General features: G+C 45.3%; 4 protein-coding genes, 1 long non-coding RNA gene and 1 other non-coding gene across 7 annotated transcripts; 4 read left to right on the top strand and 2 right to left on the bottom strand.

The window, feature by feature from the left end:
• Positions 1-9,366: 9,366 nt before the first annotated feature.
• LOC138783089 (uncharacterized) lies at positions 9,367-19,067 on the bottom strand. The gene is made up of 3 exons (XR_011361632.1): positions 18,664-19,067; positions 13,372-13,427; positions 9,367-11,599 (listed from the first exon to the last, which is right to left on the bottom strand). It is a non-coding gene; the product is annotated as an uncharacterized lncRNA (long non-coding RNA).
• Positions 19,068-19,087: 20 nt separating this feature from the next.
• On the top strand, positions 19,088-34,060 carry LOC138783088 (polyadenylate-binding protein 1). Its single transcript, XM_069957325.1, has 16 exons — positions 19,088-19,503; positions 23,378-23,593; positions 24,773-24,966; positions 25,050-25,165; positions 26,617-26,756; positions 26,865-26,959; positions 27,986-28,123; positions 28,226-28,321; positions 28,480-28,749; positions 28,829-28,919; positions 29,118-29,228; positions 29,777-29,937; positions 30,103-30,187; positions 30,420-30,550; positions 30,654-30,753; positions 33,640-34,060. Exons 2-15 carry the CDS (start codon positions 23,401-23,403, stop codon positions 30,744-30,746), a joined length of 1,914 nt encoding a protein of 637 aa, XP_069813426.1. The 5' UTR covers positions 19,088-19,503; positions 23,378-23,400; the 3' UTR covers positions 30,747-30,753; positions 33,640-34,060.
• Positions 34,061-51,310: 17,250 nt separating this feature from the next.
• Positions 51,311-67,947, top strand: LOC138783087 (polyadenylate-binding protein 1-B-like). Of its 2 annotated transcripts, none has more exons than XM_069957324.1 (18): positions 51,311-51,531; positions 52,990-53,197; positions 56,819-57,012; positions 57,085-57,200; positions 57,689-57,825; positions 57,922-58,016; positions 62,670-62,807; positions 62,894-62,989; positions 63,141-63,413; positions 63,626-63,701; positions 63,992-64,099; positions 66,111-66,271; positions 66,346-66,436; positions 66,518-66,648; positions 66,752-66,931; positions 67,122-67,212; positions 67,294-67,424; positions 67,512-67,947. In XM_069957324.1, the coding sequence occupies exons 2-18, from the start codon at positions 53,011-53,013 to the stop codon at positions 67,602-67,604; spliced, it is 2,298 nt and encodes a 765-aa protein (XP_069813425.1). In that variant the 5' UTR covers positions 51,311-51,531; positions 52,990-53,010; the 3' UTR covers positions 67,605-67,947. The 2 variants fall into 2 exon arrangements, with proteins under 2 accessions (XP_069813425.1, XP_069813424.1); XM_069957323.1 differs by lacking the exon at positions 51,311-51,531 and adding an exon at positions 51,877-51,966.
• A 9,020-nt stretch (positions 67,948-76,967) lies between these two features.
• On the top strand, positions 76,968-84,094 carry RPL30 (ribosomal protein L30). The gene is made up of 5 exons (XM_069959881.1): positions 76,968-77,031; positions 77,158-77,202; positions 79,424-79,569; positions 81,473-81,603; positions 83,997-84,094. The coding sequence occupies exons 2-5, from the start codon at positions 77,182-77,184 to the stop codon at positions 84,047-84,049; spliced, it is 351 nt and encodes a 116-aa protein (XP_069815982.1). The 5' UTR covers positions 76,968-77,031; positions 77,158-77,181; the 3' UTR covers positions 84,050-84,094.
• Positions 81,657-81,789, top strand: LOC138785036 (small nucleolar RNA SNORA72). Its single transcript, XR_011362020.1, has one exon. It is a non-coding gene; the product is annotated as a small nucleolar RNA SNORA72 (small nucleolar RNA).
• A 3,368-nt stretch (positions 84,095-87,462) lies between the features above and the next one.
• On the bottom strand, positions 87,463-115,857 carry LOC138784120 (matrilin-2-like). The gene is made up of 11 exons (XM_069959636.1): positions 115,833-115,857; positions 114,715-114,837; positions 113,636-113,758; positions 110,784-110,906; positions 109,765-109,887; positions 98,980-99,393; positions 95,700-95,852; positions 93,501-93,542; positions 92,088-92,174; positions 90,522-90,608; positions 87,463-87,850 (listed from the first exon to the last, which is right to left on the bottom strand). The coding sequence occupies exons 1-11, from the start codon at positions 115,855-115,857 to the stop codon at positions 87,795-87,797; spliced, it is 1,356 nt and encodes a 451-aa protein (XP_069815737.1). The 3' UTR covers positions 87,463-87,794.
• Positions 115,858-122,132: the final 6,275 nt, after the last annotated feature.

Genomic DNA, 122,132 nt, shown 5'->3' with positions numbered 1-122,132 from the left:
TGCCCTTCCCCCTTCCCTTCTTTCCTCCAGACTATACAGATTCAGTAAAGAACATAAGGGGGGGGGGGGGGTTCCCTTATGTTTGAAACTTTTTAAATATGTTAAAGGACTAAGGGCCCTATTCCACAGTAACGATAATCGTCCGGATCGGCCCCATTTGGCCCGATTCGGCCGATTATTGTTCGGTGAAATAGAGAGAACGATCAGCCGATGATCGTGTCATCAGCTGATTGTTCATTTAGGGCCAGACCTAAAATCATTGTTCCCCACCGCGCATCGCTACGATTGAATAGTGGTGCACGGCGGGCGACCGACGATTTGACAGGCTGCATCATCATACATTACCTGTACAGGCTTCTTCTCTGCGCTGTCTTCATCCCCGGGTCCTGCGCGCTTTATCTTTAGAATGGCCAGTCAGCTGACAGAGCACTTAGCCAATCACAGGCCGGGACCGCCGCGGCCTGTGATTGGCTGAGTTTGGCCGGTCAGCTAACCGGCCATTCTGAAGATAGAGCGCGCGGGACCTGGGGATGAAGACAGCGCGGAGAAGAAGCCTGGACAGGTAATGTATGATGCTGCAAGGACATCGGTAACTATGTCCCTGCAGCCCTCGCTCAACAATCATCGGGCCGTGGAATAGGCCCAGTAAACGAGCGGCGATCTAGCAGATCGGCACTTGTTTACATCGTTGATCGGGCCCTCCTCGGCCCATGGAATAGGACCCTAAATAAGGTTCAGGAGTGGAGTGTTTTTAGAAAAAAATGAACTCAAGAATAAGAGGATAGAGTAAGAGGTTAGTTGGGGGGAGAAAGTATCCTATTTTTATCCACTTCTGGCATTGGCACAAAAATTGCAGTGACAGTTTTTCAAAAATATGCCATGTGTGAAACCAGCATTAACCAGCAAATTAACTGGTGTTAGAAAGTTATACAGATTTGTAATTTACTCCTATATAAAAATCTCAAGTCTTCCAGTACTTCTAGTATGAGCTGCTGTATATCCTGCAGGAAGTGGTGTATTCTTGCTAGTCTGACACGATGCTCTCTGCTGCCACCTTGATTTGAAAAAAAAGTATATCTAATGCCCCCTTTCTGCCAGCAGCCGGTCACCACAGTGTGCTGGTGAAATCGTGGTAGCAGCACTGCAAGTCCCAGCCAGCAGTCTGTAGTAATACTATTAATAAAAGCTTTTAATCCCTGAAAAGGGCTGTTTGTTTGTAGTGCTAGTATATACCCTGCCTACTGGAACACTAAATCCTACACTGACGCTCTCCCTGACCAGTAGCAGCTCTGTCCCTGATCTCTCACAGCATGCGTCTGAAGCGAGCACTGCCGGCGCCGAGTTTTATATGGCAGGGTCATCTGATCTGGCCAACCAATCGCTGCTATCGACATGTATGGGTCCCACGTGATCGCAGGATGTACCAAAGAGTCTCCTGCATGTTTATTGGCTGAGAAATAGCGCCCAAACTTACAGGAAACGGATGATGAAATTTTATCGAGTATCGCGAGATGCTTGTCCGAGTATGCTCGCTCATCACTAGTCATATCCCCTTTCTGTGGGTGGCAGTACCAATAGTCCGGGTGGGTCACTACTTCACTACCCCAAACAGCCCAGCAGGCTACTGACCACAGGGGAGAAAGGTATAGCCAGCCCACTAAAATAAAAGCAGGTGTGCTAGCATACCTGTGCTCCCATCTGGCACTGGCATCAGAACAAATTACCACCTGGCAGGACTATACCTTGGCCAACCACCACCAGAGTGGTGTCACACCTAACCATCTGGCAAGTGACCGGCCGTGCCTCTACACTGGAGGTCACCGCACAGCCACCAGTAATCAAATGCAGAGGGTTCGGAGAGTATTGCCGAGCCTGAACAGTTTGGACATTAAAAACGAGTAAAACGTTTCCTGCTGGAAGAAAGAATCCTATAGGTAGATGTTATTACGTCGCTCTATCGTAATAACTCGCAGGTTCAGCCCAGCCAAATGTTTATAAGCAGCTGCTAATGCTGGCAGCACTTTATTTGGCGGGCGGCTAGTTATTGTCTATGGCCGGCTACAGACAATCTGCTGCACAAGCAATTCACGTGCATAGATGGAAAATTGTCGGTGTGAGCAAAGGAAAAAAAATACAGCAACACAGAAAAAGTACCAGAAAGTTTTCAGCTGTTACAAAGAGATGACACCGCGGTCAGGACTTTAAAAATAAAAACTGACCCCCTTGAGTGTGAAGCTCCTGTAATGTGATCCCGCTCAGGCTAAACAATGAGAACAATCCCAGGCAGCTTCAGCACGAGAAATCATGCAACTATTGCCTATGTGAATGCAGCCTTATTGTTGCTCCATTGGGATGAAAGTTGCTTAGGCGGCGTATTTCCCTGCCAGGACAGCAGAACCGGTGAAAGCGTTAACCGTGTGTGGGGCTGCTAAAATTAGCTACATGAAACAAAGTAACAAAGGCGGCTGCGGCAGAGAGCAACAAGAAACAAAATGTGACTGTATATAAAAAAAAAAAAGTTCACGTGTAACAGGACGTTTCCATGCAAATGATGTGCAAATAAAACAAAGCCCATCCAGGGGAGGCCTGAGCATAATGCATTGAAGTGCTAATCTGTGCAGCCAGAGGGCTGGAGGGCTGGTGCATATCAATATAACGCCGGCCAAGTACCACGCCCAGAGTCGAAAGGCATGTGATAGCTGGAAACGGGCCGCCTGCTGTGCGCTGATAAAGGTCGGCCTGTAGCCACTTAGCAAGTCAATGGGAACCTTACAAGTAGACCTGAAAGTAATTACATGCGTGGTACTGACTGCTAGTAACTTTCCTACAGCTGTTATTACTATTAATGTTCCCCTTATGATAAAAATAATGCAGTGTAAGCTGGCCGTACACGAGATAGACGTCACCCCATCCCCAGCTACACCTCCGTCACAGGACTTGCTGAACTGTTTGGGTTCAGCAACGTTCTGCTCGACATTAGACTCCCGGCAGCTGAAGCCTATGGTAGTATCCATGTTTTCCAAGACTTCCTAAGATGGCATCCAACTTCTCCAGCCGCCAGCAGTCAAATGCTGAGCGTCCGGGTTTGGAGAACGTTGCCAAACCCAAACAGTTTTGCAAGTTCGCTCAACGCTAATCCTCATGTATACTGTGGGGAAGGGCAGTAGATTACATTTATTTTAGTGGCCGAATAGTCACCTAGCTAATTTAACAGGACAGAATAACGCTGCTGCGAAGAAAGTCGCTGCAATCCCCTGTCCTGTCATTTTCTACGGCTTTACATACTTTTAGCTGATTTTTTATTCCACTGTAAGGGTGTGTGCACACTGAGTAATTTTGACAGAAACTCAGTCACTGAATTCTCAGCTTGTGCCTGCTCGCAGACTGCGGTGGGTGCACACGTCTCCGTCTGTGTCGTAGACTCCATTCTATGCACGGGTGGGTTCTTTCCTCCGTCCAAAGTGTTCATTCTTTGGACGTAGGGTGGAATCCGCCTGTGCATAGAATGGAGTCTACGACACAGACGGAGACGTGTGCACCCACCGCAGTCTGCGAGCAGGCACAAGCTGAGAATTCAGTGACTGAGTTTCTGTCAAAATTACTCAGTGTGCACATACCCTTAGAGGGTAAAAGCCCTGTCCCTCTTAACCCCCCCACTGCCGGCATTATACATTACCTGGCCCCGCTCCCGCTTGCTTTTCAGGCTCCAGTTTCCCGGTAAGCCAATCCAGTGCGCTGCCCCACCGCACCCCCTGATTGGCTGAGCAAAATGCCAGGGAGCCATGAGCCTGAGAATCAAGAGAAAACATGGGCAGGTAATGTATTAGCTGGGCAGCGAGGGGGGGGGGGGCAGGGGTTAAGTGGGAAGGGGCGTTCACATGTACAGGATCCGCAGCAGATTTGATGGTGCAGATTTGATGCTCTATTCAGTTATTTAAATGAAATCAGCTGCGGGTCCAGTAACTGTGAACGTACCCAGTGGCGGTCTTTGGCACCAAGCACCCCAAGCAATCGCTTGGGGCCCCCAACATCCAGGGGGGCCCCCATGCCCCGCTCTTGTGCTCAAGACCGCTGGACAGGGCCGCTGCCCCGCTCGCTGCTGCCATCTGAACTGTAACTATGAGCACTCATAGTTACATGCAGCAGCACTGACAGGGCGGGAGACATTGGCTCCCTTCCTGTCAGTCACTCTTGTGGCCGCAGGAAGGGTTTTCCCTGCGGTCACAAGTGGCAGCTTTGTCCTTGTGGTGCAGGCGCTCCAGTGACATTACTGGAGCATCGGCGCCAGGACAAGGGGAGTGTGGCCTCTTGTGATCGCAGGGAAAACCCTTCCTGCGGCCACAAGAGTGATGAGAAGAGGAGACGCCCGGACCCAGGTGAGTATAAGTGTTTGTTTTATTGTGTTATATACTATATGGGAGGGGGAGCCCACAGGGATCTGTTTAACTGGGGGAGCGCACATCGGGGGTCTATATAAATGGGGGGAGCACACAGGGGGTCTATGTACTACTTGGGGCAGCAGAATGGGGTCTATATACAACTTGGAGAGCACACAGGAGGTCTATATCCAAGTGGGGGAGCACACAGGGGGGCTATATAATACTGGGGGAGCACACAGGGGTCTATATACTACTGGTGGGGCACACAGGGGGTCTATATACTACTGGTGGAACATACAGGGGGTCTATATACTACTTGTGAGGCACACAGGTGGTCTTTATATAACTGGGGGAGCACACAGGGGTCTGTAAACTACTGGGGCAGCACACAAGAGGGCTATATAATACTGGTGGGGCACACAGGGGGTCTATATACTACTGGGAGAACCACACAGGGGGTTTATATAATACTGGAGGAGTACACAGGAGTCTATATCCAAGTGGGGGAGCACACAGGGGGGCTAAATACCCCTGAGGGAGCACACAGGGGGCCTATATACTAGTAAAGGAGCACACAGGGGGTATATAAAACTGGGGGCAGCACACAGGAGGTCTATATACCTCTGGGGGAGCACACGGGGGGGCTATATATAACTGGGGAAACACACAGGGGTCTATATACTACTGGGGGAAGCAAACAAGGGGTATATACTACTGGGGGCAGGACACAAGGGGCATATACTATTGGGGGCAGCACACAAGGGGTATATACTACTGGGGGCAACACACAGCGGTCTATTGTTGTGGAAGGGGGGGCCCCAGAAATGCCAAGACCGCCCCTGAACGTTCTCTTAATATATAAATGAATGATATTTACTCCCCTTCACCATAGTGTATGTTGCCATCTCATTCTTGGTGCGATGCTGACAGGGACCTGTGACGGAGACACAAAACTCAATGTGAACCTAGTCTAATTTCCCCTGAAGAATCGGGCATGTTAAAATGCATGTGCACAATCTTTCTCTCCCCAGATACTTGTCCTCAGGGGAGATTCAGGTCCCATTCATTTTCAAAGGCCTGAAATGAGTGATCTAGTGCTAATTTTAACAGCATTCACTACTGGGGTCGGCTGTGTTATTGAGTCCTATCAAATTAGCATATACAGCTGAATTGAGTCACTAAGTGAGTCCATTTGGGCCACTGAAATGAGTGCTCTTCACCGCTCTCTGCCACAGTATATGTTGGTCCCGTTCTTGGCTGGATGCCAACAGATACCTGTGGTGGGGGCAAAAGACGCAGTGTGAACCTACGCTTAGGTAGTCATTGAAATCGATGGTTGTCAGCTTTAGCCAGGGCTTTACTTCAACATATCATAAATAATATAAAGTAAGAGCATAGCACAAAACTGTATGCAACATATTAGGCTAGGTTTACACTGCGTTTTTGCTGTTCATTTAATGTATCTGTTTTATGTTGAAGAAACCAAGGATGGATGGTAGAGACGGAAGCAGTTGTATTACATCTGTCAGGATCCGTTTTCCATTGACTTACATTATAAAAACTGATGATCTTATTTTTTACCGTAAGCAAAAACATGTTGCCGAGAAATCCCTGCTTCAGTTTTTGGTGCTCATTATGTTAATAAGCAGAGACATCCGACATCCATAGAAAATCACTGATCAGCGATTTCCTATGGCCAATAGACTCATCTCTGGTCACATAGGGTAGGTGGGTTTTGCCCCGTTCCCCCTTTGTGACAGGTTCCCTTTAAAGGGGTTATCCAGCGCTACAAAAACATGACCACTTTCCCCCTACTCTTGTCTCCAGATTGGGTGGGGTTTTGAAACTCAGTTCCATTGAAGTAAATGGAGCTTAATTGCAAACCGCACCTGAACTGGAGACAATAGTAGGGGGAAAAGTGGCCATGTTTTTGTAGCGCTGGATAACCCCTTTAAAGGAGAAAGTGCAGTCTGTTTGCTATGGGTTACTACCCCAATGTGCCTTTGCACATTGATAAATCTTCCCCATTGAGTATATGCTAAAACCGCAGCTCAGCTAAATATTTTATTGCTGGGGGTACTAGGTGTCACACCTGCTGATCAGACATTAACGGACAATTTTTTTTTACTACAGGTCTCACTCAATTATATTGTAAGGATTGCAATCCGCCATGAAAATCTCCAAAGTGACTGCGTACTAACCATCTGATAATCTGCAGCACGCCTCCCATTCATTATGTATTTTTCCTACTGTGAGTTAATGGGGTTTGTGAAAATCTCATTCACTAACATTATACTGGATGCTTATAGGAGATGCGTGAATTCGGCCTTAGGCTATGTTCCCACAATGTCTTTTAGGTGAAAAAACACACTTTTTTTTTTTTTTTAGAATGGCGGCCGTTAATTATGACGGCCATCAAAACAACAAAAAAAGGCTGTTTTTCACCTAAAAGAGACATTATAGGAATATAGCCTGAGGCCTCTCTCACACAGGCTGATCCCATGGAGCAGGGTCACTATATGGCTATCTTGCCACTGGCTGTTTTTATGATATTTTTTAGGTAGTGTCTAGAGCGACAGCAAAAGGTATGTCAGTGAACAGAAACATTAACGAGCCTTGAATAATTTTTATGCCACCATTAGCACTTGTAACGCCATGTCCAGGCATTGACATTAGTTTACAGTACCTTATCCATGACTCCCTCAGTCCCATACACTGTGCTAAATGTTGTATATAAAAACGCAAAATATTTTATTAAGAAACAAGACAAATTATTCAAAGTTGTTTTTTTTTTTATTTATTGTCAATTTTTTTCCCCTTTAAATTTTTATTTTCTTACATAATTCATTAACAGCTCATAGGCAAACCACAATACGGCATAAAATACAAGTTATAGCAAATAATACATCAGTATATAGATATATGCAAATTATCCGTACAATGTATCCCTTCATATTTTCTGTTTATCTATAACTATATACCGTACTCCTCAACTATTCCCCAACTATATACCGTACTCCTCAACTATTCCCCAAGTGCCGGAGACACCTGCTGCGTACACCGCACCCATATAGCTTCCAAAAGGTGTGTATCAATTATACAGTCAAAACCTCAAGTGGGTTCTTAAAGATTATATATATATATAATTTTTTTTTTTCTATTTTATTTTTAGCATGACACAACCCTTCCAGGTCAGTATATCCTCCGTTCGATACCACCAATTCACAGACACTCCAACAGCATGATCCACATACATTATGCAGGTCATTGCTATCTTCCTGTGTCCTCTGGTAATGAGGACCTCCACATTAGTCAAGATCCTTGTCATCCAGAGACACAGATTCTTTCTTAACAGGGAAATCACATTTATCATATATGTATTCACCTCATTATTCTTAAATCTATAGTTATATTTTCCTTTTTTCTTCCTTTTAACATTTGGCGAAGGACTGGCATATCACCACTACCCCTCATAGAAGCACTCAGGGTGTGATACCCAGAGCGGCGACGCCAGACACCCAGGTCAGACCAGCAAAACCTTAATCCACCTTATCTTACATCAAGGGCGCCCGAGGGACACATCACACGGTCACATCAATCATATCATTTAATTATATCATTATGCCGCCATGTTACCTATTTGCATCTATAGATTCTATTCAGTTATTACTTGTGACACTTATCCCCCTTCCCTTTTTTCCTTCCCCTCCCCAAATTTAGTAAAAAAAAATATAAAAAAATAAATAATAATAATAATAAAAAAACACAACACGCAAAACCTCCCTCCTTCTGCTCCACCTACCCCCTCCCCCCCACACACACACAATTCCACCTCCCCTGGCCACATTCTCCAAATATCATTAAAGGGGTTATCCAGCGCTACAAAAACATGGCTACTTTCTTCCAGAGACAGCACCACTCTTGTCTCCAGCTTGGGCGGGGTTTTGCTGCTTAGTTCTATTGAAGTGAATGGAGCTTAATTGCAAACCGCACCTGAACTGGAGACAAGAGTCGTGTTTACAGATGAGCGAACCTCGAGCATGCTCGATCTATCCGAACCCAAGCGTTCGGCATTTGATTAGTGGCGGCTGCTGAAGTTGGATAAAGCTCTAAGTTTGTCAGGATACAACCAAGGGATACAGCCAATGACTATACCCATGATTTCCACATAGCCTTAGGGCTTTATCCAGGTTCAGCAGCCACCACTAATCAAATGCCGAATGATCTGGTTTGGATCGACTTGAGCATGCTGGAGGTTCGCTCATCTCTAGTCGTGTTGTCTCTGAAAGTGGCCATGTTTTTGTAGCACTGGATGACCCCTTTAAATGTGTTTATTCTATTGTTCTCTTTTGCTCTGATAAATTCTCTAATAACAACCCTACCCATCACTTTTCCATTCTTCTTGGGTTGGAGCACAAGGTGAAATCTACTTTTGTAATATACAATTTCTAGCCGCATATAAAGCTTAATGTAAGATTACTTTCTTGTCTATTGAGCACTCTATATCAGAAAAGTGCCCCAAAATACACACTTTAGGATGTAATTTCAGTATTTCTTCCAAGAGCTGTATAATCGTGCTCTAATATTTAAATAATTTGGGGCACCAAATGTGAATTGTGTCCACTTTCTCCCCCGGGCATTTATTACATTTTCCAGTTTCCCGCAATTTCATATGACATCGTTTAATTGGTGTATAGTGAGTTCTGTAAATAATAAATAACTGAGATACCCTATGATTCAATCTAAGGCTATTTATTGTCAAATTAACATTACACAGAATTGGGACCAGTGGTTTACTGAAAGGGTTAACAGGGATTGCAGCAGAGAGGTAAAATGATGTAAGTGGGTCTGTCACCTCCTTGAGGTGTTTTTCACACAGCACATCAAAGAGAGGATTGTGCAAGTCTCATTTGCACACAGTTGTACTTAAGATTAGGCGGCTTCATGAAGGCAGGTCCTCTAGGCAGAAGGGTTTAATCTACTCAAACGAGGATAAAGAACAGTGAAAATCAGATGTATTAAAAAAAAATAAAAAGGAACAGTTATAAAAAAAAATTGTACTAAAAAAAAAGTGAAATTCTCAATGGATGTCAAGGGAAAATTGATGGGCAGGGCGCAGACCGTAAAGAATAATGGGCGTAATTGATTACCAACATCCAAATGTTAAATGGGCACTGTCACTACAAATAACAGCAGACATCAGAGACAATGACGGAATGAGCGTCTGCCGCGCTTTCTCCACGGCTATCAGAAAATGTCTCAGCAGTGAGACCCAATGTGATCAATGGATCACCCTGCACAGGATAGGGGACAAGTAACAGATTGCAGGGATTCAACGTCTGTACCCAGCACCTCCTCTTCCGCCATCTCCATATCGCACCGCAGCTCCTTTTGTTTTGAATAGAGCAGTGGGTACAGCACGTGACTCATGACTCTATTCAAAACAAAGGAGCTGCAAGGCCATATGAAGATCTAGGGGGGTAGGGTACAAACGTCGGACCCCCCTGCAATCTGTTACTTGTCCCTTATACTGTGGATAGGGAGCAAGTTAGTTTATCTTGGAGTACCCCTTTAATGTATGATGGATGCCACAATGTGATATCTGCTATAGGCACAGGATAGACTTACAGTGGTACCTTGGTTTAAGAGCACTTTGGTTTAAGAGCTCACAGTTTTAAAAAATTGTGACTTTGTTTAAGAGCATTGCTTTGGTTTAAGAGCTCCCTGTACTGGGTGGGAGGGGGAGTGGGGGAGGGGCATGGTCTGCATAGCGAGGTCAACAGTCCTGTACTCTGACCCAGGAAGTCTTCCTCACCTTCCAAATCATAGCAGATACACTTCAGGCTGGGGCTTACATCAGGGGACAGGACTGTGGAGGTAATCTCTCCATAGCTGTAACCCCTCTCTCCCCGGACAGAGAGTGCTGCTATACTGTGCCCACATCTGTCCTTCTCATTCCTTCATGCTCCCTGCAGTCTCTCTCAGCTCTTGTGTTTCCCATCCTCTCCATTACTGTACATTAACTTATAATATCACATATTCTGCTGTTTCTGAATGTTTGTTTCATTAGTTTTACATGTTATTCAGAATAATAAATCATTATTTTGGGGTGTGGAACCAATTGTCTGCATTTCTATGATTTCTTATGGGAAAATTTGCTTTGGTGTAAGAGTGGATTTGGATTACAAGCGCGGTCCTGGAACGAATTATGCTCCTAATCCAAGGCACCACTGTCTATGTAATAATGGTCATTATTATTTGGATAGTGGTAATCAATTACAGCAAGAGTGTGCACATTATTATGTTGAAAATACAGCCATATTTTAGCCTCCACATTATGGCTGTATCTTAACTTTATTTTACAGTATGTAAACAGAGTCTACCGCACACTGCTATAAGGCTGATTTCACACTGGTTAAACTTTTTTGCAAAAAAGAACTCCCCCTCAAAAAAAATAAAAAAAGCTGCAGCCAGATGTTAGCTGTGAGTCAATGGAATTTTATGAAATGTCATACTTGGGCATTTTTTGTAGTGTTTTTCTCTTCTCTCTGGTGTTTCTTTTGGCTCTGTGCCAGTTTTTCCAACACACGGCATGGTGAGGGTTTGGTGTTTTTTATTCCACAAATAATAATAATCCAATCACACCTAAGGTCAGAAACACTAGAAAAAAACACGCCAAAATAATCTATGGCAGTTTTTCTGGCGTGTTCTTGGAGGCCAAAAGATGCCCCCACATCCTAACATATGTGAAAATTTTACAGCATGTGGACAGGGTTTTATAAAACTCGATTCATTTGCACTGTACTCTGCAACAATAACTTTATCAATGTTTCTTTTACTGGTTACAGTGGGGTAGCTACCATGAAGTCAGACCACGCAGCTGCTATGGGGCCTGTGCATGGTTTTTATTTTCTGCTATGGGGCCCCATTAATCCTAGCTATGCCCCTGACTGGGTAAGTAGTCTTGGTTTTTCTGTATTACAAACCCTTTGGTAGTTATTGGGATCATAGAGTGTATGTGTGTGTTCTCCTTTAATGTATGCACAACATGACTTTTTCATGAGGAAAATTATATTTGCATTTTAACAGCTGACATGTGTTTCCTCCCTTCCATACAGGTCTAGGCAGCTGATTGTGATCTTCAGACACCGCAGACAGCAGCAAGCCGGGTACCTCCATCTGAGCTCTTGTCAAGGTCAGGCTATGTTCACACAAGAAATCTGCAACACGGATGGAGATCACATAGAGGTTGAGTAAACAATCATCTGCCTGAGGCTATGTTCACACGTCTTTTTATGTGAAATAACGAACATCATTTTATAATAGCTGCCATAAATAATGATAATAATCGTCATTATCAGAAAATTGTCTTTTTTCATCTAAAAAATGTCACAGTGTAGTCACAAAAGACCCCTGGACACCTTCAATAACTGATGGCCGTACAATCTTCCGACTGTCAGTTCTCCCACCCCCGCCCTCCCCATACACAGGAACTTTGGCAAAGCTCATCAGCAGCTTCTCTCACTCTGACCAAAGGAACCGGACGTGATTTTTGTGGCAAATCACAGCTGACCCCCAACCGACATCATCAGTCGGTGGTTGTTCTATCCGGCCCCATAACCTTATACTGGTTGTTTAATCTACCATGAGCAGCAGGTTTGGTTGACGTAAGTTTAAGTGTATTGGTTCATGCCAAGTGACAGATCTATATCCTATTGCTGGGACACCACACCAGGCAAAAGAGGGTGGAAGAGATCGATTGATAATGTGTAGTTCTAACGGCATTGTTGTCCAAAGCGACAACATTCGCAGAGTAATTATAGACAATAAAACGGTGTTCACACTGCGTGATTTGTGCCCACCTTTTTGCAGCTCAACACATTGCCAATAGAGATGAGCGATCCTGGAGCATGGAGTCCATCCGAACCCGAACGTTCGGTATTTGATTAGCGGCGGCTGCTGAAGTTGGATAAAGCCCTAAGGCTATGTGGAAAACATGGATATAGTCATTGGCTGTATCCATGTTTTCCAGGCAACCTTAGGGCTTTATCCAACTTCAGCAGCCCCCGCTAATCAAATACCGAACGTTCGGGTTCGGATGGACTTGAGCATGCTCCAGGTTCGCTCATCTCAAATTGCCAATAGACCTATAAACCACAAATGGGCCAAACATAGTTTTGGGCTGCCAGCTGTGTTTCCTGCTTATAGAAGTCTATGGCTATGTTCCCACAATGGAAATATAAGGGCACATAATGGGCATTAATTGCCTCTCCCCCCCCCCCCCTTTTTTTTTTTACATTGTGGGAACATGGCCTATGGAAGGGTAAACCGCCGCTATGAGGCTATGTTCAAACTATGTAAAAAAAAAGAAGACAGTCTTTATAGCTGTCACTATGCAAAGAATGACGTCCATTATTTTGAAAGACGGACGTCATTTTTACAAAGTGTGAACATAGCCATATACTGCAGGTGCAGGGTTCAAAAATATAGTCGTAACGGCTGCTGTCTAATCTCTAAACACTGGTACTCACCTACCACCAACGCCGCTCCAGTGGACATGCATGCATGCTTGCATCTTGACACATGCTGATCAGGCATTTCCTATGTGTCAAGAATGAATGATTCTTTGCATGGTTTATATACTCTGTCCTGCTGAGAAGTTTGGTGACAGGCAGCACTTCTGTGACTCTAGTAGGAGAACAGAGGAGGGGGAGGCCCTGCTGTGCATACTGGAGGGACAAGGTACTAATGTGACCTCTGTGGTTGGAATGGGGGGAGATAATGAACTACTGGGGACACTGTGGGTGAAGGGGACAAGGCGCTGCCAGGACTAGTGGACATGACACAGAGAGGCATTGTAGTATACTTAGTTTCTGCTGCCTTAAAAAATACATGATTCAACAGTGATAGAGGTATAATAAGGTGTCACAAAGGACTTGTAATACAATTAGACTGTGTTATCTCGACCCTATAGTCTCTTCAGAATTCGTACCTGCTAAACTGGTTTATTTTACACCCAAAACAAGAAAACGCATCATCAACGCTTCCCTGAAACACAGAAACAAAAGGCATTATAATAACAGTGGAGGCACGAGGAGACGTGTAAACGAGATCCAATGCATTCACAAATGGCCCTCATGAATACATGCCGGACTGCCCGGCTACACGGAGGAAGCTTGTAAGACAAAAGGGAGACAAAACTGTATATTATTATAGATCCATATGGTACAAGGCTCTGCTGGGAATACAGAAGGAAATAGGAGTCTGCGTCTTCTGTGCTGATTCCAGCATGTCCAAAAATAAAGAAATAAATGAATATATTAGTATATTTATGTCCTTTTTTTATTACCCAGCTATGTATTGCCATATATCCTTAGGCAGGGAACGCTGAGATCTCAGCAAGGGTAAGAGCCCCTACTTGCTGCAGACATAGAAACAGTAAAGATAAGTGAACCTCAAGCATGTTGGGTTCCGTCCAAACACGAGCATACATCATCTGATTACTGATGGATGAAGAAGTTGGATGCAGCCCTAAGGCTGCCTGGGAGGCATGGGTACAGCCTATGGCTATGTTCACACGATGCACAAACATCGGCCGTTGTTGCACTGAAAATTGCAATAAAATCTATGCACAACGGCCGGAAATAATTGACATACGTTGTCTGAACATAGCCTATGGCAGGACTAGGGAACCTTGGCCCTCTAGCTGTTGCAAAACTACAACTCCCATTAGGTCTGGACAGCAAAACCTTTAGCTTTGGCCGTCCAGGCATGATGGGAGTTGTAGTTTTGCAACAGCTAGGGAGCCAAGGTTCCCTACCCTTGACCTATTTTCATGTTTTCCCAGACTCCCTAGGGCAGCATCAAACTTCTCCAGACACTGGGAGTCAGGTTCAGATGACCGTTGCCGAACCCGAACTATTGGCAAGTTTGCTCAACACTAGTTTACATCTAACTGGTTAGATCTCTTTATCTTCCCATGGTGGAGGTTGGGGAAGACTTGTGAGGAATATATCATGTCTATGGCCTGTTGTTTTTTGATCCCTCTGATGCTGGAAGCTTTCAGGGAACCATGTACTACCAACACCGCTGCGTGTACAGGGGTAAATAAAAGCAATGGAACAGTACTAAACTCATAAGGCCCTTTTACAATGGACAAATATGGGTAAACGAGTGTGCGTAAGAATTCTCGTTTCCATGTACACCTACCGGATCTGCAGCGGGTCTCACTTCTGCGTATTCGTAGCGAGAACTGCTGCGGATCCGGTACCATTCACCCCTATGATAGCACATACTCGCAGCGGGATTGACATCCCGCTGTGAATATGTGCTTTAACCCCCCGCCGTCGCATCCCCCATCCCCGGCCGCACCCCGCCGCTGAGAGCATACAGTTCCTGCTCAGCGGCGCGGCTGCAGTGAGGCTCCCGGCTCCGGTCCCGCTCAGCTGATCTGAACGGGACCGGAGCCGGCAGCCTCACCGCAGAGCAGGTACTGTATGCTCTCGGCGGCGGGCTGCAGGATGCGGCCTGCTGGATGCGGCCGGGAATGGGCTGATGCGGCCGTGGATGGGGGATGCAGCAGCGGGGCTCCGAACAGCAGGGGGTAAAAGCTCATATTCACAGCGGGATGTCAAATCCTGCTGCGAGTATGTGCTATCATAGGGGCGTATTGATACTGGATCCGCAGCTGATCTTGCTGCGAATCCGCAGAAGTGAGATCCGCTGCGGATCCGGTAGGTGTGAAGGCACCCTTAAGGTGCCAGTGATCAGCCAATGAGAAACTCACTCTCCGACTAATAGCATTTTTTGCAAGGCCAAAAAATCATAGTTATTGGCTGCAAAGTGCCAAAAGTGGGGAGCCTGCATGACTAATCAAGTCGTGTAAAGGATCGGTGAACTAGCATTGATCACATAGATCAGCTCTCATTATCCTCCCCCATTGGCTCATGTAAAATGGTCTATACTCGGTGATGATTTTGTGAGGGACGTTTACCCAAAGCCAGCATCCCTGCTGAGCCGGCGGTGCCACAAGATGCTGGTCTATCTTCCTTGTACAGTATATGAAAAGAGAAGAAAGTTGTTTATACCACACACATGAGAGGTCTTCTTCAAAGAGCAGTCATTTTACTGTCAGTGTTGTATGTCCGCAATACCCAAACCTTATGCTACGTTTACACGGAGCAATAATTCGCCCAATTGATCGTTTAACGGTTTGGTTTTTATAACGATCAGCGTTTAGACGAAGTGAAAAATCAATTAAAAAATCGTTATTGCAATCGTTTTAAGATCGCTTAAGCCCAGCTCACACAGAGTGAATCTGTAAAAGACTGTTTACACGAAGCGATGTGCGAATTTTTAGCGAACGACCAACCTCGATTTGAGAACATGTTGAAAGATCACAATGAACCGTTTCTCGCTCGGCGTTCGATCGTTCGCTGTGTTTACACGAGTCAATTATTGCTCAAATGCGATGGTTAAAAAAATTTGAACGATAATTGTTCCATGTAAACGCAGCATTATATCTACTGATCCCAATGTAGATCCTCACAATGTTCTGATCGTTATAATAATGTGGAGTCTCAGTATTCCAGGTGTTATATCTTGGAAAAAGTCTTTGCTGTTGTTTATTTCTCGCTAAAGCCATACGTGGGATCTGGCAGTAAGGAGACACATAGTCACCATACTATACAGCATGTATTGCTAACCTATCTGCTGTAGCCTGTGGGTCTAGAGACACAACCTGCTGGTACCATGGATCACTATACAGTAATGTATTCAATATGGGTCATCAGAACTGCAGTTGGACCAGGACTATAATATAGAAGTTAAATCACTCGGGTGAAACAGCCTATAGCCAGACAGCCAATACATGCAGTACTGATGTGACTGCTATGAGCCCACACTGGGCTTCACTGTTGCCTCCATTTTACATGGCAGCACATAAAGGCTTTCTTGTACAATGACTGCATGTAGAGATGAGCGAACCTGGAGCATGCTCGAGTCGATCCGAACCCGAACTTTCGGCATTTGATTAGCGGTGGCTGCTGAAGTTGGATAAAGCCCTAAGGCTATGTGGAAAACATGGATATAGTCATTGGCTGTATCCATGTTTTCCAGACAACCTTAGGGCTTTATCCAAGTTCAGCAGCCCCAGCTAATCAAATACCGAACGTTCGGGTTCGGATCGACCCGAACCCGGTTCGCTCATCTCTAACTGCATGTAAATAGGTTTGAGTAAAAAATGACAGGTACAGCAAGCTGGTAGTTGTAGTGTGTGTGAGCTAGACACAGGTTGTATAAAATTGGGGTTCCACTGAGGGGATAGGAAGTGATGTCATAAATTCTAAAGATTATAGAACCTCAATCAATGCCCCTGTGTACAGCAGGGAGCCCTGTTTATTTCAATGGCTTGGACAGAGTCACCTAGAGACTGCATTTAGGTCCTTTTCTGCTGGTATACGCCAATATAACGGGACTCGATAACTCCCCCTACTGTGGTATTGAGCCCTGTATCTTGGTGGGATACACGTGGTTCTCAATTGGCTGCACAGATAGGACATGTCCTCCGGTCTTTGCAAAACTACAACTACGATCATATTCCTATGATAAGGATGTATTAGGGACAGCCATGTTGATAATGGGGCACTGAGTGAATCATGGATCTGTTCCTGGTTAGATCTGTGATCTCAAACATGTCACCCCCCCCCCCCCCCCCAGCTGTTGGAAAACCACAACCTTGATGATAGGAGCCCAGAAGATGGGAGTTGTGATCTTACTAACAGCTGGAGCACCACAGGTTGGGGGAACATTGATATAGTGAAGGCATCTGTGCCTTTGGCTGTCCAGGCAGCATGGGAATTGTAGTTTTCAAACAGCTGGAGGGCTCCATCGCTGCCCTAAAATTCGCTGAATAAATCCAAAGTTTTCAAAATTTCTTTAATGTTTTCTCCTACCTTTATTACTCAAACTACTCATTAAAGCATAGGTCAGTGATAGATATACATCATTTGAGAGTGACAGACATTATTAGAGAGTCACAGATAGATATACAGTGATCCCTCAACTTACAATGGCCTCAAGATACAGTATTTTCAACAATGTTCCTTTTTGGACCATCGTAACTTGAGACCAGACTTAACATACAATCAACAAACAGTCAGGATCTGTGGCACATGTAAATAACTAGATGATCGACCAATGAAAGTGGCCATTTTACTGGTAAACCCCCAGTATTAGTGAAATACCTGCACTGGTTGGCTGTCTGGTACTGATTCTCTGCAATATACATATCCTGTACTGCTCTTTACCTGGACCAGTGATGAAGGCGTAAGGATTACACAGAAATGCGTAGGATGGACTTTTGAGCCTCTGGAGATTTCAAACAGTGAAAACCAATAGATGCAGCGGAACCAACACTACTGCAACTAGTAAGTTTTATATGACTTTTAAATTACAGAGCATTTATGTAGAAGCACTGGATGCATTACTCTATATATATATATATATATATATATATATATATATATATATATATATACACACACACACACACACATACATTATTAGAGAGATATAGATTATTAGAGTAAATATATTAAATAAAAATATAAATATTAAATATATACACATTAATATTAAATATATACACATTAATAGACAGTGATATATGCATACATTAGTGAGTAATAGATATACATTAGACAGTGATATATTTATACATTAAAGTGATGTAGAGTATTAGAGAGTGCTATATATATATATATATATATATATATATATACACACACACACACACATTAGTGAGAGATATACATTAGTGTGATATAGATTATTAGAGTGATATGTTATACATTAGACATATATATATATATATATATATATATATATATATATATACACACACACACACACATTAGTGAGAGATAGATATACATTAGAGTGATAGATTATTAGACAGTGATATATATATATATATATATATATATATATACACATACACATTAGTGATAGATATATACATTAGAGTGATATATGTTATACATTATTAGTGATATATATATTTATACATTAGATATGTGAGTGATAGATATATACATTAGTGATATATATGTACACATTAGAGTGATATATATATATATATTAGTGATAGATGTTATACATTATTAGATAGTGACAGATATACATTATTAGAGTGATGTAATTATTAGATATTGATACAGATAATATAAATAGAGTGGAGCTTTCCTATCCTATATAACACGCTATAGATCAGCTGCCAGCCCACCTAAAGTATACAGCGCCTTCCATAACACATGTGCTGCCCACGTGGTGATAACGTACAGCTTTCAAAATATGAAACTACACATCCCGACATGCACCGCCACTTCCTAGCCAGTGGAAAGTGTAATGAGGGATGCCGGATGTTGTAGTCCATAGCGGGTTTCAGCGCGCAGCTTGTTCCTCTCTCATGCTAGTGAGGCCGGTTCTCATGTATAGTGTTATAGAATGGATAGAAGGGTAACGGTCGGGCTTATGCTTCGCTACCTATCGTGCTTTCCGTTAATGTCGTCACCAACCCGTAAAATGGCGACCAAAGCTCACGGCGCTCTCCAGGCCACGCCCCTCCCAGTCACGCGGCGTGGGAGGAGCCGCGACGTCAGGCGGCGTCAGAGCACGCCGTGCGTCCCTGCGCCCGTATAAATAGCGCGCCGAAGGGCTGCGGCCTTTTCCCCTCTACCCCGGCTGTTAGTGCTGTGTGTGAGTGTGTGCTCCGGAGCCTGGCCTCGGCACACATTTCTTATTATTAAAAAAATTTAAAAAAATAAAAAAAAAGCACAAAATCCCTTCAAAAAACCCAGAAAAATCTCCCTCCGCTCCTCTTCTCCCCTCACGTTTTATTTTATTTTCTGTTGATTTTAACCAAGAGAAGGACCGCTCCGCCCGCGCCGCCGCTGTCTCTGATTTTAACGCTAGAGAGAAGAAAAAAAATTACAAAAGAAAAAAAAAAACCGGAATAAGTAACGAGAAGTGAAGAAAAAAAAAACAACGAAAACCGCAGCAACATCGCAACTCGGGAATCGGAGAAAGAGCCCGGATCAGCGAGACTGCCGACACTCCGACATCGGTAAGTGCTGGGCCGCACCGCCTCTCATGGGGCACCGTGCGGTTCTGATGCGTTATCTGCATGCTTACTGTGTGTAAAGTTGTGTATCGTCTATGTGCTGTATTTCTGTATTCCTGCAATGTTAGTCCTTGGTTCTCTGGTGTGGGTGACTACCGCCGGGCTGGCCGGGACTCGTGACGTCACTACTAGGCTTCTAACCACGTGACTGGGTTGAGGGGATCCCGGGGTGTAAGTGGTGACGGGGCAATGAGTCGTGATGTAATAAACTACAACTCCCAGCATGCCATGCTTTACTATGTTATTTGGGGCTGCTGGGAGTTGTAGTTTCATGGGGGTAGAGGTTTATAGAGTGAGGGCCACAGGCAGATCAGTCAGTGCATGCTGGGAGTTGTAGTTTTGCAGCAATAAGTCGGCTAACTTGTGGCTCTCACAAAAGTAGTCATCAGAGCTGTGCTACAACCCCCATCATGCTTGATAGTCATCCTGCCTGCGCTACAACCCCCATCATGCCTGATAGTCATCCTGCCTGTACTACAACCCCCATCATGCCTGATAGTCATCCTGCCTGTACTACAACCCCCATCATGCCTGATAGTCATCCTGCCTGTACTACAACCCCCATCATGCCTGATAGTCATCCTGCCTGTACTACAACCCCCATCATGCCTGATAGTCATCCTGCCTGTGCTACAACCCCCATCATGCTTGATAGTCATCCTGCCTGTGCTACAACCCCCATCATGCCTGATAGTCATCCTGCCTGTACTACAACCCCCATCATGCCTGATAGTCATCCTGCCTGTGCTACAACCCCCATCATGCCTGATAGTCATCCTGCCTGTGCTACAACCCCCATCATGCCTGATAGTCATCCTGTCTGTGCTACAACCCCCATCATGCCTGATAGTCATCCTGTCTGTGCTACAACCCCCATCATGCCTGATAGTCATCCTGCCTGTACTACAACCCCCATCATGCCTGATAGTCATCCTGCCTGTACTACAACCCCCATCATGCCTGATAGTCATCCTGCCTGCGCTACAACCCCCATCATGCCCGCCAGTCATCCTACCTGTTCTCCAGCTCAGTCACCTGACCTGTGACTCATCCAGTGTTGCCTAACTACAACTCCTATCCTGGCCTGACAGTCATGTGACATGAAACTCCGGCTTTTGCAAAACTATTACTCCCATCATGCCGTTTCTGTTTAAACCATCTGTCAGTGCCTGCTGGGGGAGTCACAGGTATAGCGCTTGCCGCCATCTTCCCTTGGGCATTGTGTGTTAACCCTTTCAGTCCAGGGCCATATGGTGACTGTTATCTGATCTGTGGTGGGGAGGTCACAGTCAGATTAGTGCCTGTATGTGAGAGTGCCCCCATCTGGCGGCTCGGCAGTATCACACATGGGGGGCCGCACAGCTTCCACAGATTCCTCCGCTCTCCAGAAAGTTTTTCTTTTGGGAAGTTTGAGGTGGCGTCTGGTCCGGCTTTGTGTTCATGGTAGGAGAGGGCACATGGGAGGGAGTGTTGCATCATGTTCTCCAGCTGGTGTGAATGCTAGGGGCATGCTGGGAGTTGTGGTTTGGTTATAGGTGGAGGACCAGGGAGGCCATGTGGCTGACTGTGAGCACACAACTTCTAGAGAAACTTTACAGGAAGTGACTAACTTAGCGTGACCACCTGATTGGGAAGATTGATACGGGGTCTCATGACGTTTTCTATTTGACGGGGGCCATCATCTGATCCGGAGAATGGAGACTTGTATAGATTCCCTACACAGCCTTTGGCTGCCCAGGCATGATGGGAGTTGGTAGTTTTGCAACAGCTGGAGGGCCAAGGTTCCCTCCCCCTGAAGTACACTGTGGGCAGTGCCGCTCCTCGGTATGCAGTGACACTGCCCATGTATAATAGGTGTGCACATGGATGGAATGTTCGGCCGTGTCATGTGCACACGCTGCCGCTGTCATTGGTGTACAGGAAGGAAGTTTTGTCATCGTGCAGTTACATCATGTGTATTCCTCATGTATAAGAAGCCATAGAGGCCTCGTTGGTTTTCCTGATACCTGTGGTCCCTCAGCACTAGTTGCATTAGGCGTGTTCCTCCTAATATCAGGCTGTCATCTGTGTAGTGGAGGTGACTCACACCTGGTGAAGAATTTAGAGGTGCTTTTTGGCTTCTATATTGAAGCACATAAATCACTTTGTGTCAGCTCCCAGATGTGGGATAATTGGTGACTGGGGCCGGGTTAATGTGTAACCTGATGACATGCAGCAGCATCTGTCACTTGTGTTCTGTGTGTACAATATAAAGGGCATCACTGGTCCCGAGTGTCAGGGGTTTGCCGGTTAAAGGGGTTGTCCAGCGAAAATCTTTTTCTTTCAAATCAACTGCTGTCAGAAAGTTATATAGATTTGTAATTTACTTCTATTAAAAAATCTCAAATCTTCCTGTACTTATTAGCTTCTGTATGTCCTGCAGGAAATGTTTATTTTGTCTGACACTGCTCTCTGCTGCCACCTCTGGCCGAGAAAGGAACTCTGCCTTGGTTTTGTATAAATCCCCCATAGAAAACCTCTCCTGCTCTGGACAGAGATGTCAGCAGAGAGCACGGTGTCAGACTGAAAATAAAACATCTCCTGTAGGACATACAGCAGCTAATAAGTATTGGAAGGCTTGAGATTTTTTTTAATAGAAGTAAATTATAAATCTATATAACTTTCTGACACCAGTTGATTTAAAAAAAATATATATTTTCGCTTGACAACCCCTTTAATCCCTCTGATTCTGGCAGGATTTTGGAGCCGCCTCTGATACACTCCATCCCATTTAGTTTTGTCAGCCCTAAAGGCAATGGAGCAGTGATGTACCCACCTGGCACGTTCAAATTATGTATATGTTGTCTCAATGGGCTGCTGTGAGCATGGGAAGGCACGGGCCTCATTGACTTCAATGATCCAAACGTGGCCACTAGCTGACTCTGACTGGCCATTAAAGTCAGTGCAGGTATTCCACCTTTAATATAGTGTATGGGCACTCCATTGTGTCATCTCAGACACGAAACTCAACTAAAGTCAACCTGACCGGCTGCTGAGTTTTGCCAACAGTGTTAAAGCGTCATATGTCAAAAGTTTTGATTGGTCCAAGTCTGAGTGTTCACCCCTCTACCGACCCCCTGCAGCGCGTCCACGCTCTGCTCTGACTTTGAAAAAAGTCAGACTTATAGTGGAGCTCTGTAGAGCTCGCCTCCCCACTTGTTCTCCTGATCGGTATGGGTCTGAACACTCAGACCAAGACTGATCAAAACTTGTTACGTGTCAAAAATTCTTTGCAACGACAGTGACACTTTAAGGCAGGGATGGGAAACTTTGGCTCTCCAGCTGTTGCAAAACTACAATTCCCATCATGCCTGGACAGCAAAAGCTAAAGCTAGGACTGTCCAGGCATCATGAGAATAGTAGTTTTGCAACAGCTGGAGGGCCGAAGGTTCCCCATCCCTGCTTTGAGGTATATGGGGGCCTCCTGACTCTTCTGTGACTGATGGTGAAGTTGGGGGTCAGGTGTGATAGATTTTCATTGGCTGACCCTTTTGTTCTCAGAGGGATAAGCTGGTGTCAGTGTTTGTTTGTTTTTTAAGTATGTGCTAAGAAGTTGCGTTCACAGGTGACAGATTTGTTGCAGTAATTTCTGTGACCTGAGTGAATCCATGTGTATTCAACTTAAACCCATATTCAGGTGACTGGATTTTCAGATGGTGTTCTGCAGCAGGCCTGCCACGTGTGAATTTCCCCTTAGGGGACTATAGAGTTTTACTGTAATGTTAATTCTTAGAGAAGAATGTCAGCTCTTTTATTAATTGACTTTTTTTTTTTTCAGTCAAACCGTAACCACCAGACAACATGAATCCAAGTGCTCCCAGCTATCCCATGGCCTCCCTGTACGTTGGGGACCTCCACCCAGATGTCACAGAAGCTATGCTGTATGAAAAGTTCAGCCCTGCTGGGCCTATTTTGTCTATCAGAGTATGCAGAGACATGATTACCCGGCGATCTCTTGGCTATGCTTATGTCAACTTCCAGCAGCCTGCAGATGGTGAGCCCTCTCTCATATATAGACGCTAGTGAGAACATATGGTTTAAGTGTTCTGAATCCCATGACCATATATGTTTTTACAAAGTCAGTTGTGAGGTCGGGTTTCAGGGAGGTATAGTTGTCTCTGCTTCTATATTGAGGCATCACAACACCATGCAGATTCCTAAATCCTGAATAGACTAGTGTTAGTTTGCGGTTAGGTAGGCCTATATTTTTTTTTTTTTCTCTTAGGGACTTTACTAGTTTCATGTGAACACATTTTATGTTCTGATTATCTCACACAGTACCCTTTGAGCTCTGACAAAAAGTCGAATGTTGGTAAAATGCATGAACATATAATCTAGACTAGGGAAGGGGAAACTGCAGTTTTCCAGCGGTTATAGAACTACAATTCCCAGCTTGCCTGGACAGTCCAAATCAAAGCTTTGGCTGTCCAGGCATGATGGGAATTGTAGTTTTGCAATTGCTGAAGGTTTGCAGGTTTCCATGTGCTGATATACGCCACTGATCCCCCAACTTGTGGCTGCCCAGATGATGCAAAATTACAACTCTCAGCATGTCCTCACAACACTGGGAGTTGTAGTTTTGCAACAGGTTGGGGCTCAGTGGGAACCAGGGATGAGGGACCTTTGGCCCTCAAGCGGTTGCAAAACTACAATTCCTATCATGCCTGGACAGCCAAAGCTTCGCTTTGGCTGTCCTTGCATGATGGGAATTGTAGTTTTGCAACCACTTGGAGGGCCAAAGGTTCCCCATCCCTGGTGGAGCATTCTGGAGACTTTAATGGGTTGACTACACTGGATGTAATTGTAAGGTCTGAACACTTTCTTATACAATGCAAACACAGGACAGATAGGAGCAGATGCCTGGGCCGGTTAGTACAGCGCTTCATAGATCTTGTAATAAATTCTCATACATCTGTGTTAGGAATGTTAAATGGCTCAAATACCAGATATGCAAGGACCAAGGACTGCAAAATACTTCCCAGGAATGAGCACAGAAGTATTTTAGGAAGTTGCGTAATGTTCCATTTTGGTAAACTTTCCACTTTATATTCCTAAACCTGGAATTCAGTGATGCAGATATATTTAGGTGGAGAAGAATTCTAACAAAGCTAGAGGGCCGGCACATTGTATGTACACCGGATGCTTAATAATTTTCCTTTCCTTCCATCGCCAGCTGAACGTGCCCTGGATACCATGAACTTTGACGTCATTAAAGGCAAGCCTGTCCGAATCATGTGGTCTCAGCGCGACCCATCTCTGCGCAAGAGTGGCGTCGGCAACATTTTCATCAAAAATCTCGATAAATCTATCGACAACAAAGCCCTGTACGACACGTTTTCTGCCTTCGGCAACATTCTGTCTTGCAAGGTAATTATTCCTAGAAATGTCTTTCTGGGTTGTGTTGTATTATATATATTATCAATTTGTGACTCACTTATATGGTCTTACAGGTGGTATGTGACGAAAATGGGTCTAAGGGCTACGGATTTGTACATTTCGAGACCCAGGAGGCCGCAGAGCGAGCCATCGACAAGATGAACGGCATGCTTTTAAATGACCGCAAAGTGTAAGTATTTCCTTTATCTCATTGCATTTTAATAGTTTTCCTGTGAAATTTAAAGGGGGTTGGCCAAAGAGCAGATAGGTGCCTGTACTGCTTTCTGGCCCACATTTTTCACTTAAGTATTCGGAGACAGGAAGGGGGGGCTCTAGTTATGATCATCATATTGGGGGGGGGGGGGAAACCCTACTTGCACACACTGATTATTTACTGACTGTCACCACAACATCTGACAGCCATTGGACATCATATCACATATGGTTTCCTCTTGCTTCACCTCTGACAATCCCTTCACTGGTTCCCCATTGCCCAACGTATTCTCTTTAAATTGTTGACCATGACGTACAAGGCCATCCACAACCTGTCCCCTCCGTACATCTCTGACCTGATATCCCGCTACCGTCCCTCACGCAACCTTTGATCCTCCTTTTGTGTTTCCCCTTGTTTGTATCTCGCACAACCTCTTCCAAGACTTAAGGGCCCTATTCCACCGGACGATTATCGTTCGCATCCAAACGACCGCTATTACAAAAAACCTGAAATCGTTCACCCATTTACATGGAAAGATAATAGTTACTTATGATCGTTCTTGCGGTTGTCTTGTCACTGCTGCGAACGACGACTTATTCAATGTGAACGAGCAACGATAAAAATAGGTCCAGGTCTTATTAAACTATCAGCGATTTCTCGTTCGGTTGTTAGTCGTTAACTGCCATTCAAAGGAACGATTACTATTATTATTCGAACGATTTAACAATAATCTGAATGATAATCGTCCGGTGGAATAGGGCCTCCTCCATATTCTGGAACTTGCTACCCTGACACATGCTGCTCTCATCCACCATCAAGTCCTTCAAAAGTAACCTGAAAACCCATCTCTTCAAACTAGGCTACAACCTATAATAATTCTGCATCATACTTGACTGGCTGCACTTTACCTCCTGTTTCTCTCCCATTACTTTATAGATTGTAAGCCCTCGCGGGCAGAGTCCTCTTCCCCATGTACCAGTCTGCCATTTGCCCTTATGTATAATGTGTTTTTGATCTTGTATTGTTCCTGTTTGTTACCCCTATCTATTGTGTAGCACTCTGGAATTTATAAATAAATAATATGGTTTGTTTCATCCACATTTCATCTACACTTGGCTCCTGCCTCCTCTTGTCTTGGGGAGGTTTATGTCCAACACGTGCATACGGAGGCCACTCTTGCTCCCTGTACAAACCCTTTAAGGTGTTCCCTTGTTGACAACCACACACTAAAACATGGCTGACCTTTCTTGACAGCCCACCTAGGGCTCAAAAAGTAATTTTGCTATTTTTGAATAGTTTTGTAGAATTTTAGATGACTTCAACCCTTTAATGGAAGCTGTGTAAACATTTAGTAGCTTCAGTTTTGGTGTTTACTTTTATACAAAGGAATTTCCATTAATAGGTATTTTTCTGTATTTCCTCTAAAGGTTTGTTGGCCGATTCAAATCACGTAAAGAACGAGAAGCTGAGCTTGGAGCCAGAGCTAAAGAATTCACTAATGTATATATTAAGAACTTTGGTGAAGACATGGATGACGAACGGTTAAAGGAACTGTTTGGCAAATATGGTAAGGAACTCTTTGTTTTTGTGCCTTTTTAGCTTTTGTTGGATAGTTTTAGGCTGGCTGATCACATGCTTATCTACATGTATCAATTAATTTTTTTTATTTTTTTAGGGCCTGCTCTTAGTGTTAAAGTTATGACTGATGAAAGCGGGAAATCCAAGGGATTTGGCTTTGTCAGCTTTGAGAGACATGAGGATGCACAAAAAGTAAGTTGGAAGCCAATGTTGCTTAGAAATATTTATTCATTGGGTGCTTCACAGCAATGTAAATACCTTGGAAAGTCATGTGACTTAAATGATTATTCCCTATGTATATACTGACCGTGTCCTGAACCTTTTTTATAATTAAGCTGAATAAATTATCATTAGCTCTTACTCCATTACAGCAGCTTGGACTCTTTGGTTGTCCTAACAAATGCTAAACAATGGCGTCTGACCACTCGGCAATAACTGCTTTATTCGGACTTCTGCCTGTGGTACAGGGGATCAACAATTCTATACGTGGCATTGCTTAAAGGGTTTATCCACTGCTAGAAAAACATGGCCACTTTCTTGCAGAGACAGCACCACTCTTGTCTCCAGTTCAGGTGCGGTTTTCAATTAAAGGGGTACTCCAGTGTGGGGGCACTTTTTTTTTACTGGGACCGGGGAGGATGTGGCCGAGGAAAAAGACGTCCACTCACCTCCCCGGTTCCATCGCGGCCCTCCGGTGCCCGGTTCTCGTCCGCTTCCCGGTTTCTGACGCGGACCCGAGACGTGACGTCTCAGGTCCGCTTAGCCACTCGGTGAAGGAGGCGGGATCTGAGCGGACTTGAAACTAATCCCGCCTCCTTTACTGAGTGGATGAGCGGACCTGAGACGTCACGTCTCGGGTCCGCGTCAGACACCGGGAGCCGGGCACCGGAGGGCCGCGATGCAGGACCCACCGCTGGAACCGGGGAGGTGAGTGGACGTCTTTCCTTGGCCACCTCCTTCCCTGTCCCATGAAAAAAAGTGTCCCCACACTGGAGTACCCCTTTAAGCTCATTTTAATAGACCTGAATTACAAAACCTGCACCCAAACTGGAGACAAGAGCGGTGCGATCTCTGGAACGTCACAGGACTTCTCCTCAGCTATGCTATGTTCTTGGGGATGAAATTTATGCCCTATCCTACACCTATAGCATAAATGTTTACGATGAGGAAACTCCTTTCAGATACTTGAGTGAATTTTTGTCTTTTTTTTTCCTTAAGGCTGTGGACGAAATGAATGGCAAGGACATGAATGGTAAGGCCATCTATGTTGGGCGAGCTCAGAAGAAAGTTGAGAGGCAAACTGAGCTTAAGAGAAAGTTTGAACAAATGAAACAAGACAGAATCACCAGATATCAGGTGAGTAACACTATAGGGTTATGGGCTGAATGGAAATACGTCCTATAAATTATGTATTCTTCAGATAAACAAGCTTTTACAATCATTCCCTTTTTTTTATAGGGAGTCAATCTCTACGTAAAAAATCTTGATGATGGAATTGATGATGAGAGATTGCGAAAGGAATTCTCCCCTTTTGGTACCATCACCAGTGCGAAGGTAAGCTTAGATCTATGCTCTCATATACTGTCATTTTAATGTATACCAGATATTGGTTCATCTCAATGTTTTTCTACAGTTTCAAACACTGTCTACATTTATTTGGATTAATTTACTTTAGCTTTGTGTTAACTTTGTGGTGTTGTGATGTATTACAGGTCATGATGGAAGGTGGACGCAGCAAAGGCTTTGGCTTCGTTTGCTTCTCCTCGCCAGAAGAGGCAACCAAAGCAGTCACAGAAATGAATGGTAGGATTGTAGCCACCAAGCCTTTGTATGTCGCCTTGGCACAACGCAAGGAGGAACGTCAAGCCCATCTGACCAACCAGTATATGCAGAGAATGGCCAGTGTCAGGGCTGTGCCCAACCCTGTCATCAATCCCTATCAGCCACCACCATCCAGCTACTTCATGGCTGCTATTCCACCGGTATGTCTCCACACCACAAGATGGTAAATTCTCCCTGGTACATGTGGGATGATTGCTAAATACCGGTCTTCTCTTTTAGGCTCAAAACCGTGCTGCATACTACCCAGCTGGACAAATAGCACAGCTTAGACCTAGTCCCCGTTGGACAGCGCAAGGGGCTAGACCTCACCGTAAGTCATAGATATTTATTCTGCTGGTAACCCCTTTATTTTGGGCTATGTCATGCTTATATTTGTTTATGGTTAAAATTTTAAAACATACTTTTTGTAAACTAAAGATTGCCGGTATCCTGGCAAAATCATGAAGTGGATTAGGTTTCAGGTGTTGGCTCTTACATAAGCTTGAACTTTCAATTTGTCTTTTTACAGCATTCCAGAATATGCCCGGAGCCATCAGACCTGCTGCTCCAAGACCTCCAACTTTTGGCACAGTGAGACCAGCCTCTTCAGTGCCACGGGTTGTACCAGCTCAGCGTGTTGGTAAGTGCCCATCTGCTCATCCATGGCTACCATATTTATCCCTGGCTATCCATCTAGGTGCTCTGGTAACTGACTATGCAGCATCTAGGGGTAAATAGATGGGGTGGGTTTCAGTTGTAATACACAGCCAGTATCTGCGGTGTATAGAGTGCTCTTAGCCCCTAAAACCATACAACACTTCCTGCCTGAAAGTGACACACGTATATGTTAGTCTGGTTAGGGTTAGACAAAGTCTAGAACTTGAGGCTTTCCGTATTTCAAAGTTTGAGAGAACAAAGTATGAATTTTGATGGCCTTTTCAAAAACTTAACTTTTTGCAATTGTTGGCGGGGCTCTTCATTGTCAGTATGAAGTGTTTCTGCTATTCTCAGACTGTAGAACTTGAGAGAACCAGACTAGTGTAAAAGCAAAAGCCCTGATGTGTACCTGTCTATTTGAATGGTGCCGCTGATTGGAAACACTGCCCCAATGTTTGTTTCAAAGAGAACAAATCCTAGACTGTTTTTAATTTAGTAATCAATGCTAAACTCTTCCCATTTCCCCTACAGCAAATACTTCAACCCAAACAATGGGACCTCGTCCTACAGCCGCAGCTGCTGCAGCCGCCGCCACTTCCACCGTGCGCTCAGTTCCTCAGTATAAGTATGCTGCAGGTGTACGTAATCCCCAGCAACACCTTAATGCTCAGCCACAAGTTGCTATGCAGCAGGTAAGCATTGAGTCATAATTTCATTGCCTGGTCTGATTAGGTGGATCTTTGTCAAACCCACAGATTATGAAGGTGTATGACTACTTTTTAGTTAGTAAAGTTACTTTGACTTTCAGAAACGTACACCTTTAACGTTTCCTAACATGCATAATGTTTGCTTTGCAGCCTGCTGTCCATGTGCAAGGACAAGAGCCCCTGACTGCCTCCATGCTGGCCTCTGCTCCACCACAAGAACAGAAACAAATGCTGGGTACGTAAAGCTCTACATCACCTCTTATATTTACACTAGGGGTGGCAAACCCAGACCCTCCAGCTGTTTCAAAACTATAATACCCATGATGCCTGCACAGCCAAAGCTTTGGCTGTCCAGACATGATGGGAATTGTAGTTTTGTAACAGCTGGAGAGCCTGAGTTTGACCCCTGTGATTTACATCAAGGAAGACCATGAAGTTTGACTTGAACGTCTTTTTGTATTTTTTAGGTGAGCGTCTCTTCCCTCTCATTCAAGCCATGCACCCCACACTGGCTGGTAAAATCACAGGAATGTTGCTGGAGATTGATAACTCTGAGCTTCTCCACATGCTTGAGTCCCCAGAATCTCTGCGCTCTAAGGTATTTGCAGTGTAGTGCATACTTTCTTTCAGGTCATCTCTTGAGGTCATGGTGTAAAGTTGTGGTGCTAACTTGTGGCTTCCTTTTTTTTTTTTTTTTTTAGGTTGACGAAGCGGTCGCTGTGCTGCAGGCCCATCAGGCCAAGGAAGCTGCACAGAAGGCTGTAGGCAACGCTGCTGGAGTGGCAGCCGTCTAACATGCATGTGAGTTGTGGCTTCCCTTTTTTATGGTTCAATAAAGTTTTATTGATCACCAAGACAAACATTAAATGGAGGATGGAACCTCCTACTGCAACAGGACATGGATTTTATTTGTACAGTCATCTTATTATATGGATTTAGTACACCGTTTACAATGTGTACAGACAGTACAGAGGGGTGGTGGTGTAAGGCGGAAAAGATACCTCTTTAAGAGGTTATATGCACCATATTAAGGTTTGGAAAAAGGGGCACTCCCACATTTGGAGCCATGTTAGCCACATGGTATAAAAGGACATATGCCATTATTGGCTGTGGGCAGTAGCTTCTAAATCCTCAAAGCATTTCTAGGTCTTCCACACACTAAGCACAGCGGAGGAGCAGATTTCCAAGGTCTGGGGATACACCATCTAGCTGCCAGCAAGGATTGTCTTAGGAGACACTATCATTTTTTTGGAGCCTGAAAGCATCGCAAGGAGAGCCATTTCTGGGGTTGGGGAGAAACCTCATGGGGAACCATATCGTGGTTTCATTTTACGAACGGACTCTTTAAGATTGCCATCTGGCACCATGCTAATCCTATGCATTTCAAAGTTTATTTCTTATAAATTGTAAATATTTTTTCTATCTTCTGTATAAGTAGATTTTATATTGCGTGTGATTATCATAGCAGAGTGTGAACTGCTACAGTAGTTTGATTTCTTTGTCCCAAATGGGTTTTTTTCTTAGAATTTTAGAATTTCTGTAACCGTGTGATTTTATGATTGAAATAAAAGTGGAAAATGCAGATTTACATAGTGCAGCAGCATTTCTTAGGGGGAGACCCAGTTTTTCAGCTATAAAACATTGACTTCTGTCAGATTTGTGTATTTGTGATGAATTAAAAAAAAAAGTGTCAATCTTAGAAGTGGTGGGGACTTTGCCACAAAGCTTTTTTCTCAATCCATGCTCACCTAAAAATTTTTATCTATTTATCTATGCTGTGTAGTTACTATGTTCACTCGGTTATAAAACCACAAGTATAAACTCTCTACAACCGCTCTCACCATTAAGCAGGGTTTATAAAGTACTGGGTTTCCTCCTTATACAGTGACTTTTCTGCCTTCATTTGTTTAATAAACCCCATTGAAGTTGATGAGAGCTGGAAACAGTGTCTCCATAATTTTAGACTAGACCAGTGTACTCTGCTACATCCTCCTGCCTCTTCCGTATGGGTCTCAGAGCAAATACTGATCAGGGTATTATAATGGACAGCCCGCCAGGTGTGCTTTGATGTACTCTAGTGACCTGATGTAAATCATAGTGGGAATATATGCTAGCTCAGACTTGGTGTAGATTCAGTTGTGTGGTAGTCAGGCAGATATATTAAGGGGCAGGTGTAAATCCCTGCTGTCCATCACTTCGGCAGATTTATTAAGACTGAGGCATGATAAAGCCAGACGTGGGAAATTCCTCCCTATCAGTCCCTCCACTTGCAATGTATATTGGCTGGGGGCTGTAAGAAATGGCAGGTATGCAAGTGCACTACTACATGTACTAGAGGCACTTTGTGGGCTGGCTGAGTGGGACCTATCTTGTGGCGGCGAGATGTTAATTTCTGTTAGTAGGTGGAACAGTTAAAGGGTCATTATGGAGAATGAAGGGATGTGGTTTCACTTAAAGCGGCACTATCAGCAGGTTCAGCCGTATGAACCTGCTGATATGCCGCTGTAGATCATTACCTGAGAAGAGCAGGGCTGCTACTAAATCTTCTCTTCTGCCCCGCATTCAAACGATGGCTCCTAATTGCCCCTATGCTAATAAGAGGTTTAGTAGCATTTGGGGCGTCACCAGCTTAGCACGCCCAGTCCGCCTTCCCCCGTGCCGCCCCCTCCAGTGCTGCTCACTATGCACACATGAATATGCATAGCGGGAGGGGGTTGCTATGCAAATTCATGTGTGCTTGGCAAGCGGCAATGGAGGGGGCGGCACGGGGGGTGGGGGGGCGTGCCAAGCTGGTGACTCCCCAAATTCTCCTAAACCCCACATTAGCATAGGGGCAATTAGGGGCTATCGTTTGAATGTGGATGCAGGCGTATAGTGGCTGATCCCTGCTGTATAGGAAAACTCTGAAGGCTCTTCCCGACGGCTCCATAGGATTGAACAAATCCGCAGGTCACGTGGGGGAGCCCCGGATGATACGGAGATCACCCGGGGTACAGAGGGTACCTGCGATTTAGTTATTTGATCTTGGAATACCTCATTTAAGGTGAATCTCACATTGAAAATGCAGACTGATCTGCAGGCCTTAAATTATAGAGCAGGAGGAGCTGAGCAGATTAAGGGTCCATTTACACAGAAAGATTATCTGCCAAAGATTTGAAGCCACAGCCAGGAATAGATTTGGAAATGGGAAAAATATCAGGCTCTCCTTTATGACCAGATCTGTTTATAGTCTTTCTGGCTTTGGCTTCAAATTTTTGGCAGATAATCTGTTAGATAATCTTTCTGTGTAAATGGACCCTTACTTGCCATTGACCCATGTAACTTCTTCTGGCTTTAATAGTCAGGTGGGTGGTCCTAGTCTGTGATTGACAGCCCTAGACATGCACATTTATACACAGGTAGCTGTCAATCACTGACTGTCAACCACCCACTTAACTGAAACAAATACTACATCAGAGGGTGACCTCAGGCATAGACCGTAAGTCAAGCTTATAGGAATGTCAAAGGTTTCCACTGGCCAGGCCATAGTGTGTTGTGTGTTTGTTTTTTTTTAAACTGGGTATGAGTATCTTGTTTCCAGTATGCACCCCAACAGTCTTCTCACCCCAACACAATGATCTCATTATGATATTGGCAATTGTACCAGTAGAATATTGTATACTTATTTGTGTTTTCTTCCCCCCTTAGGCAAATGGAACTTTAAAGAACTTCACTTCATCTGAGAAAAATATCAAAACATGGAAAAACTTAAATCTCTGAAAAACACTGCAAAACATAAAATCAAATAAAAAAGGAAAGGAACCTACAATGCTTACGTACAGACAAATGCCAGGTCTGGCATATCACTGCTGGTCCTAGATATTAAAAAAAAAAATACAAAAAAATAGTAAAATATATAAAAACAAATGGAATTGTTTTTTTAAGACCCGGGGAAAGGCATTTTGAACACAGTACGAGAAGTTAAGCATTCCTTTCTTTGATTTTGTAATTCTTTATTGTTAAAAAGCCCAGAATTTCGCCACAGTTGGTATTTTGTGGGAAAGATAGCTGGGCAAAACATAATTTGGATTATAAAATTCTTGCTTTAATAAAATTACTTAAAACATTGCATGGTTTTGTGGTCATTTGTTAGAAAGTATATTAAATCTCGAATCCTTTTTCCCACAGGAGTACCCCTTTAATTGAGATGTGGGTGTTGCATTTTAATATAGTTTGTCCTGCCACTGTATCGCAGTAGCATATCACAGATGCTGGCAGGGGGGAGGGGGCTCAGTTACAGGCATTCCACATACGTGTACCGTGCAGAATACGGAACGTGTGAATGCGGCCTTAGGCCGTGTTCCCACGCTGTATAAACAACGGCCATTCCGCATGAACAGCCATTGTTTAACACTACCGTTGTAATTAATCATCATTAATTCCGACTGTAGGTAGCATTAAACACTGGTCGTTTATACGGCATGGGTACCATAGCCTTAGGGTCCATTTACACAAAGATTATCTGCCAAAGATTTGAAGCCAAAGCCAGGAACGGACTATAAACAGAGATCAGGTCATAAAGGAAAGCCTGGGATTTCTCCTCTTTTCAAATCCATTCCTGGCTTTGGCTTCAAATCTTTGGCAGATAATCTTTCTATGTAAATGGACCCTTAATCTGCAAATGTTTAAAGGGTTTATTAAGGCTTAGAAATACATGGAGGTTTTCTTCCAGAATCGGCACCACCCTTATCCTCAGTTTGGGTGTTGGTTTTGCAGCTTGGTTCCATTGAATTGAATGGAGCTCAATTGTGACACTACACACAACCTTGGGGTCAGGGGTAGTTCTTATCCTGGATAACCCCTTTAAATGCTGGCCCTGTTACTTATTGTGCTGCAGGTTTGCCACAGTTGAGCTTTGGACAAATTCTGCTTTGCTGTAAGAAAATGAACTGATCTGACTGATCACGTGACTTTGAGCCAGCTCTATCTCCCGATCGCTATGGGTTTGAACACTCAGACCCGCACTGATTACAAAACTTTTGACATGGCATAAAAACATGTCAAAAGTTTTAAAGTGACTTTTTAAAGGTGTTGAGTTTTTGTGCTGCAGGAATGGGAACTTATAATGGCTTTCACATGCATAGCACTGTAAACTGCTGCAGATTCCCAACTGGAGTCTGTACTACAAACTTGACGCATGTAAAATCAAGTACTGAACTTCCGAATTGAGTTACGGTATCACAAAAATTCAATACAACTGATAGGAACATTAATGGGTCTGCAAACGTATTATGGGTAAAATATTCTAGACTTAGGACATATTAACATAGATCAGGGACCCAGAAGGAAAACCATTTTGAAAGGTTGCTGAATTCTGTTATTGTGCAGCATATTCTGTACCATGTTCTGTTCTGTTGCCTGGAACTGAGAAGAATCCCATCCTGCTGTACTGTATCTTGTTATAGTGGAGTTTACAGTGCAGCCACAGTTTGGAAATGGGCCGAGACCTTCAATCAAGCCTGACAGGGACAAGTAACCTGTGGTAAAGGTTACCCAGACAGAAATACATTGCTTTTTTCTTGACAAATTATTCCTCTTGGTATAGGTTTGCAGCTCAGTTCTATTGAAGTGAATGGAGCTGAATTGTACCACACACAACCTGAGGAGAGGGGTGGTGTTTTTTTCCTTCTAATCCTGGATAACCCCTTTTTAGGAAAATTCCAAAATATAGAATTACAAGAAACTACTTGCATGCTTTTCTCCAAACCTGGTGCCTGTACTGTTAACCTAATGACACATCCTGATTCCCATCTTCTAAATACATTAGATCTGATGCTGAAAAGCTGTAGAAGTAATTTGGATGACTCTTACCTACACAAAGTAGGAGCAGGGCTGCTACCAGATTTAGTCCCCCCTACCAGTTTTATTTTTCCTCCTCTTCCCCTATGGTTGCCCTGGATGCATATTAGGGCTGCTTCAGCTTATTTTACTGCGTAGTACATATTTTTAAAGAAATTTGGGGTGGCTTTTTTTTACTTTTATACTTATTCTTTTTAGTCGTAATATTAGGGCCTGTTCACACTTAGTAAAGATGGCGTAATCCCGCCGTGCTCAGTGTGCTGCTTTGAGCTAATGGGAGAGCGCGCGCTCGTCCACTTCCTCTCCACTCAAAGAATGAACATATTCTTTGAGCGGAGAGCGGACAAGCGCACGTCCTCTCCATTCACTCAAAGCAGCACACTGAGCGCAGCGGGATTCCGACGATCTTGCTCAGTGTGATCTCGCCCTTATGCTGAAATGCAACATCATTCTGGCCACTAGGCATAAAACTAAGCTAAGACTTAGCTAAGACTTCCTGTTCTGTCTATGATGATGAGGCTGTTGAGAAGTGATCCGTACAGGCCATGTTCACACAACGTATGTTTTACATAAACCACGGCCGTTGTTGCAATGTGACTTATGTAAAACATACGTTGCATTTGAATAAATGGAATCCCGGCCAGAGCGTATACACATTATGAAAGGGTGTAAATATACACCATTGTGTACGCTCTGTCTGGGATTCCATCCAGCTGCACGAAAAACTGACATGTCAGTTTACTGCAGCCGCTATTCATTGAATAGCTGCTGCACAGAGCATGTCAGTTCACACAATGGAGCGTGCAGCTCTGGTCACACGCTCCATTTTGTGCAGCTGTGAGTTGGGATGCAGGCACACGCGGGTGCGCCCGCATCCAAATTAATCGGAAATGAAGATCATCCGGACAGTACTGCAGTACAGGCCGGGATGATCTTCTCAGACACCGGCCGTTCAAATCGTCGTTGCTCGTTCGCTGAAAATTCGCAGATCGCTTCGTCTTAACAGTCTTTCACAGATTCACCCTATGTGTGAAATGGGCTTTAACGCTCTTAAAACGATCACAATAACTATTTTTTCTAACGATCTCTTTGTCTAATGCTGCGTTTACACGAAGCGATCATTTGCCCAATCGATTGTTTAACTATTTTGAAGCAAAAATTTAGTTTTTATAACTATCAGCGTTTAGATGAATAAATCGTTATTGTGATTGTTTCTAAGATCGCTTAAGCCCATCTCACACACAGAGTGAATCTTTGAAAGACTGTTTACAGGAAGTGATCTGCGAATTTTTAGCGAACGATGATTTGAAAATATGTGAATGCGAATTTTGACTCTGTGTAAATGCACCATAACCATTCATCCTCCTCCTCCCTGCAGAGGTTAACATTTTGTTATGGTAATGTGTTTTTCCTGAGTCCTATTAGCATCACAACAGATGGAGTGTTCTCCGCCCCTATGAGCTCACAGGATGAAGGAATTTTAATGAAATCAGACCTGTAACTCCACCCCCTGGAGGCTATATCTTGGTTTCAGACCCCCTATACCTCAGTTAATTCAAAAGTAGTCATCAGGGAGGGACTCTTGTGATGCTAATCGGACTCAGGGAAAACACATTAACATACCAAAATGTTAACTTCCCTTACGTCCTATTAGCCTCACAACAGATGGGGATCTAGCAAGAAATACCCCCACTGGGAGGGCACTCTGTAGATACAGCGCTCAACACCGATCTAGCGAACTCAGTTCGCCTTGTCAGGATGGAGTGTAGCCGGTAGTGTTTGACAAACGTCAAGGGAGAAGTTGCGGACAGGCATATATTTTTGATGGGGACCGAACACTTCTCGGCCCAAGATGTGGATACTGCTCTTGTAGAATGAGCTTTCAGGAACTCTGGTGGCTGGAGTCCTTCCAGGTCGTAACAAGTTCTTATACAATCTGTTATCCATCTGGAGATAGAAGGCTTGGAGGCCTTTTTGCCTTAGAATTTTCCATGAAACAAAATAAACAAATTTTCTTCCTTCCTAAATTCCATTACCCTAAAAAGGTAGGTTCGAAGGCCTCGTACCACATCAAGTAAAGAAAAATCCTGTTGTTCTTCCGGCGGGGGAGAAAAGGCTGGTAGAAGAATTGATTGGTTTAAGTTCATCTGTGAAGGCACCTTCGGTCTAAAGGATGGTAAGTATCTCAGGATAACTTTGTCAGCGAAGAAAGATACATATGGTTCTGCCGAGCCCAGAGCTTGTAATTCCCCGACTCTTGGCAGACGTAATCGCTAACAAAAACTTAAGTTCTGCTTCCTGCAAAGGTTCAAAGGGTTCCAGGCAGAGGCGTCTGAGAACTAGGCCGAGATCCCAGGCAGAGACAGGTTTGACCAACGGAGGCCTCAGTCTATCTACAGCTTTAGTGAAGTCCTTTATTTCTTGAATGAGTAGCAATTTTTGACCTAGAAATGCCGACATGGCCGCGATCTGTACCCTTAGGGAGCTAGGTCTGAGGCCCCTGTCAAGCTCATCCTGAAGGAAGTCTAATATCTCTGGTACTGAAGGAAAGTCTGGGTTAATACCCTTAGGAGTAGCCCAGCGCTAAAAAATCCGCTTTATCCTCTCGTAGGATTTGTTGGTCGCCTCACTCCTAGAGTGAGAGCATCTCCAACACTCTTTGAGATAACCCACTGGTTCTCAATAGGGGCCTATTAACCTCCAGTCTGTCAGGTTGAATGACTTCAAGTTGTTGCAAAGATGCTTGTTCTGGGAGAGAAGGTCGTGATGCAGTTGTAGTCTCCAGAAATCCCCTTTGCTCATGTTCCAGAGGACAGGGAACCATACTTTCTTTGGCCAGACGTTAATAATCACAATTACTGACGTCTGGTCTCGCCTGATCTTTGCTAATACTCTCGGTATCATCGATACAGGCGGAAATATGTATGCTAGCTGGTACTCCCAAGGTATTGTCATGGCGTCTATCACCACTGGGCTGTCGGCAGCGTATAGGGAACAGAACTTCTGGAGTTTGGCATTGGTACATGTCGCCATCAGGTCTATCTGAGGAAGACCCCATTTGTCCACCAGTTGGTTGAATATCTCCTTCAAACTCCATTCCCCTGGAACCGTGAGTCCCCGGCTGAGGCGATCTGCTAGAACATTCTGTTCCCCTTTGATATGGGTTGCGGATAACCTCGTTAACCTCCCCTCCGCCCAGTTGAAGATCTTCTCTACCTCCTTGAGGAGAGCTTGAGATCAGGTGCCTCCCTGCTTGTTGATATAACAAACACGCGATGTTTTAGGGCCTGACCTATAGCTCTCAATTCTCTGGCATTGGAAGACAGAGCTTCTTCCTGCATCCAGACCCCTGAGACTTGATGGTCTTCCAGATGAGCGCCCCAGATGCATCAGTGGTAAGGATTATCCACTGAGGTTCTTCTATCTGGAGTCCGTCTTTTATGGAGTTCCACCAATGAAGAGATCTTCTGCTGTGCACAGATAGAACGATCTTTTTTTCTAACGTCTGGGCTGCTTCTTGGCTACAATGCCTGGCTGAAGTAGGGACTGCTTACGGTCATTGAAGGCTTGGTTTAGGCCTAGAGGATAGAGATAATTAGTGTATGTTCCTCTCTGGAGTAAGGGAGAGTGCATGGATAAGTCTTACCGCTGACGAACAGTTCCATATAGTCTTTAACCCAAACCACTACATCGTGGATAGTAGGCTCAGTGTTCTCAGCAGGAGCGGAGCGGCAATCAAAGCATTTAACATGTTCCCAATCCTCAGGAAGGGATTTATCTATAAACAGTAATTAATTTTAGGTACTTAAATAATTGAATAGAAGTTTACAGCTGCTGCAGCGCACCACCTACCACACTGGGCGCAAGTCAGGTGTCTGCCGCACCTCCAGATCCTTCAATAGAAGACATCTAGCAGGAAAACACCACATTAAGACCACTGGAGACACAGAGACGCCGATAGGCAGTAAGACAGCAGGGGCGCCGGAAAAATGAATTCTGAACCTGTTCCACACTCTGCAGCACAGCGGAGGGCCAGGAACCTGAAAAGATGATCATCCACGTCCTATGAATTGCTTCAAGGGACGAAAGAAAATAACTGAGGTGAGGTAGAGGGGGTCTGACATCAAGATATAGCCTCCAGGGGGTGGAGTTACAGGTCTGATTTAATTAAAATTCCTTCGTCCTGTGAGCTCATAGGGGCGGAGAACACCCCATCTGTTGTGAGGCTTTAATGGTACTTTTACACGGAGCGATAATTCGCCCGATCGCACGATTAACGATTTTGAATGAACAATGTTTTTTTTATAACGATCAGCGTTTAGACGGAACGATACATCGTATGGAAAATTCACTATGCGATCGTTTTGCAATCGTTTAAGCCTATCTCACACATAGGTGAAATCGTTGAAAGAATGTTTACACTGAACGATCTGCGAATTTTTTGCGAACGATCAACGATGATTTGAGAACATGTTGAAAGATCAAAATGAACGATTTATCGCTCGTTGTTTGATCGTTCGCTGCGTTTACACGTATGATTATTGTTTGAATTCGACCATTATCGTGCAAAAACGAACGATCAATCGTTCCCTGTAAAAGGACCATAAGTCTGCAGCTGATTATATAATTCAGCTGGAAGCGGTCAGCATGTCTCAAAGACAGATATGCTATGAGGCAATACAGTTACCAAAAATCACTAATCAAAGAACAAATATCTTCTTTAGTTATGAGCGAATTTACAGTACTAGCGAAGCGCTTCACTAGGACCGGCTGTCAGCCTGTTAGCCTGCTGCATTTGATCTCTGTGCCACTCTTCTTCAGGCACAGAGTTGCTGGATCGAGTCCTGAGAAACTGGGAGAAGTTACCCAGGATTAGATCCAGCTTTCCCAGACTCTCAGAGAGGAGTGATACAGGGTTCAAACAAAACAGGCTGACGGCCGGGCCTAGCAAATCGCTTCGCTAGTACTGTAGATTTGCTCATCCCTAATCTCTCGCGCTGCTACTATACTATATACAGAGACCAACATCCTCCCATACTAGCTTTGCAGGCTGTATAGGGGAATGCAGTGCAGTTACTTGCAGTGGCTTCTTGGAGTTGTTCTCTTCTTGTCCATAAGGCCCAGGCCACCATGAAGACTTTCTCTAGCTACATGGTATTTGTTGCCAAACATCTTAGGATCTCCTAAAAATTGGCCAGTGCTGAGCTCCGCTATGTTAGGAAGCTGTAAATCCAGTGATTGGAATATTCACTTGAGAGACAATTGATTGCCATTTATATAATTGGTGGGGGTCCCAGCAGTGCGATCACCAATGATTAACTATACTGTCAATAGGGGATAACCCCTTGTGTGGAGGTCCATGCACGACACTGCCTCCCCCCCCCCCCTAATTCTTAACTACATCTGACCACTTTGCCTACTCTATTTTATGCTGCAAATTCTATAGATTTCATATGGAAATGCTTGATGCTCTCCTCTGTGATACAACAGGGACATCTAGTGTTTAGAATGCAAACTACAGCCAATAAAAATGTACTTACAGGGGTGTCATGCACATAGTAAATCTGTCAGGAGAGGAAGGTACAGACACTACAAGACAGTGGGCCCTAGGTCTGAACCCACCCACTGTTCCTGCCTACTTGCCTCATTCGGCCCTAAGCGGCCGTGGACAACCACGTTGACGTTCCCTGCGCTAAATACGTGCACACGGAACAAGACGGACAAACACAAAAGAATAGTCAAACAAGCCGTGTCAAAACCCAAACAGGCAGCACAGTACAGAATCAGCAAGCAAACGGATAGTCGGATAGTCAGGCAGGAGGTCAGGTATCAAGTCGAGCAAAACAGAGGGATTAGGAGCGGGGATCGCAAGAGTAAACAGGGAAGCTGGGACCAGGAAGTTAACCTATAAGCCAGCGCTGGAACTCTGCCTCAGCTTTGTTTTATGCTGACCAAGAGCCCGGTCCGGATCCCCATTGGACCGGCGCTCTGATCTACCAGGTAGCAGACAGGCAGAGGAACCCGTCAATCACACAAGCAACATAGGTGCATTATGAAGTTCAGCAGCTTCTCAGCTTAACTCCTGCATTACCGGAAGCTGAGAAGCAGTCGGGTGTGGCACACAAAAGCAAACACCAGGCCCAGTTCACACCAGGTACTACCATGGCCGGATTAAAGAGGGGGCACAAGGGGCACGTGCCCCTGGGCCTCCACCACTTGGGGGCCCCCACCAGCCGGAACCCGGAAGGGGAGTTCTGGAGCAATTTATTTTTTTTTGTTAGACCCCTCCGCCGCCCCGGCGCTAACATCCGCGCCCGGGCGGTTTTGGGGGGGGAGGGGGGGGGGGCTCAGGGGAGTGATGGGTCGGCCGGGGGATCAGGCAGGTACAGAGGCAGGCTGAAAAAGTCTCCCCCATGCAGCGCCGGCGTGAGCTTCCGGTACAGACAGGCCGGAAGCTCACAGTGCAGCCCCGCGATGCCCGAACCTCTCTCCTGTTTGGCAGCGGCGTGATGACGTCACACGCACGCTGCTGAGCAGGGAAGAAGTTCGGGCATCGCGGGGCTGCACTGTGAGCTTCCGGCCTGTCTGTACCGGAAGCTCACGCCGGCGCTGCATGGGGGAGACTTTCAGCCTGTACCTGCCGCCCTGCTGATCCTCCGGCTGGTCTCCCTGCCAGCCAGCTAATCCCCCGGACCCCCGGCTGGTCCCCCTGCCAGCCGGCTAATCCCCCGGACCCCCGGCTGGTCCCCCTGCCACCCAGCTGATCCCTGAGCCCCCCCACCGCTCACTCTTCCCTCCCTGCCTGTCACCTCAGCTGCCCCCACCCATCATCACCCCCTGCCACCCCAATTTACCCCGATCTTCTCCCCCAGCCCCCCGATCTTCTCCCCCTGCAACCCCAGCCGCCCTCCCATCTTCTCCCCCTGCAACCCCAGCCGCCCCCCATCTTCTCCCCCTGCAACCCCAGCCGCCCCCCATCTTCTCCCCCTGCAACCCCAGCCGCCCCCCATCTTCTCCCCCTGCAACCCCAGCCGCCCTCCCATCTTCTCCCCCTGCAACCCCAGCCGCCCCCCCATCTTCTCCCCCTGCAACCCCAGCCGCCCTCCCATCTTCTCCCCCTGCAACCCCAGCCGCCCCCCCATCTTCTCCCACTGCAACCCCAGCCGCCCTCCCATCTTCTCCCCCTGCCACCCCAGCTGCCCGCCCATCTTCTCCCCCTGTTGCCCCCCCTGTTCCCCAGGTTCTCCCCCTCCCCCAGTCGCCCCAGCTGCTCTCCCTGCCCCCCAGCTTCTCCCCCTGCCACCCCAGCTGCCCTCCCATTTTCTCCCCCTGTCACCCCAGCTTCTCCCCCTCCCCCTGCCACCCCAGCTGCCCTCCCATCTTCTCCCCCTGCAACCCCAGCCGCCCCCCATCTACTCCCCCTGCAACCCCAGCCGCCCCCATCTTCTCCCCCTGCAACCCCAGCCGCCCCCCATCTTCTCCCCCTGCAACCCCAGCCGCCCCCCCCATCTTCTCCCCCTGCAACCCCAGCCGCCCCCCATCTTCTCCCCCTGCCACCCCAGCTGCCCTCCCATCTTCTCCCCCTGTCACCCCAGCTTCTCCCCCTCCCCCTGCCGCCCCCCATCTTCTCCCCCTGCAACCCGAGCCGCCCCCCATCTTCTCCCCCTGCAACCCCAGCCGCCCCCCCCCATCTTCTCCCCCTGCAACCCCAGCCGCCCCCCTGTCACCCCAGCTTCTCCGCCTCCCCCTGCCACCCCAGCTGCCCTCCCATCTTCTCCCCCTGTCACCCCAGCTGCTCCTCCTGTTCCCCAGGTTCTCCCCCTCCCCGGTCGCCCCAGCTGCTCTCCCTGCCCCCCAGCTTCTTCCCCTCCCCCTGTTGCCCCAGCTGCTATCCCTGCCTCCCTTCCCCAGTCACCCCCAGCTGCCTCCCTTCCCCAGTCACCCCCAGCTGCCTCCCTTCCCCAGTCACCCCCAGCTGCCTCCCTTCCCCAGTCACCCCCAGCTGCCTCCCTTCCCCAGTCACCCCCAGCTGCCTTCCTTCCCCAGTCACCCCCAGCTGCCCGCCTGCAGATGAGTTGTGGTCGGAGAAGTCTTCATGATGGCTGCTCCAGATGGAGAAGAAAGCGAAGTGTGAGCGACGGCAATAGGAGAAGACGTCACCCGTGAGTCATTAGTAACTGCACTATAATCACTTCTATAGTGTGCAGAGCCTGTGCACCATTGGGGTCTTAATGGGTCAGTGTATCGTTTGCGGTAGTGTACTGACACAGCCCCGGGGTCACTACAGTACACTAGCGCAAATTTTTAAACTAGGACCCAACTACAAGAGCTGCAGGCACTACAACTCCCAGCGTATGCTGAGGGCTGCAGACTGTCAGTAAATGCTGGGCGTTGTAGTGCCTGCAGCTGTTGTAGTTGGGTCCTGGGTGCATTATACACTGGATGCTTTGTGGCATATAAGAATACATAGATCTGTGGGGGCTCAGTGTAGGGAAGTGACCCCAGAACTTCACTAATAGGGGATAGGGGGAGATGTTTTTGTTCTGTCCCCTATTAGTGATGTTCTGGGGTCACTTCCCTGCACTGAGCCCCCACAGATCTATGTATTCTGATCTGCCACAAGGGATTTGTCACAGATACAGATGAATCCAGGAAAGGAGCGGGTCAGCATGTCACATTTCACTGGTTCTACACTGGTGGGCCCCAGGTGCCCCAGTCCGACACTGGACAGAAGTGGTCCCCAAATTAAGTCCCCGGCCTCCTTCCTTCCTCCATCACGTCTGTTTGATGAGAAGAGCGGGCATCAAGCAAAGCGGCACCCCAGTACCTAGTACTACTGCCAGCCGGGGGGTGCCGCTCAGTAGTACTGGGTGCTGGAGTGCCGGCCTCCAGCACCCAGCACCCAGTATACACCATGCAGGTAACCTGTCAGTGCCGAGGGGAAGGGGGGGGGGGGGGGGGGAGGGCGCCTCAGCATGCAAAGTGCCTAGGGCAGCATGAACTCTAAATACAGGCCTGGGTGTAGGGTTAACTGTGTGTTGACACATCTCCCGCCCGGCAGGCTCCTCAGACTTCCCCCTGAGGAGAGGACAGCGCGCCGACGGGACCTCAAGTGGTAGGAAACCTGATTTCTTTAGCTGGACGATCTGTCACAGCGGCTGCCATGCTGAAGGAACCAGGAGAGAAGAGCGAAGACCCATCCCCCGCCCAGATCAGGTGAGTATGAGTGAATGGGGTATATTTACTATGGAGGACATTACAGCAGGGGTATATACTATAGAGGACATTACAACAGGGGTATATATACCATGGGGGACATTACAGCAGGGGTATATATACCATGGGGGACATTACAGCAGGGGTATATACTATAGAGGACATTACAGCAGGGGTATTATACTATGGAGGACATTACAGCATGGGGTATATACTATGTATGGGGACACATATCAGAGCAGGGGGTATATACTGTACTATGTATGGGGTCACATATCAGAGCAGGGGGCATATACTATGGGGGCACATTCGAGAAGGTGGTATATACTATGGGGGCACATTAGAGCAGGGGGTATATACTATGTATGGGGACACATATCAGAGCAGGGGGCATATACTATGTAAGGGGGCATATACTATGGGGGCACATCAGAGCACATTCTGATGGAGACACATATCAGAACAGGGGTATATACTATGTATGGGGACACATATCAGAGCATGGGCCATATACTATGGAGGCACATTAGAGCAGGGGGTATATACTATGGGGGCACATTACAGCAGGGGGCACAGCAGGGCTGGACATTATTACTATATGATGGCACAGCAGGGGGCAATATTACTATAGGTGGGCACAACATGAGGACTTTATTACTATACGGAGGCACAACAGGAGATATTATTACTATATGTGGGCACAGGGGACATTATTACTATATGGGAGCACAGCAGGGGATGCTACATACAGGGGACAACCCACACACTCATTAAGAAAAAAGGGAAGGAAATTGAAGGAAATGTGCGGAGCCTGAGATGTTTGTCTTGCAGGTTGTAAAGAGAAGAATTGTAGCTGCAAGAAATCATCCTGGAGGAAAAGGAAAGTGACACCTGAGATTAAAGAAGACGTCACCTGTGAGTCACTAAATTACATGTTTTTTTTTTGTTTTTTTGTAGAAAACTATTTGGTAGGGGGCCCTGAAGTGAAAAGGGAAATATTGCTCTTTGCCATAATACACACGCTGCTTTTTAATAGCAGAGTTTTACTGTATCAGCTGAAATTGTGGCAAAACTGCATGAGAAAATAATTCTGTAGTCTGTGTGCAGCATATGGTATATACTGTATACAGTCTGTGTGCAGCATGTGGTATATACTGTATATAGTCTGTGTGCAGCATATGATATATAGCCTGTGTGCAGCATATGGTATATACTGTATATAGCCTGTGTGCAGCATATGGTATATACTGTATATAGCCTGTGTGCAGCATATGGTATATACTGTATATAGCCTGTGTGCAGCATATGGTATATACTGTATATAGCCTGTGTGCAGCATATGGTATATACTGTATATAGCCTGTGTGCAGCATATGGTATATACTGTATATACTCTGGGTGCAGCATAAGGTATATACTGTATATAGCCTGTGTGCAGCATATGGTATATACTGTATATAGTCTGTGTGCAGCATATGGTATATACTGTATACAGTCTGTGTGCAGCATGTGGTATATAGCCTGTGTGCAGCATATGGTATATACTGTATATAGTCTGTGTGCAGCATATAGTATATACTGTATATAGCCTGTGTGCAGCATATGGTATATACTGTATATAGTCTGTGTGCAGCATATGGTATATACTGTATATAGCCTGTGTGCAGCATATGGTATATACTGTATATAGCCTGTGTGCAGCATATGGTATATACTGTATATAGCCTGTGTGCAGCATATGGTATATACTGTATATAGCCTGTGTGCAGCATATGGTATATACTGTATATAGCCTGTGTGCAGCATATGGTATATACTGTATATAGCCTGTGTGCAGCATATGGTATATACTGTATATAGCCTGTGTGCAGCATATGGTATATACTGTATATAGCCTGTGTGCAGCATATGGTATATACTGTATATAGCCTGTGTGCAGCATATGGTATATACTGTATATAGCCTGTGTGCAGCATATGGTATATACTGTATATAGCCTGTGTGCAGCATGTGGTATATACTGTATATAGCCTGTGTGCAGCATATGGTATATACTGTATATAGCCTGTGTGCAGCATATGGTATATACTGTATATAGCCTGTGTGCAGCATATGGTATATACTGTATATAGCCTGTGTGCAGCATATGATATATAGCCTGACAGCAGTGGATGATATATAGTCTGTGTGCAGCATATGATATATAACCTGAGAGCAGTGTATGATATATAGCCTGTGTGCAGCATATGGTATATACTGTATATAGTCTGTGTGCAGCATATGGTATATACTGTATATAGTCTGTGTGCAGCATATGTCATATAGCCTGTGTGCAGCATATGGTATATACTGTATATAGTCTGTGTGCAGCATATGATATACAGTATAGCCTGAGAGCAGTGGATGATATATAGCCTGTGTGCAGCATATGATATATAGCCTGAGAGCAGTGTATGGTATATAGCCTGTGTGCAGCATATGGTGTATATCCTATGTATGTCATATGCTGCACACAGGCTATATATGCCATATCATGGGCTGCACACAGCTATGTATTTTAATCCTTAGGGTACGTTCACATGTACCATATTTGCTATATATTCTACACAGCCTTTAAGTACTTTCTGGTTGCTCCTTACTGCTTCAGGTAGTGTACATGGTTGGGAACTGCAGATGGGACTTAGACTTGCAAGTCCAGGTTCCTTCAGCGATTCACATCTGCATCTGCTGCTGTGGGGGCTGACACAGGGGGCAGGAGAGCACAGAAAGTACTGAAGTGCTATGTTCTCGCATTGCATTATTAACATAAACACAAAGTGGGAATACACCCCGAGTGGGAATACACCCCTCCCCCGTCCTGTCTCTAGGGCCTGGCATCTTCCTCTGGACTGCAGCCTGTAGTGACCATCACATGCAAAACAGAGGAGGATGCTGAGCCACACAGCCAGGAGTGAGGAGGGGTAGGTGCTAAGTCTGCTACAGTAAGTAGCCACCTGTATAGATCGCTGTATGGGATATATTTGGGGGAAAAAAATGGGGGGGGGGCCCCAACAAAATTTTTGCCCAGGGCCTCCACCAACCTTAATCCGGCCCTGGGTACTACACATTCCTGACAAAATCATAGCGGTAAAGAGGTTATGTGTTCTTAAAATAAGTTCTATGTGGTACTCCTGTGTCTGAATAAGGAATAAAGCAACAAAGTATATAAAAAAAACAAAAAACAAAACATAAGATTTAAAAAACCCTTTTCTTTCAAAGCAGCTGGTTTTCGAAAGCTCTATAGGTCTGTAATTTACTTTTATTTAAAAATCTCAAGTCTTTCAGTCCTGCAGGAAGTGGTGTATTCTTTCTAGTCTGACACAATGCCCCCCTCACTCAGTTTAGCCCTGGGGAAGGAAGGGGGGCTTTTATCAGGATTCAGGTTACTAGGAAGAAGCGGTGTGTGTATTACAGCATAGAACAGTCTGGCACCCCTACCAAATAGTGTTCTACTGAATACAAAATCTTTATACAGGGACTCACAGGTGACGTCTTCTTTGATCTGAGGGGTCACTTTCCTTTTCCTCTCCATCTGGCCCAGACCACCATGACAGTTTCTTGCAGCTACAATTCATCTCTTTAGAACCTGCCAGACAAACATCTTAGGCTCCATACATTTCCAGCAACTTCCTTCATTTTCCCCACCCATAGGTTCCTATACAGTAGTAATTCTGCTGTTTGGTGCAGTAAAGTAAGTAGATATGTGGGTGGCCCCCTGTATGTAGGATCCCCTGCTGTGCCCTCCATATAATAATAATGTCTCCTGCTGTGCCCCCATATAGTAATAATGTCTTCTGCTGTACCCCCCATATAATAATAATGTCTCCTGCTGTTCCCCCCATGTAATAATAATGTTTCCTATTGTGCCCACATTGTGCAATAATGCCCACATTGTGCAATAATGTCCCTGCTGTGCCCACGTACTAATAATGTCCCCCTGCATTGTCCCCCGCATACTAATAATGTCCCCCCTGCATTGTCCCCCACATAGTAATAATGCCCCCCTGCATTGTCCCCCATATAGTAATAATGTCCCCCCTGCAATGTCCCATATACTAATATTAATGTCGCCCTGCATTGTCCCCATATAGTAATAATGTCCCCCTGCATTGTCCCCATATAGTAATAAAGTCCTCTGCAATGTCCCTCATATAGTAATAATGTCCCCCTGCATTGTCCCCCATATAGTAATAATGTTCACCTGCATTGTCCCCCATATAGTAATAATGTCCCCCCTGCATTGTACCATATACTAATATTAATGTCCCCCTGCATTGTCCCCATATAGTAATAATGTCCCCCTGCATTGTCCCCCATATAGTAATATTAATGTCCCCTGCATTGTCCCCCATATAATAATAATGTCCCCCTGCAATGTCCCATATACTAATAATAAAGTCCCCCTGCATTGCCCCCATATAGTTATAATGTCCCCCTGCATTGCTCCAAAAAAAAAAAAAAAAAAATAATAATAATACTTCCTCTCTTCTAGCCTCTTTAGCCGATCAGTCGCCGGAGGGATCCCCCAGCAGGTGCAGAGACGTCATCACTGCCCCTGCCGGAGGATCCCTCAGAGATAATTTACAGGTTACATCCGGGGAGGGTTGGTGGTCCATGCGGCGCCGAGGAGACAGGCAGCAGGGCCAACATCTCACACTGCTCCGGGGTATGCGGTCCGTTGCACGGCCCTCCAGGGATATAACAACCAGACTAATTGAGTGTTCAGACCCGTACCAATCGTGAAAACGAGCTGGTAGAAGTCCACACTCAGTGCGGTCCACTCCTCACTCTGTGTCAATTAAATTAGTCGGGCTCCAAAGAGATTTCTATAGGGATTTTCCACTGCTCTTCACAGTTCCTGACACAAACAGAGGTGGCAGCAGAGAGCACTGTGTAAGACTGGAAAGAATACTATTATTTTTTTTTTAAATAGAAGTAATTTACAAATTTTTGACCTGTTGATTTAAAAATATATATATATATTTTCTCTGGAGTTCCCCTCTAAAGGCGTTGGACACTTTATAGTAAAATTGCTCAGTGTACAGTATTAGTAGCTGTACTTATGGCACTTACTGACAGCAGCTCCCTGTGTACCTCATAGAGCTAAAATCAGACTCCCCTCCTCCAGGCTGTGTTGTTCTGCTCTGTGGTGTTTCTGTCCATAAGATGGCTGACATAGAGGAGCATGTGACCATGCCCCGCCCCCACTGTCCACCACTGAGCCTATATATACATGCTATGGAGGATACTGGGGGCAGAGCATGGTCACATGCTCCTCCATGTCGGACATTTTATGGACAGACTTAACACAGAGCAGGACAGCACAGCCTGGTGGAGAGGAGTCTTTTTTTTTATCTCTATAAAGTGGCCAACCCCTTTAAGCATCACTGTATCCCTCCACATAGTGACATAAGGAAGCCAGTATCTCCATATATGAAAAGGGTTGTCTCTCTGTAAGGTTAGCTTCACACACATCGTATTGCAGCAGATTTGATGCAAATAACTGAACACAGCATCAAATCTGCTGCAGATCCTGTACGTGTGAATGCACCCTTAGGGTATGTTCACACACATTATTATTGCTCAGTATTTTTGTCCTCATATTGCAACCAAAACCAGGAGTGGATTGAAAACGCAGAAAGGCTCTGTCCCCACAACTTAAGAGAGCGGCCGTTCTCTGAACAGCCAGTCTCTGAAAAGATCATCCCGGCCGGTACTGCAGTACCGGCCGGATGATCTTTGGCGACGCAGAGTTCTTATGCAGGCGCATCCATGCACGCCCGCATCAGAACTCTCCACAGCATGCTATAGAGCGAGCATTTGCGGCGCCACTAGGGATCCCGGCCAGAGCGTATACTATCTGTATATACTCCGGCTGGGATCCCATAGAGGGCAAGATAACATATATTTTCGTAATAATCACGGCTGTTGTACAACGCCCATGGTTTAAAAAAAATATACGTTGTGTGAACATAGCCAAAGACTGTGGGGGAGATTTATCAAACTGGTTTAAAGTAGAATTGTCTTAGTTGCCCCTAGCAACCAATCAGATTTCACATTTCATTCCTTACAGATTCTTTAGAAAATGAAAGGTGGAATCTGATTGGTTGCTAGGGGCAACTTAGACAATTCTACTTTACACCAGTTTGATAAATCTCCCCCTGTGTTCACACACTTGAAATTTAGTGGATGGCTGTCATTTTATGACAGATAATGGCCGTTATTTCATAACAACGGACAATGCTTTAAAATAAAGCTAATTATTTGCCATTAAATGACGGCCATCCACTATATTTCAACAGTGTAAGAACATAGCCTTTCTGTGTTTTCAATCCACACCTAGTTTTGGTTGCAATATGAGGACCAACTAGGCTTAGATCTTTCACGGTGATATGTCATTATTCCTATACTTATTTTTCTCATCACTTTTGTCTTTAGTAGATTTAGGAGAAGACAGTGACACCTCTCCATGATGAGACTGTTCAGGTGAGCACAATGCTTTGGAATATGCTTCGGTACATTGGTGTGAGCATTGATGCAATTGGCTCCTTAGATCCATTTACATGAAGTAAAAAAAATGGTGCCCTATCAATATTATGTAAAAAAAAAAATTCTATCTATCTCCTATCTATCTATCTATCTATCTATCTATCTATCTATCTATCTATCTATCTATCATTAAAGGGCAACTCTAACTTCATGGGTGTAGATCAGTTCTATTTTTTTATTTCATGGGGCACCAAAAGATGTAACCCAGAAAGCAGCAGCCAATTTTCACGCTCAGACTAGTGGTAATGCCATTGTCTCACATGGGCATCGGTTGCCCGGCTCATGCTGCCATGCGGCAAATCAGCTTCACCCGCTGACAGTTGTCAGTTAGTAGCGGCCATCACGAGACCGGTCTACAGACAGAGATATAAGGTGACTATTTACACGGTTATCACCTTTAGCTTCTTCAAAAACAATTTGTTCCTCTAGTCCGGACTGACGTATGTGCAGCATCAGGAGGCAGAGGGAAAAAAATGACAGCTTAACGCCATAGGATCACTGACAACCTAGATGGGCCCATCAAGTTAGATGTATCCTGTATTGTCACCCCCCCCTTATAGGTGGATATATCTGCAAATATTCAGTTCTCGTCACCATCTCCAGAGGCCCAAAGAGGATCTGAGTCCTCCCAGATGTTTTTGAATTGATTTTTGCAACTTGAAGGAGATGGTACACTGCACATTGGACTGGCTAAGATGGCCAGGTATCATTCATCTGCAGACTAGAGGGGTTAGAGATAGAGATACAGGATCATTTTCTTCTAGATACATCGCCTATCTTGTCAATGGGCTAAGCCATGCGTCTCCAAACTTCGGCCCTCCAGCTGTTGCAAAACCACAATTCCCATCATGCCTAGACAGCTAAAGCTTTGGATTTGGCTGTTCAAGCTTGATAGGAAATGTAGTATTGATACAGATGGAGGGCCGCATTTTGGAGACCCATGGTCTAAGTAGTACGACAGCTTAGTCCCATTTAAATAAATGGGACTGCACTGCAATACCACAAACTGCCACCAGACAAGAGGGCGCTGTTTATGGAAGAAAGCCTATTGTCCTTGATATATTACCAGGTCTGTTTATTTTGTGGAAGTTATAAAAATGCTTAAAAATGAAAATGATTGTTTACCTGTCTTCAAAATAAGCCATGGATCAATGATCGACAGGGCTGGAAGCAGAGAGCATAGCCCCAGCTGCAATAACCATGCACTATGTAGTGAACATAGCCTATTGCTTCCATCTTGAGGATAGGTCATCAATCACTTTGCCTGGAAACCCTCTATCGGCTACAGTGTACCAGTTCTTTAGTGTATCTGCCTTCAGTCATATGTGGAGAGCATATTGTTGTGTAGTTGTTGTAGTCTTGATGTGTTTTCTATGCACCATTCTTTATTTTTAGTGATCCTCCTCCAGTAACATAATGAGTGCTCCCAGCTACAATGCAGCCTCTCTCTATATTGGGGACCTCCTGCCCGAGGTCACAGAGGCTATGCTGTATGAAAAGTTCAGCCCTGCCGGGAACATCCTGTCAATCCGAGTGTGCAGGGACAAGGTCACCCGCCAGTCTCTCGGCTATGCTTATGTCAACTTCCAGCAGCCGGCGGATGGTAAGAGATGTTAGGAATGATGATCATCTCTGGTGTATAGAGGGAAGGACTGGTAACCAGAAAGCTGTACTTACCACCCACCATTCATTCACTTGTCATGTATATTATATCTTGTATTGGGTATGCTCTATTAGTATTCTCTTTTCATATTTTCACTGGTCATATATGTAGTGCTATAATATGCTACCGGCAGCTGTCTACACTAAGGAGCATTGGAGCATAAACTGGCTTCTTTCCCATCAGGTTTGTTGTTGTTGTGTATGTATTCATTTAATTCCCCTTATGTTTGGGTGTATACACCAGTATCCTGTTAGAATAGGGTTTTTCTGAATACCACAGTGTACTAGCAATGGTCCTGTTCACTTTAATGGCCTGAATGTGGTCAGCTAGTGACTAAGAGTTGTTTTACAAGGCCTGATGTGTCCAGCAAAGAAACGCTGATCAGTGAGATTGGGATTAGTGTTGTGTGGACTTGCTGAACTGTTCAGGTTCGGCAAAGTTCTCTGAACCCAAACACTCAGCCTTTGACCCCAGGAAAATATGGATATCTCACTCATGCATGACTTCTCAGTTGTGTGTTTTGGAAAATCCTGGTTGCATTTAGTGACAGCTTAGAGGAATTAAAGGGGTTATGCAGCGCTACAAAAACATGGCCACTTTTCCCACTACTGTTGTCTTCAGTTCAGGTGCAGTTTGCAATTAAGCCATAGCTCCCAACCATCCCGGATTCCGCGGGACAGTCCCGTTTTCGGGGTGCTGTCCCGTGGTCCCGGAACGGCACCCAGTGTCCCGCATTATATGTGGCCCCACCAAAAAAACAATAAACTAATAACTCACCTGTCCGCCGGCCCCAGCAGCTCCTCTCCCAGCAGAGCGCGCACTCCCGTCATCCTCCAGGGCGGGCAGCGGGGTATACAGACACTGACTGTACCGGAAGTGACCTGCAGCCTCTATCATGAATCACTTCCGGCACAGTCAGTGTCTGTATACCCCGCTGCCCGCCCCGGAGGATGTCGGGAGTGCGCGCTCTGCCGGGAGAGGAGCTGCTGGGACCGGCGGACAGGTGAGTTACTGGTTTATTGTTTTTCTGGTCGGGCCACACAAATGGGAGGATTGGCTACTATGTGGGGCGCTATATGGGGGATTGGCTACTATATGGGGCGCTATATGGGGGATTGGCTACTATGTGGGGCGCTATATGGGGGATTGGCTACTATAAGGGCACTATATGGGGGGATTGGCTACTATGTGGGGCACTATATGGGGGCATTGGCTACTATGTGGGCACTATATGGGGGCATTGGCTACTATGTGGGGCATATATGGGGGTATTGGCTACTATGTGGGCACTATATGGGGCATTGGCTACTATGCGGGGCACTCTAAGGGGGATTGGCTACTATGTGGGGCACTATATGGGGGATTGGATACTATGTGGGGCTATATGTGGGGATTGGATACTATGTGGGCACTATTGGGGGGATTGGATACTATGTGGGGCACTATAATGGGGGATTGGATACTATATCGGGCATTTTTGGGGGGATTGGATACTATATCGGGCACTATTCAGTCAGCAGCATGTGGTGACTGTAGGGGACTGGCTATGGAGGGTCGCTATGGGGGCGTGGCTATGGAGGGTCACTATGGGGGCGTGGCTATGGGGACCGCGGCGCACATGTCCCTCTTTGCTCTTTGCAAAAGTTGGGAGGTATGATTAAGCTCCATTTACTTCAATGGAACTAAATTTCAAAACCCCACCAAAACTGGAGACAACAGTAGGGGGAAAGTGGCAATGTTTTTGTAACGCTGGATAACCCCTTTTAACTCTATGGAGGAAATTTATCAAGTCATCTTATAGTCAGATTGGGGGAGATTTTTTAAACCCTGTGCAAAGGAACAGTGGGGCAGTTGCCTATAGCAACCAATCGGATCCAGGCTTTCATTTTTAGAGGCCCTTTTAAAAATGAAAGCTGGAATCTGATTGGTTGCTATAGGCCCCTCTGTTTCTTTGCAGAAGACCTCATAAATCTCTCCCATTGACTTTGTTGCTCATAGCAACCAATTAAAGCTTGGTTCACTTTTTATGGTAAAATTTCTTAGTGTACAGTATTAGGGTATGTTCACACTGAGTAAATTAGGAGGAATTCGGCGCCGGAACTCTCTGAGGCAGGCGGAAGTAAGTGTATTCACTGTACTTACTGACAGCAGCTCCTGTGTACCTCATAGAGCTAATATCAGACTCCCCTCCTCCATGCTGTGCTGTCCTGCTCTGTGGTGATTCTGTCCATAAGATGGCCGACATAGAGGAGCATTTGATGATGCCTCCTCCATGTCGGCCATCTTATGAACAGACTCACCACAAAGCAAGGCAGCATAGCCCGGAGGAGGGGAGTCTGATTTTAGCTGTATGAGGTACACAGGGAGCTGCTGTCAGTATGCGTAGTGAGTACACCTACTAATACTGTACACTGAACAATTTTACTGTAAAGTGACCAATCCCTTTTAAGGAAGGTTTATTAATTGAATAAGCTCTGGTAGAATAAAAGACAAGCTTTAATTGGTCAGCTTGATAAATCTTGAGGGTATTTTGAGTGATGTATCAGAAAATATGGAACACTGGCTGCTATAAAGCTATGTTAAAGGGATTTCTTTGATAGCCTTTTTTCAAGATAGGTCATCAATGTCTGGTTCATCTGGAACAGATATTGTATACCCAGATACCCAGCATCTCCCAGCTCTTTACCAGGGTGGTGTAACTCACATACACAGAGAAGACAGCTGCAGCTACACAGTGCCATACATTGTGGAGTGACTTTTCTTGGTTACTGTAGCTCATTTAAAGGGGTTGTCCACCTTTTGAAACATTACTGTAGTCTTATAAAAAGTTTGTAAAGGTGACCAACCCCTTTAAAGTTAATCTGTCACTAGGTTAATGCTATGCTGCTGATCAGGGCAGTATAAACTAGTGGCAGAAATGCTGAACAGAACAGTTCAGTTCTCCTAATATGCAGGAGAATGGGATTTGTGCTGCACCACTCCCCCCACCCTTCAGCTGCTGATTGACAGCTGACTGCCTATACACAGCATGGATAGATAAGTGCCAATCAGCAACTGGTGGGCAGGGTTTGCTGGTGCTCATAAATATCCAGAACCACCGAGCACACATACATAATGGAGAGAACTACTTATTGTCCATGTTATTCAGGAGGATATCTCTGAATCCGCTGCACAGTACAATGTAAGTGATACATCATACTGTTCAGCTTCTCTGTCACTAGTTTATGCTACCCTTAAATAGTACAACATAAACCTGCTGACAGAGTCTCTTTAAGTGAATTGCAACTGAGCTGCAGTAACCCAGCACAACACACTATACACAATTGTCTGTCTGGCTCTGGTATATTGTCAGGGTACCAGGTGTTGGACCCCCACCATTGATCATATACTGTTAACCTATTCTAAACATGAGCTATCCAAGAAAAGTCCCGGTTCACAATGTTAATTTTGTTTAACATATCCTACTAAATTAGGATTATAGGAAGTCGATCAAATTAGACAACGCTCTTCTTTAAACCATACAATTTCTGTTCCTTTTCACATCATGCATTTTCCCCCTAGCCGAACGTGCCCTGGATACAATGAACTTTGAGGACATGAAAGGCAGACAAATGCGTATTATGTGGTGTCAGCGCGACCCCTCCCGCCGAAAGAGCGGGGTTGGAAACGTTTTCATCAAAAACCTGGATAAAGATATTGACAGCAAATTACTTTATGATACGTTTTCTGCCTTTGGCAATATCCTTTCCTGTAAGGTAAGTAATCCTCAGTATACAGATCTCTGCAGTCTGTATAATAATGTGATTCACCAATAGGAGGTGTTACAGGTCGCGTGTGATGAAAATGGATCCAAGGGCTATGGCTTTGTACATTTCGAGACCCATGAATCGGCCCAGAAGGCCATAGATTCGTTGAATGGAATGATCCTAAATGACCAGAAAGTGTAAGTTTATTTTCCTCCAATACACAATCTTTCCAAAAGTCTGTTGCCTTTAATGTTAACAATATAGTTAAAAGGACACAGGATACCCATCTATGGCCTGACCCATTGAATAGTGGTCCATACATGTGAATGATAAGGAGGCTAAAAAGAGAGGATAGATGCCATAAAACGATGGGTTCTCTCACTTTGTGATGTTCTAGTCAGAGCAATCAGTGGAGAAGACCTGAGCAGCCATTTTCTTTAAGTACAACCAAGGTCCATAGCCAATGGATTCCAGCTGAGAGCAATGGTAAATCGGTGGAGATCACCCAAGGCTTTGATAGAACATCACAGAGATGGCACGATTTCAATAGAACACAGCTGATTGTTTATTCTAAGTCTCGAAATGACGCGTTTCCAGACCCAATTTCTCAAGTTTAGTATTCTTTTGCCATGCTGTCTTTAGTAAGTCAACGCTGTGAATAGACTTCTTTATATTCCCTGTAAAGGTTCATTGGACATTTCAAGTCTCGCAAAGACCGAGAACCCATACTCGCCGCCAGGGCTATGTTCACTAATCTGTACATCAAGAACTTTGGGGAAAATATGGATGACGAACGGCTCAAGGAATTATTCTGCAAATACGGTAAAGATTCTGTGTGTTGCCACAAACATTCTTCATCTGACACATTTGTATGGTCCCAGCTAAATGTTCTAAATGGGTCCAATAATCTGTTTTTAGGGCCCACAGTGAGTGTGAAGGTTATGACCGATGAAAGTGGGAAGTCCAAGGGATTCGGCTTTGTCTGCTTCGAGAAACATGAAGATGCTGTAAAAGTGAGAGGAAGACTTAGAGAATCATTAGATTCAGAATTGTTATGTGTTTTATTGCAGGTTGTCCATAGACCCCATTCTTATCAGGTTCGGGGACTATGTCACTCATATAGTAAGACCAAATTGAGAAATAGGGGGCTGCCATCTTAAAGACATTTATGGCAAGTCCTCCACTGGATAGATAAGAAGTTTCTGATCCATGGGACCACTGCAGATTACAATAAAGGGTCTTGTGCCCTCTCCCTGGGGCAGCAGTCAGTCTCACTGCATTTGCAGTGTTTTGAAGTCAGGCGGCATGGCTACTTACCTTTGGGAAGCCTAAAACGTCCATTGGGCACGACACTGCAGTGAAGCACAGTGCCACAGGGAGGTCATGGCTGGGAATTTTGTAAAAATAACAAGCAAGCTATACTCACCCATCCCCTTCTACCATCACTGCAGTTCAGCTGGGCTCTGGTCTTCTCGGTCTTCTACTGGTTGCTGTCAAGTCATGACCATGCAGAAATTTTCCTACTCTGCCAATCAATGGACACAATGGTGTTGTAACGCCTGGAGTAGTGGATCCACTGGACCGGCACCAGCGATGGCACAAACCTCACCAGGGAGCGGAGTCTAAGGGGCCGCTGGTTTTCACCAGAGCCCGCCGCAAGGCGGGATGGACTTGCTGCGGCAGGCGACCCCCAGGTCGCTACCCCTGGCTTGGTTGCTGGTGTCGGCAGGCGAGGCGTGGCAGGAGATGGCACAGGCAATGGTCTGCAGGTGAGAGCGCACGTGACAGGCTGGACACGGGAACAGGTGGAGTGACAGGGAAACAGGAACCAGGAACAGGGACTTGGGACCGGGTAACGGATAGGACTCAGGAACAGGGACTGGGACCAGGTAACAGATAGGACTCAGGAACAACAGGGGCTGGGCCAAACGCTATGGGAAGCATGTAGAGGCTCCAACACTAAGGACAGGGCATGCTGGGATTTATAGGGGAGTGATTGGGTGCAACTACCAATTAGAAGCGCACTGCCCCTTTAAATCTGAGACAGCCGGCGCGCGCGCGCCCTAGGAGGCGGGGACGCGCGCGCCGGCCGGCACAGCGGGAGACAGGAGCGTGGAGAGGTGAGGCGCCCCCCGGGGCCGAGGTGACAGCAGCGCCGGGTCCCCGACTATGGACACCGGCTGCTGCATAGGGCAGGTAGCGGTCGCGGCGGCGGCCCGGAACGCGGGACGCCGCCGCGGCCGTAACAGTACCCCCCCCCTTTGGCCTCCCCCTCTTTCTTGCCTGCAAATGGCACAGGAAGCCACAAAGTCTTTGACATCTTGGGATAGGCTGGGCCACCAGTAGTGGCGAGAGATCCGTTGGCCGGTCTTACGGACTCCCGGGTGCCCGGCCTCCAACGAGGAATGTCCCCAGTTCAAAATACCTCTTCGAAGCGCAGGGTGAACATGAGTCTTTCCGGGGGGTACTCTCTGAAGAGTGGAGGTGACGACTGGTACTAGGCGATCAGGCGGTATAACGTGGCAAGGGACCTTCTGTAAGTTCTTCCGGTGGTGAGAGGACACGACCTTAGTCTTGGGTACGGGGAGAGGGTACACCTCGGCAGAGAAGGCATCCGCCGAGTCTTGGTCTTCTGCCGGTAGGCCGGATAGAGGCTTGGCCGGGACAGGAAATGACATAATACACTTGGTCTGAGGTGACTTGAGACACTGGTGGGAACAGTCCTGACCCCAACTGAGAATCTCCCCGGTTCTCCAGTCCAGCTGAGGGGCATGTTCTTGTAGCCACGGGAGTCCCAGGAGGACCGCGGGGGAAGAATGGGGCAGGACGTAGAAGGATATCTCTTCTTGATGTGAAGGACCCACCTGGAGGACTAAAGATGCGGTCTGGTAGTACACACGGTCGGTAAGAATTTCGCCCGTGACCGAGGAGATAGTCAGGGGCCTGGCTAGTCGGGTCACGGGTAGCCGCCATCTTTGGACCAATGTTGCCGCAATAAAACTGCCTGCTGAGCCAGAATCGAGGAAGGCAGTAGTCTGATGATTTCGTCCTGAGAGAGTCCGGATGGAAACTGGCATAGACAGACTTGGAATGGTGGCATTCACACCTAGGGACACCTGTCCCACCGGACCTAGGTGCGAGCATTTTCCGGATGTTTGGGGACGTAGGGGACATCCCAGCCGGAAGTGATCGGAACCACCGCAATAGAGACAGAGATTCTGCTCCAGGCGCCGGATTCTTTCCTCAGGCGTCAGGTGAGCCCGTTCCACCTGCATAGGAATCTCAGGAGAGGGTTGGGACATCGAAAGGTCAGGATTCTGGAAAACCGGCGCCAGCTGGGGATGGCGACGGGAACGGGTTAGTAAATGTTCATGCCGAACCTCCTCCTCCCTCTCCGAAAAACGAGTATCAACTCGGGTGGCCAGTAGAATGAGTTCGTTCAGGGAGGTAGGCAGGTCTCGGGCAGCGAGCACGTCTCTCACACGACTAGACAGGCCCTTCTTGAAGGTGGCCAATAGGGCGGCCTCGTTCCAGTCCAATTCGGCTGCCAGGGTGCGGAACTGGATGGCGTAGTCACCAACAGAGGAGCTGCCTTGAGAGAGGTTGAGGAGAGCAGTCTCGGCTGAAGAAGCACGGGCAGGTTCCTCAAAGACGGAGCGAAACTCGAATAGGAAGGCCCGGAGATTGGCAGCAACTGGATCATCACGGTCCCACAGTGGCGTGGCCCAGGCCAGGGCTCTACCTTCTAATAGGCTGATGATGAAAGCCACTTTAGAGCGCTCGGTGGAAAACTGACTACTCAAAAGTTCAATGTGCATGGTGCACTGAGTCAAGAATCCTCTGCACAACTTAGAGTCCCCAGAGTACTTGCTTGGGAGGGCCAGTCGGAGTGAAGAAGAAGCGTCAGGAGGTGGTGTGCGCTGGGCAGTAGTCTGCTGCTGTAAGGCGGCAGTGAGTTGCTGGATCTGCTGTGACTGCTTCTGGATTTGTTGCGCCTGCTGAGTGACCACTCTGGCGACATCACGGAGATCAGGCACCTCGCCGGGATCCATGGTTGGAGCCTACTGTAACGCCTGGAGTAGTGGATCCACTGGACCGGCACCAGCGATGGCACAAACCTCACCAGGGAGCGGAGTCTAAGGGGCCGCTGGTTTTCACCAGAGCCCGCCGCAAGGCGGGATGGACTTGCTGCGGCAGGCGACCCCCAGGTCGCTACCCCTGGCTTGGTTGCTGGTGTCGGCAGGCGAGGCGTGGCAGGAGATGGCACAGGCAATGGTCTGCAGGTGAGAGCGCACGTGACAGGCTGGACACGGGAACAGGTGGAGTGACAGGGAAACAGGAACCAGGAACAGGGACTTGGGACCGGGTAACGGATAGGACTCAGGAACAGGGACTGGGACCAGGTAACAGATAGGACTCAGGAACAACAGGGGCTGGGCCAAACGCTATGGGAAGCATGTAGAGGCTCCAACACTAAGGACAGGGCATGCTGGGATTTATAGGGGAGTGATTGGGTGCAACTACCAATTAGAAGCGCACTGCCCCTTTAAATCTGAGACAGCCGGCGCGCGCGCGCCCTAGGAGGCGGGGACGCGCGCGCCGGCCGGCACAGTGGGAGACAGGAGCGTGGAGAGGTGAGGCGCCCCCCGGGGCCGAGGTGACAGCAGCGCCGGGTCCCCGACTATGGACACCGGCTGCTGCATAGGGCAGGTAGCGGTCGCGGCGGCGGCCCGGAACGCGGGACGCCGCCGCGGCCGTAACAGGTGTTCCGCCTTAGTCAAGTGGAGAATCCCTTTAAATATTATTTGTGAGCCAATACAGTCCAGTAAAACTAATATTTAGGTGTTTAATAATAAGGAGTTATGTTGAGAAAACTTGCAGAACTGTTTGGATTCGGCACCGTTCTCCAAACCTGAGAAATCAGCATTTAACCCCCGGCAGCTGGAGAAGTTGGATGCTGCCCTACGGAAAACATGGATACAACCTATGGCCTATGGTGGTATTAATGTTTTCCAGGAGTCTCTACGGCAGCGTCAAACTTCTCCAGACGCCAGATGTCAAATGCCGAGGGTTCAGGTTCGAAGAACGTTGCCGAACCCCAACACTTCAGCAAGTTCACTAAACACTGTCAGGAGTAGTTCAAATCTGGAAGACATATCTAGATAATGACTGAAGACAGTAGCGGATTATAATAAGTCCTTTTCGGCAGCAGCCCGGGGCCCTGAGCTCCTGGGGGGCTCATGGCCACCAAATCATGCTTATACTTTCAATGGTGTATTGTTCCTGGCTACAGTTCTGCCATGATTGCAAACAATCTTTTTTTACCTCCATTTTGCACAAATCAAGGCATCATGACATTATGTATCCCGTACTATGTGCTGCCAGTGGGGTGGAGGGGCCCAGACTTGGTGAACAGCCCGGGCCTATGGTAAAGTTAATCCGCCCCTGACTGAAGATCAATAATCCCTTTGCTTCACCTCAGGGGTCTGCTCGCCCCTAAATTTAAGGCCCCTACTATTGGTCAATGCATAAGTCATATGGGCTGTACAAATGATGGGACTGGATCCTGACCTGGGAGATCAGGAAAGACAGGATCTAGGAAATGCTGTCTTGTTCTTGGGACCAAATATCTGGGAATAACATAACTCTTTTCCTAATTCCATAAGGCTGTGGATGAAATGAACGGTACGGAAGTGAATGGTAAGGCCATTTATGTTGGAAGAGCCCAGAAGAAGTCAGAAAGACAAGCCGAGCTTAGGAAGAGATACGAACAAATAAAGCAGGAACGAGTGGCCAGATCTCAGGTGAGTGCCTGCACTTCATCTTTGATGCATTGGTGTAAGGATTTCAGAAAACTTCTAGGTTTGTAATGAATAATTCATTCTTCTAGGGTGTCAATCTCTACATTAAAAATATTGCAGACTGTATTGATGACCGGCGGCTGTTTCAAGTGTTTTCCCCCTTTGGTACCATCACCAGTGCTAAGGTAAGTATCTCCGGTTGGATCTGCTGTACTCCTTTCTATACATTTTATCTACGTTACCCAATGCAAATACCCTTAGGTGAATGTATATTGTTTTCTTGCCTATGTGTCATGGTATGATAGCAGAAATATTTACTTTGATCTAATATTTCAGGTCATGATGGAAGGTGGACGCAGCAAAGGCTTTGGCTTTGTGTGCTTCTCCTCCCCCAGGGAAGCAACCAAAGCTGTCACAGAGATGAATGGTAGGATTGTGGCCTCCAAGCCTTTGTATGTTGCCTTGGCGCAGCGCAGGAAGGACCGTCAAGCTAATCTGGCCAGTCAGTATCTGCAGAGGATGGATCATGTCCGAATGGTACCAAACCCGGCCCACAATACCTACCGGCGGCCACCAACCCCCAACTATGTACTGGCACCTGCCCCACCGGTATGTCTCCAGATCATAAACTATGGAAACTTTACAGACTTGGAAAGATTATTTCAGGATCAGAAAAAGACATCCGAAAAAAAAACTGAAGAGAATAGTGCTGAGTTGCAATACCACACATAAACTATGGACAGCTGTGGCGCTGTTTGTGGAGGAAATCAGTCATGTTTTTTAACCCTGTAAAACCTTTACATTTTTGTTTTTGTTCTTAGGCCCAGAACCATACTGTATATTATCCAGCTGGACAGATACCTCAAACTATGCCAGGTTCTAATTGGATAACACAAGGTATATTTAATGTAGTTCAATGTTCTGATCACTGTGTGCTCATTTACAATTGTCACCCCCCTTACTCTATGTGTGGTTTTCCGCACTATGCACAAGCTTAGATGCTGCACATTTAATGTATACCTGCATAACACTTATCTGTGTCTTCTTTCTGCGCTAAACTCACATAAATCACTTAAAGGGGTGTTCCGGGACAAATTCACTCTTGACCCGCCGCTCTGTTCAATCCTATGGAGCGACGGAAAGAGCCAAGTATGATTGCTGTTGTTAATTTGTTTGTTTCTCTGTAGCATTCCAGAATATCCCAAGAGCAGTCCGCCTAGCTGCTCCCCGACCATCCACCTACAATACAGTGAGGCCACCTCCGCCTGCACCGCGGGTCATATCGATTCGTTTGCGTAAGTGATTATATAAACTGTATCCTACTGCTTCTGTACTTTCCTAATAACACATTCTGCATACACACCCGTCCCATTTATTTCACAATTATCACTGTGTGCATTGCTCCTGTGCTGTGATATTACTATGTGCATTGTTCCTGTGCTGTGATATTACTATGTGCATTGTTCCTGTGCTGTGATATTACTGTGTGCATTGTTCCTGTGCTGTGATATTACTATGTGCATTGATCCTGTGCAGTGATATTATTGTGTGCATTGCTCCTGTGCTGTGATATCACTGTGTGCATTGTCCTTAAGTTGTGATATAACTGTGTGCATTGTCCTTAAGCTGTGACATAACTGTGTGCATTGCTCATGTGCTGTGATATCACTGTGTGCATTGTTCTTGTGCTGTGATATCACTGTGTGCATTGTTCTTGTGCTGTGATATAACTGTGTGCATTGCTCCTGTACTGTGATATTACTATGTAAATTATTCCTGTGTTGTAGTATTACTGTGTGCATTGTTTCTATGCTGTGATATCACTGTGTGCATTGCTTCTGTACTGTAATATTACAATGTGCATTGCTCATGTGCTGTTTTATAACTGTGTGCATTACTCCTGTACTGTGATATTACTATGTAAATTATTCCTGTGTTGTGGTATTACTGTGTGCATTGTTCCTGTGCTGTGATATCACTGTGTGCATTGCTCCTGTACTGTAATATTACTATGTGCATTGCTCCTGTGCTGTGATATTACAGTTTGCATTGCTCCTGTGCTGTGATATTATTGTGTGCATTGCTCCTGTGGTATTACTGTGTACATTGTTCCTGTGCTGTGATATTACTGTGTGCATTGCTCTTGTGCTGCAATATTTTTGTGTGCATTGCTCTTACGCTGATATTACTTTGTGCATTTTTCATTTGCTGTGATATCACTTTGTGCACGTTCCTGTGCTGTGATATCACTTTGTGCATCATTACTGTGCTGTGATATTACTATGTGCATTGTTCCTGTGCTGTGATATTACTGTGTGCATTGCTCCAGTACTGTGATATCACTATGTGCATTATTCCTGTGCTGTGATATTACTGTGTGCATTTTCCGTGCTGTAATATTACTGTGTACATCGTTCCAGTGCTGTGATATATTTAAATGTGCATTGTTTCTGTGCTGTTATATTACTGTGTGCATTGCTCCTGTGCTGTGATATTACTATGTGCATTGCTCCTGTGCTGTGATATTACTGTGTGAATTGTTCTTGTTCTGTGATATATTACAATGTGCATTGTTTCTGTACTGTTATATCACTGTGTGCATTGTTCATGTGCTCTGATATTACTGTGTGCATTGTTCATGTGCTGTGATATTACTGTGTGCATTGCTCCTGTACTGTAATATTACTATGTGCATTGCTCCTGTGCTGTGAAATTACTGTGTGCATTGTTCCTGTACTGTAATATTAATGTGTGCATTGTTACTCTGCTGTGATATTACTGTGTGCATTGTTCCTGTGCTGTTATATTTCTGTGTGCATTGTTCCTGTGCTGTGATATTACTGTGTATTGTTCCAGTGCTGTAATATATTACAACGTGCATTGCTCCTGTTCTGTGATATTACTGTGTGCATTGCTTCTGTACTGTAATATTACTATGTGCATTGATCCTGTGCTGTGATATGACTGTGTGCATTGTTCCTGTTCTGTGATATTACTGTGTGCATTGCTCCTGTACTGTAATATTACTATGTGCATTGATCCTGTGTTGTTATATTACTGTGTGCATTGTTCCTGTGCTATGATATTACTGTGTGCATTGATCCTGTGTTGTTATATTACTGTGTGCATTGTTCCTGTGCTATGATATTACTGTGTGCATTGCTTCTGTGCTGTGATATGACTGTGTGCATTGATCCTGTGCTGGGATATTACTGTGTGTATTGCTCCTGTGCTGTGATATTACTGTGTGCATTGCGCCTGTACTGTAATTTATATTTTTTGATGCATTGTAACTTTTCCATACAGCAAATATTCCACCACAAGCAATCCAATCCCAGCCAAACCATGTCTCTGCTGCCACCGCCAATTCTTCCATCGTCTGCACTTTTCCTCAATATCAATACCCGGATGCAGTTCTTAATACCCAGCAACAGCTCATAATTCAGCAACCGGTTGCTGTACAGCAGGTAAGCATTTTATCTGTAAATTCTGCATTCAACTATCATGCTACTTTTGTATTCACTGTATTGTTTGCTTGCAGCCCACTGTCTTTCAAGAAGAACTGCCAACCACCACCATACTGGCCCCTCAACCTCCTCCCCCTCCTCCAGTTGACCATAAACAAATGCTGGGTATGTAAAACTGTATAGTACCGCCATATCATCTCTACTGTGAGAAACCATAAGACTTGACATAAGAGTCTTTGACTTTAGGGGAGCGTCTCTTCCCTCTGATTCAATCCCTGGTGCCTACAGTAGCTGCGAAAATCACCGGGATGTTGCTGGAGCTGAATAATTCTGAAGTAATCCAAATGATTGAGTCACCAGAATTTCTCCGTTCCAAGGTATGACTATCTCCTGATATACAGTGCAATGTATACTTTATCATAGAGACCATCACAGCCCTGGTGCAGAGGTCCGGTGATAACATGTGTTCTTCTATTCCAGGTTGATGAAGCTGTCGCTCTGCTCCAAGGCCATCAGCAACAAACAATGGGACCCCAGCCCACCACCATTAGTGCTGCCAGTTCTTCCATTGTGTGCTCCGCTCCTCAATATCAATACTCGGATGCAGTTCAGAATCCACAGCAAACCATTATAGTGCAGTCACAAGCTGTTGTGCAGCAGGTACACTATGAAGTCCTGCCTGGACAACCTAATAGGCCATCTACAAATAGGCAAAGGTTGGACAAGGTTCCTTTAAGTATGGGTGCCCTGCAAGAACTGTTAGACCTGTGAAGGTTACTAGGAGGCTTTGGAAATGACCACTAGAACGAGAACCCCCATTGCTGACTAATGCCTTGATCTTCCTTTACAGCCCACTATCATTCACGAGGACCCGCCAGCTACCTCTACACTTGCCTCTCCTCCTCCTCCTCCTCCTCCAGTAGACCAGAAGCAAATACTGGGTATGTAAACCTGTACAGTACCGCCATATCAACTCCACAGAAAGAGAACATAAAATGTGACATAAGGATCTTTGATTTTAGGCGAGCGCCTCTTCCCTCTAATTCAGTCCATGCTTCCTACACTGGCTGCGAAAATCACCGGGATGCTGCTGGAGCTCGATAATTCTGAAGTTCTCCGCATGCTTGAGTCACCAGAATTTCTCCGCTTCAAGGTATCATTGTAATGTATACGATCCATATAGAACCTCTTACAACCCTGCTGTAAAGACAAGGTGTTAACCTATGGTCTCCTGTTTCAGGTTGATGAGGCGGTTGCTGTGCTCCAGGACCATGAAGCTAAGAATCTGGCAAGCCAAGTGGTTAACAATGCTGCAGTGATGGCGGCCGTCTAACTTGCCTATGAGGCTGTGGCTGAACAGCGACAGCGAGTGGCCGCACAAAATAGGATTGCAATATTGTGCTGCTGAAATCTCGACTAACAGTGATTGTGGTCACGCAGAAATCCAGCAAGTCTGGATTACCACCAGATATTGCGGCACAGTAACTTGCAGGTTACAACACGATAGCAGTCACAATCACAATCCTATCCAATACAATGGCGGAAAAGCAGATGGAGACACATGACCAAAGTTGGATGGACTTGATTCCGTATATCCCATATAAAAGATGATGATCCCATATAAAAGTGATGGGTCTTGATCAAGCCAGCGTAAGGGTCGAAACATTGTCATGTTTTGTACTATACAATGTTGCAATAAAAGAAGATTTGGGATGCTCTGGTCCAGCATACCAAATCTTCTTTTATTGCATAATTGTATAGTGCAAAGCATGACAATGTTTCGACCCTTACGCTGGCTTGTTTAAGACCCATCACTATAGAAGGTTTGAATTGTTGCAGTGTTTGGCTATGTACCCACTTCGGGAATATATCGGGTAAAGGCGGCCGTCTCGTTAAATAGACGGCCACTAATAATGATCATTATTAGCGACTTTCTACGTTACCTGACAGCCGCCTTCCCCGATGTGTTCCCAGAGTGGGAACATAGCCAGATACTGGACCTTCTCTTTTCTTAATAGTTAGATTATATAGATTATATTAATAGATTATATGTCAAGTTCTAGTTTGATTATTTGAAGTTTACTTTGATTTTGGAATTTTTTTTTCCTATAGATAAGACTTTAAATCTACACTTAAATTAAAATTTTAGTATATTGAGGACCATGTCCATTATACATGTCCATGTTCTAACCTGCTTTGCCAGTTTGGTTGGTTTTAAGTGAATGTAAAAAATTTTATCTATAAATTACATATATAAATATATATTTTTCTAAGTTTGTTATTTTTCTACATTTTTGTACAGAGAAATGTAAATTGTATCATTTTCTCACTTGAGTAAAAATAAATCTCATCTATAGTCATGTGATCACTGGTGTAAAGACGTCCGTCATTATGAACTGTACTGTAGTTGGTTTGGTTTATGACATGGCCAATAAAAAACATTAGATAAAGGCCATTTTGATCCAAGCAGCTCCTGTTACTACACAATAGGATGTACAGAGGCCATGGTGATATGTAATGGCTGACAATGGAACTCTCTGCCACAGGATCTATAAGATGGTTCACTTCTAGGTTTAGTTCTTTCTAACTGGTATCCCCCAATAATCACTGCTCCAGGCTGACACTACATTAACAGCTCCAATACTGGCTGGTACCCCAATAGAGAAAGATTACATCCGGCCTCATATTCCCAGTCCGATCCCAGTCTGATGAAATGTTTATCAGTGGTGAGCCATCTTGTATAGCAGGGGTTGGGAACCTTGGCCCTCCAGCTGTTGCAAAACTACAACTCCCATCATGCCTGGGCAACCACTTTAAGGATGGGAGGAAGATTAAGGAGACTGTCAGAGGAGGAACCACCTCTATTAGCCAGAGTGGAATGCTACCCTGTTGATGTACTGAATGGATAGATATTTGTCTGAAGAGATGACATGTAAGGCTAGGTTCACACTACGATTCTGCCGTCTGATCCACGGTTATGCTGGTATCCTGTCAGAATGGGGTGCCAAGTTGACGTATCTGTGCACGGATTTGCAAGGACCCCATTTACTACTATGGCCCTAACATAGTCAGCTGATGACTCCGTTGGGGCATTTCTCGCATTTATATACTGTAGGTTTGTACTCGATCCCACAAGTGTGGTTTGCTGTGTGAAAACTGCTATATGTGTAGGAAATGTCATTAGCTGACTGTTCAGGCCATAGGAGTTAATGGGTTCTGTGCATAGATATGTCGGCACCTTGTCAGTATCCCTGCATCAGATGAAAGAATTAATGTGTAAATGCACCCTAAAAAGTCTGGTCAGACATGGCTGCTCAGCAATATCTAGTGTTTACCAAGAGCCACTTACTTTTAGAATGAAGTATGGTGAGAGTATGGTGCCTAAGTTTCTGGTTGTCCTCTATACACCGTAGGGTAAATCAGTGTTGCACACCTCTAGTTTCTAGGTTGGTGCTCAGTGGGTTATGGTTCTTCAACCATGTACATCCATAAGAAGTAAAATCCACGGCACTCAAAATAATGCAGAAGTGATAGTTTATTTTACAGTGATACAGAAAGGTTGTATACTCCGACCAGTATGAAATATATAGTAGAAATAGTAGAGATCGTGACTATAAAGCGAGCTTTCGGCCCATCCCGGGCCTTCCTCAGGCTAGTAGATCTCTGTAATGGATGAACATGGTATCAATCCAAAAGTGTACATGACATAGGGGGTATACACAAATAAATCGAATAAAATATGAACCAAAATGAAGTAATACAATGCATAAGACAAAGACAAATATATATATACATGTATTTACAGTGGGATGCAGAGGAGCTAATGATAGGCAGTTAACATAATGCATCCAGGTCAGCAGTCCTACTAATGACTAATGATACTAATGAATCAGCGCATAGGATAGAGCGAATATGAGGTAAGTATATAGGAGGACCACGCAGGGTAGGTGGTAGCTTAGTACATATAGAGGAGGAGGTGTACAAACCTGGGAGAGAAGACAAGGGTAAGGGTGGGTAGGACATAAGTGGCAGTAGAGGCTCTAGCAGCATGGGAGTCAGGGTGGAATAAAGGTTGGAGTGGGATAGAGATAGGGAGATAATGGCAGGGATGGAGAGAATCAGAAGATGTAATATGAGAGGTCCGATGTCTTACCACTTGTAGTGCATGGGTCCAGGATCTCGGTGGAGTGTGGGCCAGAGCGACTGTGCGCGCTATAAGAGCCGCACTTCCGGGGTCACGTGATCGCGCGTCATGGTCACATGGGCGCGTGCGTCTGACGTCATCGCGACCGTGCGCGCCGTAAGGGCTGCCCTACCTGGGTCACATGATCAGGCGTTGTGGTCACATGTGCGCGTGCGTATGACGTCATCGCGCATGGGAGGCGGAACTGGAGTCCATGGTGTTGTGAATAGTGGAACTGAGGGCAAGAAGTGTGGGCAGCAGCAGCCCGAAGATTGTAATAGAAGAGAGAGTGTTGTAGAAGAAGTGTATAGGAGCCAATAACGCAAAGATAATGAAATGAGAGCACAGTATGTGTGTATGGCATGGACCAATGAATAGAGAAAAATAGAAAATCGAAAGAAACGGAAAAAGAGAAGGGGATAGATAGAAAGGCTAGAGTGAGTGAAAAGGGGCAAAAGGAGAGGAGAGAAAGGGGGGAGGGAAGGAAAAAAGGAGGAGGGAGGGGGGGGGGAAGGAAAAGGGGTGGAAAGGGGGGAAGAAAAAGGAAACGAAGGAGGGGAGAGCCGGGGATACGATAATACATCACATGGGGGAAGGACAAATGGGAGAAAACACTAGGGAATAGTAATTACAGGCAGAGACTGGACATGGACGGTTACCATAGTTACCATATCAGTGAAAAGGATGCTATCATGGGAATATATTCTAACCCTGGAAGGATGTAATAAAGATAAAGTCAGTACATGGTAAATGCAGGTAAGGTACGTCAATCAGTCAAGCCTGAAAATTAGCATAAGACGGCATAAAACATGGGGAATCTATGTTCAGATGTTATAAACCCTATCATACGCCCGATTTAATCCATGTGGTTCAATGGTGTTGAGCGTATGTATCCAGAAGGCTTCTCTACGTTTAAGGAGTTCCACCCTATTGCCCCCTCTCCTAGGTTGCTCCACTTCTTCGAGGACCTGAAACCGTAGTTGTGCTATCGTGTGGCCCATTGTATGAAAATGGGCGGGGATGGGAAGCAGTAGGTTTTTACAACGTATGGTGGATTTGTGTTTGGAAATGCGGTCTCGGACACGCTGGGTAGTTTCCCCAACGTATCCGAGACCGCATGGACATTTGAACAGATAAACCACGAAGCTGGAGTCACAGGTATAAAAGCCTTGGATGGGAAATTGCTTGCCTGTATGGGGATGTGTGAAATGTTCTCCCCTAGTAACGGCTGAGCACTGAGCGCAATGGAGGCAAGGAAATGTACCTTTCTTGGGAGGACCCAAAAAACGTTGTCTCTTCGAGATAAAACTACCAATGTCAGCCCGTACTAGATGGTCACGCAGGTTTTTCTCTCGCTTATGGCAAACCATAGGGAGAGATTGGAATACGTCTATCTTGGGGAAAGAGTTTTTCAGTATAGGCCAGTGTTTGCGGACAATACCCACAATTCTAGGGCTGCTTGGATGGTATTTGTGTACAAAGGGCAGACGTGGTAAGCTGTGGGTCTCTGGTCTAGGGGTGGTTGCAGTGTTGGAGAGGATCCTGTTCGGATAGCCGCGTTCTCGAAATTTTAAGGACATTTCTTCTAGTCTATTTTGTCGTATAAGAGGATCACTAACAATACGGTTAACTCGGCTGTATTGTGAGATAGGTAAGGATTTTTTCACATTAGGTGGGTGATTGCTGGAGAAGTGTAGGAGGTTGTTCCTATCAGTGGGTTTGCAGTATAAGTCTATATGGAGAAAGCCTGACGGGTCTTTGTTTATTGTTGTGTCCAAAAAATCTATGGAGGTGGGATTATGGTGTAGTGTGAATTGAAGTTCCGGGTAGATGGAGTTGATGTGTGTATGGAAAGCCAGGAGGGAGTCGGTGTTTCCACGCCATATGCAAAAGATGTCATCTATATAGCGGTGCCAAGTGTGTGCATGTTCCTGGAAGGATGGAAGGTTGTATATGTGATCGTTTTCAAAACGGTCCATGTAGATGTTGGCATAAGGCGGGGCAACATTCGACCCCATTGCTGTACCTTGGGTCTGTAGGTACAGCTGATCACCAAACATGAAGAAATTGTTATGTAGTATCAAGTGTAATAGTTCGAGACAAAATTCCTGTTCACTAGGGGAGAATTGGTTGTCCAGTAGAAGATGTTGGACAGCTGTGAGGCCTTTCTTGTGTTGAATGGATGTATATAGGCTGGAGACGTCCCAGGTGACCAGTAGGCTGTCTGGGGGAATAGGTGAAATGCGTCTGATAGAGGAGAGAAATTGGGAAGTGTCGAGGAGAAAAGAGCGAGTTTGTTTGACTAGAGGGGTGAGAATTGTCCTTCCCCCATGTGATGTATTATCGTATCCCCGGCTCTCCCCTCCTTCGTTTCCTTTTTCTTCCCCCCTTTCCACCCCTTTTCCTTCCCCCCCCCTCCCTCCTCCTTTTTTCCTTCCCTCCCCCCTTTCTCTCCTCTCCTTTTGCCCCTTTTCACTCACTCTAGCCTTTCTATCTATCCCCTTCTCTTTTTCCGTTTCTTTCGATTTTCTAATTTTCTCTATTCATTGGTCCATGCCATACACACATACTGTGCTCTCATTTCATTATCTTTGCGTTATTGGCTCCTATACACTTCTTCTACAACACTCTCTCTTCTATTACAATCTTCGGGCTGCTGCTGCCCACACTTCTTGCCCTCAGTTCCACTATTCACAACACCATGGACTCCAGTTCCGCCTCCCATGCGCGATGACGTCATACGCACGCGCACATGTGACCACAACGCCTGATCATGTGACCCAGGTAGGGCAGCCCTTACGGCGCGCACGGTCGCGATGACGTCAGACGCACGCGCCCATGTGACCATGACACGCGATCACGTGACCCCGGAAGTGCGGCTCTTATAGCGCGCACAGTCGCTCTGGCCCACACTCCACCGAGATCCTGGACCCATGCACTACAAGTGGTAAGACATCGGACCTCTCATATTACATCTTCTGATTCTCTCCATCCCTGCCATTATCTCCCTATCTCTATCCCACTCCAACCTTTATTCCACCCTGACTCCCATGCTGCTAGAGCCTCTACTGCCACTTATGTCCTACCCACCCTTACCCTTGTCTTCTCTCCCAGGTTTGTACACCTCCTCCTCTATATGTACTAAGCTACCACCTACCCTGCGTGGTCCTCCTATACTTACCTCATATTCGCTCTATCCTATGCGCTGATTCATTAGTATCATTAGTCATTAGTAGGACTGCTGACCTGGATGCATTATGTTAACTGCCTATCATTAGCTCCTCTGCATCCCACTGTAAATACATGTATATATATATTTGTCTTTGTCTTATGCATTGTATTACTTCATTTTGGTTCATATTTTATTCGATTTATTTGTGTATACCCCCTATGTCATGTACACTTTTGGATTGATACCATGTTCATCCATTACAGAGATCTACTAGCCTGAGGAAGGCCCGGGATGGGCCGAAAGCTCGCTTTATAGTCACGATCTCTACTATTTCTACTATATATTTCATACTGGTCGGAGTATACAACCTTTCTGTATCACTGTAAAATAAACTATCACTTCTGCATTATTTTGAGTGCCGTGGATTTTACGTCTTATGTCCTCTATACACCGGACCCGGAAACAAATGTATGATAGCAGGGGGTCCTACTGCTGGGACCCCATCAATCGTGAGAAGGGAGATCCTAACTTTTCCTTTTGAATGTAGCGGTGGTCACATGTGTATTGCGGCTCCATTAACTGTCATAGAGTGTGGATGAAGGGGTAGTGCACAGGGGTGATCACTTTTATATTCAGATAGTGAATACTACGAGCACTTACATGACAGTGTCACAGTCTATAGAGACACAACCCATTGACAAGCGGAATGGTAACACCCAGTTGTCAATTTATTCACATAGGAGGAATAACAGAGGAATGGCACAAGACATAATTCTATGAAGTGCCGCTAAAGACCTGTTATTACATTTAGAAAACAAATACTTGTTAATATTTAAAGGTACATAATAAATGCTACATGATAAACACCTGCCCTGGACAATCTGGCCTGTCTCATGAGACATGGCTTCGATTGGATGAGAGGCTCTAGTAACTTTTCAAATTATGAGCTAGGGGCTCATCTGGCTCGGCCCTGGTCCCTGAACAGCCTTCTCCACACTAAATTTGGGGCCCTTCCGCCCTCTATTTGGCAGAGCTTGCTATTTCGTGACTCCATCAAGGCTTGGCAGGTGGGAAGGAAAGTGTTGGGATTGTCTTGGCAGATGAGCACTCATTTAGACCCTTGGCACCACCCAGAATTTATATTGGGTACCCAGAACCCGCTCTTCCACAAGTGGAAAGAAGCTGGAATAACAAGAGCAATAGACTTTATTAATGTCACTGATCGTAGATACTATACATTTCCAGAACTCCAAGCTGAATATAGTCTGGGCTAAGGTCATTTCCTGGCCTATAGCCAGTTACACAGTTTCCTCTCTTTCCGCCTCAGGGACCTCAGGCTGGAATTATCTAACAATCCTATTTCTTTATTTGTTACGGTATCTACTCCTCAGCATACTTTGTCTACCCTGTATTCAGCTCTCAGAAACGCTGATACCAAAGGTTTAGCTTCATCGTTGTTTTAGATATTGGGAAGATAAATGGCCTTTGCCCTATCTCAATGCCCTGATTTTGAAAGGTTGGAACGTGGTACGAAAGGCGGTGGTGTCTGAACAATGGAGAGGATTTTCCTTTCCCCGTACCCCGTCCCATCCAGATAGAATCATTGCATGCCCTAACTGTGGAGAGGGGGGTACAGATCTGGAGCACGGCCTATATTCCTGCTCAAAGGTACAGATCTTTTGGAAGGCATTGATTGACTGGTTTAAAGGGGTTATTCAGCGGCGGGTGACTCATCGCGGCACTCCGGTCCCCGATTCCCGGACGCTTCCTGGTGTCTGACGCCGCCCAAGATGCTACGTCTCAGGGCCACTCAGCCACTCAGTGAAGGAGGCGGGATCCGTTTGAAGTCCGCTTTTATTTCAGCCACCTCCTCCCCGGTCCCCCTCAGAAAGTGCCCCCATGCTGGAGCACCCCTGAAAAAAGAGCGAAAGCGTTCTTTAAAAAATGGAAGCGCTTTATACTTACCTTTTTAGATCCTCCAGACATTCAAAGGGTTTTACGGCCATTCCGAAATACATCCTGGTACCTGCGGGCAGATATAGTTGATACTCTTGGTGCTCTGAGGCTGCCGGAGTGACTTACCTTCTTTGGGGTTTCTGACCTAGAGGGTGGGTCTGACCTCATTCCTGTGCGACGGGGAGGGGGGGGGGGGGGGGTGAGAGGTTGTTATTTTGTTTTGGTTTATTTGTACTTGACAGACCTTGTTATCATGACTATGAAGGGATTGTTACTCTCCTCCTGGCTGATTTTTCTTTGACTTTGTGGTCTGTATGTTAAATATGTTAAAAAACTTTCAATAAAAATATGTTTGAAAAAAAAAAAACAAACACCTGCCCTGGGGTTCTCCTGTGGGGTTTATAAGTCAAACACTGCCACTTCCTGGGATGTACTAACTCGTCTTGGCAGTGACAGCCTGCTCAACCAATCCCTGGCCGCTGCGCTGTCCCGTCTCAGTCATTATTGGCTGAAACTGCTGAAATGAGTATGTCTTGAAAGTGGCAGCAGTCAGTGGCAGACTCGAATGTGTCGCAGGAGGACACCGGGAGAGGGTGGAGAGATAAGACGTTTATTATGTTTTATATAAGGGCAGCATTATACAGAAAGGGGGAGATTTATCAAAGATGGTGTAGAGTGAAACTGGCTCAGTTGCCCCTAGCAACCAATCAGATTCCACCTTTCATTTTCCAAAGAGTCTGTGAGGAATGACAGGTGGAATCTGATTGGTTGCTAGGGGCATCTGGGCCAGTTTCACTTTACACCATGTTTGATAAATCTCCTTCAAAGTTTTAAAGGGGCAACTCCAACTAAAAATAGTTTCTTTCCACATTAACTGGTGTCAGAAAGTGTCAAGAGATTTGTAATTTTCTTCTATTAGGAAAATCTCCAGTCTTCTAGTACTTATCAGCTGATGTATGTCCTACATGTCTCTGTCTATAACATACAACAGCTGATAAATACTGGAAGACTTGAGATTTTTTTTATAGAAGTAAATTAAAAATCTTTAGTAGAAGTAATTTACAAATCTGTATAACTTTCTGAAGTTGCCCTTTAAATACTATATAATGCCATGTAATACAATCTAATCTATCTATCTATCTATCTATCTATCTATCTATCTATCTATCTATCTATCTATCTATCCTTTAAGTTGACATTATGTAACAGCAGCAAGCTTATAAATAGACTATTACTATATTGTACCCTTTTTCACCCTCCTACCACTCAAATTCGCACTTGTTTGGCCCTGCAGCCTTTTTGTCCTCTCCCCCGTTCCGTAGCGTTGCGTTCCATCGTGTCCACGCCCCTTTCTCGCTCTGTCACACAGGCGGTCCCCTCATCAAAAGCGTTGCATTGTGGGAGCTCCTTCCTTTCTCGGTCCCCGGCCATCTTGGAGGTAGACCTCTGGTGAGTGGGGCTCCGGATATTCGGGGAATTTGTGTTATTTCGGGGTCCCCCGGAGGTCGGTAACAGCTCGGGGGTGTAGAGCGCAGTGCCCGCCGCCTCACTGTGTGTTTTCCCTCTCCTCTACAGGTCCGGGATCCCTGCGCAGCAATCATGGTGGCCGCCAAGAAGACGGTGAGTGCGGCCTCATGTCTCACGTGGAGTGCCGGCTGCTCCCGGGTCACCCAGGAAGGGATGGGCAGGCTTCCCAGCAGCAAAGCTCCTCTGGGGGTAGTAGTAGAGGCAGGGACGGGGTATCGAAGTAGTAGTTATGGATGTCACGTGTGTATGTGATGTGTCACATGGCTGCCTAGTCTGGGGCCCTCCAGCTGTTGCAAAACTACAACTCCCAGCATGCCTGGACAGCCTTCGGCTGTCCAGGCATGCTGGGAATTGTAGTTTTGCAGCTGCTGTGTAGTAAACACAGTTCTATAGTAAAGTGATATGGTATCAGTCACTCCCTGATTACTGTACAGCATCTCTAAAGCTGATACAGTACTACAACTCCCAGCATGCCCTGACTGCTGATCAGTGATGGACCACAGCTATAGAGCTGCGTGAACGTGACAGTTGCCCATAGCAACCAATCACAGGGCAGCTCTCAAGAATGTCAGATGAAAGCCGGGTTCTGATTGGTCGCCTTAGACAATTGTCACTTTCCGTCAGTTAGAAAACTTTTTCTATATTTCTGTGGTTGTATAAAAAAAAAAAAGTTGTACTAACCCCTCTGTGCTTTCCTGCTGCTGCGTCTTTGGTGTCCACCACTAACTGTAGAGATGAACTCGTCTCTAGAGTGACAGCCTGCTCAGCCAATCACTGGACGCAGCTCTGTTCTATCTGTCAGGGATTGGTTGAGCGGGCTGTCACTCCGGAAACGAGGAAAAGTAATGTTTTTTGTTTTTTTTTTCCATGCGGGACACCCCCTTTAATTCTTTAAATTCTTTGAAGAAAAGTCTGGGCATGGAAAGGGTTCTGTAAAAAGTAACAGAACTAGCCATCTATATTCCTGATGCAAGAGATCCACACGCAAAGAACACATGATCAGTTTGAGCTCCTGTACTAGGGCCGGGACTTGCATGAGTGTTAGACATGTGAATGTGCCCTTAAAGGGGCTGTCCGGGATTTTCAGAACTTTGTCCAACAAAAAAAGTTTATGTACTAAGGGGGGAATTTATCAAACTGGTGTAAAGAAGAATTGTCTTAGTGGCCCCTAGCAACCAATCAGATTCAACGTTTCATTTTTCACAGACTCTTATAAAAATAAAAGTGGAATCTGGTTGCTAGGGGCTACTAATGCTGCGTTTACACGGAGCGATAATTCGCCCGATTTAACGATTTCGAAGTAACTTTTATAAGCGTTATTCAGCGTTAAGATGGAAATATATATCGTACAGTATATTTGTTTTGCAATCGCTTAAGCCTAGGTAAAATAGGTGAACGACTGTTTACGCGGAATGATCTGCAAATTTTTTACGAACGACGATTTAAGAACATGTTCAAAAATCAAAATGAACGATTTCTCACTCGTCATTCGTTGTGTTTACACGTACGATTATCGGTTGCATTCGATCGTTATTGTGCAAATTCGCACGATAATCGTTCCCTGTAAACGCAGCATTAGACAATTCTACTTTACACCAGGTTGATAGATCTCCGCGAGTGTTCTGTTGCTCCAAGTTCCTAGCTGGACCTGTATCGCTGAGGCCGGTTACTGGTTGCAGCATCACATGATGTATGTGATGTCATCATTGCAGGACCTGTGGGGATTTACAGTGCACTAAGGTTTAAAAAAAAAAAATAATTGACAATTTTCTCAAAAATCTCAGAGAACCCCTCCCAGGCATGTCATGTTGTGGGTTACAAGAGCAATAAGGCGCCAGTCAGTTTTCATGGTATAATATTATAAAATAAATTAGTCTTGGGTTATAGTTACAGGACATCTGCCCCCCCGGGGGTAGATACAAGGCTGGATTCACATTGTCTGTAGGTTTTATAAATCTACTAATGTTGGATGCTAAAAATTGGTTCTGCTGTATGGCATCCATTTTACATTTACTACTATATTCTATAAAGTGGAAAATAAAAAATACAGCAACCAGTGTAACCCAGAATGCAGTGTGACCCCAGCCTAAGTAGGAGATTGTCACCCCGGATCCCCTGTAAGGGTTTTGATTTGTTCTAATGGCTCAGTCTCTACAAAATGGTATTTTGGTTTGGTGCAGCTCCTTGTGTTGGTGGGATCTGTGGGGCATTCATGAAGAACAATATACAATCTAGTCACAGGATCAGCTCTGCTGAAATCGTTTGGCGTAATTGTTTTTTTCTTTAATAAATCTCTTGGTATTTCTCTTAACAGAAAAAGTCCCTGGAGTCTATTAACTCACGGCTTCAGCTTGTGATGAAAAGTGGCAAGTATGTCCTTGGGTACAAGCAGACATTGAAGAGGATCCGTGAGGGCAAGGCCAAACTTGTCATTCTTGCCAACAACTGCCCAGCTCTGAGGTGAGTTGACATCAGGATCTGTGTATTATACTTGCATTTTTTTCCCTCTGTAATACAGCTGCAGGTCTCAGCCTTGCCATCAGTTTGATCGCCTGAGCTGACAGTTGTTGTTTTGGTTCCCCTGGTCCATTGTCAGGCCAAGACTTGCAGCTATGATGTGGATACCAAAGTGCAACTATAATACACCTGTGTAGAGGTCTTTATACTGTATTGTAGCTATTAGATTGACTTGAACTTTTGCAGTAAGTATATAGACCAAACCTTGAAGCCTCTACTTCTATGGATAGGGTGTGTATCTTTTGTAAGCCAGTATACTATACAGTAGTGCATAATTCATAGACATCTGCTTAAGATGACACATCTAATAGTACAGAGCCCAGCTGTCAATCCATGAACAGGCAGGAAACATCTCATCTTTGGAAATATCTAAAGGCCCTATTCCACGGAATGATTATCGGCCGTATTCAGCCAATCGTCCTGTGGAATAGAAGGCAACGATCAGCCGACATCGTTCATGTCGGCTGATCGTTGCAGTCATTTTGTCTTTCAAGCATGTTGAAAAACAAGACTGATAGGAACGATCTGCTGCCGTTGCTGCAGCAGACCGCCACTATCCTCTATCGTTTGCCTGGACGATCTAGAGATCACCCGGGCGGTGACAGTGAGAGGTGAACAAGGAGCAAACGAACGCTGACAGCACTTGTTTGCTTCACAGTCGGCCCGTGGAATAGGGCTTTTACAGAGCAAATCTAGAATAAATCTGTAAAAAGTTGCGTAACTTTGTAGATACTTTGTATAGCTGATGCCCTGCAATATATATATATATATTTTTTTTTTTCCAATAATGGGCCTGTGGAACCCACTGTCTACATTGCCTCATACAGCTGTTATTAGTAGCTTTTTTTTTTTGTAGATGTTTATATAGAGAATGAGTGGTAGACATTGGTTTATGATAGCAGGATGCTGGTCTGCTATAAGATGTGAAGTACAGTAATACCTCGGTTTTTGAACGCTTTGGAACTCGAACTGCTTGGTATTCGAACGAAAATTTACCCAGAAGTAGTGTTTTGGAATTCGAACTTTGCTCGGTTTTCGAACGTTTTTGCGAGCGTGGATGGTGGGTTGTGCCTTGCGAGTTAAACAGTGGTGAGGCTTTACATACAGTACAGTGCTGTATAAGACTGCTGGAGTGCATATACAGTGCAGTAGTAGTAGTACAGGCAGTGCACCACCATCTCCCATACATTACAGTGCTTGGATGGGGGGGGGAGGACGCTATACAGTAAAGGATGGGTGAGGAGTTGGTGACTACTGTACTATCATTGATAGTTCTGATGAACATTTCTTATGTTTAATGTTCTGTACAGTATAGTGCTGTACTGTACTGTAGTGATTATACTGAGCACTTATCAGTGTAATAAATAAGTATTGTAGGTAATTATTGGTGGCTGCTGGAACCAATTAATCACATTTACATTATTTCCTATGGGAAGACACTGCTCGGTTTTCAAACTGCTTGGTTCTCAAACTGCCTTCCGGAACCAATTAAGTTGGAGAACCGAGGTACCACTGTATAAGCTGTCGGCAATGACTTTTAGTGCCGACTCCTCCTTTGCAGCCACCGGCAATCCAATCCTGCATGTTCAGGTTCACTCATCTCTTCTCCTCCCTCATAAATAGCTGTAGAATAAGTCACTCCTGCTGCCCTTTTTCAGTTCCCTTATAATGAAGACAGATCATCGGTGTCCAAGTATCCGTGTAACAGTTGTAATCCACTAACCTTATAACAAAGCTGTCATAAGCATGCATAAGGATAAAGTGACACATTCTGGGGTCTGTGTAACCTGTTATAGTGAAGACATGACAACAATGTGTGTTTAATTTTGTGATGTTTGTTCTGCAGAAAATCGGAGATTGAATACTATGCAATGTTGGCCAAGACCGGAGTCCACCATTACAGCGGCAACAACATTGAGCTTGGTACAGCCTGCGGTAAATACTACAGAGTGTGCACACTGGCCATTATTGATCCAGGTAAACACATTACAGTGACCTCACCTCTTGGGGGTCTTGTGGAGCTGTCCTATGTGCGAATATATTCTCGCCGGATTGATCTGTCAGTGATCGGTTCTGGGCTAGACATTCGCTAGATCAATACTGGTCTGTGTCGTTGGTACTGGCCCATAATGCCTTACTGATTCTAAAAGGCTTGTTACATATGGCTGTGTGCACAGAAGTGGCTGTAAGGCAGTCATAGTGCTGGGGGGGGGGGGTCTCGATAACAGTAAATTAATGCAATAAGCTATCCCAGCTACAGATCAGTATGTTGGATGCTGGGTAGTTTTAATAGTCGAAGGTTTTAAACATAAAGATGAATCTCTGAAAACCTGGCACTCAGGCCGCAGCACCGAAATAAGAAAACATGAGTAAGGCCTCATTCACACGTTACTAGATCAAAACAGTTGGTGAATGCCTGTCCTGGACTGTTTCCCCGCACGGCATGATGAATCCATATAAAGCCGGGAGGGGGAAATGATGTATCAATATCATGTCGGGCTGCTCTGTCATTACAGTGCCACGGAGATTCAAACTGGGGAAACAGTCCAGGGCAGACATTGACTGTCTGTGTTTCAAGGACAGAACCTATGGGCAGTCCTATGTTTACTGGTAGTATAATGTCAGATCACTGGGGTGGAAGCAGATGACAGGGAACTGCTGGGAATGGATTCATACAGTGTTTCTCCAAAAGTAAGATGGGGTCTTATTGGGGCTTATTTTCTGGGAGGCATCTGTAAGTCTGGTGCAGAGCCAAGGCTGCGATCTTACCAGTGTGAAAAAAATGACAGACTCGGCAGGCCTCCTGTTCGGAGCAGACACTCTTCACGTCTTGTCAGGCCATCAGTCTTATCACATGTTCTGTGCAGCGCAGTGCATCTTGTGGCAGAACTACAGCAACCATTGTGCAGCTTTTCCTACTGGGGGCTATTGTCCTGGCAGCTCACAGCACACTAAGTAGAAGACCGTGCAGACACTGGGAGCTCCCTGAGGATCCTCCGGTGGGTGCTAGTGTCAGCACTGTACTTAACCTAGCGCTAGATGCATTTACTGTGACTAAGGCTTATGAGGCTGGGGTTTCTTTTTGGGGTAGTTTTGTGTTCCAGGTAGTTCCTAAATAAGCACCTGTTGGAGTGTTAATTTGTTTGTTTTTTTCCACTTTCTGAAGCCAAAACGGCACAGGGTCATGATTAGAGGACATGTTTAAGGGTATATTCACACGGGCGGGCTCGCAGCGAGATTCTCGCTGCGAGCCCGGCAGGTCCTGTCAGTTCCCATAAACTACATACTTGCTGCGGTCTAAACGACCGCAGCGAGTATGTAATTATACCGCGCTTAACCCCTTCTACTCCCACCGGCTCCCCCGCTGTAAGCAGCATACATTACCTGTCCTTGCTGCACGGGTCCGGCGTCCTGCTCTCCCGTCCGGCCAATTAGTGTGTTGCCCAGCCGCAGCCACTGATTGGCCGGGCGGGAGAGCAGGACGCCGGACCCGTGCAGCAAGGAGAGGTAATGTATGCTGCTTACAGCGGGGGAGCCGGCGGGAGTAGAAGGGGTTAAGCGCGGTATAATTACATACTCGCTGAGGTCGTTTAGACCGCAGCAAGTATGTAGTTTATGGGAACTGACAGGACCTGCCGGGCTCGCAGCGAGAATCTCGCTGCGAGCCCGCCCGTGTGAATATACCCTAAAGGAAACACTTTGGGGGAGATTTATTAAACTGGTGTAAAGTAGAATTGTCTTAGTTGCCCCTAGCAACCAATCAGATTCTACTTTTCTTTCCTCAGATTCTTTGGAAAATGAAAGGTGGAATCTGATTGGTTGCTAGGGGCAACTGAGCCAAATCCACCAGTTTGATAAATATCCCTCTTAGACTCCTGTCTTCAAATCTATTTGTGCCTATGGCTTCAGAAACTGCTTGAAAGACCTGACCGTGAGAACACATCCTGCAAGTGGCGTTAAGGATCTGGGATGTGGTGTCTCCAACAGTAATCCCTCCAAAAATAAAGTGTAACATGTGGTGTGAACACAGTCTAAGGCTGCATTCACACATACGGTGTAGGCCTGTCGTGGATTGCTTCTCCGCCCGGCCTGATGTATCAATATGATGGGAGCAGGGGAAATGTTTCAATCTCTGTAATGACACAGATGCGCAGCTCAGTCTCTACAGTGCCGCGGAGATTGAAACTGTTCCCTCGCTGCCGGGATGGTATCGATACATTGTGTCGGTGGGAGAAACAATCCATGACAGGCCTACAGCGGGAGTAGGGTCCACAAAATTCGGATGTGTGAATGCAGCCTTAGACTGGTATACACATTAAATACTATGTATAGCCTGTATGTGCTATTAACATGCAATTCTTGTCTTTCAGGTGACTCTGATATCATTAGAAGCATGCCAGAACAGCAGCCCAGCGAGAAGTAAATTTCTATAACAAACTGTTAATAAATGACTGGTTTTCCAGGAAAATCCTGTTTTTGTATTTTTTTTTTTTTTTTTTTTTTTTTACTTAGATGTATACTACCAATCTATTACAGTAGGCAGAAGTAACCACCCTTACGACTCAAAAAAACCACTGCTTTATTTGATGATGGGGATTTTACACTTCGCTTATTCCATAGTCGTAGGTTAATGCTAGCAGCAATCTTTTTATGTTCATACTGTTTCTCTATTGTGGTGTATGTGCAGTATTGTCATGGAGCCCCAGTCCCATTTCAGTCAATATCTGAAGTCAGACGTTACTCTGAATAGGACTTAATATTCCAGCTATCCGTTGCTTTTTCTGGACATGAATGAAAGTGCTGTAGATGAAGAATTATGGAAAGACAGTGTTGGTTACCACTTGCGTCATAGACCATAACCAAGCTTGCAAAGATGTTCAGAGAAACATATATATGTAGATCAGCTCACCCCAGATAATTAATGGCGCATGCAGGTACACGAGTCTCCGGGTTTGGAGTGGAGCACGTGGAAATATATGCGGGCCGTGTCCCGTATCGGCAAATCCAACGTAGAAAGAGATTTTCCACAGCTCCTTAGGATAGTGCGAATTTTTTATTGGTACATATACGGTGAAATTAAAAACTGGTTAAAATCACGCCGACGCGTTGCGGAGGCAGCCCTCCTTAATCATGGCAATGTAACTACTATACAAATAAGCCTTATATAATGTGTAGGATGTACCAAATACCACTGACTCCACCCCCACAAAGGTGGGAGGGAGAGGGAAAGGGAGGGGGAAGGGGAAAGGAAGGAGAAAGGGGGGGGGGGGAGGAAGGGGGAGGGGGAGGGGGGGGGGGAGGGAAAGGGAAAGGAGAGGGGAGGGAAGGGGAAGAAAGGAGTGGAAGGGGGGGGGGGGGGGGAGGAACGTCCCACAGATCAACAACGGAAAAGTAGCTGCATAATAATTAATCAATATTCAGTGATATATATATGGTATACTGTGTGATAACAAAAGCAGGTATATGGTAATCCGTTGTGATACATTGTTGGAAGATAACCGAAATGACAGAGAATGAAAATGGCAAAAAAAAAAAAAAAAAAAAAAAATCCCTTTCAAAAAAAAAAAAAAAAAAAATTTCTTTTTTTTTTTTTTCTTTTTCTTTTCCTTTTCCTTTTTTCCTTTTCCCTTTTTTTTTTTTTTTTTTTTTCCTTCTTCTTTTTCTCTCCTTTTTCCCTTTCCTTCTTTCAAAAAAAAAAACAAAAAAACACATATTCATTATTATTATCAAAAAGTATTATCAAAAAATGTAGAAGAGATCCGTTTTTAGGTTCATGCCCTGGGGAAAACGTGTGGCCAAGTTTAGGATCCAATATGCTTCCCGTTTTCTGAGGAGCTTGGCCCAGTCTCCACCTCTAGGGGGTTTATTCACTTTTTCTATAGCTATTATTTTGAGCGTGCTAGTGTCACCCATGTGGCATTGATGAAAATGTCTGGACAAACCAGACATGGATTTTGTCCCCCATGGTGCCGTTGTGGAACGGATGTCACGCATGTGCTCAGAGAAACGGACCTTCAGTTTCCTGATAGTGGACCCTACATATTGGACGAGGCAAGATGAACATTCCGCAAGGTATATCACGTGTGTGCTAGAACAATTGATGAAGCTCTTGATGGTATAAGAGTTTCCCGTAATGTGTGACAAGAAAGAATGGGTTTTAAGTGAAAATGTGCACATTGGACATCTGGGGGCAGCACATCTAAAAAAGCCAGTCATGTTGAGCCAGTTCTTGTTGGTCCTTGCTAGATGTTCAAAAAAAAAAAAAAAAAAAAAATTTTTTTTTTTTTTGAAAGGGATTTTTTTTTTTTTTTTTTGCCATTTTCATTCTCTGTCATTTCGGTTATCTTCCAACAATGTATCACAACGGATTACCATATACCTGCTTTTGTTATCACACAGTATACCATATATATATCACTGAATATTGATTAATTATTATGCAGCTACTTTTCCGTTGTTGATCTGTGGGACGTTCCTCCCCCCCCCCCCCCCCCCCCCTTACACTCCTTTCTTCCCCTTCCCTCCCCTCTCCTTTCCCTCCTCCCCCTCCCCCTCCCCCTTCCTCCCCCCTTCCCCCCCCCTCCCCCCCCCTTTCTCCTTCCTTTCCCCTTCCCCCTCCCTTTCCCTCTCCCTCCCACCTTTGTGGGGGTGGAGTCAGTGGTATTTGGTACATCCTACACATTATATAAGGCTTATTTGTATAGTAGTTACATTGCCATGATTAAGGAGGGCTGCCTCCGCAACGCGTTGGCGTGATTTTAACCAGTTTTTAATTTCACCGTATATGTACCAATAAAAAATTCGCACTTTCCTAAGGAGCTGTGGAAAATCTCTTTCTACGTTGGATTTGCAAAGATGTTGGCTGTTTAGGCATGATGGAAATTCTAGGGCAGTGTGTTTGACACCACTGGTGTGCTTATGTAACTGTGCCTTTACACACAGATTTATCTGACAGCCAGGAACAGAATATTAACAGGGAACAGGTCCTAAAGAAAAGACTGAGATTTCCCCTTTTAAAATCTTCAAATCCATTCCAGGCTTTGCCTTTGAAAATCTGTCATATACATCTGTGTAAAGGCACCCTTAATTGGCAAATTAGAAGACACGTCCCCCCCCCCTCTCTCCTTCAAGTGAGAAATTCTTCCTAGGCCACTAAGCAGTCTGGTGTTACATCAGTTATGTGCTCAATATAATTATACTGACCTGACTGTCATAGAATTGAATTATTTATTCCCTGATAATCTACAAGCCTGTGTATTTATACAGAGGAGGCAATCTGAGGGCAGTGGCTATGGCGGATAAGAAAGCAGCAGACCCAGCCAATAATACACCTTTAATAACTGGTGACCTCCCTATCCACATTAAATTGTTTGGTGCAGCCGAATGTTCATGTGTTTCCTATGGGGAGGGGTACACTGCTGCTAGACTGCAGGGTCAACAAGTCATCATTCCTGACCCCCATGCCCATCGACAGCATATGACGTGAGAGGCCTCTATACAGCTTATACCAGGGATAGGGAACCTCCAGCCCCCCAGTTGTTGTAAAACTACAACTCCCATCCTGCCTGGACAGCCAAAGCTTTAGCTGTCCAGGCATGATGGGAGTTGTAGTTTTGCAACAGCTGAAGGGCCGAAGGTTTCCTACTACTGACTCAGAACCTGCCTGTGTCTGCGGTGGGTTTAGTAGAAAGTATTTTAGGGCCTGTAAGAGGTAGTGACAGATCTCTGCTCTATACTAATGGACCTGAACCAAAGAGCAAGACCTGAGGAAAATAAATGATGGTTGCTGTGTATACAAAGGATCCAATAACAAAGTAGGTACACAGACAAGCTTATTACAAATAGTTTACCATTTATTATTTATGTTGCATAAAAACAATTTGACTTTGAGCTTGAAATCTTGAAATTACAAAACTAGACTTGGTCCTCCGCTCTTCCCTTCTCTAGATTTCCTCTGGTTTTGTTTCCCGTAGAATTTTCCACTTAAAGTCCTCAGCACGATACTCTGCCTATATACTCTGTATTCATACATGCGCTTTCATAACAATATAAATAACACCTTTCTGTACTATACATTTTGTTGCTGACGTCCAGATGGTCGATGGCTTGGGATAGTTTGCTTCTTTCTATGGAAGGATTAATGTTCTGTTCAGTTCTTGTCTGATCTGCTATCTCTGTCCCACTCGGTTCTCCAGTTCTTGCATCCGTCGTGTGATCTGCTCCAGTGGGTTCTTGTCAAGGAAACTACAGGCAGAAGTCTCAGTAGTAGTTTGTACATGGTGGAAGGCCCTGTAGCAAAGCTCGGAATGAAGCCCATCCTGCTAAAACACATTCCCCATTCCCAGAGACATAACAATAGGAAGTGCATAGGGTATCCTGCAAGTTCTAAAGCCTTAGGGTCCTATTACACGGGCGGATGGGGGCCTGATAATAACTGTAAACAAGCGCTGATCTGCTAGATCGGCGTTCGTTTACTGGGCCTATTACACAGCCCGATAATCGTTTAACAAGGGCTGCGGGGACATCATCCTTGCAGCCCTTGCTTAAAGTGAGTGTACCACCAGGCCCAGGCTGAAGCACTGGAGGCGGGCCGACCCACCCTTAGTGGGAGGAAACTCCAGCCCCTCTGTGATAGGGTTCCATTGATTCTAATAGAGTCATGTTATGGAGGGGCTGGATTTTCTTCCCACTAAGGGTGGGTCGGCCGCCTCCAGTGCTTCAGCCTGGGCCTGGTGGTACAGTCACTTTAAACTGTATACATAACCTATCCATGCTGCAGGGCTCCTTTTGCACGGTGCTTCTTCCTGGGTCGCACATGCTCCAGCGCGGCCTGTTTCAGCTGGCAGGGCGCTCAGACCATCACTAGCCGCGGCGGTGCCGACCTGTGATTGGCTGAGCGGCCTGTCAGCTCAGACAGGCCGCTCTGAAACTGGAGCGCGCGGGACTCGGGGAGAAGCAGAGCGCAAGAGGAGCCCTGCAGCATGGTCAGCCGCCAGCCGTGCACCGCTATTACATGTAGTGATGCGCGGTCGGCGCCCGACAATTATGGGTCCAAACCTATATCAACGATCAGCCGATGATCGTTGTGTTTATTACACGGATCGAATCGGACGGATAGGGCTGATTCAGCCGATTATCGTTCCGTGTAATAGTACCCTTAGGGGGCATTTACACATCCACAATATATGGTCCATGCATGGACTTAATGCTTTCAGGGGTTCTGAGATCTGGTCCACAGTATATGGTCCCTGCATAAAATTCTTATACCCAGTATGAGAGATCAGTGCTATAAGTTACATGTGTTACAGAATTTTCACTGGGGTCCAGAAACTTCATGTTCTGCATTTCCCACTCCCATTATAAGGATCATATAAGGGTAAAGAAAAAACACAAGGATGGATTAAAATAATTTTTGCCAACTCACACAAAATTGTCCAGGGGCTCCAGGATGTCAAGTAATCTAAAGCAGCGTATGTAGGGAACTGTCAACACATGGTCCTACTGGACCAAAAATGTACCTGTAACTCATTTTAAGGGTAGGCTCAGACGGATGTGCAGCCTGCCAGTTTGTAAAAGTCAGCCCCTTAAACCCCTGCGGCCCGTTGCATACATTACCATGTCTACACTCCGGCTTGCTTCAGGGGCTCCTGGTGCTCAGCCAGTCAGTGTGCTGCCCCGCCGCAGCGCACTGATTGGCTGAGCGGGACGTCCAGACGCCGGGAGCCCCCAAAGTAAGTCGGAGCACGGACCCTATAATTTATGCAACAGGCCATGGGAGGTTAAGGGGGGCTGACTTTTACATACTTGCAGCGGGATGACAATCCCACTGTGAGTATGGAATCTTACTGAAAGTGCCAGGTAAGTATACGCAGTGGATTTCGCTGCGAACTCGCAGTGTGAAATCCGCCGACGAGGCGTTGTGTAAACAGACCCTAAAGGGGTATTCTAGTGCTTAAAAATAAAGCATACTCACCTGCCTTATCCCCCTGCTGTTGTGACAGCTCCTGGTCCCTGCTGCACCCTCTGACTCATTGACCCTGCAGAAAATGCCCACTCAGCTAATTACTGTCACTGGCTGTGACACGTCTCGGTAAGTGACTGGGTCAGTGGGCATTTCCTGCAGGGTTGACATGTTAGAGAAAGTGGCAACAGTGGAGGGTCAGGCAGAGGAGAATATCTTTAAAGCACCCAGCTCACTTGGTGTCAAAGTTTTACAGATTTGTAAATTACTTCTGCTAAAAAAACATTGTCTTCCCATACTTATCAGCTGCTGTATGTCCTGCAGGAAGTGGTGTATTCTTTGCAGTCTTTGCAGATGATAAGTACTGAAAGAAGCAAATTACGGATCTGTATTAGAAGAACTTTTTTTAAGTAGAAATAATTTACAATTCTGTATAACTTTCTGACACCAGTTGATTTGAAAGCTGTTTTTTCCAGAGTAACCCTTTAATGCCTCAAGGACAGCTGTTTTTAGTCTAAGCTTATACTCACCTGCCCCGATTCCCCATTGTATTTGTCCCCATGCTTCCTGGTAAAACCTTTTAAAAAGTTTTGATGAGTTGGGGGGTCTGGGTGCTGAGTGCTCAGCTAAGTGCTTCTCCCCCTGTCTGGCTGTAAGAGATGGATTCTAGGCTTAGTAACTACCTGCATGTTAGCTGCTTCCTTTGAGGAGCTTTATGCTGAATAGCATTAGTCAGGACCCTGATGCTTTCCCATGTAGAGAGTATTATCCATCACTGCATGTGGGTGCAGCACATACAGGATTTATCTCACAGGAAGTCTTTAGCTTTCTTCAGATGTAATGGAAGGAACACGATGGAACATTGTCAGCATAACTCATACTTATAACTCAATGTAATAGATAAAAAAGGTAATACTCTCATAGTAAAGGATATACTGTTGAGTTAGTCGTCTGACTTCTTCATTTGAATTGTACTGAAACTCCATAATGTTCTTACACTGGCATTGCTCCTCGTCTTTTTCTGAAATATTCAAGATACAGTACAGGAAATACATTAGGCTCATGTTTCTATGTATTAAAGGTAAAATTCCCTACTATAACACTCATCTACAGGATAAGTCATGTGTCAGAATGGTTAGGGTCCAACGTTAATTGTGGGACTTTCCTATTTATGTGTTGACCGTTCACCCGATCAGCGAGATCTGCATTTGTTTGCAGTGCCTTTAGATGGCACAACCAATAAAGCGGCTGGGCTGCATGAACAATTACTGTATTGTTTGTGCAGCCATTTAAAGGGAGCCAATCATTATAAAATCACCCATTCAGCTTTTTCCAGGCATATAAGTAATTTCTATAAGTGACTTATATGGCCTGAAAACATGAGAGATTTATCAAACATAGTGTAAAGTGAAACTGGCTCAGTTGCCCCTAGCAACCAATCAGATTCCACCTTTACTTTTCCAAAGAGTCTGTGAGGAATGAAAGGTGGAATCTGATTGGTTGCTAGGGGCGACTGAGCCAGTTTCACTTTACACCATGTTTAATAAATCTCCCCCATACTTTGTAAATCCTACCTATGTAGACATGAAGGTAGTCTCAGCACCTAGCTAGACGCCGCTGATGGGAAACACTTCAGCAATTATTCCTCCCTGGGAGCGTTGGTGTATAGGAGCCTGTAATGTCACAGAGGGGCCATTCCTGAGCGTCAATTCTGCCAGGGAGGGGTGATTGCCGAAGGGGTTTCCCGTCAGCCGTGACTAGTTAGAAGCCGAGGAGCGCCCCCATGCCTACATAGGTAGGATTTACAAAGTACGTTTTTGGGCCATATTAGCAATGCTCATAGTGATAACTTATATGCCTGGAAACAGTACATTGGGGCGTATAGTAATGTATTAATACAGGGGCCATTTTATAATAATTGGTTACCTTTAAATCTGTTGCTCTCGGCTGCACATTCCCTGTTTACACAGGAAGAAGTGCAGCTCATAGGTATAGAGTTCAAAACCCACAAAGAAGATGCGATCAGCCGAGGATCAGGCGTTTTCCCGCTCCTCGGGTGATCACTGTGACTAGGGATGGTCCGAACCCTTGGTAATGATTCCCGCTGTCTGCTCTCTCCGTGGAGCGGGCGGATCCAGCGGGAGGACCGCCTGGAAAACTGGGATACAGCCATAGCCATAGGCTGTATCCCAGTTTTCCAGGCGTTACTCCCGCTGTATCCACGGAGCGGGCAGACCGAGAATCTGCTGCCAAGCGTTCGGGTTCATACGAACCCGAACCTCGGCAGGTTCGGAACATCCCTAATTCTGTGACTTTAACATGGCTGATTATTGGCCCAAGGAGCGTTTCTGGCAATGCTCCTGGCCAGTGTAAAAAAGGTCTTTAGAGGAACCAGGCCTGAGGCGATCCACTGATCACAGGGTCAGCTTCTCTTTAATAAGAGGTAGTCTTATGAGACAACCAACCCCTTCAATGAAAAGAAATACCCGTACTATCTCACCTTCTGCTTGAGTCGTGAATCTGACGGCAGACATTGAACAAGACACTGTGATCTCACTGTTCTCTCCTTTTAGTTCTGAGGAAAATTCTGAAGGTGACAAAGTTTAAAATAACATGTCATCATTATAATACTAGCGTTAGTAACATGGGATCTATGCTGGCATTTAAAGGATTTAAATGAATGTACCGTCAGGTACTTTCGCTTTAAGTTTTTCCCATGGATAGAACAGCGCTGGTGCAGGGAAGCCTGTGCCGCGGTCCTTTTTTGAACTGTGGCCAGGTTCCCGTGTACAGTGCCGTTCTATTCCTGGGCACCGGCTGGGGGTGAGGCACTGGAGCTGCGTCATAGAGAGCGGGGGTTTCCTCCCACTGGGGACGGATCAGCCCGCCTACAGTGCTTTACCCTGTGTCGGTGCCCGTGAATAGAACGGCGCCGTACACAAGAACTGGGCCGCGGTTCAAAAAAAAGACTGTTGCACCAGCTTCCCTGCACCGGCACCGTTCTATCCATGGGCAAAACATAAAGTGAACGTACCTGAAGGTACATTCGCTTTAAGGTTGGAGATCTAAGCAGGCTGCTCAAATTTTAATGAACCTTTCAGATTAACCTATTGTCAGTGTATATTGGGAGCAGCACTATTTCTCAGCAGGCTCTATCTCTGACATTTAGTTGTCTCTGAATTAGTGCTATGATGTCTCCCATACAGTGCCTGCATGCAGAAGAGCCAACATTGCTCTTACAATAACTCTATAACACACCCTCAGAAGCAGCATGGAGGACATTATAGAGTAGTATTAAGCAGTGTAAGCTGTGAATCCAAAAACTTACTAGAGCTTTCCACCCCTTTTCTGTCTCTCTCTGCCTCTGTCTCATTCTGCAGCTACCTCCTCTTCTTCCTCCCTTGTCCATAGACTTTTATAGTTAGCATGAAACCTGATCGCTCAGTGATCTGATAATTCCTCTCATCTCTCTTGATGGATTTTAGCACTTAGGTTGAAAGTTTGTTTAAAAGTCAGAAACCACTTAAAGTGAAGCTGTCAGCAGGAAAACATGGGTGTAAATGGTTACATAGTGCTACTCATCAGGATTCCGGGCATTCCTTTTTATCTCTATTGTCCTCTTCATTGGCAAGATGGGCCTCCACAAACTTTTGTACATCTTTCTTTTAAAGACATTTAATAGGTCAGCTGACCTCTTTCAGCCAGTGAGCAGAGAGGTATGCGCTATTGTACGTCCCACACATACTACCTTATTGGTTGCCATATAGTCAGTGCTATTATATTTAATAGTAATGCTCATATATTCAAAACCGCAGAGAACACATCCGTGCATTTCAGCCTTTAAGAGGTCAACTCCTTGTTAGTCCCAGTTATATTCCTACAAATATACAGTAAACTATGGTCCACGCCTTACCTTGGTTAGAGAGGTCAGTAGTGACTTTCCAATTGCTCCAACCTAAAGAAAAAAAAAGAAAGAAAAACTAAGTCTATATGCTAAATGGTGATAAAACAGCGATGCAAAAAACTTTGAAAAAAGTGACCTTACAATATTTTTTTGTCCCAGTCTGTGGCGTCTATAGAAATAAATAAAAACCCTATTGCTAGTTTGCATATGGGTTGACAGATGGTGTTTCTATCCCTAGTGCTACATAACCTCCAAAATAGTTGTTCTGATATTAAAGAGCAGCTCTGAAGTATAATAAATAACTATTGCAGTGACTTTATTTTTCCAAATCCCAAATTTTTAACAATTATTTGTTGCTTTGCAATATCAATGATCAGGGAATCTGTCAGCTTTTGACTGCTGAAGATTCCATGTAGAGGATGGGGAGAGATGCTAAAACATAACTGAAGTTCTGGTTATGCCTCTCGTAGTATCATGGGAACTGTTACTGCTCTGTGCGCTTTCCTGGCCCCTCCTGTCAGGTCTGAGCGACATCTGTCCTTTGTTAAGAAAAAAATATATAAATATATTGTTCCTGTTTACATTTTTACATTGAGTGGCAAGGGGTGACATCGCCTCTCTGCTGCCACCACTGGCTGTGTTGGAAAATGCAGGGCTGCTTAAAGGGGTTGTCCGGCGATAAAAAATTATTCACAGAATAACACACATTACAAAGTTATACAACTTTGTAATGTATGTTATGTCTGTGAATGGCCCCCTTCCCCGTGTTTCCCCCCACCCACGCTAGACCCGGAAGTGTGGTGCATTATACTCACCGCATGTCGTGTCGTCCACGGTCTCCGATCGTCAGCAGTGACGTCTTCTTCGTGAGTCCGGCGGATCTTCCCGAGTGCCGCCAACCCTCTGCAGCGTCATCCGAAGCTCAGCCGCGATTGGCTGAGCATAACTGTGCTCAGCCAATCGCGGCTGAGCGGCTGATGACGCGGCCACGTCATCAGCTGCTCAGCCGCGATTGGCTGAGCACAGTTATGCTCAGCCAATCGCGGCTGAGCTTCGGATGACGCTGCAGAGGGCGGCCGGCACTCGGGAAGATCCGCCGGACTCACGAAGAAGACGTCACTGCTGAGGATCGGAGACCGTGGTCGGCACGTGACAGGTATGTATAGCGCACCACACTTCCGGGTACACGGGTGGGGGTGGTGGGACACGGGGAAGGGGGCCATTCACAGACATAACATACATTACAAAGTTGTATAACTTTGTAATGTGTGTTATTCTGTGAATAATTTTTTATCGCCGGACAACCCCTTTAAAGGGGTTTTCTGCTCAAACATATTTTTTCGTATGTTGCTGCCCATGGTGAGACTAACAATTCCATACTTGTTATTATCTATTCAGTCTCCTTCCCCCAGTTCTGAGCTGCTGAGGCGCAAAAAAATGTGTGTGCGTTTTTCTCTCTGTCTCCCCTTCCCTTCTGAGACAGCTGATGTAAACAAGTCCCTGACAGGCTTTATCTGCAACATTGTAGTTTCTTTGTAATGCTGGAAGGGTTAATCTGAGGTCAAGTTGCTGATTAAGGGTCCATTTACACAGAATGATTATCTGACAGATTATCTGCCAAAGATTTGAAGCTAAAGCCAGGAATGGATTTAAAAAGAGGAGAAATCTTAGGCTGCATTCACACGTTCAGTGTTTTTCCCGGTCCGTGATTGTGGTCCGGTAGCTACCTCCGTGATCCGTGCAAAACAGTCCGTTTTTCATCTGTTTTGTATCCGTGTCCATTTTTTTCATGGATCTGTGTTAAAGCATTTTAAATTACATTGATTACATCAAATCCGTGTTTTTCACGGATGAACACGGATGTCACATCACCCCCGCCAATCAGCCTGCACTTCTCAGTGAACAGGGCAGGAAGCAGTTGTCGCCGTTCACTGTGTAGTGGTGGTGGCCTGTAATTGCAGCTCAGCTTCCATTCAAGTGAATGGCAGATGAGCTGTAGTAACAGGTCTGGCCTGCTTCCTGTCGCGCTCACTGTGTAGTGCAGACGCCGATCAGTGACTGATCGCCTACTCATAAGCATGTTTTGCCCGGAAAACCCTTTACTGTAACTGTAATCAAACAATAAATCCCATAGGCCTGTGCATATTTGGTGTATAACAGATCTTTATAATGGCTGAGCAGCAGACCATCGTTATTTGGGCACAGTACCGTCACAGATGCTGGATTTTAATTTCTCCGTGATGTATCCCATGAAGCTGAAGTCATCGGCATGAATAACGTGCTGCTCTTGTGGCGAAGAAGCAATTTCTCGTAATTCTTCATCAATGGCCTTGCCCACTCCGACAGCATAGATGATGATGCCTGAGAAGGAGACAAAAGGATGCTGCATCATTACGTCATGGCCATTAAATCTACAACAACCTCCAAGTGACCTGACGTGACCACAACCGCCAGCGACTGAGGAGACCTGCGGGGCCGAGAGACTCCTAGAGCCAGATAGTGTGCAATAGTAATAATACAGTCACTGTAGCAGAGCTGGAACGGGCTGCGCAAACTTTATAAGAGTCTGGCTCCAGGATTTCTATTGAACAACGCCAACGTGCCTGCCCACGTAGCATTAGTCTGGGAATTTCCTCCATCTATAGAAGTCTATGGGAGAAAAAAACGCAAAAAATTCTTAAATAAAAGCCACACCCTGAGCATGATGTGATTTTGGAAGACTAAAAATACTACTAGAGTGGAACCCCCCATCCTTCCCCAAATGCATGCCCTGTGGGTATGGTGCGTTATATTTGCTTCTATTGAAAAATATCAAGTCTTCCAGTACTTATCAGCTGCATATGTCCTGCATGAAGTGGTGTTTTCTTTCCAGTCTGACAAAGTGTTCTCTGCTGCCACCTCTGTCTAGGTCAGGAACTGTCCAGAGCAGTAGTAAATCCCCATAGAAATCCTCTCCTGCTCTGGACAGTTCCTGACATTGACAGAGGTGGCAGCAGAGAGCACTGTGTCAGACTGGAAAGAAAACACCACTTCCTGCAGGACATACAGCAGCTGATAATAGAAATAAATTACAAATCTCTGGCACTTTCTGACACCAGTTGATTTGAAAGAAAAAGAAAAACTTCCCCTTTAAAGGGGTTGTGCTAGACTGGAAAAAAAGCTGATATCTTTCAACAACAGCGCCACACCTGTCCATAGGCAATATGTGGTATTGACATTGACATTTCATTAAAGTGAAATGGAGCTGCTATACCAGGCAATACCTTTAGACAGGAGTGGCGCTGTGTTTTTTCTCTTTGGAAAGGATAGGTAAAGCAGCTCTCTTGAAGTAGCTTTCCTTTCAAGTCAATGTCTGACTCTGACTTTAAGAAGCCTTAGAAAATGACTGGAGATTTAATAAGCCAAGCCAGAAATTCCTCAGAAGGCATCGGTTACATTTCTTTATTTCTTTTAACATACTTTACATATGTTATTCCTCCCCATGGCTGTGGTGGTCTGTGTATTGTATGGGTATAGAATATATGGGGTGCTATATGGAGGAGGGGAGGGGGGGCATGGCACATTGCACAAACCACGTACTGAAATCAATGGAAGCTTAAACAAAAAGCAGGAAAAGCAGATTATATGCAAATTTTGAGAGTTCATTCCCCCCCCCCCCCCCCCCCCCCCCCCCCCCGAGTATTTTTTTTTGACAGTGTGAACATACCCTTATCAAGCAGGCTCGGGCAGTATAGATTCCTCTGCCACCATTCTTCTCAATACTATAAATTGATGCAACAATGATGGTAAATTATTTTTCCCTCTTATAACAAAGCCCTCGCTTTTTATCCTTGGTCTCTTTTTTCTTTTTAGTACAGAACGAAAGCCGATTCCTGTTCCCTGAGAAGCGGCGCAGTGACTCATACACTATCATTGTCTCCTCGGACTGCTCGCCGTGAGGAGAATCGTGCTGCTGGTTAGGAAATCATGATACATCTTCTCGTTTCTATAAAGCTCCCGAGCCCCCTCCATGATAGAAGCCGGATGGATCATTCAGCCTCATTGTCTGGGACACGGCGGGAAGGGTCCGCTGTGACCCTGTGAGAGAAGATACTAGTACTGTACAAGGGTCCTCAGCCATACAGACTGCTCCTGCTGGGGGGGGGTCCATTCTAATTACTGATCAAGGGCCCTATGATTATTAGTTATGTCTAAAAAAAATTAGGACTTTGGTTGCTAGGGGCAACAATTACATAATGTTCTAAAAAAAGGAGGAATTTGGTTGCTATGGGCAACAATGACATAATTAGTCGGAACAGTTTTTATGTATGAGACCTGGGTGTGTGGGTGTTTTGCAGTGAAATCAGTAAAGCACCAATCTATGCTTTTTATAAAGAAAAAATGAGGAAGTTATTTGTTACTGCATAAGTGGGCTACACTTAAAGGGGTTATACAGACTTAGAAAAACATGGCCGTTTTATTTCAGAAACAGCGCCTCACCTGTCTTCAGTTTGGGTTCTGCAGCCTAGTTCCATTGATGTGAATGGAGCTGAACTGCAATGCAGCACACAGCCTGAGCACAGGGGTGGTGCTGTTTTTGCAAGAAAGTAGTTGTCTTCTTTTCTAATCCTGTTTATAGGGGTTATCCCAACATATAAAGTTATCCCCTATGCATAGGATAGCAGCGGGGATCTGACCGTAGTAAATGCAGTGGTAGGGCCCATGGTCAACCATCACTCTATTCATTATGGCACTTCCAAAAGTTGCCAGACACTAAACTGAGCCATAGACAGTGAATGGAGCAGTGGCCAAGAACACATTCTGACACCATTCACTCATGAATCATAAATCAACTAGAGTCAGAAAGTTATATAGACTTGTAATTTAAAAGTCTTCCAGTACTTATCAGCTGCTGTATTTCCGGCAGGAAGTGGTGTATTCTCTCCAGTCTGACAAAGTGATCTCTGCTGCCACCTCTGTTAGGAACTGTAGCAAATCCCCATAAAATTTTTTTTCCAGCTCTGGACAGTTCCTGACAGGGACAGAGGTGGCAGCAGAGAGCACTATGTCGGACTGGAGAGAATACACCACTTCCTGCTGGACATACAGGAGCTGATAAGTACTGGAAGACTTGATATTTTTAATAGAAATAAATTACAAATCTGTATAACTTTCTGACACCAGTTGATCTGAAAGAATTTGTTTGTCGTCAGAGTTCCCTTTACTTGCAGTAAACTTTTTAAAGGTCACCTGCCCCCACTTTTATGCTGCCTGAACCATGAGTCATGGAGGCGGTCCCCAGTGGCTTCTCTCCATCCTACAAGCCTTTATTGTTCGATCGCTCCTTATACCAAAACTAGGCGAAATCTATCAATCTCGCCTAGTGGGATGTGAAGAAGCTGCAGGGACCTCCCAGATGACTTGTGGTTCAGGCAGCATGAAAGTGATGACAGGTTTCCTTAAAAAAACATATACCGTACTAAGATAAAAGAGATGAGACATAAAATACCATTTTGCTTTGCCCGGCTGGCCCAGTCGGCGACCTCATCTTGTGCTCGTCCGTCAGTAAACACAATGGCCACCCTTGGTACACCCAGGGACCGTCTCCGCGCACCCTGAGCCTCTGAAAAGCTTTTCTCATACATGAGCTTCAGAGCAAGTCCCGTCATGGACCCCCTGCCCATGTATTTCATTAGGGACACAGCTTTCTTTATATCCTTGGCGGAGCTGTACTGAGCCATAGTGAACTCTGTGCGGACGTGAGTGGAGTACTGCACCAGTCCTACACGTGCGGCTTTCTGCGACACCTCCAGTGAGTCTATAATCCCATTGACAAACTGCTTAACAAGCTCAAAGTTGTCTTCTCCCAGGCTTTTGGATCCATCGATGACAAACACCAAATCCACTGGTCCTTCTCCACACTCTGAAAACAGACACGCAGTACATATTATTCATCGTTTAGTCATATACTCATCTGGCTAGGAAATTCATTGCATCTTTCAGCTGTTTTAGTCGATGCTTGTATTGCCCATAAGATACTAATTCTTGAGCATTTTGTCTCTGCGTTGTGTGGGTTCTCTACTAATTGACAAGTAGATAAATTGGCAAGTGGGTGTGGTCATTTACCTTGTCAACAAGGTGTCTACACAGGCAGTGGTGGTCTTTGGCACCAAGCACCCCAAGCGATCGCTTGGGGCCCCCACTCCCCGCTCTTGAGCTCAAGACCGCTGGACAGGGCCGCTGCCCCGCTCGCTGCTGCCATCTGAACTGTAACTATGATCACTCGTAATGAGCGCTCATAGTTACTTGCAGCAGCACTGACAGGGCGGGAGACATTGGCTCCCTTCTTGTCAGTCACTCTTGTGGCAGCTTTGTCCTTGTGGTGCCGGCGCTCCAGTGACATCACTGGAGCATCAGGGCCAGGACAAGGGGAGTGCGGCCTCTTGTGATCGCAGGGAAAACCCTTCCTGCGGCCACAAGAGTGAAGAGAAGAGGAGACGCCCGAACCCAGGTGAGTGTTTGTTTTATTGTGTTATATACTATATGGGAGGGGGAGCACACAGGGGTCTGTTTAACTGGGGAGCGCACATCGGGGGTCTATATAAATGGAGGGAGCACACAGGGGGGCTATATAACAGGGGGAGCATGCAGGGGGGCTATAGACTACTGGGGCTTCACAGAGGGGTCTATATACTACTGGGGGCAGCACACAGGGGGTCTATATACTACTTGGGGCAGCAGAATGGGGTCTATATACAACTTGGAGAGCACATAGGAGGTTTATATCCAAGTGGGAGAGCACACAGGGGGGCTATATACTACTGGGGGAGCACACAGGTGTCTATATACTACTGGTAGGGCACACAGGGGGTCTATATACTACTGGGGGAACCACACAGGGGGTTTATATACTACTGATGGAGCACACAGGGGTCTATATCCAAGTGGGAGAGCATACAGGGGGGCTAAATACCCCTGAGGGAGCACACAGGGGGCCTATATACAGTGGGGGAGCACACAGGGGGTATATACAACTGGGGGCAGCACACAGGGGGTCTATATACAACTGGGACAGCACACAGGAGGTCTATATACTTCTGGGGGAGCACACGGGGGGGCTATATATAACTGGGGAACACACAGGGGTCTATATACTACTGGGGGAAGCAAACAAGGGGTATATACTACTGGTGGCAGGACACAAGGGGTATATACTATTGGGGGCAGCACACAAGGAGTATATATTACTGACAGTAGCGCACAAGGGGTATATACTACTGGGGCAACACACAGCGGTCTATTGTTTTGGAACGCGTGTTGAGGGGGGGCCCCAGACATAACCTCGCTTGGGGCCCCAGAAATGCCAAGACCGCCCCTGTACACAGGCTGGCACGAAGGAGTTAATAACAACCTTGGTGGTTTAGAGCATGGGTCTCCAAACTGCGTCCCTGCAGCTGTTGCAATACTACATTTCCCATCATGCCTTGACAGCAAAATCCAAAGCTTTAGCGGTCCAGGCATGAGGGGAATTGTGGTTTTTGCAACAGCTGGACGGCCGCAGTTTGGAGACCTATGGTCTCTAGGTTAGGGCAATGAAGGAGTTGATAACATCCCTGGTGGTCTAGGGCAGTGAAGGGGTTAATAACATCCCTGGTGGTCTAGGTTAGGGCAATGAAGGAGTTAATAACATCCCTGGTGGTCTAGGGCAGTGAAGGAGTTAATAACATCCCTGGTGGTCTAGGGTAGTAAAGGCGTTAATAACATCCCTGGTGGTCTAGGGCAGTGAAGGGGTTAATAACATCCCTGGTGGTCTAAGTTAGGGCAATGAAGGAGTTTATAACCCTGGTGATCCAGGTCAGCAAAAGAGTTAAGAGGAACCGGTCACGTCCGTGATGGATTGTGAACCAGCCCCAGTATTTTATAATCTTTAAAGTCTTAGATGGGTGGCAATTGCCACCACGCACCTGGTAACTAAGCACTGGGCGGAGCATGTAGCTGCTCTGCCTCCACACACTTTTCAGCCACTCACTCTTAGTGAAGGAATTAATATCCCTGGTGGGATAGAGAAAATGGTGTAATCACTGGTTGACTATGGCAGTTTATAACATCCCTGGTGGTCCAGGGCAGTGAAGGAGTTAATACCATGCCATGTGGTGTAGCACAGTTAATAACATCCCTGGTAGTCTAGTGCAGTGAAGGAGTTAATACTATCCCTGGTGGTATAGGGCAGTGAAGGAGTTAATAACAATATCCCTGGTGGTCAGGGCAGTGAAGGAGTTAATTACATCTCTGGTGGTCTAGGGCTGTATACTAGTCAACTACCTGCACTGAAGGCTGAAGACCAGTCTGAATTAGGCCCCATCGCAGCTATATGTCTGCACTTGACTTTATCCAGTCATGTGACCTGAGCATCTTATGATGTTTTAGATATTTTCTCTAGACTGACCCATACTTTCTTGGGTGATTCGGTAACTTACACATGGAATAAAGTCTTTCTCAAGAGTTTCATTGTCAGTTATGAATTGTGTCCTAGATAAGCCCTGCACACAGTCCAATGCTGAGGGTGTAAACTGTAATACCAGCTTTGACCACCAGATAGAGCTGTTAAGACACTAAAAGAATTTTTTTTTGTATTTTTTCCCCCATAGATTGGTTTAGAACCCTCCACAGTTCTGCACCTGGAAGTCCTAAAATCAGCAAGAATCCATATAAACAGCACAGGGCTGGGACTGCTACAGTATAAGGGGTCTATGGGGTGTGGATGCCCGAGTTTGAATTATAGTTATGAATTATACATTTTATATTAATGACCTCCCTATAGAGTTTGTCAGCTCCCAGGTAGCATACAGTGCAGCGTATAGTTATATCTGGTTGGTTTGGAAGCTTATTGTGGCTTCAGATTCAGCCCATTCTATCCCTTCTTCCCTCGGCAGCACACGTCCTATATCGCCACTGTCACTCCTCTATTGAAGCTTCTCCTGTCAGGATTGTATTTTCTCCCCCACTAACTCTCAGTGACTGTAGATGTGTTACTTACAGCTCCTGGGCATGGTGCGAAATCTGTAACAGTGCAAATCACCCACCAAGTAGTCACATAGTCAGGTTTTAGCACCAAGAACTGAACTGAATCCTGGCAGGATAGAAAGAAAGATGTACATGCAGGTCCCAGGCTGTGCCTAGCCAATGGCAGTATACAGGAAGAGTCCTGGCACTCATTGAAGCTGAGGATGTGCGGTAGGTTTATTTCACATAGTAACAGACATGAGCAGGATGCGCATCGGCAATACTGTGATTAATATAGAAACAGAAAAAGACCGGAAGAAAAAGACCACCTGGTCCATCTAGTCTGCCCTTTATTATTATTATCTTAGGATAGATCAGGGCCGGCATCAGCACAGGGCTTACTCGGGCAAGTGTCAGGACCCACAGCGCCTCTAGGGGCCCAGAGAGGGGGAGGGGCCTGGTATTCTAATATTCCATGTAATACAGGGTGAGGGGCTGAACATCAGAAGACACAGGAGGCCGAGCAGGTCCTGCACAGAGAGAGAAAAGGGTAAAGGACCTGATCACATGACCTGAAAGTCTTCAACCTTCAGGGTGGAGAGCAGCCCGACAGCGAGGAAGGCGGAGTGCTGTGTGTCAGTGTCTGAGTGTGTCAGTCAGTCATTCAGTGTTAGTCAGTGTCTGTGTCAATAGAGTGTGTTTGTGTATGTTAGTGGTGTCTCAAGTGATTGTGCATACTGTGTGGGTGTTGGGTGCATAGTGGATGGATGAGGGGCCGCAAAATCCTGGAGCCGGCCCTGGGGTAGATACAGGGGCGGGCTGGGCCGGGGGGCAGGGGGGCATATGCCCCCCGGGCCGGTCTTCCCCCAGCTGTCAGGGCCGCATGGCTGCTGACAGCTGGCTGGAGTCCTCAGTACCTCCCCTGCTTACAGCCCCGGCCCTCTTCAGTCATATGTACCTGTGGCTGTGGTGGATCCGGACTGTGATGGAAGCGGCCGCCGAAGCCCCGCCCCCATGCCGGTAAGCCCCGCCCCCTGTATGGCCACTATGCTTTCTATAAGCCTAAGAGGCTTATGGTAAAAAGCAAACTGCTGTAGGCAGTATCTTCCTCCGGCCACCAGAGGCCGCTCTCTCCTCCCAGCTGGTTCTTCTGCAACTGGGCTAGAAGAGCCTGAAGACAGAGAAGATGGTGTCTGCAGCAAGCAAGGTACCTACACAGCAGGAGATCTACACAGCAGGCCATAGGGCAGGGGGAGGGAACCAAGGCCCTCCAGCTGCTTCAAAACTACAACTCCCATCATAGCTGGAGAGTGATAGGCTGTCCATGGATGATGGGAGTTGTAGTTTTGCAACAGCTGAAGAGCCAAGGTTCCCCCTCCCTGACATAGAGGATACATATATACAGGAGACCTACACAGGAGGATACATATATACAGGAGACCTACACAGGAGGATACATATATACAGGAGGAGACATACAAAGGGGTACATAGAGCATACATATATACAGGAGGAAGCATATATACAGGGGTACATAGAGGATACATATATACAGGAGGAGGCATATATACAGGGGTACATAGAGGATACATATATACAAGAGGAGACATACTGAGGAGTATATAGAGGATACATATATACAGGGGGAGACATACAGAGGGGTACATAGAGGATACATATATACAGGAGGAGACATATATACAGGGGTACATAGAGGATACATATATACAGGAGGATACATCTATACAGGGGTACATATAGGATACATATATACAGGAGGAGACATATACAGGGGTACATAGAGAAAAGAAATGGTGTGGAGACAGCATCCATCCAGTGAAAAAATATTTTTACTTTATTTTAAGCCATTGCATATAAAAAGATTACGACGTTTCGGCTCTAACACTTGAGAAAGGCTCAGGAGTGTTAGAGCCGAAACGTCGGTAATCTTTTTATATGCAATGGCTTAAAATAAAGTAAAAATTTTTTTTTTTCACTGGATGGATGCTGTCTCCACACCATTTCTTTTTCGCTATTGAGTATCAGGTGTGGGCCCACCTGACGGAGACTGTGCATCCCTGGAGGTTCCGCTGTTCCAACCTTGGACTTTACCAGGGGTACATAGAGGATACATATATACAGGAGGAGACATATATACAGGAGGAGACATACAGAGGATACATATATACAGGAGGAGACATATATACAGGGGTACATAGAGGATACATATATACAGGAGGAGACATACAGAGGATACATATATACAGGAGGAGACATATATACAGGGGTACATAGAGGATACATATATACAGGAGGAGACATATATACAGGAGGAGACATACAGAGGATACATATATACAGGAGGAGACATATATACAGGGGTACATATAGGATATGTATATACAGGAGGAGACATACAGAGGGGTACATAGAGGATACATATATACAGGAGGAGACATACAGAGGGGTACATAGAGGATACATATATACAGGAGGAGACATACAGAGGATACATATATACAGGAGGAGACATATATACAGGGGTACATAGAGGATACATATATACAGGAGGAGACATACAGAGGATACATATATACAGGAGGAGACATATATACAGGGGTACATAGAGGATACATATATACAGGAGGAGACTTATATACAGGAGGAGACATACAGAGGATACATATATACAGGAGGAGACATATATACAGGGGTACATAGAGGATACATACATACAGGAGGAGACATACAGAGGATACATATATACAGGAGGAGACATATATACAGGAGGAGACATACAGAGGATACATATATACAGGAGGAGACATATATACAGGGGTACATAGAGGATACATACATACAGGAGGAGACATACAGAGGATACATATATACAGGAGGAGACATATACAGGGGTACATAGAGGATACATACATACAGGAGGAGACATATATACAGGAGGAGACATACAGAGGATACATATATACAGGAGGAGACATATATACAGGGGTGCATAGAGGATACATACATACAGAGGAGTTAGGGCCTGGGCGATTAATCAATTAATTTGCCCAGAAGGTTAGAATCAATTTCGATTAAAACCGTAAATTCAATTTTCACAAAAAATCATTGCAGGTGGAGCAGCGTTAGAGTGACGGGTTGGCGGCCGGGCAAGAGGTGCAGGTCAAGCAGTCGGCGCGGAGGTGAGGTGCATGGCGGGCGGCGGTGCGTGGAGTGTCGGGCCGGAGGTGAGGTGCAGGGCGGTCGGCAGTCCGCCTAACAGAGCCGCGACTGACCTACCCCAGATATACATATCACGTCCTGCTCCCCTCCCGGCCACACGTGGCAGGTCCCCGGTCTCTGGAGGAGGCTGCAGGACTGTAGTGGTGATAACGTTGCTTCGGGTCCTGGGAGCTGAACAGCGGGATCTGCATCCCCCGATCCCGCTGTACAGCTCCAGTAATGGCAGTGACGCTATCACCTCTACAGTCCCTGTGGCCTGCTTCAGAGACCGGGGACCTGCACGTGTGGCCGGTAGGGGAAACCTGTGTGCCGGGGTGAGAGGAGGAGGGATATGTGCACTCCTGCCCCAATCCACCCCCAGCTGCCCAATCCCTCTAGAGTCACCCCCAGTCTGCCTCAGTCCCCCCTCTGTCACCCCCAGCTGCCCCAGTCCCCCTAGAGTCACCCCCAGTCCCCCTCAGTCATCCACAGTCTGCCCAGTCCCCCTCAGTCACCCCAGTCTGCCCCAGTCCCTCTCAGTCATCCACAGTCTGCCCAGTCCCCCCTCAGTCGCCCAAGTCTGCCCCAGTCCCCCTTCAGTCACCCCCAGTCTGCCCTAGTCCTCATTCAGTCAACTCCAACTGCCCCAGTCCCCGCTTAAGTCAACCCCAGTTTGCCCCAGTCCCCCTCAGTCACCCCCAGCTGCCCCACTCACTCCCCAGTTTGCCCCGTTACACCCCCAGCTCTCCCAGTCATCCCCCAGCTGCCCCAGTTTCCCCCAGTATGCCCCTGTCACCTCTCATCTATACCTTTATTCCTACTACACCCCTCATCTTTACCTGTACTACTACAGCCCACATCTATACCTGTACTACCTCACCCCTCATCAGTATTACTAATACCCCCCATATCTATACCTGTACTACCTCACCCCTCATCTTTACCTGTACTACTACACCCATTATCCACTATACCTCCACTACTACACTCTACCTAGATGGAGGCACCATGTGTCCCGCTACCCCCCCCCCCTCGCTTATCCCGGAAATGGCCCTCGCCTGCATGTGTCCCTGCTACATAGAGGATACATATATACAGGAGGCATAGAGGATACATATATACAGGAGTACATAGTGGATACATATATACAGCAGTAAATAGAGGATACATGTATACAGCAGTACATAGAGGATACATATATACAGGGGGAGGCATATATACAGCAGTACATAGAGTATACATATATATATACAGGAGGACATAGAGGAGGCATATATACAGGAGGACATAGAGGATACATATATACAGCAGTACATAGAGGAGACGTATATACAGAAGTATATAGATGATACATATATACAAGAGGAGACCTACACAGGAGTACATAGAGGAGGACATATATACAGAAGTACATCGAGTGATATAAACTATTGTAAAAATACAGTAACCCCAGCTTTCCCAGCATCTTGCGTAGTAGTCAGTATAATGAGGGTCAGGCAGCTTTCCCAGCATCTTGTATTTGTAGTCAGTATAATGGAGGTCACCCAGCTTTCCCACCATCTTATCCTCAGTATAATGGAGGTCAACCCAGCTTTCCCACCATCTTATACTCCAGTATGATGGAGGTCACCCAGCTTTCCCACCATCTTATACTCAGTATGATGGAGGTCACCCAAGCTTTCCCACCATCTTATACTCAGTATGATGGAGGTCACCCAGCCTTCCAGCATCTTGTACACAGTTTTATGTGGGTCACCAGCTTTTCCACCATCTTATACTTAGTATGATGGAGGTCACCCAGCTTTCCAGCATCTTGTACACAGTATTATGGGGGGTCACCAGCTTTTCCACCATCTTATACTCAGTAGGATGGAGGTCACCCAGCTTTCCCAGCATCTTATACTAAATATGATGGAGGTCACACAGCTTTCCCAGTATCTTGTAGTCAGTATGATGGAGGTTACCCAGCTTTCCCACCATCTTATACTCAGTATGACGGGGGTCACCCAGCTTTCCCACTATCCTATTACTCAGTATAATGGAGGTCACCCAGCTTTCACAGCATCTTATACTTAGTATCATGGAGGTCACCCAGCTTTCCCAGCATCTTATAATCAGTATGATGGAGGTCACCCAGCTTTCCAGGCATCTTATACTCAGTATGATAGAGGTCACCCAGCCTTCCCACCATCCTATACTCAGTATAATGGAGGTCACCCAGCTTTCACAGCATCTTATACTTAGTATCATGGAGTTCACCCAGCTTTCCCAGCTATCTTATACTCAGTATGATGGAGGTCACCCAGCTTTCCAGCATCTTGTACTCAGTATGATAGAGGTCACCCAGCTTTCCTAGCATCTGTCTATGGGACCGTTCTGTGTCATCACTGAGCCGCCCATAGACTTATACAGGAAAGTGAGTTCTGACCCTTTCACAGGGCACAGTAGGATATTTGGTCACAAATGACTGGAAGGACCGAAGATGTTATAGGTAAGAGGTAAGAGGCCAGAGTGGTCCTTTAAGGATGGGCTGCCAGCCTGCTACTCATGGGCCAGTGCTGTGTACGTGCCCCCCGGGCTAAAATTTTCCAGCCAGCCCCTGGGTACGATATATATTTATCCCAGGCAGGTTTATATTTAGTTACTGTAGATTTACCTACCACATCTGCTGTTAGTTTGTTCCAAGCATCTACTACTCTTTCAGTAATGTAATATTTTCTCACGTTGCTTCTAATCTTTCCCCCAATAACCTCAGATTACAGATAGAGATACAAGCAGTTGAGAAACACGCCGTCCTGCTCATATATATTATAATGTGAAACAAACCTTTCAAGCATCTTCAACCTCTGCTGTGGGTTCTTCTATATAATGAAATGGTCAGGTTACTAGGATACTAGGTCAGTAGGTCTGATAATGCAATCCGTCTTTACTATAGAAGCTTATATTACAGTGCATTTAATACCCATAGACAAACCACGTACGACAAATCTGTCTCGCTATTTATTCAGTAGCGGCTATGGGCCGACCTCTCTGTAATCTCCATCCCCATAGGTTTGTACTGCAGGCCTAGTTTTATCTAATCATATAGAATCCTGGGAGCTGCGGAGATTTAAGCCGGACACAAAAACAGATATGCATCCTGAAATTTCTCACCAACTGTTCCCGTCTGATTCGTATTGTTTGTGCGGCAGATTTACTTGTACAGACAAATCCTATTGTGCAATTTGTGGTTAATCAGTTTTCCTGCCTTAACTCCTTCTGTTTTATATGAGACGCTAATGACACACAATGAGGCTGCAGCCTAAAAAGCACAAAACTAATGAATATTAACTTACTGGTTTGTCACCCAACATAACCCCTACCGTGTCTTTTTCTATCCTACACATTAGTTTCCATTCTTATATAGTCATGTATATACACTTAAAGGGCTTATCCAGGATTAGTAAAAGCATAACTACCTTTTTGCAAAAACAGCGCCACCCCTGTTGTCAGGTTGTGTGTGGTATTACATTTCAGCTCTATTCACTTCATAGAACTGATCTGCACAACCCACACCCAAACTGAGGACAAGAGCGGTGCTGTTTCTGAAGAAAGCAGCCATGTTTTTCTAAGCCTGGATAAACCCATTAATCTTTATTATATATGGGGACCAAACCTTACAAAACACATACATTTACATTTGAAAATTTTTATTTATATCATGTTCATAGAAAGCCTCTTTTCCTCTGCTGATTGAAACTCTTCATTGTGCTAATCCTCCTCCTATTTCTCCTGTACATATATGAATACTTTGACAACTGGGTGTTGCCAGTTAGGGGCGTGTCCTTACACACACTGACACTGTCCAATCAGCGCTGGCAGTTCCAGAATGTAACACCCTGTTGTAAATTTATAATAAGGTAGTAATATTCTGAAAGGAGAACAGCAGAAAGGCACAATGTAGAATGCTCCAGAATTGTTACATCACAGAGAATATAAGTATTAAAACAGAGGTGACAAGTTCTTTGAAGATTTATATATATATATATATATATATATATATATATATCCCCTCCTTTTGAGTAATACTCACTTTTACATTTTTTGCCATCATCCGCCAATATGTATCCTTCAAAGCATTTGCAGATATATGAATCCTCATTATTTACACAGAGATGCTCACATCCGTGCTCACTGGTTTTGCAGGAGTCTTTACCTGTGAATAGAAGGATATGTAGTTACCAAAAAAAGGCAGCAGGATTGGGTCTAATGTGGTGATTTGGTTTAGAAAATCATGTGTTAAAATACTGGAGTTATGATTTATTTGTGCACTATGCAATACTTCATTTCCCCTGTGGGGGCGCTGTGTGGGAATTGAACACCTGAGCATACATCATTCTCAGTAAATCCAGCAAAGCAGACGCAGGGCAGAATTTCAACTAAGAGTGGCATTTCATGTGAAGTTTCCCCTTACTGTCAGGTTACTTCAAAGATTCCGCCAGAGTATTCCTTTACCAATGAAGGACATGCTGTTAAGTTATGCAAATCAAGGAAGTAGCAGATATTCATAGAGAGGAGTCAGCCCTTGTGGGTTCAATGGCGCATGTATTCCACCAGTTGTACAGTTGTGTCTAATAATTTTTGAGCCTGATGAAGGGCACAACCTGCTCGTAACGCCACATATTCATTCATCATTATTGTGGCGCAGTCTTTGATCCAGCACACGGATAGCTTAAAAGCACATTTATGGTGTACCGATGATTGTCTTCTATCTGTACTTCTATTGTGTGGTCTGTGGTGAACCACAAGAATCTGGCTCCAATCACTTATCTCTATGAGAGTTCTGTCTGACAATTCTAGACTGGAGATACAACTGCAGGGAGAAAGGCTAGACTATGGACATGCAGTTATATTTGCTTCTACATGTGCACCAAGAAAGCATCCATTCTAGAGATGAACACAACTGGAGCATGCTCGAGTCAGATCGTTCAGCATTTGATTACCAGTGGCTAAAGAAGTTGGATGCAGGGAGTCCAGGAAACAATGGACACATGGCATACATGAATCCTGTTGAAAACCTTAATTCTTAACCTACTTTTGAGTATTACTCACTTTTACATTTTTTTCCATCATCCGCCAAGATGTAGCCTTCAAAACATTTGCAGATATATGAATTCTCATTATTTACACAGAGATGCTCACATCCGTGCTCACTGGTTTTGCAGAAATCTTTACCTGTGAATAGAAGGATATGTAGTTACCAAAACAGGTATCAATATACAGGAAAGTCACGACTGGGTCTAATGTGGTGGTTCATATAGAAAGCCCAGTTTCCTGGAGGACTATAACAAATTATCATACACTTTTAGCCATAAAGTTGTGCAAATGGAGGAAATAGCAGGTATTTATAGAGAGGACGCCATACTTGAGAGTTAATTTATTCTACCAGTTGAGTAAGCCTAAAGACAGGCATAACCTGTTCGTAACGCCACAAATTTAGTCTTCATTATTGCGGTACAGTCTTTGATCTAGCACACATCTGGATTCAGTTGTGGTGTGCTGATGATTCCTTCCTATCTGTACTTCTATTGTGTGGTCTGTGGTGAAACACAAGAATCTAACACCCCCCCCCCAATCACTTATCTCTATGAGAATGGTAGCCGACATTCTTAGACTGGAGATATAACTGCAAGGTGAAAGGCTAGGGACATTCAGTTATGTTTGCTTCTACATGTGCACCAAGAAAGCATCTATTACCATTGCTCTTCTACTTCTCACAGGTATCAGATATTTCCATTCCCTGGCTAGGAGGCAACCTATTAACATAGTAAGAGGCCAGTCCAGTGAAGCCTTGCCATACCGTGTCTGTACATTCAGCATTACAGAGTTGTCTTTTTACTTTGCAGATGACGCAGATGCAGCGGACTACATCATTACCATACAGCAAAATCTTTCCTTTCCAGTCTGACACAGTGCTCTCTGCTGCCACCTCTGTCCATGCCAGGAACTGTCCAGAGCAGGAGAGGTTTTCTATTGGGATTTGCTACTCTGGACAGTTCCTGTCAGGGACAGAGGTGGCAGCAGAGAGCACTGTGTCAGACAGGAAAGAATACACCACTTCCTGAAGTCATTTATAAATCTGTATGACTTTCTGACACCAGTTAATTTAGAAAAAAAATATTCTGCATAGTATCCCTTTAACTGGAAGTTGACCCCTGTGCATAAATCATGCAGGATATGCAGAGTCCCTTTAAATAGGATACAATTCTACATTGCTGAAAACTCTATAGAGAAGTATCCAGGCTTACTGGGGGTTCTGTACTAATCTGTTTGTTACAAAGCACATAAAGCGTTGACCGATATATGACGATTTTCCTTCCGCGTCTCTTTGTTCCACCACATTACTTAGCTTCTAGTATAATTTTAATGGGCTTTATACACATCAAAATGACACAGTCTGCACTGAAGTCTCCTCATTATAATGCTTACTGTTAGATACCATTGATGTTGAACTTAGCAGAAATATGGAAGGAAAAAAAAACATGCTAATGAATAGGCGTTCAAAGTTCTGCATATTAAGTTGCACATAAAACCAGAAAGAAGATGTAATGGACCTTGAAATCTGTCCTATGGTCACTTACAAAATGTAGACTCTGTAAGCCGCAATCTGGAGAGTGGGGTACAGAGTGTAAGCGGTTACCACTAGGAAATAGTTACAGATTGGCAGCAGTGGCACTGGTCAGGAGTCAAAGGTTATTACCAGGAGAGCAGAGAGAATGTGCCCATGGGAGGGAGGAGGCCTGCATTCTGCGCCTCCATGATGCCAGGCCAAAGGTTGAGACCAGAGTATAGTCAGGAACACACTAGAGGTCAGGAGTAACATTACAGGTACAGTCATAGGGGGGCATTAATTAAAGCCCCGTCCCCTTTTCCCGGACTGATTTACTAAGAGGCTCATGCCAGCCGATCCCGCTTATGGCGCAGGTATTCCTAGACAAATCTACACCTGCTCGGGAGCACACGAAAATTTGGTGCAGGGGAAGGCTACTCCTCCTCCCCGTCTTGCCACACACCCCTACCCATTCATCAGCCAAGTTGGGGGATATAGCTGGTGTATGCCATGGAAAAGGGGTGAAACTGCCCCTTTTCTATGGCGTACTCTAGGGGCGCACATTGATAAATGTCCCCCATAGTGTCTAAGTGTCAAGACAGGAATAACCTAGAGTCAGGACCAGGAGTAGTACCACAAGTACCATTTATAAATCAAGAAATATTAACTTAGAGAAAAGATGGGGACCAATATCCGAGATCAAAACAGATATCCCACTACGGTGTCAACTTTTGCCAACCAGAAAGGTCTGGTTCTTCTTCCTTCGTCCGTATCTGACACTCAGGACAATATCCCTTCCCTTTTTTTTTTTTTACTAACAATGTAGTTCCTTAGGAGAGGTAGTGTTCTGTAAAAAGTGTTGGACTGGGGTATCTGGGGCCCACCAATGAAGAACCAATGAGAAACGACATGTCGGTCAGTGTTTGTGCAGGTTCTAAAGCTGGAGGCCCACCGGACTGCCTGTACAAGTCCTTACAACCTGTAGCAAAAGAGATCAAGTAACACTAGATCCACTCTCTCCAGGGGTCCCATAGCAGCCGTGTGGTCTGTCTCTTTGGTACGTTCCCCCTTGGTAACCATTACAGTCATATTTCAAGAATTCTCTACTAACCACCAGCAAGAACCCAGACGAGGTAACGTATGACCTTCTAGGATTACTCCAAAACTTGCCGTGAATTTTTGTGGTAGTGTTTTAACCTCTGATGCTCTCTGCCAAGAGGCTACAACTGATGATGTCAACATCTGAGCTGCTCCAAAGGGTCTGTGCACGTAAAGACTTAACATAGAGCAAACACTGCAATTATTATTGGCATCTGGACTGCGGTTTGTCTAGAACGGAATAAGAGGCTCTTACTCTGACAGGACTTCTTATCATCCCGAAGAAAATATCCTTCGAAGCACTGACACTCGTAGGAGCCTTCTGCATTAACACACAAGTGCTCACAGCCGTGCTCATTCACAGCGCAGTGGTCGATAGCTGAAACGATAAGATGCAATTGCTGGGTATTAGATTGATCAAGTCAGCAGCCAAGTTTTCTCACCAAATGTGGAACGTTTCAGCAGTAACGTAATGCCTTCGTCTTCCTTGCCGAAACGTTGCATCATTGTTGGGTGAGAATTAGAGGAGGTAGAAGCTGTGCTTGTAAAGGAGAATATGGCATCCAGGTGAACATGGCAAAAAAAAACCACAAGACAAGTTTCTAGCCATATGGTCTCCCTGGGCCAGTTATGGGGATTTTCATGAGCCTGTACGCACTGCACAGTCTGCACCCATAACACGCACGGGCACAGGGGCGTGTGCCTTTTGGTGAATCCGGCTGGGAAAAGGGGGATGGGGCATAAGTTAAGACCCGTGTGCGACAACGCCGATAAATCCCCTTAGTGTTTTTTTTTTTGTAAACAATCATGATTACTTGGAGATGCTTATTATTGGGCTGTTATCTCATACTTTTATTCTATGAACTCTTTGTATGAAAACGTCTGTACAGCTTTGGAAAATTTCAATAAAATATGTTAAAAAAAAAAACAAAAAACTAAAACACAACTTTTTGACCAAAACATATTGAATGCAAGAATAAAAACAACTCTGCTCCATATGACGGCAAAGTCATAAAGTTTTACCATATGGACCCATAGAAGTTCAGCCAGCTGGTTGGTTTGTAGTGTTAGGCACTAGATGAGGTTGCAGTAAGTGAGTGGATGAGCAAAGGTGGCCATACATACTAAATAGCTATTGGCCGAACATTTGTCTAATAATCCCTATATAGATGACTGTTCAGCATGGTCTAAACTTCATGTGTTCATATGTTGCCACTGTGATGCTTAAACAGAATAATTATGTTATCATTGTCTCACCCCATTCTTTGCTCATGGCGACAACACTATAACAGTATCATAAAACTATGCTCAGGGTATAATAGGAGATCTTCTTACCTCTACAAGTCTTCTGATCATCCGTCAATACAAACCCTTCACGGCACTGGCACTTATATGAGTCTTCTGTGTTTGTGCAGATATGCTGGCAGCCGTGGTTAGACTCCGAGCAATGATCCACTTCTAATAAGAAATACAGATGAAAAGGACACGTTATAATATAGTTGTGCAATGTATTATTTTGTATTGTATAAATTATTAGTTGGTATTGGACACAAGAGAATTATTCGTTTTTGACCGATATTGAGGAGGAAGCGAGCACCGACTTTTCAGGTTAGAGCTCGTTTCCTTTTTGTTCCCCACTCGCTGTCTGTGCGTGTAATAGTGGGGGTCCGTGGGAGGAGATTGTCATTGTTTTGATCGGTCATGTTTAAAAACGACGATCAGCCGACATTTTGCATGTCAGCTGATCGTTGCCTCTTAACATGACCTATTACACCAAACAATTATTGTCCGGAACGGCTGGTAATTGGCAAAGTATGGCCAATAATTGTTTGGTGTAATATGGCCCTAAGGGCCCTATAATAGCGATAATCATCTCAATCGACCGATTGGGCAAAGGCAGCATGGACATTGCTAACGATGTCTGTGCAGCCTCTGCTAAATGATTATCGGTCCAGTAAATCAGCGCCGATCTAGCAGATCAGCAATGGTTTACAATATTGATCGGGCCGTCATAGCTGTATTCATAGTTGTACAGTAATTGTTCTGTTTTCAATAAATGTATATATATATATATATATATATATATATATATATATATATAAAAGCCCAAGCTGAACTTCTGCTCCAGGACCCATGAGCCTTCAGCTACACTCACTATAAAACACCATCACACCTCTTACTATCCACCCAGGAGACAGCGCTGAGAAGCAACGACAACCTCTGCCCCACTGTTACTACACCACTGCGGATACATATATATATTGGAACGTTTCCACCCATGGTTTGCATAACCTCACTATACATAGAATGACGACTTTTTTTCCATGCCGTTTTCCTTTGTTGAAATTCCATGTGGAACAACATAACTCATCATATGATTTTCCACAAGAGCAGAACCAAGGCTCAACTCTCTATGGGACCTGGATGCTGAGGTCACTTCTGGGACAATTAACCTGCCGTATTAATCAGCGGCTCCATCAAGGCGAGTTACGTGTATTAGACATCATACATGGCTGTGGTGGGGTCCGCCCATCATTACCATGTAACTCTAGAGGAGCCGGTGGACCAGAGTCCCTGATTTCACCTAGTTATATTATTGCTGACACCTGACAAAGAAATAATGGGGGAACAATGATAATTCCGTACAATGGAAGATCAGGACCATATCTTATAAAAATGCACCCGCTGATGTTTCCCGTAATCCTTACTACATAAATGCTGTATGCCTGGCAGACAGGCTTATGTTGTAAAGGGTCACTACCTATAAAGTACTGTAGACTATTGGAAATTTTATGTAAACCAATTGCAATGAAAGACTATAAGAGTTATGGGGTCAGGCCCTCACCAGGAGTCGAATTGATGCACTGTATAGTAAGACTAATGGTATTTCTATCATTTGATCTAACACTGCCTACATTTGACCTAATATTCTAAGATCTCTTGAACCCCAAGTAAAACAATAGAATTTTGATATTCTTTATTACTTGGATCTGACCCTTGCTGGTTGTAAGAATTATAAGCAGCATCAGCCAAGTGTCCATCTATACAAAACACATGCAGGCCCACTATCTTAAAGGGATACTTTCATCTCAGCACGTCGATCACTGAATATCCAACTGCTGGGACCCCATCCATCCTAAGAATGGGATCACCCTGCAATGAATGAACCACTGAACTTGCCTAAGCGGCCAGTGTTTCATTATTCTCTATGGGGACAAACTTTTCTATTAACCATTAACCCCTTCAAGACCAAGCCTATTTGCACCTTAATGACCAGGCTCATTTTTCTAAATCTGACCTGTCTCACTTTATGCGCTTATAGCTCAGTGATGCTTTAACGTATGCTAGCGATTCTGATATCAGCAAATTACCACATTTTCGTGAAAGTTTTCAAAACTGATTTTTTTAGGGACTTTTTTAAGTTAATTTAGGAGGCTTGTATACTGGAAACCCCCATAAGTGACCCCATTTTGGAAACTCCACACCTTAAAGAATTAATCTAGGGGTATAATGAGCATTTAACCCTACAGGGGCTGGAGGAAAGTATTCACCAGGTTCACACTACGTATATTTCAGTCAGTATTGTGGTCCTCATGTTGCAACCAAAACCAGGAGTGAATTGAAAACACAGAAAGGATCTGTTCACACAATGTTGAAATTGAGTGCATGGCCGCCATTTAATGGCAAATATTTGCTGTTATTTTAAAACAACGGCTGTTGTATTGAAATAATGGCAGTTATTTACTGTTATATGGCGGCCATCCACTCAGTTTCAACATTGTGTGGACAGAGGCTTTCTGTGTTTTCAATCCACTCCTGGTTATGGTTGCAATGTGAGGACCACAATACTGACTGAAATATACGTAGTGTGAACCCAGACCTTAAGCCGTAAAAAAATGACAAATTAAAATTTTCCAATAATATATACGTTTAGATTAAAGTTTCTCATTTTCAAAAGGAACATGAGAGAAAAAGCACCCCAAAATTTGTAACGCAGGTTCTCTTGAGTACTACGGTACCCCATATGTGGGCGTAAACCACTGTATGGGCACACAGGAGGGCTCAGAAGGAAGGGAGCGCCAATTAGCTTTTCCATTGCAGATTTTGCTGAAGAAGTTTCCGAGCGCCAGGTGTGTTTGCAGTGCCCCTGTAGTGTCAGCAGAGAGAAAACCCCCCCATAAGTCACCCCATTTTGGAAAGTGCACCCCTCAAAGAATTCATCTTTGGGTACGATGAGCATTTTGACCCCACAGGTGTTGGAGGAAAGTATTCAAAATTAGACAGTAAAAATGAAAAACTCGAATTTTTTCAATACTATGTTCGTTTAGTTTGAAATTTCTCAATTTCACGAGGAACAAGAGAAAAAAAGTACCCCAAAATTTGTAACGCAGGTTCTCCTGAGTAAAAAGGTACCCCATATGTGGGCATAAACCACTGCATGGGCACACAGCGGGGCTCAGAAGGAAAGAACGGCCAATTCGCTTTTTCAATGCAGATTTTGCTGAAGAAGTTTCTGAGCGCCAGGTGCGTTTGCAGTGCCCCTGTAGTGCCAGCGGAGTAAAATCTCGCCACAAGTCACCCCATTTTGGAAAGTACACCCCTCAGAGAATTCATTTTGGGGTGTGGTGAGCATTTTGACCCCACAGGTATTAGAGGAAAGTATTCAAAAATAGACAGTAAAAATGAAAAACTCGAATTTTTCCAATAATATGTTCCTTTAGTTTGAAATTTCTCAATTTTAAAAGGAACAGGAGAGAAAATTCCCCCCAAAATCTGTAACACAGGTTCTCCTGAGTAGAACGGTACCCCATATGTGGGCATAAACCACTGTATGGGCACACAGCAGGGCTCAGAAGGGAAGGTTATTAGAATAGCACAGTTACTAAAATAAAAAAAAATAAAAAAGAGATTACAGGTAATCTGGAGGTGGTTACGGGCAACCTGGGGTGGTTCCGGGTAATCTGGAGGTGGTTACGGGCAACCTGGGGTCGTTATGGGTAATCTGGGGTGGATACAGTCAACATGGGGTGGTCACGGGCAACCTGCTGTGGTTACGGCAACCTGGGGTGGTTAGAGGCAACCTGGGGTGGTTAGAGGCAACCTGGAGTGGTTACGGGCAACGTGGGGTGGATACGGACAACCTGCTGTGGTTACAGACAATCTAGGGTGGTTACAGGCAACCTGCTGTGGTTACAGGAAACATGGGGTGGTTACGGGCAACGTGGGGTGGTTACGGACAATCTAGGGTGGTTACGGACAATCTGGGGTGGTTACGGATAAACTGAAGTGCTTATAGGTAATCTGAGGTGGGTACCTGTAATCTGGTGTGGTTACGGGCAATCTGGAGGGGGTCATTGGCAATTTGGGGTGGTTAGAGGCAACGTGCGGTGGTCAGAGGCAAGGTGCGGTGGTCAGAGGCGACGTGCGGAGGTCAGAGGCGACGTGCGGAGGTCAGAGGCAAGGTGCGGCGGTCAGAGGCGACGTGCGGCGGTCAGAGGCGACGTGCAGTAGTCAGAGGTAATGTGTGGTGGTTGCGTGCAATCTGGGGGGTTACATGTAATCTGGCATGATTACGGGCAACCTGGGGTGGTTATACGCAACCTGCAGTGGTTACAGGCAACCTGGGGGGGTTACAGACAATCTAGGATTGTTACGGATAGACTGAAGTGCTTATAGGTAATTTGGGGTGGGTACAGGCAATCTGGAGGGAGTCACTGGCAACATGCGGTGGTTACGGGCAACGTGCGGTGGTTACGTGTAATCTGGGGGGTTATGTGCAATCTGTCGTGATTACGGACAACCTGGGGTGGTTACAGGCAACCTGGGGCGGTTACGGGTAATCTGGGGGGGTTAGGGGTAATTTGGTAGTAAACTGCACTTATTGCTATAATAAAAAGTGTGTGTTTTATTTTTTTTTATGTTTCTCACTTTTTGTACTTTACACATTCATTTTCACTGTATTACTGTGATTACTGTGATATTTTCTATCACAGTAATCATAATTCAGTGACAGAGCCAAATCTACATTGCATTCTGCCCACCATCCTCTCTGTATGCAGACCTGTGATTATAATCATTTATTTTATAGCCATGAACTCGAATGATCAGGATATACAAGGCTATAGATTCTCTAGTGTACAACATGATCAAATTGTGCATGAAATTAGAAGAGGCCATTGACAATAGAATATGACATGAATACATTGCTTACCATAGAACGGGGGTCTGATGCGGTAATGTATGACAACTTTCTGGAGTGGCTCTTCATGTGTTTTCTACTGACAGTACTATATATAATTTACTGCCTGTAGATTGTTCTTAGTGAAAAATAACTCTTTTATTTGTTGCAGGCGGGTGGCCTTGTTCTTGCTGGTTGGCACTCGCTTGCATCCCTGCACAGCCCCATATAAGGACCCTTAGAAAAGGTTTTCACCGATATGGTTGATCGGTGGGGTGCCAACACCCAACAGTTGGCTCTATTTCTTGTGTAGTGACGGCATCACAGTACTGCAGCCTCAGCTCCTGTTTACCTTGCCGATAAAGTTTTGAAAGGAGCCAACTGCCTATTGTGGCTCCTGTGGATAGGATTTCAATTGTTTGATTCTTGACAACCCCTTAAGAGCTGCGGAAATGCTGTGAAGGGAGCCAGAGTCAGTTGGCTTAGTTCACTGCATAGTGGCCATACCTTGTTACTACAGCCTAGCATCTCGCTCACTTAAAGGGGTTTTATTATCTTAAAGGAGTCCCTTCACTGCCCGACCACTTCTCTCCTAGTTGATGTCTGTTTCATAGCTCCCTACACACTGGGATATTTATACTGAAGATTGGTGGAGTTCCAAGCAGTGAAGCCCAGACCATCCTTGCAATAATTCATCACTTTCTTACACAGGAAAGCTTCTTTAGTGCTTGTCAGTGTTTAGAAGCTCCACAGAGAATGAATGGAGCAGTGGATATGTAGGCCTAGTATGCTTCATTCATTCAATGGGAGTCCTAGTTGTGGGATGGGGGATAACTTTGATGCCTCTTCAACTGAATGTAAGGTTACAAGGCGGAAACATAACTAGTAACACGCCTGGGTGAAAATCCAGAATCTGCAGCATCCAAGAAATACAAGGGCAGGTTAGGATGGACACCAATGGTTTCTGGCACCAATTTACACCACCACAATGGGTTCCATGTATCATAACGCTAGGTCCTCATGGATGGTTTGAAATAACCAGAACAATAAATTGGATGCATGCGATACTATAGAGGTCTGGGCATTTTGCCTGGGTAAGCAGGGCAGGATAAAATGGCCAAGACCATAGCTCAAATAAACTATTAACGGCTTCTTTTGTTCCAATAAAAGTTAAAGAACATTTCCTTCTAAAATAGAAAGCATCAGGAAATATTAATAACTAGATTTCTTTTGTTGGGTAGATACAATTGTAGAGATTCATATTTACAGATGAGTTTATAACTTTTCAGAGAGAAAATGTAATCGGCGTAAAAATTGGCACATTAAGGTGAATCAGTATGGGATTATGGAACTTGGCAGGTGCCAATTTTATATCAATAGTGGGTCAAAGGTGACCATGGTAGTGAGCACAATGGTAGGACAATAGGGGCCCCCTCTGTGACCCAAGTGAAACCCCCTAGGTCAGTAATCTTATTATTCCTAGTACACCCTGCTAAAGGCTGCCAAAGCGTAATACAGTGCCAAACAGTAATATGGCAAAGTATTGTACTTGCTTACTTAAAGGGGAACTATCAGCAGGTTAGACAAATCTAACCTGCTGATAGCCCCTTAGAGCACCCGGGACGCTAAGGAGAGAGAGGTGTGTCTAACCTTCCTCCTCTTGGGTAGGATCCCGGCACCAAGCTAAATTATGCTTGTTTATTCAGTGCAAAACATCATAGGGTACAGGAGGACGTGTTTCGGCATATAACTGATGAAGGTTATATGCCAAAAAGCGTCCTCCTGTGCCCCACAATGTTTTGCACTGAATAAACAAGCATAATTTAACTTGGTGAGTGCCGGGATCCTTCCTATCGCTCACCTTCCTCCTCACCGCTGGTCCCTCTCTGATAGTGGAGTAATCTTTGCTCCGGTGCACTGTTAGGACCACTGCCGAATCATCCGGCCCACCCGCTCCGTTGTTTATCATTAGAAGGAGCGGGCTGATGATGCAGCAGTGCTCTTAACACTGCACCGGATTACTCCGACCAACAGCGTAGAATCGGCGCCAAGGAGGAAGGTGACACACATAGTGTCCCTCCTTAGCATCCCCTTTAAGTCCCCTTGGAGGATTAAATGTGAAAAAAAAGAAATTTTATTTTTTTTTTTAATTTTCAAAATTCAAAACTCAACTTAAATAAATAAAACTGATCTCACCACATACATAAATGTTTGAACCATAAAAATATAGCCCTATTTATTCCACACGGTGGACACTCTGTGTACCCAGTGTCAAAATAGCTGTTTGTTGGTGACCTCACCTCCTGAAAAATTTCATATCTAGCCCAAAATGGTACTAATAAAAAAAATGCAGCTCATCCTACAAAAAACGAACCAAGCACACCTCTGTATATGGAAAATGTATAGAGGGGTCGGGGAGCTCAGAATATGGGGAAGCTATTTTTTCAACAAGTGCTTCTATGGCTATAAACTGTTGTAACAAGAAGGGGTTGAAAGTTGACTAGAGTCCTAGTCACATTCAGAAATCTTGAGTTTTTTAGAAAAATATGGAAATCTCCTTTAAATCAACTAAAAA

The sequence above is a fragment of the Dendropsophus ebraccatus genome, chromosome 2, assembly GCF_027789765.1.
Source record: "Dendropsophus ebraccatus isolate aDenEbr1 chromosome 2, aDenEbr1.pat, whole genome shotgun sequence".
Taxonomy (NCBI): domain Eukaryota; kingdom Metazoa; phylum Chordata; class Amphibia; order Anura; family Hylidae; genus Dendropsophus; species Dendropsophus ebraccatus.
Note: the sequence above shows the minus strand (reverse complement) of the source record. Positions and strands in the feature narration are given on the sequence as shown.

Excerpts from the sequence above, each read along its gene's own strand:
- RPL30 (XM_069959881.1), top strand. The coding sequence starts at position 77,182 with ATGGTGGCCGCCAAGAAGACG. Across the intron at positions 79,570-81,472 it reads AACAACTGCCCAGCTCTGAG|AAAATCGGAGATTGAATACT; the intron begins GTGAGTTGACAT and ends TTTGTTCTGCAG. Across the intron at positions 81,604-83,996 it reads ACTGGCCATTATTGATCCAG|GTGACTCTGATATCATTAGA; the intron begins GTAAACACATTA and ends CTTGTCTTTCAG.
- LOC138783088 (XM_069957325.1), top strand. The coding sequence starts at position 23,401 with ATGAATCCAAGTGCTCCCAGCTATCCCATGGCCTCCCTGTACGTTGGG. Across the intron at positions 28,920-29,117 it reads GCAAGGGGCTAGACCTCACC|CATTCCAGAATATGCCCGGA; the intron begins GTAAGTCATAGA and ends GTCTTTTTACAG. Across the intron at positions 30,188-30,419 it reads AGAACAGAAACAAATGCTGG|GTGAGCGTCTCTTCCCTCTC; the intron begins GTACGTAAAGCT and ends TGTATTTTTTAG.
- LOC138783087 (XM_069957324.1), top strand. The coding sequence starts at position 53,011 with ATGAGTGCTCCCAGCTACAATGCAGCCTCTCTCTATATTGGGGACCTC. Across the intron at positions 57,826-57,921 it reads GGAATTATTCTGCAAATACG|GGCCCACAGTGAGTGTGAAG; the intron begins GTAAAGATTCTG and ends ATCTGTTTTTAG. Across the intron at positions 63,414-63,625 it reads TACTGGCACCTGCCCCACCG|GCCCAGAACCATACTGTATA; the intron begins GTATGTCTCCAG and ends TTTTGTTCTTAG.
- LOC138784120 (XM_069959636.1), bottom strand. The coding sequence starts at position 115,857 with ATGGAGCCGCTGATTAATACGGCAG. Across the intron at positions 110,907-113,635 it reads TGATAAGAAGTCCTGTCAGA|GTAAAGATTTCTGCAAAACC; the intron begins GTAAGAGCCTCT and ends TTCTATTCACAG. Across the intron at positions 93,543-95,699 it reads AAAATCCAGCATCTGTGACG|GTTGGAGCAATTGGAAAGTC; the intron begins GTACTGTGCCCA and ends TTTTTTCTTTAG.